This window comes from Myodes glareolus, chromosome 11 (assembly GCF_982192425.1).
Source record: "Myodes glareolus chromosome 11, mMyoGla1.1, whole genome shotgun sequence".
In the NCBI taxonomy this organism is placed as follows: domain Eukaryota; kingdom Metazoa; phylum Chordata; class Mammalia; order Rodentia; family Cricetidae; genus Myodes; species Myodes glareolus.
In genome coordinates, this window is record NC_142036.1 from 39,206,746 (window position 1) to 39,349,153 (window position 142,408).

The following is a 142,408-nucleotide window of genomic DNA, read 5'->3' on the forward strand; positions in this document are numbered from 1 at the left end:
TTGCTGGGAAACAAAAGGGAGCAGATGGGACTGGGAATCCTCACTATAGCAGGGGACACGTTGGGGGCTCCCAAAGAAGCCCCTTCCGAGTCCTTAGGATTTGATGTTCATCACATTGTCAGCTTTTGCAGTTTCTCACTGGCTCCAACTCTAAATAGACACCTAGTCCATGCCCTGACGTCTGCATTTTTAAAGGAGGGGACTCCCTGAGTTCCCCAAGCTTGGCACCCACAGGACCTGAAGTATCTATGTTGAGAAGCTGCTCCCCAGGCAGGTAGAGGTTCTGACCTTGGTTGTCAATATGCTGTGTACTGCTGTCGATGCAATGACATGGCTGCTTTCTTTTCCTTCTTCCTTTCTTCTTTTCTCCCTCCCTCCCTCCCTCCCTCCCTCCCTCCCTCCCTCCCTCCCTCCCTTCCTCCCTCCCTCCCTCCTTCCCTTCCTCCCTTCTTTTCTTCCTTCCCATCCCTCCCCTGCCCCGCTCTCACTCTTTTCTTCATTTTTTTTTCTTTATAGCCAATAGGAATCTGATTTTCTTGAGCAAGCGGGGGTTCTGTTTTCTTTTCCCTTTTTCCCATTACCAGGTTTCAGAGAACTGGGTAAATCTTAACCCAAATGGAGGACTTGTAAGGTCAGAGCGCCGCCTGCTGGGCAAAGTAGAACACAACACGGAGAGGTGCCGTCTCAGCAGGACTCAGGGATGAGGCCAGTTCCTGTGGGCTTCTGTCTCAGACAGGGGCCTGTTTAAGTATGGAACACAAAACCGATTCAGACATGAGCATGTTTTTGCGTACACTCGTGTTTCTCGCTTGACTTGGGCTAACTCCGATGGATCTGCCGCAATTCTCATAGACCCTACTCACCCTCGACCCTCTCTGCCCTAAGACTCAATCCTCTGCAGGACTGCTACTTAAGACACCAGCTGCAAATGGGATCTTTAGGATGTCTGCATTTCTGACTGGCCATGTAAAAGTTTGAGGGTCCTGTTTCCCCCTCGCTGCAGGTACCGCACCAACAATTATAATTTCGTCAGAAAGGCTGCAGGCTGGGACGGGTGGCTCGTTTGGTAAAGGCGCATGCTACTCAAGCCTGGAAACCTGAATCTGGATCCCGGAAGCCCATGTGAAAGCCAGATAGGGTGGTCTGTGTCTGAACTCGTACCCCTCCCACGGTAAGATGGGAGGAAACAGGGAGCTTGTTGACCAGCTATCCAGAAGTATTCAGCCAAACCAGCAAAACAGAATCTATACCCAACACCGTGGAAGGTGATGACCCACACTTGAGGTTGTCCTCTGACCTCTACACGCACACTGTGACACACACATATTCTAAAACATGCACATGCGTGCGTGGGTACACACACACACGCACACACACACACGTGCTAAAATAAAATAAACCAGACTCATAAAGGACAGCACTCCAGGACAGCCAAATGAAGGTGAACTTAGAGCAGGATCTGAGGGCTGACGCTTGGGAAGTCCTCTTTGTGGTGTCTGGACACACCACCTCCTCCACAATGCTGTTCATCATCAGGCCTCCGGGAGCCAGGGTTTGCTGGAGTTTCATGAGGTGGGCATGATTGACAGGAGGAGGCCAGAGGATTAAACTCTACCTTCAAGCTACCCTCCTGGGAGCAGGACACCTGAGTCTGGATTGGAAGGCCCAGCTGTAGTCTTGGTCTTTTTGGTGATCAGCTCCCATCCCAAAGCCATCTGAGAGTTGTGTGACTCATCCATTACCACGACAAAGACATTTCTTCTCAGGAAATTCCAAGGGTTTTGGCACTCTAAGAACTACAGAAAAGACCAACCTATTGTTTTTAAGCTGGGGACAAGGGGTTTCTCCTCTAGCCTAGTCTGACTTTCAATATGGCAAATGCTTTCTTTCTTTTTTTTTTTTTTTAAACCTCTATCTGCACACATGCGTACAAGTAGAAATGTTGGGTACCAGGCATCTTGAACTCATAGCAGCCAGCCAGATATCCTGGCATTGTCAAGCACTCTCAAAAGCCATGGCAAGACAAAGTTTAGAAAAAAAAAATCTCCCTGCCAGGCAGGATGGCTCCGGTCTAAGAGACTAGCCCTCAGGAGGCTAAGATAGGAGGATTGCAGAGAGCTGGAGACCAGTCTGGGCTGCAGTGTGAGACCAGAGCTGAGGACATCGGGCGGGGGATGGTGGGGAGGGTGGGTGAGGTCCCTCTGAGGATCAAGCCTCTATTCTTCCCTGTGGTGCCTGCTGGGCTGGGAGCCAGCTTCCACAGCTTCCACAGCTGCCCAGCCTTCCTCTCCCCCTGGAATGCGATGCCGGCTTCCTGAGAGTCTTTTCTTCATTTTGGTTCAAGGCTGCTGGTCAGAAGCCAGGGTCTTAGGACACAGGCTAGCGTTGCCAGCCATTGTTTGCTTTTGTTTAAAACCAAACAGATCCCGAGCCCCCACTTGGCAGGGCAGGCTTGGTTTCCTGAGGACACTGTAGCTGCCACCAGGACTGACTGTGGAGGCGGTGGCATGTGTACGCTCTCTCACCCATTCCTAACCAGCATCAGGACCACGCCTGCTCTGAGAAACAAGTCTGTTATGGTGCTTGTTTCTAGGATGGAAGCTTCTGAATCTGGAGTCGGTGCCTTCCCCAGGACTGAGGGTGGGGCTGGCATCCTGCTTTGTTGGTCGGTGAGCTTGCTGCCCGCCTGTCCCACCGTGTGAGCTAGCACTGGAGTTCCCGCCTCCTGTTTCCCTGTCATTCTTAAGACCCTGGACTGTTTGCCAGTCTTAGCCAAGGCTCGAGGTTGAAACTCCTCCTGAGCGTTTTTTACGATTCAGTACTGGGGTGTGTTGAGTGGGCCCTGCCTGTGCCCTCTGGGTTCTGTAGTTCCCACTCCCCTCTCTCAGGAGTGGAATACCGCTGTAACAAGGTTGAGACAAGGGTAAACAAGAAAGGGTTTCATGTACGTTATTCCATTTACTCTTCACAGGGCTCTATAGAAGAAAGGGTGCTATTATCACCCCCATTTACAGATGAGAAAACTGAAGCCAGAAACATGGAACCCACTGGCTGCTCAAGGTGACGAAGGTGGTAACTGGTAAAGCTAGGTAGATTTCAATCAGAGAATTGTACCCCGTTATGGTGCTAACACACAAAGGTATCCATCCAGTGTCCTGCCACTTTAGTTCCCCCAGTGGGATAGCTGAGCCCCGTGGGAGTGGAGGCCGGGGGTGGGGATCGGCAGGATTTAACCACTGAAGAGAATGGGATTCCTCTCACAAGTCATTTCAGCTCTCGCAATGTATCTCCCACTTTGGTGTCTTCAGAGCGATCCGCCTTAAACTGTCCCCTGATGGGGAAAAGGTGTGAGGCAGCCTCAGAGGGACAGGGTTTAGACACATTGCAGGGCCCTGAATCTCAGCGTTGTTCTTTGCTACCTGGGAGATCGTGGACAAGATGCTGAACTCCTCCTAACTGGGAAATGAATTGAACGGTGCTCATTCTACAGTTCCGGGAGGACACAGAGAGCTTGTTCTCAAAGCCCAGTTGGAGTATGGGACGAGGGATAAACCCAGACCGCTGTGTTCTAGGGTACAGCAGTCTCTAGGTTTGTTTCTCTCCTTTTGGCCTCTACTGCTCCTGCAGAGTCCTCTCGCTTAAGCTTACGGTTTACCAGTAGACAAAGAGTTGCCGCAGCCCCTCCCCACCTCCGTGCTCCCGCCGGTTTGCTTGTTGGGCTGGGCTTGCTGGTGCTTCTGCAGTCCTACTCAGCGGTGTTTCCTGCTACCCAGCCGGCTGGCTAGGTAGGGGACCTGTTGTGGAACTCTCCAGGGGCTAACTTTTCTTCCTGATTACAGATGTGCGCGGTAGTTCTTAGTAACCCCTGATCGACTGTGAGAACACGGAAGCTTGGAGGGGTCTGCGCGGGTATGGACTCCTGGGTCCCTGGGGCTGATCAGGGTGGGTTCCAGGGGCAGACGTTCTAGAAGTTAAGAGAAGTTCCTGGAAGACTCCAAGTTTAGGGAACGTCTCTAATGAGGACTTTTGAGGCTAACCTGACATCTAGTGGTTACAAATGGGAATGACGCCACCTTTGGGAGTTGGTAAAAAACAATCGGGTTTTGGGAGAAGCCTCAGGATACTGGGGGAAGGTCTGGGTTTGACCATCTGTCTCTCACTTACTTAGAGTGGAGTGTCAGGGTCAAGGGGTGACCTAGAGGGATGGAACTGGTGATCGGGGTAGATTCTAGCTGTCTAGAATCTCCATCATTCCTAGAAATCAGCCTGAAAGAAAATCAAATGTATAGTGATCATTGCTCTCTTTTCAGTTTTATACAAAGAAGAACAGAAAGAAATGGGAGCTTTAACTGATGCACAACCATCCTAATTTTCATTTTTTGCACATTTGGATATTCGTTTCAGCCATATACAATCCTTAGGCCCTATTAGTTATGGATGCTCCATATAAGTTTGTAGGTTATAAAAGATTTAAAAGATCCCTGACTTCAAAAAAACCTCACCTTCCTTTGAGAAGACAGTTCCAACAGCCACAGGACACCCCGATATGTCTGCTGCACTTTTCCCACCATCCTTGCTGTGACCCTGAGCTCTTATTTTACCACCCAGCTTCATCTTAGGATTGTGCCACCTGCGGCACTGACCTGTGAGTCATCTGCTTGTCTTATTATCACATGCATAAGACAGGCATCGCCTGCCCCAACTGCTCCACAGTGTAACTGGTGACATTATTCTTGACACCCTTCAGCATGCCACAGCCTGGCCAGTGGTGACTTGAAAGAAGAGGGAGGGGCACTACTAGAAGGTGTGACTTTGTTGGAGTAGGTGTGGTCTTGTTGGAGGAAGTGTGTCACTGTGGAGGCGGGCTTTGAGCCTCATATGTGCTCAAGCTACTGCCCAGGGTCTCAGACCACTTCCTGTTGCTTGCAAGATGAAGGACTCTCAGCACCATCTCTGCTTGCATGTTGCCATGTTGCACCATGAGGACAATGGACTGAACTTTGAACTGTAAGCGAGCCACCCCAATGAAATGTTTTCCTTTGTAAGAGTTGCTGTGGTCACGGTGTCTCTTCACAGCAGAAGAAACCCTGACTAAAACACCAACCCACCTGAGCACTGTGTGTGCTCATGGCTCTTCCTTTCCCTCTTTTTACAAAATTCTGCATCTTGCCTTTCTTTTCTCTTCTTTCCCCCTTTCTTCCTCCCCACTTTTTTGCATTCATGTATGTGGGTGTAGGTAGGTATGTGTGTGTCGCAATACCTTTAATTCCTGAGCCACCTCTCTGGCCTCTTTTGTTTTTTGAGACTGGCTTTGGAGTCATTATGTAAGCTAAGCCACTCTCAAACTTATGGCAATAAACTTTCTGTCTTGGGCTCCAGAGTGCTGGGATTGCAGATAGGGATGGCCACACCTGGCTTTGCCTACCTCTTTTCTCAAGACTTAAACCCTTTTGTAGTGTGTGTGTGTGTGTGTGTGTGTGTGTGTGTGTGTGTGTGTATGCTCACACCACAGCATGCATATGCATATGCAGGTCAGAGGACAACATCCAAGCGTTTTCTCCTTCCATCATGGATTCAAGGATTGAATTAAGGTAAACTGGCTAGGGCAGCAAGTGCCTTTGCCACCGGAGCCATTTTAAAACATAACACAGACCGACGAGCTCTGGAACACAATAAGAAATCAGTTTCGTTGTTCGTGGTCAGGTAAAACCACGGGGGCCCCAAGGTCAAGTGACCAGGTCATGCTGTGATCAAGTTGGACTAGATGCCAAGTCTTTTGGTTTCTTATCTTAGGGTCCTTCCATGTGACCCCACAAAGTTTTCTTCTAAAGGGCCCTCATTTCTTCAGTGACTCTTTCTCCTACCATTGGCTCCTGTCTACACAGTCTTTCCCCTTGACTGAGGTTACACTACCATGACCACTGCTTTTGTGCCTTAACCCACTCCCTGTAGTCTCTTTTCCTCCTTTCTAGCAATTCTACATTCCCACTTAGTCTTTGTGGCTATAAATGAGACCACGTAGACTGTGTTCTCTTGATGTCACTAAACCCTGAGTGTCTTTCACCCCAGGGAAGGGAAAAACATCAGCAGCACAGAGAGAGATGCCCAGAACCAGCATCAGCAGCACAAAGAGATGCCTAGAACCAACATAAGCAGCACAGAGAGAGATGCCTAGGACCAGCATCAGCAGCACAGAGAGAGATGCCCAAGACCAGCATCAGCAGCACAGAGAGATGCCCAGGACCAATATCAGCAGCACAGAGAGAGATGCCCAGGACCAGCATCAGCAGCACAGAGAGAGATGCCCAGGACCACCAGCAGCAGCACAGAGAGAGAGAGATGCCCAGGACCAGCAGCAGCAGCACACAGAGATGCCCAGGACCAGCATCAGCAGCACACCGAGAGATGCCCAGGACTAGCATCAGCAGCACAGAAAGAGAGATGCCCAGGACCAGCATCAGCAGCACAGAGAGAGATGCCCAGGACCAGCATCAGCAGCACAGAGAGATGCCCAGGACCAGCATCAGCAGCACAGAGAGAGAGATGCCCAGGACCAGCAGCAGCAGCACACAGAGATGCCCAGGACCAGCATCAGCAGCACAGAGAGAGAGAGATGCCCAGGACCAGCATCAGCAGCACACAGAGAGATGCCCAGGACCAGCATCAGCAGCACAGAGAGAGATGCCCAGGACCAGCATCAGCAGCACAGAGAGAGATACCCAGGACCAGCATCAGCAGCACAGAGAGAGAGATGCCCAGGACCAGCATCAGCAGCACACAGAGATGCCCAGGACCAGCATCAGCAGCACAGAGAGAGATGCCCAGGACCAGCATCAGCAGCACAGAGAGAGAGATGCCCAGGACCAGCATCAGCAGCACAGAGAGAGATGCCCAGGACCAGCATCAGCAGCACACAGAGAGATTCTATTTATAGCATTTAGCTCTAGTCATGACATCCATCCATCTACCCACCCTTTGGTTGAATCTCCTCACAGACACCACAACTTGCCAGGACTTCTCTTGGTGGGGCGTCTCTCCAGATCTGATCGACTGTTGTGACTTCCAGCTTTTAAGAAGCTTATTTGAAGGAAAGGGAACAGGGGGAGCGATAGGCTGGGGAGATGATAGGGTTCCCGCACGCGACCATGAGGACCTGAGTTCAGATCCCCAGTGCCCAATGGAAAGCCTGTGTGATGGCATCCTACTGTTAGAGCTGGGTTGGAAGCTCACTGGCCGGTTCATCCAGCCAATTGGAAAGCCTCTTGTTCAGTGAGAGACACTGTTTCAAAAATTAAGGAGGAGCACAGTCAACGAAGATACCAAGCCTCTGGTCCTCATATGCACGCACACACATGCATGCATGCTCACAACAAATGGCCAGAGAGATGGCCCAACAGTTTATGGCCCTTGCCAGAAGCCCAGCAACCCGAATTTGCTCCCCAGAACCCCTGTCACGGAAGTGGCGAACTTACTCCCATAAGTTGACCTAGACCTCTATAATAGAAACGTGGCATGCGTCTACCCATCCTGCCGGACCTAGCTGAAGCACTGCCCCAGTGATGCTTCCCTTGGTCTTCGGCATACTCCCCTCCCCCAGTCTCTCCTGTCCTCACCTTGGAGGCCTGAACATTGTCCCTCTGTCACGTGGGCTGGCGTTCCTCAGGCACCGGTCCCAGTGTCTTGCTCGAGTCTTGCTATATAAGGGAGCTGAGGATGGGAAGGAAGGAGAACTTTGGGGCCCAGTCGTGGGATCTGGGGCAGGGCCTTTGGTCCACTGTAAACAGTGTCCGCTATCTCACAGAACACAGATGGCTGGATCCCCAGGCTGATGCTCCTCCCACTAGGGCCCTTCGGCAAGCGGGGGAGGAGGGGGAGGCCATACTCACCTGAAGTCCACCATACCCTTCTTCTCACCCAGCTTCTTTAGGAGCTCCCTGACCTGGTACCGGTTGATGGGGACCTTGTTTTGCTGGGAAGGTGGGGGTAATGTGTTATAGATCCCTCTGCTCCTTCACACCCAGTGACACCTTCCCCCCTTAATGTCTCACTCTTGGGACCAGTGGTGGCATTTGAGGACTCAGAGGTGGCTGCACCTACCACAGGGAGGTACTGGAGGCAGTTTCTTTCCATGGCATGGCCTTGCCTCCAGAGTGACCCCCCCCCTCGCTTTTGGAAAGTGACAAGATTCCAGGAGCAATGAGTGGCTTGCTGAGGGGGACAGAAGCTGTACTCTTCAGCATGTGAAGGTCATTCTTGCTCCCAGATACCTAATCCTGGCCAACCTTCTTGCTCTGTGGGTCTGGGTACGAAGTATTCATCCCTGCCTGGGCCCCTAGACCCTTCTCCCAAGGCCTCCCCAGGATGCTGTCACAATTGATCCCTTCGTGCATACATTTCAGGGGACCTCCATTCCAATCACTATATTGCTAAGAGGGACTGCGAGGCGGCTCAGGTAAGCTGGGAAGGTGGAAGGCAGAATGTGGGAGCTACAGGGAAACGGTCATTTCCCCCACTCTCACTTTTCATCTTCCTAGGAGCCAAACACAATGCGATGGGGGTTCTGGGGGGAGGCCCCTGAGATGAACGTATGTGTCTGGGGTGAGGAGTGACATCAGGCCACGTGACAGATTTGGGTGGAGGGTTGAAGGAGGTGTTGCATTTTCCTCTAAGTCTAGATGAATGACAGCAGTGCCCTCAGCCAACCTTACAGGGCAGTGTGAAATGCAAGCATATGCTTGCCAGTCCGCTCTGCTACCCCCACCCCCCATTACCCAGTGTTTCCGGGAATCAGCACACCTGTATCATGGCTTTCCGAAAGTCCCCCACAGGCATTATCATTGATCCCGATGGATTCAAGCTCTTGAAGAACTCCACAGCTGGGATCTTCTGTTGGTCTGTGTAGTTCTGAGAGGAGCAAGAGGTGCCAGGAGCAAACACTTGCCTTTATTACGGCTACCACACCTCTCCCCTCCGCCCCCAAAGGGTGGGCCACACGCTTGGACCCAGAAATGCTTGAGGAGTGGGGAAAGGCAGCTCCAACTTGAGGCATCTGTATTTTAAACACTGCTTTAGATCTAGCACCAAGTGCAGAGAGAGACGTGATAGCGCCCGTGTTTGTCTAGTCCCTGGTAGCCGCACCCCAACCTAAAAGAGGCCCCACTCACCCCATCCACTCCCTGACTTAACAGAGGAACACCAAAGTTGCTAAGCAGCCCCCAGTATCACAGAGGCACAGACGGTGACCGGGTCTAAGTCTGGAATTTGGCTTTGAAATAGTCTCTATTAACACAGTCGGTGGTTTGTGGCTGGTGGGTGGGGTTTCCCTCGGCTGAGAGATGGCGCAACTGCTGCGTGATTAGCTGGACAGGCTCTGGGTACACCTAGGGTTCTCGCAGTTTCCCTACAGTGTACACCTGGGGAAGTGCCTTGCCAGGCACCTTAAAAGTAGCATTTCTGTTGGTAACCTCTCATGCCGCTCCGCGGAGTCAGAAAGATCACCCGTTAGTTCTGGCGGGTTCATGCCACTTTCAGGGCTCCACAGTTCTCATGGCTCCCTATGTGGGATGGGATCCAGCCACAACTCAAGGTCTGAAGTCTGAGGATTCCAACCACTTGTAGCCCAGTTTTGGCTTTCCGGCTTCGTTCGGAGTCTGGCGTCCCAGGTTTCCTCAGCTGGACAGACGCGGTTCTGTCTCCAGTGCCACTGAAGGCTGCCTGCACTGTCAGTGTGCAAACCCTCGCTGCTCCGCTGGCAGAAACCCTCTCGGCAGAAACCCTCTTGCTAGAGCCGTCTTCCAGGTTTTTAAAAAATATTTATTTATTATGTTTATATTTATATTATTATTTATTATGTATACAATATTCTGTCTGCATGTATGCCTGCAGGCCAGAAGAGGGCACCAGACCTCATTACAGATGGTTGTTGCTGGGAATTGAACTCAGAACCTTTGGAAGAGCAGGCAATGCTCCTAACCGCTGAGCCATCTCTCCAGCCCTCCAATACTACCCATTCATTCAGGACCTTCCCCAGCCCCACCTCTGCCTGGAAGTTCTTCTTTTCTCTTTGCCTCATCCTGGGATGTCCTGACTTCAGATTCGGATGGAGCTTGTGATCGTTGTCACTTTTGTAATATTTCTTCTGTGACACTTTCTTCTGGTCATTACTGACTCCATCCCGTCTTTCTAAACACACGGACTCCTATTTCCAACTACAGTGTACACAGATGTCTGTTTGGTCTGTACCTGAAGGTTTTTCCCACTCTCTCTTTTTTCTTTATGGTGCTGTGGTTGAACTTGGAACCTCATGTACGTTAAACAAATGCCCTAGCACTGATCTGGATACTTAGCTAACCTTCTTTTTCCTTAGTATTTTGAGACAGGGTCGCATTAAGTTGCCCAGGCTGACTTTGAACCCACTCTGTATGTAGCCCAGGCAGGTATTCTGTGTGCTGTGATTGTAAGTCTGTACAGCACTGGAGATTCAGTGGCATCTGGCTCAGAGTCTTCAGCTGCTGTTGACTCATGCCCCTCTCTCTTAATCTCTCTCTCTCTCTCTCTCTCTGAGATAGGGTTTCTCTGTAGAGCCCTGGTTGTCCCGGAACTACACTCTGTAGACAAGACTGACCTCAAACGCATAGATCCACCCACTTCTTTCTTCTGAGCACTGGGATTAAAGGCATGTGCCACCACCGCCTGGCCCATTTCTATATTCTTTTAAAACAAGGGGCAAGACCCTCGCTCTACATCCAGCTGTCCTTGTAAAACCTCCCGCCTGGTTCCATTGGAGTCACTTCTTTCTAAACAAACCCGGTACCTTTTGCCTTCTTGAACTTTGCACATAATTTTCATTTAAGACCTTCTTAGATTTGGTCTTGAAAAGTGAAGAACAGAGCAGATCAGAGGCCAGAAGCCACTTGAGGGTGGTGTCCAGTCTCAGAAAGAAGCTGCAAGCTCTGGGTGCTTACTATGTCCAGGCGTAACTCTGAGCATCTCATAACTACTGAGGAATTCAGCCTTCACAACCACTTTTTTCACCTCTTCCCATTTTACAGGTGGAAAGACTGACACACTTAATGACCTCAATGCCTTTGGTGACACATTAGTAAAAGGCAGGTCCCAGGTAGCAGACTCCATCTTGTGCCTCCATCCCCTCTTCGCCTCCCCCCTCCACCATATCTCAGCTCTTCTCTTTGGGGTGAGGCGCAGTATCCAGTGACCCAATAACCTAGGGCAATGTTCCAGTTTCCATGGCAAGGAACCTCATTAGAAAGACTCGGACAGAGCCAGTGCTGGGTGCGTGATTTGGGACCCATGTGGCAGTATTCCTCCAGGGTTCGCTGAGGCTCTAAGGGGCTCACCTGGATCAGTTTCATGGGGTTGGTCCACAGAGAGGCGGTTTTCTTGCTGGAGAGACCCTGCAATCCCTTGTATAGCACATCCAGCTGTGGGTGAACGGCACAGACCCCATCCAGGACTTTTACAAATTGCTCTGTTACCAGAACGTTCTGCAGCAGGGAGAGAGGGGCCGTGATGGAGACGCTGTCATTGTACCATGTGCCTGCTGTACCATGTAACCTTCCTTCCCACCCAAGCCAAGTTTAGGAGTATTGGTCCTTTCTGGTTTGTTCTTCCTCTGAACTGGTATGGGTTCTGGTGTTTTCTAGCTTGTGACTAACTTGGGTCATGGGTTACTTTTTGAGGCAGAGTCTCACTCATTCTGTAATCTGATTTAGCTTTGGATGCCATCCAAGCTGGCCTGTCTCTATCTCCCAAATGCTGGGATTACAGTCACGTGATTATGGGGTATGATGATGGGGTGTTTCATTATGGGGTGTTAGGCAAGGAATCCCAGACTTTGTGCATGCTAGGCAAGTAGTCTACCAAGCTTAGCTACGTCCTCAGGGCTGCTCTGGTGTTACGGAGCTTGTGATTTGATTTGTAATTTTCCCAGATCTAACTATATAAAGTCTTACTCTGCAGCCTGGATTGGCCTTGAACTTACTATGGAGCACGGGCTGGCCTTGAACTCATGGTGATCCTTCTGCCTTAGTCTTCTGAGCACTGGGATTATAGGCATGTGTTAATCTGCCCACATCTAGGAGACTTTGGTTAGGCATTTTCTTTGTGTTTGGGTGACTTGTTTGTCATATGTCTGTCACTCAGCTCTTCTCTGAGGCAGTACATTTGATAAACAGAGATCAGAGACTGGTCTATACACAGATATCATATCCTTGTGAATGTTGTTCTTCGGAGCAGGTACCCAGGATCCCTGATGCCCACCATCCTGCTGTGGCTCACAGTGAACTACAAACTCCTCTTTTAGAAGAAGTCAGAGTTGGCTTCCAGGACGTGGACAGTGTGTGCTTTGGAAGAGTGATTTAGCCTGCTCTCCGTCAGCTCTAGACGACCCTCGTCTTTCTTCAAGTGTGGTTCTGAGTATCTTTTGCCTTTTTTATAATTTATTTTTTTTAATAATTTATTTAATTTTGTGGACATTGGTATAAGGGTTTCAAATCCCCTGAAACTGGAGTTGCAGACAGTTGTGAACTGCTATGTGGGTGCTGGGAATCGAACCCAGGTCCTCTGAAAGAGCAGTCAGTGTTCTTAATCACTGAGCCATCTCTCCAGCTCCCCTATAATTTATTTTTATTTTATACGAATTGGCATTTCGCCTTCATGTATGTCTGAGTGAGGGTGTTGGACCACCTGGAATTGGAGTCACAGACAGATATGAGCTGTCATATGGGTTCTGGGAATTGAACCCGGGTCCTCTGAAAGAGAAATCAGTGCTCTTAACCTCTAAGCCATCTCTCCAGCCCCCGTTTTGGTTTTTCCTCATTAGTATTCTTAGGTGCTCACATTCTAGGTTCTCAGGATCAAATAAATGATTTACATTTTGGTGAGATTTACCGAAGGGCTTCTCCCATCAGTCGAGCCCCTTACTTCTTGTGTGAGAGGGTCTGTGAGGGACACAGCTGCAGTTCTAGTAGCCGAGGTAACCGACTTGTGCCAGGAGCGAATGAGTGGTATCTGGGCACTTACAGAAATGTCAAGCTCTTCCATCCTGGATTTGGGGTTCCTCTTGATGGACATGATGAGAAAAACTGCCCCCTCCATACTCATAGGGTTCAGGAAAAGCTGTGGGAGAAGGGGCACAGCAGGGGGAGGAGGCTGTGTTAGAGACCAACTTCACTTTTCCCGCCCAATCGCCACCTCTCTGCTCCTCCTAGACTTCTCCATCAATTCCTGTCTGTCTGTCCAGGCATGCGTCCTTTCATCTTTCCACCCACTACTGAGCACTCATTTGTCTGTTCTTTTATTCTACCCACCCATGAGCCATAAGTCCATCCCTTTGTTTATCTATCACCCACCCATCCATCTGCTCATCAATTCACCTTCCCTTCCATCCATCTACTTATACATCCGCTAATTAATCTATCTCACTATCTATCCATTCATCTACTCACATACTCATCAGTTTCTCTTATCATCCATCCATCCATCCATCCATGCATGCATGCATCCATCTATGCATCATCCATGCACACATCCATCCATGCACCTATTCATGCATGCATGCATGCACCCATCCATGCATCATCCATGCACCCATGCATGCACGCATCCATCCATCCATCTTATCTTACTACCCATCCATCCAAAAACTTACGCATCAATCCACTTCTCCTTCCACTCATCCAACACATCCATCCTCCAACAAATATTTATCGAGGCCTGCTAAGCCCAGGTTGCCTTGACAAGGGCTCTGTCTCCAGATAACACAACTCTAGTTGACGGAGACAGTAAAGTAAGTAAATGGTATCAGATATATGGTGGTAGCAGCGACAGAGGGACATACTGTAGGAACAAAGTTCATTGTGGGTAGGAGACCCTTGAGTAAAGCCTTGCTGGGATATGGGGAATTAGTCATATCTGAAGGGGGGGGCAGGAGCAGAGTGGGGAAAGATTCATGAAGGAAGAGCAGGCAAGGGTGGAGGTGAGCTGGAGGGCACAGCACACTGTGGTGCGGGACAATAGCGCCATGTTCTGTGAGCAGGAACAGAGAGGAGAAGGAGGCAACAAAAGCAGGAAGGGCCATGGCATGGTGGACCTTGTGTGTTTCGGTTAGTATTGCAAGGATGTTGAGAGCCGCTGAAGCATGGATGGAGATTAACAAGAGGGAGCATGTAGGCAGCTGGCCTTGGGTTTCACTTCCTGGCTTCTTTGTACCTGGCTCCACGGAGGAGCTGTCCCAAGGGTCCCAACCTAATAATCCAATCAAAGCATCCAAAAGGTGCCCAGTGAACATCACACAGTGTATGAATGGTGGCCATTGCTATGGAAGGCCACTTCAGGTAGTTGCATTAGGAGGGAGGCCAGGGGTTTTATTGAACATTTGCTGTGTGCCAATTTCCCAGGCTCTGATGTTCTCTGGTGAGAAAAACCCAGTGCTTATGTATCTTGGCAAGTGAACTTTGTGGGACTCATTCCCCAAGGAAATTTCTAGTTTCCCAAGACTGGGGGCTAAAAGGGGATAGATGCGGAGAACAGTAGGTACTTCTTTGGGAAATTCCTTTCCTATTTTTTCTTTTATTTAAAACATTAAAAATGGTGTGTGTGTGTGTGTGTGTGTGTGTGTGTGTGTGTGTGTGCGCACATGCGTGTGCGCACATGCATGTGGCATGCATGCTCCAGATTCCCTGGAGTTGGAGTTACAGGTGGTTGTGAGCCACCCGACATGGGTGCTGGGAATCGAACCCAGGTCCTCTGCTAGAGCAGCCAATGCTCTTAACTGCTGAGCCATCTCTCCAGCCCCACTTGAAACTTCTTTTAGATTTAAAATTCATTTGTTACACATGACCATTGTGGAAGATTAGGAGCTGAAAACACGTTTTTGGACCACTTAATTACAACAGAGGCGACCAGATTCCTTCTGTGATGTAGCCTCTTAGTCTTAAAAAAAAAACAAGAGATATGTTTTAAAGCTATATGTATGTGTGTGTGTGTGTGTGTGTGTGTGTGTGTGTGTGTGTGTGTGTGTGTGTATGAGTGCAAGTGGGGGGGTCAGAGGACAATTCTCAGTAGTTTTTGTCTTTTCAACATGTGGTTCTGGGGATTGAACTCAGGTCAGTAGGCCTGGCATCTCACCAGCCTGATGTCTTAGTCAACAGAACCTTTAGAAAGGTTTAGCTTTTTCCGGCAATCCCTGGTTCCACAGGACCTTGAGGCTGAGTTGCTCACTGCCTGGCCAGCTCTCAAAATGGTCCCATTCTGCCGCAGGTGGGGCTTCCTGTTTTCCCCCTCAATGTCCAGGCTAGTTCTATCAGCCATTGTCTCACTCCCTCTGCCAGAATCTGGCTTTTTGTCCGTTTAGTGGCACCTCAGGCAGCAGGTTCATCCTCAGTTTTCTCATGCCCATCCCCCTCCATCAGTAAAGATTCCAACACCCACCGCGACTCTACTAACCTCTTGCAGGGAGTTAGAATGGCCTTAGGAAGCCAGATACAAGTGGCCACCTTCTTTAGAGTTATGTGGTCGGAATGAGTGACACTTAGTCTCTGTTTTCCCATCTGGAAAATGGAGCTGGCAGAGATACCTGGTCACACTGGGCAATGGCTGTTGAATTACTGCATCATCATATTCAGGGTGTGGCTCGAAAGAGCCCAGAGAGAAGATCTTGGAACAAATGTCCTCTTGCATCTGTTTCCAAACTATTCAATGGCCCATGTCATAATTAGTCTCCACAAGTAAACTAATTTACAAGTAATATTAATTCATCTATCCATTTACTTCTACGTTTTCACGGTGTGTCCAGCACCATGCAGTGTAAAGGGTATGATCAGGGTCAAAATAACATTCTTGTCCTTAGGGAGATTTCACATTCACATGAGAGTATAGGTAGGAACCATAGAATAAACCTCTTCAGGGAGGGGAGAGCAGAGTGCTGGCCACAGTCCCCTAACTCAGGAGGACGCAGGCTGATATAGACTTTTGTGTGTCATGCTCTGTAGCAGATAGACATGAGAGCTAGTGTGGGCATAGGCAGTGCTACTAATGAGAGGAGGAGCCAGGGAAAGTCATGGAGAGCAGGGGTGAGCTGAGGCTGCAAGAAGAGCCACGGAGAGCAGGGGTGAGCTGAGGCTGCAGGAAGAGCCCCGGAGAGCAGGGGTGAGCTGAGGCTGCAGGAAGAGCCACAGAGAGCAGGGCTAAACTGAGGCTGCAGGGAGAGACATGGAGAGCAGGGGTGAGCTGAGGCTGTAGAGAGAGCCACGGAAAGCAGGGGTGAGTTGAGGCTGTAGAGGGAACCACAGAGAGCAGGGGTGAGCTGAGGCTGCAGGGAGAGTCACGGAGAGCAGGGGTGAGCTGAGGCTGCAGGAAGAGCCATGGAGAGCAGGGGTGAGCTGAGGCTGCAGGAAGAGCCACGGAGAGCAGGGGTGAGCTGAGGCTGCAGGGAGAGCCACGGAGAGCAGGGGTGAGCTGAGGCTGCAGAGGCTCATGGGATCAGAGGACCAGACTGGAATGCAAGCAACCACTGGGTTTAGTACCCCCAAAGCATAATATGGCCTTAGTATGAAGAAAATCCCAAGAGAGACTCAGATGGCATGAGGGAAGACTTGTATAGAGGCACACACGTCACCAGAGAGCCAAGGCAGCCCTGGGTCTACAGCAAGGGCACCAAACATGTGCACATGGAAATACGTGGCAAGGGCTGAGGATTGTCCCCAGCATTATCCAGTCTAGTTCTATTGCTCTGCTTTCCCATAGATGAATCACATACATACATACATATGCACACACATGCACACATTCACGGACACACGCTCACGGACACATAGGCAGACGTGCATGGCATCCAGACACAGAGGTGCATATGAAGACACCAGTTCAGCCCGTCTACCTTCAGCACTTGGAGGCTCTCGTTGACTTCTAGTCCCTTGCTGATTCTGGAGGCTCCCTCATTGGTGATGCCGTTTCTGCTGATGTCTATGTAGACCAGGCAGCTGTTGAGTCTGAGGACATCCCCCAGGGCCAGAGCGCCTTCATTCCCAAAGCCATTCATGGACACGTCCAGTTTCTTCAGGGTCACGTTAGACTCCAGGGGAGGGGAACAGCACTAGCATCAGGGTGGAGTGAGGCTTACCCAGGAAGATGTCTTGACTGCCAGCCCAGCCCCAATTCTCACCCTCACCCTCATCTAAACCCCAACCCTTCCCTTCACCCCTGACACATTCCATCCTCACTCTCACCCCCTGCGACTCTTAACCCATCCCGTCCCATCCTAAGGCCATTGTCCCGTCCCCCCCCTCCCCCATCCCAGCTCAGTGGTTTTCTGTAGAGACAGATCTACACAATTATTCTGCTGCCTCCAGATGGGGTTCATTCTCAAGACCTCTTGAGAGATTCATCCCTTTTGAGATTCTCGTCTCTCTGCCCTCAAGCTGAAGCACCCCTAACGATGGTGCTCAGGCCTCAGTAGAGAGGATTTATACAACAGAAGCGCACACAGGGAGTCACAGAAGGAAACCCAGCAGCTCCAAAGACACTTGGTGAGAGCTCTGAACACCCAAGTCCACAGTGACCGCGAGGAAGCAGTTCAACTCACCTCTCAGAATGTGACTTACCCGGAGACCGTTACACAGGGCCACAGCTGCCCGAATGTGGAAGTGATTCCAGCTTAGGTTCAGCGACTGGAGCCCGACATTGAGGGCTGGGGGGAGGGAGGGAAGGACAGGGTCTCAGGTCAGCATATCCCACGTCCTGGAGACCCAGCCGCAGACCCAAGCTACGACACTCAGGTGACAACTTTTTTAATTTAAAAAACGTTTTGAAAATCTTATGTGCATTGATGTTTTGCCATGGGTGTCAGGTCCCCTGGAACTGAAATTACAGACAGTTATATCTGCAATGCGTGTGCTGGGAATTGAATCCGGGTCCTCTGGAAGAGCAGGCCAGCACTCTTAACCACTGAGCCATCTCTCCAGAGACCTCTCCTCCCTTTTTAAAAAAATTTAAAGACAGAGTCTCACTATGTAGCCCTGGCTGGCCTGGAATGCACAGAGATCCATCTATGCCTCCCAAATGCTGGGATTAAATTTGTGTGCCATCATATCTGGCCAGATGATAATTTTCAGCTAGTTACTTAGACACAGGTTGAAAAATGACCCTTAATCCTTGGAAAGATTATTTAAAACAGTCCCACTTTTCTATTAAAGAGGGGACAATCTTCAGTGGCAGTATGGGAGCCCACAGTGACTCTATTCCATCTTGACTTAAGGTCAGAGAGTTCAAGCTTGTTCTTGTTCCTCAAGGTCAATTAACAGGATGTTTGGTCAAAGGCGGCGTCTCAGATGTCTTGCTCCTCAGCTAGATGTTTTGAGAATTAAGGAGGTGATTATGCTTGTCTGTTCCTTCAGTCTTGGTAAGGAAGTCTTTTGCCTGCCCCTTTTGCTTTGGGTGTAAAAAGGCTACAAGAAATGAAAGCGAGACTTCTGCAGTATTCACGGAGAGCCTTCTCGATTCTATCTCTGTCTTTTGTCTCTTTTTTTCCTAATCCTGACTCCCCATTCAGGCACTGTTTGACAGGTTGGCTGGCCCCGACAAGTGGCACAATCTACCTGGTAAGTATGTGACCGCAAATATTCTCCCATGAAGAGGTGTATATGCTGAGACACCACCTAAGAACATAGCCCAGAAGTGGAAAGGCTCCATTATAGATGTTTACCCTAATGACACAAATACAGTGTTGTGTATCTTTTTTTTTTTTAATTCTTATAAGGGAAAACATTTCATTGAGGCTGACTTACAGTTCAGAGGTTTAGTCCATTATTGTCATGGTGGGAAACATGGTGGCGTGCAGGCAGATTCAGTGCTGAAGAGGTTCTACATCTTGATTAACAGGTAACAAAAGGAGACTGTGAAGCATACTGGGTATATCTTCAGCATATGACACCTCAAAGCCTGCTCCCACAGTGACACATTTCCTCCACCAAGGCCACATCTCTTAATAGTGCCACTCCCTATGGGCCAAGCATTCTAATCCATGAGTCTGTGGAGGCCATTCCTATTCAAACCAGCACACTCCACTCCCGGCCCCCATAGGTTTGTAACCATAACATAGTATGGAAATGCTTTCAGTACAACTTCGAAATCCTCATAGTCTATACCAGTCTCAATCCTGCTTAAAAGGTGAAAGTTCAAAGTCTCTTCTGAGTTTCATGCAATCACTTAATGGTAAAATCAAAATCAAAATGCAGATCACATACTTCCAAGACACAGTGGCACAGGATATACATTACCGTCTTGAAAGGTAGGGAAAGGAGCATAGTGAGGAAATACTGGACCAAAACAAGACTTAAAAAAAAAACTGGACAGATTCAACACAATGTCCATCAAAATCCCAGCAAAATTCTTCAAAGACCTCGAAAGAACTGCACTCAACTTCATATGGAAAAGCAAACAAAACAAAACAAAACAACAACAAAAAAAAAACAAAACTCAGGATAGCCCAAACAATCTTGTACAATAAAAGAATTTCTGGAGACATCACAATCCCTGACTTCAAACTCTACTACAGAGCTACAGTACTGAAAACAGCCTGGTATTGGCATAAGAACAGACAGGAGGACCAATGGAACCGAATAGAAGACCTGGATATCAATCCACACATCTTTGAACACCTGATCTTTGATAAAGAAGCAAAAATATCAAAGAGAAAAAAGAAAGCACATTTAACAAGTGGTGCTGGCATAACTGGATATCAACATGTAGAAGAATGAAAACAGACCCATATCTATCACCATGCACAAAACTCAAGTCCAAATGGATTAAAGACCTCAACATAAAGCCAACCACACTGAACCTTATAGAAAAGAAAGTGGGAAGTACACTTGAACGCATTGGAACAGGGAACCACTTCCTAAATATAACCCCAGCAGCACAGACACTGAGAGAAACAATTAATAAATGGGACCTCCTGAAACCGAAAAGCTTCTGTAAAGCAAAGGACATGGTCAACAAGACAAAACAACAGCCTACAGAATGGAAAAAGATCTTCACTAACCCTACATCAGACAGAGGTCTGATCTCCAAAATATACAAAGAACTCAAGAAATTGGACACCAAAAGATCACATAATCCAATAAAAAAACAAAACAAAACAAAAACGGAGTACAGACCTAAACAGAGAACTCTCAACAGAGGAATCTAAAATGGCTGAAAGACACTTAAGGAAATGTTCAACATCCTTAGTCATCAGAGAAATGCAAATCAAAACAACTCTGAGATTCCATCCTACACCTGTAAGAATGGCCAAAATCAAAAACACTGATGACAACTTATGCTGGAGAGGTTGTGGGGAAAAGGGAACACTCCTGCATTGCTGGTGGGAATGCAAGCTTGTACAACCCCCTCGAATGTCAGTGTGGCGATTTCTCAGAAAATTAGGAAACAACCTTCCTCAAGACCCAGTAATACCACTTTTGGGTATATATCCAAAGGATGCTCAATTGTGCCACAAGGGCATGTGCTCAACTATGTTCATGGCAGCTTTGTTTGTCATACCCAGAACCTGGAAACAACCTAAATGCCCCTCAACCGAAGAATGGATAAGGAAAATGTGGTACATTTACACAATGGAGTACTACACAGCAGAAAAAAATAACAGCAGCTTGAATTTTGCAGGAAAATGGATGGAGCTAGAAAACATTATTTTGAGTGGGGTAACCCAAACACAGAAAGACAATTATCACATGTACTCACTCATAGGTGGTTTTTAAACATAAAGCAAAGAAAGCCAGCCTACAAACCACAATCCCAGAGAACTTAGACAACAATGAGGACACTAAGAGAGACTTACATAGATCTAATCTACATGGGAAGTAGAAAGTAGAAAAAGACAAGCTCTCCTGAGTAAATTGGAAGCTTGGAGACCTTGGGGGAGGATTGAAAGGGGAAGGGAAGAGGCAGGGAGGGAAGCAGAGAAAAATGTAGAGCTCAATAAATATTAATAAAAAATGTAAAAAAATAAAATAAAGAAAATTAAAGGTAAAAAATCAAAATAAAAAATATTACCAGAAGATCATTTTTGTCATCTTTCATCATGTATATGTTTTCAATAAATTTTTCTAAAATATGTGAATTCTTTCAGGTGAGGTTTATGTTACTAGCCAGTAGCTTTTTTTTTTTTAAGTTTTATTTATTTATTTATTTATTTTGTTTACAGTGTTCTGTCTGCATGTATGCCTGCAGACCAGAAGAGGGCACCAGATTTCATTACAGATGGTTGTGAGCCACCATGTGGTTGCTGGGAATTGAACTCAGGACCTCTGGAAGAACAATCAGTGCTCTTAACCTCTGAGCCATCTCTCCAGCCCCAGCCAGTAGCTTTTAAAAAGGAGATTTATTTAGTCTGGCTTTTTTTATGGATATAATTTTTAAACTTTTTATTTAGACTTACTCAGTTTTGTTTTCATGTGAATGTTTTGCCTGCATGTATGTATGTGTGCCACATGCATGTTTGGTGCCCGTGGAGGTCAGAAGAAGGCATCAGATTCCCCAGAAGTGGAGTTAGAGGTAGTTGTTAATCATCATGTGGGTGCTGGGAATTCAGCTGTGGGCCTCTGCAAGAGCAACAAGTGCTCTTAACTGCTGAGCCGTCTCGCCAGCTCTGAGCTTCATTCTGTTTTTATCCATGTGTATGTGTGAGTGTATGCTGTGTGTGTGACTGCCCAAGGTGCTGGGAACAGAACTCTGGTCTTCCGCGAGAGCAGCAAGCAGCCTGACCTGCAGAGCCGTCATTCCAGTCCTCACGCAAGCTGCTTCTCTAAACCAGCTCACTCTCAGTGACCAGTTTTGCCTCTCACACCCAGATGTTGGCTTTGCTCTGTTATTCCGAGCATGATTTACACCGCTTGTGTAATGGGAACACTCAGGACACACACACACCTATGATCCAAACATTTGGGAGGAGGAAGCAGAAGGACCTCAAGTTCAAGGCCAGTCTGGGATTCAGTAACAGTGAGATTCTGCTTAAAGCAAGCAAACAAACCAACAAACACAACCAATATGCTGAAGGACAAAAACGCAGCAGCAGCACTAAAAAAACAAATCAAAAGAGGAACCCACAAAACAAACCCCACAAAGGAAACAGTCATGGCTAAGTCAATAAGAAAGGGAATGGGAATGGAGAGATGCCTCAGTGGTTAAGAGTACTGGATGCTCTTGCATCTTGAATCTTGGATTCGATTCCCAGTGCCCATATGGTGGTTCACAACTGTCTGGAACTCCAGTTCCGGGCAGTCCAGTGCTAATGCCCCATGTGGCCTCCACAGGCATCGGACACACTCACAGTATGTGCACATACATTCAGGCAAAACACCCATACGCATACAGGAAGAGCTGGAAGTCTCCTCACCAACCCTTCCCTCCATGGGGACATACCTAGCATCTGTCCCAGATGCTCCCCTCCTACGTCAGAGAACTGGTTGTGGCTGAGGTTCAGTGACCTAATTCGGTAATTGGACTAAAGGAACAAATCGCAGAGAGGTTAGTTGTCTTCCACTGAGTTATCGCGGGACAGGATATTATTGCAGAGTTAGTACAGGCTGGCCTTGAACTCTCCTTCCTTCTCCCTCAGTCTCCTGAGTTCTGGGATTTCTTTGATGGCATCTCTTTAGCCAACCTTGAGGCGGAAGGATGAGGGCTCCTAGGTTCCTGAAACTGGGTGGGCTAGTGTTCTTAAGCAAATGATTTCCTATACAATTAAAAAAAATCCCAAAAAGCTTAACTATCATGCTAGAGAGAAGCTCAGCGGTCAAGAGCACTGGCTGCTCTTCCAGAGGTCCTGAGTTCAATTCCCAGCAACCACATGGTGGCTCACAACCATCTGTATGAGATCTGGTGTCCTCTTCAGGCAGAACACTGTATACACAGTAAATAAACAAAAAATTTTTTAAAAGATAAATAAAATAAACAAAATAAAAATAAAGACACACTTTGGTCTAAAAATAGAGATTTAAAAAAAAAAAACTAACTACCAATGGTTTCTTGGGGAATTATTCCTACCCAGAAAGCCCTACGACTTGTTGAAGCTTTTGCAGGGAACAAACACATATTAGTTTCCCAAACCAAGCAAGCGGCTTTGTCCAGTGTCCCCCCAGATCACCCAGAATTCCCAAGGGACATTCTCACATGCTCCTTACCGACAGGGCTTGGCATAAAAGCGCAGCAGATTCCTCCTTGAAGTTGTTTCCTGCAGTTAGCGAGGGTGCGCTGTTAGCAATGCAGACCAGACCATCTGCGCTCCCTTGCCCTCCCACGCCTGTCAGGCCCTTTGATGGAACAGTTACCGCCCCTGGCTCCTCCCTCTCATGAAGCTCTTAAAGCAAACAGGTGGACACAAGGAATGGGGGAGACTGCTGACCATTTCCTTCCTCCTCTCTGACATCAGATATGAACATCCTTAGTGTATTAGGGATGCCTAACATTCGTACTGGAGAGATGGCTCAGCTGTTAAGAGCACTGACTGTTCTCCCAGAGGACCCTGGTTCATTTCGCCGCGTGGCAGCTCACAGCCATCCCTAACTCTAGTTCCAGGGGATCCAACGCCTTCTTCTGGCTTCCATGGGCACCTGGTACACATATGGTGCACAAACATAGGTGCATAGGTAAAACACCTCACATACAAATAAAAGTTTAAAACATAAAAGCAAAGAAGGCCTAACGATCATATAGAAACATCTAGCCAGATGTGGTGGCGCACGCCTTTAATTCCAGTACTTGGGAAACAGAGGCAGGCGGATCTCTGTGAGTTCGAGGCTAGCCTGGTCTACGGAGCAAGTTCCAGTACAGAGAAAACTTGTCTTGAAATGCCCCCCCAGCCCCGCCCCCACCAAAAAAACCCTCCTCTAGCAGCTGACGTTTCATAGAAGAGAAACCAAAGTGACAAACGTCTGAAAAGACGCTGTATCTCAACGGAGTGTGAACTGCTGGGGATGGGTGCATTTGCGTGCCCCAGCCTGGTGCACTAGGCACTTTAGATTCCCATTCATTTGTTTTGGGGATCACTGTCTAAGCCGAATAATGGAGCTGAACTGAGCAGAAGCGTGGGCAGGTGTCAAAACTGGAATTCAGATCCCTGCTCTGTGGCTTCACACTCAACCCTTTGATTCACAGATTTGGTTAACGGCCTACTATAGTAGAGTAGGGAGACAAATTGGTAGACCTGTAGCCTGCTCTAGGCTTTCTAAGAGAACATGCAGAAGTTGAATTTGAATTTCACAAAGGTGGATCTAGCCACTCACTACACCCTAGGGTGCCCGTCTACATAGACTGGACCATGAGCCCAAAGGATGTGCATGCAAGATAGTCCTTTGAAACCTTAATGGAGAAGTTGAAAACTGTTCCTTCAGTACGCGGATGTTAATAAAGCATGCTGTCTTCCCACAACATGGAGTACTATTCAGAGGAGATACATCTTCTTGTCCTGTCACCCGGGAAACCGCTAGAGGGAGACAAGGGAAACTGAAGAGGAATGACCTATGTATGATAAATTTGGATTAAAAATAAGCATTGCATTTTTCCTGGATACTTTTAAGATATGGATTTTTGTTTTGCTCTGTTTTTTTTTTAAATTTTATTTTTTGAAACAGGGTTTTTCTGAGTAACAGCCCTGACTGTCCTCAAACTCATTCTGTAGACCAGGCTGGCCTCGAACTCATAGAGATCCACCTGCCTCTGCCTCCCGAGTGCTGGGATTAAAGGCATGCGCCACCACCGCCCAGCAGGATATGGATGTTTTAAGACACTTCTTTGTATCTCAAAGAATTTTTTACATAGACAAATTCAGGTGTGGATTTCTTTTTTAAATTTTGCTATTTTGTGTGTATGTGATTATGTGTGTGTGTGTGTGTGTGTGTGTGTGTGTGTGTGTGTGTGTGAAGGTCAGAGGTTGGATGCCTTTCTCTATCACTCGGTCCCTGATTTTTGGGTCAGCATCTCTCACAGAGCCTTAGAGTTTGCCATTTTGGCTAGGCTGGCTGGAGAGAGCCCCCGGGTCTGCTCATTTCTTGTCCTCCCCTTCTAGCTCTGCAGCTACAGGGGTACACTGCTTGTACCTCGCTTTCACACGGGCGCTGGGGGTCTGAACTCAGGCCTTCGGTTTTCTCAGCAGGCACTTTACCCACCGTGAGTGTCCGCTTTTAAAATTTGTTCCTTGTTAGTTTTGCAGTTTTAGATCACGTGGACTGGGGCTTATCTCTGGAAATCCCAAACCAACTGGGTAAATACGAGTCCTCCAAAGAGGTCCTACTTTTCAGCATAGGACCGCTCTTCATATTCATTTCTTGGCATAGAAGTTCCAGAGTCCCTCAGGTAGCAGAAATCTGCAAACCCAAGTGAGGGCACGTCTGGGCACTAGAGCTTTCAAGTGGCCCTGTTCCCCTCATAACAGGTAGAGCATCACTCATTTCAAAGTGGACCTGCAATAATCAAGCGGTTAACGAACATTAAGACAACTGGAGAAACAGGACAGAGTGATGGCGGTAGAGCATTGCTGTCGTGACAGGCGTCAGAGAAGTCCCTTTAAAAGATGGCATGAGCGTGAAGGCATGCATGGCACGAGAGAGCCAGGCAGACCCCAGGAGGTGGAGATGTCCAAGACAAGGGAAAGGGGCTGCAAAGAGAGCCTGTTCAGGGAAGGAGGAGGTCGGCGTGGCCCTCGAGGGGCAAGGCTGCCTGGTCCAGCGAGGGGATGATGCAGCGTGATGTTTTGGGACCAAAACCTAGGACCCAGGGTCCTCCGTTCTTCTCTCCTTCTGTTGCAAGTGTCCTTTCCTCCCCTGCTATGGGCTCACCTGAAAGTTTCAGTTTCCAGAGTGAAGAATTGTTTTCCTGGAGGAAGTCTGAGATGATCCTGGCTCCCTCCAAACCAAGGTCATTGTCAGACATGTTCTGAGAGGTAAGAGCACACACACACACACACACACGTGGGAGAGGATCGCACAAGAAGGCCCTCGGAAACAAGGTGGGGGCGGGGCTGATCGGGATGACTGAGAGAATAAGGTGGGGTAAAATGTTTAGGATCAGAGTAATGTGGAGGACAGAGATGGGAGGCAAGGAAGCTTGGTCCTAGTCTGATTTCTCTAGCGTCTCTCACAGGGTCTCATTCGTTGTCTTCAACAATACCCCACTACCTCAATTTAGTCTTGGTACTTCAGATAAGCATACAGATTGTTTGCTTTAACACTTAAGACAGATTCATTTGGAGGATTTGAAAATGAGCCACCTCATCAGGTCTCTGCTTTGCAAAGAAGAAAGCTTGTTTATGTTAGTTAGAATGGGTAAACCATTCCATCTGGGGACTTGTAAACGCACAGCCAGAGATGGCTCTTCAGGTTTTCCCACAGCCACCTTTGATACCTGGCCCTCTTCTGAGAAGTTGTATCTGGAGAGGAGCCCCAGACTGCCTAGAGATAGCCCAAAGCTGACCTAGGCCTGGGGTGGGAGGTTCTAACCGGGCTTGAGTGGTTCTGAGTCCCTGGGTATGCTAGGAGGAGTTGGAGGAGGAGGGGACGTCCTACCAGCTCCTGGAGGTAGTAATTCTCGTGAAGCATCTCCATCAGACTCAAGACGCCCTCCTCCATGATGGAGTTGTCTTCCAGCTCCAGTTTGAGGATCGTTGTGTTGGACTTTGGCCATCACAGTAGAAGAGGAAGGAAGACAAAGAAGTGGTTAGTGACTAGGGTAGCTCTCTGTGCACTCTGGTCCAGAGCTTCGTGTCTCTCTAGAACATCCCAGGCACGTGAGAGGGTGCTGTGTTGGAGGTCTGGGCCACAGTGTGGAGATGTTTAAGACTTAGTGAGACCATGGTGTCTATAAGAGACAGCTCTGTCGGTAATGTGCTTGCTTTGCAGGCAAGCATGAGGAGGACCTGAGTTCAGATCTTTAGCACCAGTATATATCATGGTGATGCCTGTAATCCTAGCCCTGGGAAGGTGGAGACTGGAGGACCTTGAGGCTTGCAGGTCAGTCAGTCAAGCAGAATCGGTGAGTTCCGTGTTCAGTGAGAGATCCTGAATATGTTGGAGAGAAATAGGAGAAGTCACCTGACATTAATCTCTGTCACACACACACACACACACACACACACACACACACACACACACACACACATTAGTGAGCACTTTAAGAAGTGGGGCCAGGGGATTGAGAGCTGGCTTGGTAGTTAGGCACACATACTTCTTTTGCAGAGGACCTGAGTTCGACTCTCAGTACCTACGGTGGGTGGCTTGCAGCTGCCTGTGGTTGCAGCTCCAAGGGCATCGGGCTTCTCTGCTGGCATATGCGCTCACATGCTCCCCACCCCTCCATAGACACATAATTAACAGGATAAATAAATCTCAAAAAAGGAAGTGGGGTTCAGTGGAAGGTGGTGACTGACTTCCCGTACTTGCCTCTTCTAGCCTTCCTGGGTTTTTTGATTTTTTTTTTTTTGAGGCAGGGTTTCTCTGTGTCTCTGTGTATCTTTGAAACCTGTCCTGGAATTAACTCTTGTAGACCAGGCTGACCTCGAACTCACAGAGATCCGCCTGCCTCTGCCTCCTGAGTGCTGGGATCAAAGGTGTGCGCCATCACCGCCTGGCCCTGGCCTTCCTGTCTTATCATTTCATCTCTTCCTCTCATGCTCATTCCCTCTGTTGTTATGCCAGGAGGTCATTACCTGGGCAGAGCTAATGCCGGCCCTTCAGCCCAGTTAGCTAAACAAACCTCTTTTATGACGTTGCTAAGTCTCAGGTATTATAGCAGCGGATAAGGATGGACGGCAAGGGCCTGGAGACGCAGACTAGGAACCTGAAGGATGGAGGTTCCTAGTGGATCCGTGGGGAGGATGAGGGCGGCGGTACAGAGGATGTGACATCCCTTTGGACCTCACTAGAGCAATGGCTTCTGCAGATCCCAGCAGCTTTTGACGGTGGTGCTGTCCCCCAATGAATAAATTTGAAATATCGCAAGACTTTGAAAGTCGCCATGAGTTTCGGTAGACATCAAAGTCAGAGTTACCTTCCTTGTCCGTCATCCTCTTAGGCTGCATCGCTGAACCATTGTCCTCTACCCTCTTGGCACCTGTCACATAGGTTCAACTGGCTGCCCCCGCTGCCCCACCGTCTGCCCCTTATGGGCTTGGGACTTCTTTCTCTCTTCAGATCCTTTATAGATAGGATGTGTTAAGGATCCCTTCTTGGTCCCTTTTGGTTTTTTGTTCTTTCTGTGGATGGTGGAAATGCTACTCATTTTATTTGATTTTGAGGCAGGGGTCTCTTACAGTCCCCATGCTTGCTTGGAACTTGCTATGGGGCCAAATTGAGTTTTAACTCCTAGTCCTGATCCTGCCTCAGCTACCAAAGTGCTTGGATTACTGATATGTGCCAACATATCTGGTGTTATGATGCCATATCCAGCATCATTACTAATTAAAAAAGTTTATGTGTATTTGTGTGTATGTGCATGTTGTGTGCACAGCATGAGAAAGCCAGAGGTCGATGTCATGATGTTCTCTATTGCTTCCACTTTTTTTTTTTTGAGACAGGGTCTCACTCTATATCCCTGACTGGGTTGGAACTTAGTTGATAGACCAGGGTGGTATTGAACTCACAGAGATCCACATTCTTCTGCCTCCCAAGTGCTGGAACTAAAGGTGTGCGCTACCATCATCCAGCCCTCTTCATCTTATTCTTGAGAGTCTCTCTCACAGAATCCAGAGCTCACTGATTGACTAGACAGGGGGCGTGCAGTGAGATCCAGGGAACCTCAGGTCTCTGTCCCTCCCGGACCAGGGTTACAAACGTACACCACCAAGCCTAGCTTTTACATGAGTGCTGGGTACCTGAACTGAGCTCTGCATGCCCATGTGACAGACACTTTATCAATTGAGCCAACTTACTATTATCGCTTATTTTTAAATGTCCCCTCCTAAGAACACCTGCCTATTTACTTTGCTGAGTTTCTTTGAAATCAAACTTTCTCTTCACCCTCCTAAGTGAGCAGCCAGGGAGGCACTGACATACAGGTGTCAAATTTCCTGTGATGTAGCCAGTTTTATACGTAATTAATTATATAAATCTGTGATGACCTCAAGGTCAAGTTCTTGTTTGGTCATGATAAGCCAAGAGGTAATGTCTTTCATGTGGAAAAATGTGATTTACTCTGCAATATGATTTCTTTTTTAAAAAAATGGTTTTTCAAGACAGGGTTTCTCTGTAGCTTTGGGCCTGTCCTAGAACTAGCTCTTGTAGACAAGGCTGGTCTCAAACTCACAGAGATCCGCCCCACTCTGCCTGGAGTGCTGGCATTAAAGGCGTGCACCACCACTACCCAGTGCAATATGATTTCTAAAAATAATAATGTGAAAGGCAGACATTGAATGGAGTGGCTCAGGAGTGGCTCCACATATGGCCAAGGTCAGCTTTGGAATGAAAACCCGGGCCTACATTTTATAACTGCAGTAACTCTTGGGCCTGGATCTACCCATACAGGCCGATGTCTTGCTTCCCAACTTGTGTCTTGCTTCCTAACTAGTGTCTTGCTTCCCAACTAGGAAAGGCCACAGTCTTCAAAGTACAACCTCTTCCATGAACTAACAGGAAAAACAATGACCAATGACTGAGAAAGGACCAGGGTAAGTTGCTCTTTAGACACCAAAGAGGGTGCCCTCTGAATGTCAAACCAGTCACCCTGTTAATCCTCTACCATCAGGTTTGATGTGTTCCTTTGTCCAGCATGCTCACCACCAGAGTTATAGCAATGGCCTTGGTACCCTTGGGGCCCAGCCCATAATGGTTGAGGTTCATGCAGGACTCCTCCATGTTCTGGATGAAGTAGGAGGCGGGTACTACGCCCACGAGTTTGCAGGCCTCCAGGTACAGTTCCTTCTGTCCGATGGTGAGGAATTTCTCTGTGTCTGTAGAGAAAGTCAGAATGAAGTAAAGTTTCTCTTCCACACTGCCTTAGCTCCCTGACCTCCCCAGGGGAGGTGCCCTTCTGCCTAGACTTTCCTGGGATCTGCCTTTGTGAATATGTGCTCTAGAACCCAACTTCTCCAGCTGTGGGTGCTGCTGGGTATACAGGAGAGTGTAACCAAATGTTGGGGACACATTTGAAAGAAACTGGCCACAGTAAAAGGTTTCTCAAGGTGTGATGACCACAAATTAGCTTACAATCACACATGTGATGAATCCAACATGTTTCTGGCTGTGCTTGTTCGTGTGGCATCTTGCATCATCACCCCAGGCTTCATTCTGAACACAGCATGTACACTTAGCACTTGACACGCTCTTACACAGCAGAACACCACAGCTGCCAAAGCACCTGGGCTGCAACTCCTGGTTCTTGCATATTAGGAACTGCAGTGCTTTTTACTGAACATACAAAGACTCCCCCTCTTGTAAAACTGTGTTTTATCCAGGTAGTGGTGATGCACGCCTTTAATCCCAGCACTGGAGTGACAGAGGCAGGCATGTCTCTGAGTTCTGGAGCTATAGAGCTAGTTCCAGAACAGCCGGGGCATGAAGAAACCCTGTCTTGAAAGATCAAAAATCAAAACCAAACCAAAACCAAAACAAATAAGCAAACAACGCACGTGGTTTAACTGTGAAAACCAGAGACTTTTCGTATTTCTCAACCCTAGCACGTAAATATAAAATCAGTACAATTTTGGATTGGATTATAGTACAATTGTGTTGTGGTCCAATACAAAAATATTTGAATTGTTTAATTTAGTTTTGAGACAGGGTCTTTTTATGCACTGCTCTGTCTGTCCTGAAATTTGCTATATAGAGTAGACTGGCCTTGAGTACCCAGAGATCCAGCTGACTCGGCCTCATAGGTACTGTGATTAAAGGCGCGTGACGACACACCTGACTAAAATGTTTGATTTTTAAAATTTCTGTTTGAGTTGTTGACTTGGTGTGGTATATTCAATCACACTGAGTTTGCGTTTGTGTTAATTAAATAGAATTAACCTTGAGTCAGAAAGCCAAGTTAGCAACTTGTTGGCAGAAAGTAGTCATAGAGTCAGAGGGTGTCTGGAAGATGATAGAGAGACACACAGGAAGTAGTAGGAAGGGACTTAGTGTAGCATGTTTTTTTCGTGGGGGGGGGCAGGGAGTGGAAGGACACTCTCTCTTGGAGATGCCAGCAATGCGAGGTCAGTTAGTTGCTCCGCAACCTCTCTGAGCTAGCCGGTTGTCACCGCAGCCTCTGACTCCCGAGTCTTATTGATAAATAGAACGATAGAGATTTAATTAAAAGCTATATTAGGTGGCAGTGACAGAGCCAGTGCCTGTGGGAAAGGAATTCCCACCAGTCCTCGGCCTGAGCAGCTCGGCCGCTGCCGGAGAAGTAGGCTGGTAACTGCAGGGCCCCAATTACAGGCTGAAACAGTAGCAGATTAAAGCACAGCCTCTGTGATGGACGGAAAAACAACAATGACTCAGGTTTCACAAAAGAGTTATTCAATCAGTTTTGGCTTAGGATTAGAAAACAATTTCCATCAATGACTGAAATGTTTAGATGCATACTTTGTGTGTGTGTGTGTGTGTGTGTGTGTGTGTGTGTGTGTGTGCACACAATTGCTAGAAGTCAACCTCAAGGGACATTCTTCAGGCATCTTCACCTTGCTTTTGAGATGGTTTCTCCTGTCCTAGGACTTTCTGAGTAGGCTAACCTGCCTGGCCAGTGGGTGTCTGTCTCTGCTGCCCCAGTGCTGGCAGCAGAAGAGCAGAGCCCCAGGTCAGCTCTTCTGTGTGGGTTCTGAAGGCTGAACCCAGGTCTTCAGGATGCAGCAACCATTGGCCTCTCCAGCTCTTCAGATACCATTTTGTCATTTGCTGTCGTCCATAGAGACCAGGAGAGAGTGTTGGATCCCCTTGTATCAGAGTTGGAGATGGTAGAGAGCCACCACGTGGTTGCTGGGAATTAAACTCAGGTCCTCTGGAAGAGCAGCACTCTTCATTACTAAGCCATCTCTCCAGCCCCAGCCAGTCTTCTTAAAGTATAAGCTGTGACCGGTGCTGCTGCTTTATAGTTGAGCGAAGTTACCAGGTTACAGTTATGTGAGTCCTTGGCTTGATTTTCCAGCACCAGAAAAAATTGTGAGCCATGAATCAAGCTTTGCCAAAGATTTGGAGAAGCACTTGCTTAAACAAAAAACCAGCCCCCCCTTTTTAAAGACTCACTTGTATCCCATTAGATTAGTTAAACAATGAACCCCCAGAAATTAGGATTTCCCAGGTGTCTCATGCAGGAAGCAGGAAAAGGTTAAAGCCTGGTGCTAGCTGGAGTAGGAGCTTGTCTCCTGGACAGAGAGTTCACACAGTTCTGACAGACAGTCAGATCACCCTGAAGGGCAGAGGAGCAGAGACATTGGTGGCGACCTGGACCACACTGGCCTTGGATTGCCCAGCTAGTCACACCTCTTGCCCCCTATTTAAACCCAAACCGTATGCCAGGATCCTGAAGATGGACTTGGCAGGGGGAGGTCACTGGGTGTCTTTATTTCTTCCTCTTCATAATGAGGGTACGTGGAGTAAGTCTCTCTCTCTCTCTCTCTCTCTCTCTCTCTCTCTCTCTCTCTCTCTTTTGCTTTTCACTCTTAGTTGTGTCTTTAATTGACCTATTGCGGATGGGTGGCTGCACCCAGTTAAGGCTATCAGGGCTGGGGTAATCAACAACCAGGGCCCTGACCTGAACAACCCTGGTAACAGCCTCGAGACAACAAATTAGCTCAAATCAGTCAAAAACAAGCAAGCTTGCACCTTTGTGGGCTTTCCTATCCTGGTGGACTTTCCCACGTTAGACTCTGTGTCCCCAATGACAAATGTAGACACAGATCCAAGCAGATGATCAGTACTAACAGAACGAGAATCCCATCTCTCTATTGCAAGCCCTTGGATTCTTTGTTCCCTAGACTTCAGACCAGCCTGGTCCATGGTCAGTGGGCATCAAGCCTTCCTGACTGAGGGAGAACGAGATGGAGCTAGGAGCCTCAGACAAAACATCCAGTGTTGCTCTTTGTCACGTCCTCCAGATAGGTGACATGAGGTGCTGGAGGCAGAATTAACAGCTGGGCTGTGATGGCGCACGCCTTTAATCCCAGCACTTGGGAGGCAGAGGCAGGTGGATCTCTGTGTGTGCAAGGCCAGTCTGGTCTACAGATACAGAGTGAGTTCCAGGATAGCCAAGGCTACACAGAGAAACTCTGTCTCCAAAAAAAAAAAAAAAAAGAAAGAAAGAAAGTCAGAACCAGAATTAACAATAGCCTTAAAGTACAGAAGAAAGGGAACCACAGGATGACTGGGAGCCGCGGGGCAGGGTCTGAGTAGAAGAGGGAATTTACATGCTGACTGGTAGGATGGTCTTCTAAGCTGACAGTGGGGGTAAAGGTCACTTTGCCCTCCCCCAATTGATGGGTTCTGAGAATCACTGAGTGCCACCCACGTTCAAGAACACACGAGAGGGTGGGGATAAGGATTCACAGACGGAATCTCAGCACTTGGGGCTGGGAGTTCAAGAGGTCAAAGTCATCCTTGGCGATGTAGGGAATTCAAGGTCTGTCCGGACTACATGAAACCTTGCCTCAATAAAACAAAAGGCACAGAGAGGAAGGGTGTCTCAGACTGGACCAAGCTAGGAAGCTGAAGGCTGCTCCCGTCCAGTGGGACCAGTATCATTCTCCCCTTACTTCACAGATGCACAGATAATCCTTCTTGGTACCCCTCTTCTTGGGGATAATGGGAAGAGAGGGAGGCTGACGGTGCTGTTTGCGAGAACAGTGTCTGCTGCGGCTCCATCAGCTGGGGTAACCAGGAATGTTTGATTTGTTGTGACAAAGCTTGGGACTCTGAAGCAGGAGAAACGAGAGCTCTCAGGTGACCGGAAAGTCACATGGTTAGGGTAGCAGAGTCGCTCAAGGGTACTGCAGGGAACACTGAATAGCAAAGACAGGTCAAACGTGGCAGCTGCTTGTGGAACCCTGGCCAGCTCTTAGTGGCTTTCGGTGACTCTCACAATCTTTAAGTCACGGTTTCCTTTTTAGAAAAGATGTAATAAAGTCCACCTTCTTGGACTATGAAAAAATTATGTAAGAGTCACATGGGGTGGGGTGAAGTAGAGTAAGGTGGGGTTGGAGAGGTAGCTCAGAGGTTAAAAGCACACACTGCTCTTCCAGAAGACCTGAATTCAGCTGCTAGAACCCATGTCAAAAGACCTGCAACTGTCTGTAACTTCAACTCCAGGGGGTTATCTGATGCCTCCGGTCTCTGTGAAAGCAACTGGACTTGTACACACACACACACACACACACACACACACACAGCCACATGGGAGAGATTTAAAGACCAGAAACTTCTGTGTGTTGCTTTAGATTGTAACAACAACCTGCTCAGAAGGTCCTGTGTGGTCCCTAGCCAACTAGGAGGAGCAGGTAGTCTAGAACATAGCATAAGCCTTCCCACCCCCGTCTTTCAATAGGACAGAGAAGAACACTCTGGTGGGACCAGATCTCTCCAGTTTCTGAGGAAGTTGGTTGGCCAACTACCTTTATTCAGCTATTACCTCACCTTCAATTTCCAAGTCGGTTTCTGAGTTCTCCCTGGTGGTTTTCTCTTTCTCAACACTGGCAGGGGCTTCAGCTTCGCAGTACAGGGTGTCATCGCTGTTCTGCAGTGTTGGCGCAGTTTCTGTCTCATCTGGAAGAAAATCCCATCCCATTCCAGGAATTAAACCTGTGGTCCATTGGGTGACACCTACCACCGACTCCCCTTAGTCTCTGCCTCCCTCCTCTGCCTCCCAGGTCCTGCTTACAGCCTTTCTCCCACAGCTCACATAGCAGCCCTGACGAGGAGACCCCCTTCTATAAGATCTCCATATGAAGCCGGACGGTGGTGGCGCTTGCCTTTAATCTCAGCATTCGGGAGGAGGAGACAGGAGGATCTCTGTGAGTTCGAGGCCAGCCTGGTCTATAGAATGAGTTCCAGGAAGGTTCCAAAGCTACAGAGAAACCCTGTCTCAAAAAAACAAAAACAAAACAAAGCAAAACAAAAGATGTCCATATGGTTGAATTGATGGAGTCCCGTGTCCCTGGTCAACGGGCAGCTCCAGTCCCCTTCGCTGATCTGCCTGCTTTTGGTGGGGTCCCTGGTCACACTCCTCCCTTATGATTTGCATGGAAGGATTTTGGGGTCTGTTGTTGAGTTAGTTACTCGTTATGGTAAAAGGATGTGTGCCAAAGTACTTCATGGTCACACACTGTGCCGCTGGGAGGTAGGTGAAGGGCAAGACAGGTGAGGACTGGGATCAGAGGCCAAGGAAACAGGCAGGGGTAGGCTTCAGGGAGCAGAGGAGACAGTCAGATTTCCAGGAAGCTGGTCTCGCTTCCCTTCGCTCACGTCCAGCACTGTTTCTAGGCCTATGAAGGAGAGGCTTGAAGATGTCTCCGGAGCTGAAGTCCATTGCTATGAGCTAAGCACTCTTGTCTTCACGGGACGAGGCTCTGCTGAGAGTAGCAGCGCCTCCTTCACACTGGTGCCTGCACTTCCTGAATGTGGCTTCTTCACTGGGCTCCTGAAAGCCACACCCAAGACTCAGAGATGAATCCACTGACCCCAGCAGGCCTTAGGGGTTCAAGAAGTCACACGGGTGCTTCCCAAAGGCCTGGCAGACAGGGCCAGCCTGCTCTCTCTCTCTCTCTCCCTTACCTGTCGGTTTTATTTATTTTTATTCTTTGAGGATTTCATACATGACTACCCATCCATCTACTTTGAGTGAGTTGAGCATTGCGTGCCCCTCCCCCACCTTCATGATTTAGGTTCTAGGATGGCGGACTTCTTAATGATCCCAAGTAGGTGTGTGTCTTCGTTTTTTTTTTTTCCCCAACAGAGCTAAGTCCCAGTGTTTATCCTCAGACCTCTGTGACAAGTTTCCACACGAGTTAACTTGAGTAACAGTGACGGGGTGGTTAGAGACCACTCAGCAGCTGAGCTGCCCAGACTGCTACCCTGTGCTCTGAAAGAAAGGGCATGTTTCTGAGTCTTGGTTTCTTTATAATTCAGACAATGAAAGAAAGGAAGGAAAGGAAGGAAGGAAGGGAAGAAAAGGAAGGGAGAAAGAAACGTATGCTGGGAGGAGTGTGGAAATGTGCGCTTGCAGTTACTTATGGGGGCCAGAAGACGGCGCTGAGTACCCTAGAGTTGACTTACAGGTTATTGAATTCCAGGGAATGGAACTAAAGTTCTCTAGGGCTGATCCATCTCTCCAGCCCCTCAAACAAGTTTTAGAACTCCACTCAACCAGGGGGATGCAGGCAAACTAACCATCGTTGGTCAATTCATGTGGTGTGAATGTTCCCAATATGGCTGGCTTCTAACTGTCAGTGTGATGTCAACCAGTCCACAAAATGAAAACTGACATTGGCTAGAGCTCTTAAGAGCCAAGTCCAGCACCACAACTCACTGTATTCGAGTGGTTTTTAACCCTGCCGCTAACGTAACACACCATCTCCATTGCAGAGACTCAGGGAGAAGGAGGGATTTGGGGGGGGGGTCTACCTGATCACTTAGAGATGGGGAGAGAGATGGGGGGGCTTTTCACCTTTGGTCTCAGACTCAAGAGGCTCATCATCAAAATAGTCCATGCTGCCAGGACTCTCTTGGGGGCTGGTGACAGCTTCTTGTCCCCTGGTGGCTGCTTCCCTAAGATCCACACCTGTCCATTCAGTTCTGTTTCAAATTATGTGCACTGCCCTCTCCGGGGCGAATCCCAAGGGAACCTGTAGCTAGTTTTTCATCCCAGCAAGCCTGGAGGAGAGCCAGCTTTGGTGGGAATCCGGCCTGCATGGATTTGCCTCCAACTCTGTCTGGGGGAGGTAGCTAGGCCTGGGGCTCATTGGGGACAATGGTAGAGCTCTATTCCCCCAGATTGCAGTCAAAAAGGATGGCCACCCACTTATGACTTTGTGATGTAAGAGTCACTTTCCTTTTAACCTCAACATTCCATGATCTCATGTGGTCATTGTGATCCTCGAGGGTGGACCCGGCAACAGCAGGCCTCCCGCCCTTTGGGTGGCTCTAGTGGTCATCTTTTCTCATATGTTCGCTGGGTCCAAGCCCAGACTTGGCTGTGAGAGCTCGGGTGTTGTGGGGGGACCTCTGAGTAACAGCCTATTTCCCTCTGAGTCAGCACCAAACCCAAGGCTCTTAGTCAGGTGACCGTGAAGCGCCGCCACCATGTTTTTCTCCCAAGGTGGCTGCGCTTCAGGTACAAAGTATATCAGTGATGGGTGAAGTCGGTTTTCTTCTGCCCCGTTCTTCTTTTTGGCTTGCACCCTTGGGAGAGCATCCTCACCCTTGGAGCAGCAGGACGAAAGCAAAACCCCACAAGCTTGCATTCTATCACTCCGGCTTGCTGCTGCCACACCATTGGTCGAGCCGGACCCCCAGTCTGTTTACCTGGAGGCCAGCATTCCCACGCTCAGCCGGGATTCCCGTGCTCAGCTGTGTTCCCATGTGGAGCTGAAGTTCGCTTGCTGCGTGGTGTCAAGAGAACCTGAGGGCTTGTCTGCTGCTCTTTGGTAAAGGCTTCAGAACATCAACGGTCAGGTCAGTGGCTGGAAGACATGGGGGAAGATTGGTGACAGTCCCCCTTGCCATTGACTAGGTGAAGATCTAGAAATCTGGCTTGGGAAAATGATAGTCACGGGTGTGTATGTGTAGGCAAGAGGACTTCTCGTCGGTTCTCTTCTTCCATCTTGTTTGGGAGGCCGGGATTCTCGTTTCTGTGTTGAACACTGTGTTGTGCTCCAGATGGCTGGTCCATGAGACAGACCAATTCTCCCGTCTCCTCAGCTCACCACAGGAGTGCTGGAGTTACAGATGTTCTCCACCACATCTGCACCTTTCCCTAGATTCTGGGGACTGAACTCAGGTCGTCAGACTTTTGAGCTGACCTTTGCGCATGAGGCAGACGGTCATTCGCGCCTGCTCAATGGTCTCAGCACAGCCCCTAAAAGGACTCTCCCCATTCAAGCGTTCCCATCATTTTCCTTCATTGTTGAAGTTGTGCCCTGGTTTTGTGTCATAACCAGCCAGGCCTGGTGGCCCTTGCCTGTGATCCCAATACCCAGGAAGTAGAGCTGGTAGGATCACAAGGTCAAGGCCACCTTGCACTCTAGTTTCAAACCAAACCAAACCTCAGGGTGCTGCATTGTGCCGTCAATTGAACCACCGTGCTTTAGAAGGCCACTTTGTGAGACCGTCCCCTACAGTGCTCGCAGGCGGGCCCGAGGGCTTCTGGGAGATGAGCTGATGCTGCAGGTAATTCATAGAGCAGGCTGCTATGATTTTGGAATACATCAAAGAGGACCATTTTCTGGGGCAAGGTTTGGATGTCAAGTATGAACAGGGTGATAATTGGGCTATGAAATGACTCAGTGGTTAAAAGCTCTTGCCACCAAGCCTGATGGGGCTAAGTTAGATCCCTGGGACCCACATAGTGGGAGGAGAGACTGGAATCCTGGAAGCTGTCCTTTGATTTCTACGTGTGTGCTGTGGCACTAGCCTTCTCTCTCTCTCTCTCTCTCTCTCTCTCTCTCTCTCTCTCTCACACACACACACACACACACACACACACACAGCTGGTTTTAAAAAGATGAGGGCCAGACTGTGGTGGCGCACGCCTTTAAACCTAGTACTCGGGAGGCAGAAACAGGTGGATCTCTCTTGAGTTCAAGGCCAGCCTGGTCTACAGAGCTAGTTCCAGGACAGGCTCCAAAGCTACAAAGAAACCCTGTTTCCAAAACCCAAACCCAAACACCAAAACAAACCAAACCAAAAAGATAAGGATAACCTTCTCTTTTCTTCTCTCTCTGTCTCTGTCTCTGTCTCTGTCTCTGTCTCTCTCTCTCTCTCTCTCTCTCTCTCTCTCTCTCTCTCTCTTTTTCTCCCCTCACATATGCATGCAGAGGACAGGGCAGGGGCTAGGGGCTTCAGGAGTCTTACTCTATTGCCCTCCATTTTATTTTATTTTATTTTATTTTATTTTATTTTATTTTATTTTATGTATTATGGATGTTTTGTCTGCATATAGGTCTATGTGTTGCTTGCATGACTGGGTAGGGCAGGCATCTTGGAACTGGAGTTACAGATTGATGTTCTATTAGGGCTAGAAATGGAACATGGGTCCTCTGAAAGAGTAGCCAGTGCTCTTAACTACTGAGCAATCTTTCCATCCCCCACTAGTATTCTTGTTGTTTGTTTTAGTGGAATCTTTCACTGAATCTGAAGCTTTGATGGCTTGTTTTGTTTGAGGATAGATTGACTGGCAAACTTGCTCCCAGGACCACCAGCCTCCCAACATTGGGGTTATAGGCATGCATGGCCATGCTTGGTTTTCATGTAGGTGCCAGGGGTTAGAGTTCAGGTAGTCTTGCTTTTCCAGCTTGTGCTTGTGATGGATATTCTTGGTTGTCAACTTTACTACATCTGGAATAGCCATCGCAGGTACTGAAAACACAGTCCCCGGGTATACCTGTGAGAGATGTGTAGGGAATTCCAGATGCAGGCAAGTTGACAACCAAGAATATCAGGCATCCCAGTACTCTTAATCACAGAGACACTCCCCAATTTCCTCCTTCACTACCAGGATTCCTGCTCACTGCTCACCGGTGAGGTTTAAAGCAGAGGGAGTCCGTTGTGGCCTACGCGCTGTCATTTCTATAGCCCCGATGATCACCACGCTCTGCTCCATGGACTTTCTATGTTTTAATGTATTCCAGCTGCTCCAGCGCGTCTATTGTTTCAGCCGTCAGCGCCTCTGTTATTCCCATTTTGCAGATGCGGAGACTGACAGAAGGAAGGATTAAGTAACTGGTCCAAAGTCCCAAAGCAAGTAGCTGACAGAGTGGGGATGTAAGTGGGCTCTGTCTGGCTTCAGAGCCCATGCTGCCTCTGCAATGACTTCTGGGTCAGAACCCCACAAGGTGGTTTCTCTCTGGGGCAACCATAGTTCTTGGCTGAGAAAGATTTGTGTTCAAGTGATGTAGTTCAGGATTTGTGAACTACGTAGTTCACGAGCTAAATTTGGACCATGGCTTGTTTTTATAAGTTTTGTTGACACACAGTTATTTCAGCCCACTTTTAGGCATGGCCTACGGTTGCTTTCAGAATGCTAGAAAACCCAAACTACGTCTCATCTGGTTCCTTAGGAAAGAGAATTTGAGGGCAATTAGATAAGATGATCCAGGAAGGCAGGCCTGGTTTCTTAGAGGAAAGAGAACAGAGACGAAGGGTTTGAGCTCTGGATCTCAACCTCCCCAACGCTGTGACCCTTTGATCCAGTTCCTCATGTCGTGGTGACCTTCAACCGTAAAATTACCTTTGTTGCTACTTTATAACTATAATTTTTCTGTGGTTATGAATCATAATGTAAATATTTGATATGCAGGATATCTGATATGCAACCCCTAGAGGTTGTCAACCCACAGGTTGAGAATACTGGATTAACTGAAGGAAGTAAGCAGAAGTCACATTAGGAGGAAATATAGCCTAAGAAAGGAATAGCCGGGCAGTGGTGGCACACACCTTTAATCCCAGCACTTGGGAGGCAGAGGCAGGCGGATCTCTGTGAGTTCGAGGCCAGCCTGGTCTACAAGAGCTAGTTCCAGGACAGGCACCAAAAACTACAGAGAAACCCTGTCTCAAAAAAATAAAATAAAATAAAAAATAAAAAAGAAAGGAATAAAAGTTGTTGTCTTAGTTATAATAATGTCTGATATTATGCCAAAAATTTATTTTAATACAGGGTCTTGCTACGTAACACAGGTTTGCTTTGAACTCATGGTGTTTGCCATGTTTCATCCTCCTAAGAACTGGAATTATAATCGTAGGCAATCGTGTCTGCATGGTCTTTATTGTTGCTGTTGATGCTACGTGTGTGTGTATGTGTGTGTGTGTGTGTGTGTGTGTGTGTGTGTGTGTGTGTGTGTGTGACCAGAGGTTAATGCTCCATTGCTTTCCATCTTTTTTTTTTTTTAAATGTGTATATGTGTGTGTGTCAGTGTGTGGATTTGTACATGTGCATGCAGTGCCTTTGAAGGACACAAGAGAGCACCAGAGCTTCTGGAGCTGGATTTACAGATAGCTATGAGGCTCCTGATGTGGGTGCTGGGAACCAAGTCCTCTGTAAGAGCAGTGCATGCTCTCAACCACTGAACCAGCTCTCCAGCCCATTCCCACCATTTATTTATTTTGGATACAGGGTCTCTCACGGAACTTAGAGCTCACTGACTGGCCAGTGACCCCCACCCCCAGGATCCTCCTGTCTTCACCTAACAGTGTCGGGATTACAGGGATGCACTGATACACTGGGCTTTTTATGTGGGTGTTGGGGATCCAAACTCAAGTCATTATGTTTGCTCACTAAGCCTAGCCTTAGGATTTTTTTTAATGATAGTTTTAAATGATAAAATTTCACATATGGGGGGAGTTGAATCGATTACTTATCTCATTGGTGTGACAAAAATGACAACTTAAGAATGGGTTTATTTGGCTCACACAGTTCAAGAAGAGGTACGGTTCGTTACGGCAGGGGGTAGCATGTGTCAGGAGTGAGAGGAGGCCGATCACGTGCCTGTACTCAGGAAGCAGAGAGAGGACAAGAGATAGGGGCTGATCATAAAACCTCTACGGCCAACCTCTGATGCCAGACTTCCTGCAGTTAGGTCCCACCTCCTGTAGGCACTGCAACCTTCCAGACTAGCAACACCAGCTGGGAACACATTTCAAACAAAGGAACATAAGGGAACATTTCATATCCAAGCCACATTCAGCTACGGAGTGCCCTGACACTGGGCAGGGTGATGGGGATGGGAGGGGACCTCATGGAGTATGCAGTCTGCTGAAGGGTACAGACAGACGAATACAGTGACTGAATGGAGTCCAGGGTAGAAGAGTAAACAGGGGCAAACGGGAGGGACCGCAGGTCTGTACTAGGAGCAGGATTGTGTGCTGTGTGAGTGGTGGAGATCTGAGATGCTGAGGAAAGGATGCCTAGGCTGGGAATCAAAGATCCACTAGACAGCAGCCAGGTAAGTGGATGAGGCTGGGGAGGAATATTTAATTAATGCTGGCTAAAGTAGTGACGAAGCCATCTCAGCACGTGAAGGCTGGGGTGTGAGTCCCATTGTGGAAGGGCATTCTGAGAAAGGAGCTGGGAAGGTGAGGAGTCCCCCATGCTGTACCAAGCCATCAGACTTACATCCTGACATCAACGCAGCTTTGCAGGAAGATTTTTAAGCAGCAGAATGACCTAGTGGGTCTTGCAGAATGGAGAGTGGGAAGTGTGCTCTGAGTGCACTATGCAACATGGATTAAAGCACCAGTTAGGAGTGGATGAAGGATGAGGTGGATTGATTAGATGCAAAGGAGATCAAGCCACTTGGACTCCGGTGAGCTCAAGAGTAAAAGCGAAAGAGAAGAGACACACTGTAGGAGACAGGGTAACTCAATAAATGATTGCTATTCAGACAAAAGAAACTGGAGCAGTGGGGTTTGTGGGACAAGATGACAGATCGGAGGTAAAGAGTGAACTTTCAGTACATTGAGCCTGTGAGTTATCTATCCCTGGGACATCCATTGAAGAGGCCTGTAGGCAGAAGGATTGGTTCATGAGCCAGGAAAAGAACTTGGGGAAAAAGACATGAGAGTCATGCATGTTCAATTGGTAGAACTCAATTGGTCGGCATGTATATTATGAGTCTCTGGGTTTGAATCCCAGCAATGTATGAAGCTGGCTGTGGTGGCTTCTTCCAGTAATCTCAGCACTTAGGAAGTGGAGGTAGAGGATCCTGAAGTTGAAGGTCATCTTGGCTTACACAGTGAGTTCGATGCCAGCCTTGGATATATGAGACCCTGTCACAAAGATGAAAGAAAGAAAGAATGAATGAATGAATGAATGAATGAATGAAAGAGTAACTGAATCCTCTGCTCCACAAAAACCTTCCACTAGTGTGAGAGCTGTCATTTATGAATGGTGTTTGAAGCTATTAAAGTGGTAGAAATTTCTCGAAGGAGAGACTGTAGGGTAGGAGAAAAGAGGCTGAAAGCGAAGTCCAGGGCACAGTAGCAGCGAAAGAAGGGTACTCAGAGGGACGCAGCGAAAGCAGGAGGATAGAATGGCCACAGAGACAGAAGGAAAACGAGCATTGCAGAAACCAGGCTGGGAAAGCATGTGCAATTACATCATAACCAGGAACCAATAAGGCCTGGGATGTGTCCTTTCTACAGCTCCCCAACGTCCTCAACAGGGAAGTCGGAGGGAACGTTAGGGAAGAAGGCTCAGTGGAGTGATGGAATATATATGTCAGAGAAATGTGTGTCAACGCGAGGTAAAGAAGTACAGACGGCAGAGAATGCAGAGGGATAGCCAGGAGACGAAAGTGTCCCAATGTAGGAACGACTGAACGACCGAATGTGCCTAAGAACTGATGTGAGGTCTCAGTGGGAAAAGGAATGGGGGCGCCATCTCTGGGAGAGGGACACAGGTCCTGAGCTTGGTGAAAGGGCCAGCCACAGTGTTGGGAGGCAAGGCAACCCGGGAGAGGTGGCTCCGGGTCATGTCTCACACACTGTTGTGATAGTATGGAGGAGTTTATCTTGGTGGTTCCACTTCTTGAAAGCTGATGGGGAGCCGGTCTCCAAAGAGCCAAGGAACTGGGCAGGGTAGAAAGTCAGAGGGCAGACATGGGAAGCTGTTGGACACTGAACTTGAGACATGGCTAATGGAGACCTGGTGTCATGGCTGAGAGATTGACCAAATGTACTAATGTTAGTCTGGATCATTTTGAGGACATCTAGTCATTAATTCCAAGATGCTGGAGGGAACACGAGGCTCAGAGAAGCAAGGTGCTTTGTTTCGCTTGTTTGTTTGTTTGTTTGTTTTTCTGAGACACGGTTTCTCTGTGCAGTCCTGGCTGTCCTGGAACCTGCTTCATAGATCAGGCTGGCCTCAAACTCAGAGAGGCTGAGCTCATTTGATAGATCGTTGCAGATTCAATACAGAAGCCACTAACTAACTCATTGTCGCTCTTTGGCCCTTGGAATGTTGCTGCTTCAAATTGAGATGTGATTCTAGCTAATGCACATACTAGATTTCAAAGTACAAAAATAAGTATTAGCCCCTTATTTAAAAATATAAACTGTAGGCTTTTTTTAAAATTTAAAGGGTTGAATTAAAGACTATTTTTATCTAAAGGGTTGAATTAAAGACTATTAAAACTAATTTCACTTGCTTTATTTACTTATGTTTTTCATTTCCTTTGTGTGATGCTTGGGATTGAACACAGGTTCTTTGTTGTTGTTTTTGTTTTTGTTTTCTTGGTTATTTGAGACAGGGTTTCTCTGTGTAGTCTTGGCTGTCTTGGAACTCGCTGTGTAAACGACCAGGCTGGCCTCAAACTCAGAGATGTGCCTGTCTCTGCCTCTTGCGTGCTGGGATTAAAGGTGTGCACCACCACATACTAGGCAAACACTTTATTACCAAGTTACACCCCAAGTCTCTAGTGTACATTTTCCCTTTTGTTTTATTTTATGTGTATGGATGCCTCAGTGGAATCTATGTCTGTGTACCATTTGTATGTCTGGTGCCTGCAGAGGCCCGAAGAAGGATGTTACAGATAGATGGTTGTGAGCCACTATGTAGGTGCTGGGAATTGAATCCTAATCCTCTGGAAGAGCAGCCAATACTCTTAACTGCTGAGTTGCCTCTCTAGTTCTCTCTAGTATAAATTTAAAAAATCACTATTGTTATTATTTTATGTTTACAGATGTTTTATTTCCATGTATGGGTGTGCATTACATGCATGCCAGGTGTCTACAGAGGTTGGAAGAAGGCATTGGATTCCCTGGAACTGGAGTTATAGACAGTTGTGAGCTGCCATGTAGCTGGCATATTCTCTGGATAAGTGGGCACTGCTCTTAACTACTGCCCTATCTCTTTGGCTCACTAAGATAAAAAATTAAATTACCCATGTGGTTCACATTTTTTTTTTTTTGGGTGGGTCGGGAAGCACTCTTGGGGCCTTGGTCAGTAACTTCTACATTCCTGCAGGTAATTGGCAGAAGCGTGACAGAAAGGTTATAGGCAGCCAACTCCCACATGTACCAAGTTGAATTATTGCAAAATCCTTCTCTTCCACTGAGGGGCAGGTTTATGCACCTTGAAACCATGCTAATGGAGAAGGCACGTGCTCCTCTCATTGCCATGGTTCCCACTGCTGAGGTGAATGACAGATTATTTCTCTCGAGATGAAGCTGCACACAGTGAACATGACGCTTGTAATTTTCCTTCGGCTGAGGAACTGTGGATCACGGGTGTCATTGGCTGTGCGGAACACACATATATAGGCTGTGGTCACGTCCCTTCTTGGAAGCTTGCATGGCGCCTTCTGGTTCCACGAAAGCTAGTTCTCAGAAAAGAGGATTTCAGGGCAGATCCAGCTCAGGTCCTCTGGGTCCCGTATCTGAGTGCACGGTGTCATCAGCATGAGGGACTTACCTTCCACATCTTGGGGGGAAACCCAAGGACAACAGCAGTTGGGAGAGTCTCTTGAACAATCCCGACCAACAACAGAAAAGATAGCTGCTTATGTCTGTCTGGTGTTGGGGTTTTTCTTGGGTCTATGGCTCTTTGAGGAAGCATTATCAGCCCAGATGGGAAATTTGTATTTAAATCATATATGGAATCTATAGTTACTGGCTCATTTGGTAATCCAGTATTACAGTCTGGAGAGAAGCAACTGTATTTTAGCCAGGGATTATGGAAGAAGACCCAACATTCACAGTTGTGGATGACTTTTTTTCCGAGTTTAAAAAACCCAATAGACCCTTAGCATTCACAAAACCCCAGGTTTGATTCCCACCAAAGCATACCCGCAGTGGGGGTGCAAATCTGTAATCCCAACACTCGGGAGACAGAGGCAGGAGGAGCCAAAGTTCAAAGTCATCCTTGGATACATGGAACAAGTTCAAAGTCTTTCTGGGATGAGACCCTATTTGAGAAAATGAAGAAGAAAAAGAAAAGAAGAAAAAAACATTGAGAACCAACTCTGGCTCAGCATGGTGAGGAAACGGAGGCTCCAAGAGGATGGGAAACCCCAGAGGCTTCATGGGGAGGAAACAGCAGAACAAGGGTCTGAGCTCCAGGGATCAAAATCCAAAGCTTGTGTGACTCTCCCATCACCCTTCACCTTCTAAATGAAGTAACCAATTATAAGTCAGGAAACGAAGAGGGAAGCCTAGCTTCACTGCTCCAGGGAAATCTTCTGAAAGGGTGTGGCATCAACTAGCTGGCATTACTGTGCCCACAGTTGTGTCCTGGCAGCCCAGGTGAGGATAGTTCTTTCAGCAGAAGCTTTGTTTGTTTATTTGTTTAATTAATTAGCTTTATTATGTACACAGTGTTATGCCTGCATGTATCCCTGCAGGCCAGAAGAGGGCGCCAGATTTCATTACAGATGGTTGTGAGCCACCATGTGGTTGCTGGGAATTGAATCCAGGTTCTCTGGAAGAGCAGCCAGTGCTCTTAACCTCTGAGTCATCTCTCTCTCCAGCCCCCAAAGCTTCCTATCTTAAAACAACCTGATGAGTGTCTAAGGGCCTAGACTGTCTGTACTTTAAAGACATTTTTCAAGTAGATGGAAGAACCGTTGCTTCGCAAAAAGCATAGCCCTTGATTTTTGGTCTGAATCGAAACTTGGGCGTGCAGATAGATCTCGGGAGAAAGTGGAGAGTTTATTTAAGGGATGTTGAAGGAATGGGCTGGACCTTGGGGTTCCTTAGGTAGTTCTAATGGTTGTGTGCTGACTGATGAATGGCTCCGCAACCTTCAGATTGCTGGAGTGCATCTCAGGTAAAGGGGTGAGTGTTGCTGCTGCTGCTGCTGCTGTTGCTGCTGCTGCCGCCGTTGCTGCTGCTGTTGCTGTTGCAAGCAAATGACATGGTGGGAATCTCAGGAAGGCCACATCACTGACTCTCTCCTTCTTCTTCCTTTCAGCCCTTCAGTGTTATGATGTATCCAGCTGGTCCAGGCTCTGGTGATTCCCCAGAGGGCTTCCCCGAACAGCCAAAGCTCCAGCCACAAATTGGAAATGGCACAGCTCAGACACTGGGTACTGGAACTGGGTGTATAATGTGGTCCTTTCTTCTTTAGGTCACGGCTGAGGCAGAAGACCGTGTAATAGACAGGGAAAGAGCAGTTCAGAGAGGTCTTTGGTTAGCACAGACTTGATGGAAGGACTGGCCTTCGTTTCAGCGACACACACTTTATCCAGTCATTAGTCCCTTCTATGGGACTGGCTGTCTTATTTAGTTCGAGACAAGGTCTTTGTAGCTCTGGCTAGCCTAGAACTCAGAGATCCACCTGCCTCTGTCTAGAGAGTGGCCTGCTATGCCCAGCTTCAGTGTCCTGTTACTGTGACAAAACACCTTGACCGAGACATTTTACAGAAGGGAGGATTTATTTGAAGTGTACAGTTCCAGAGAGACAAGAGTCCACATCAGAACAGAGACAGCAGGCAGCGGGCATGCAGTAGAATGGGAGCTGATGGCTCCCATCTCAAGCTGCAAGCAGCCAAGAGAACAAACTGAAAATAGCATTGAGTCTTTAGAGACCTCAGGGCCAGCCTCCAGCGATGACATATTGCCTCCAGCAAGGCCACACATCCTAACCTTCCCCAAACAGCCACCAGCTGGGTATCAGCTATTCAGATGCTGGAGGCTGATGAGGACCACCTTATTTAAACTACCACACTGACCTAGTATTAGGCACAATAGAGATGCAGGGTGAACACACCTGTAGCCATACTTGGTTCCTGGTGTTGAGGAGACCTTCTTTCATTCCAGTTGGGCCAGATCATTTTTACCTCGTGTTAAACACACTACCCACCCGCCGTTCAGTCTTGGTCCGTGCTCTTGTGGCGTCTTCCCTCCCTCCATATCTCCCTCCCAACAGGACACAGCTTCTCCCCATAACCCATTTGGAACAGGTGGGGGAAGTAAAAATCTTATGTGCCCAAAGCAAGGGAGGGATTCCATTTGTGACCTAGAATCTGAGCTGGACAGTAAAGTCGGGAAGAGGTGTGGGAATGAGGAAGAATTGTTCCCTGCCTTCTTGGCTCAGAAGAGCTGGTTACAGAAGGTATAGTCAGATGACTTAGTGAAATGTCCAGTTTTTCAGACTACAGATGAGGAAAGGGTTAAAAAAGGCATGCGGTGTTCCACACATAGATAGTGGCAGAAGTCAGGATAAAACAGTGGACCCTTAAAGATACCTTAGAGCCTCCAACAAGCCCCTTAACATTATTATTTATATTTATTTATTTAAATGAACTTTTAAAGTTAGCATACAGAGTAACGGGCTTCAGGCCCGGCTGTTCCGTTGCCATGTAAGCCCCTCTCCTCGCAACCGCTCCCCCGCCCCCTTACTCCCAATAAAGTTGTTGTTGAAGCGATGACCTGGGGCGGGGCCTGGGCTGTGTGGAGGGGAGGAGCCTGGGGCGGCCTGAGGCAAAGCCCGGGCAGCGTGGGGGCGGAGCCCAGGGCGGCTCGAGGCTTAGCCTAGGCAGCGTGGGGGCGGAGCCTGGGCGGCTCGAGGCAGAGCCTGGGCAGCGTGGGGGCGGAGCCCGGGCGGCTCGAGGCAGAGCCTTGGCGGCGTGGGGGGAGGAGCCCGGGTGGTGCGGGGCGGAACCGAACAGAGGGAGACGGGTGTGCGGCAGTGTGGAGGGGCGGCGGCGTGGGCAGGCTGCCGGCCATGATCGCGTCATGCCTATGTTACCTGCTGCTGCCGGCCTCGCGCCTCTTCCGCTCCCTCTCAGGTACCGGCTTCGCGTCCTGATGGGCGGGAGCTGAGCTGCGCCCTGTGGGGGTCCGCGGACCCCGGGGTGGAGCGCCGGGCCCCACAACCGCAGTCTTCGGCTGGTGGCAAGGTGTGAGGTGGCCCTTGACCCCGGGCCGCGGGCCGTCCTGGCCCCACGAGGCTCGGGCTGACCGGCGACTCTCGTGGGCAGCCTCTCCTCACGCTGTGGTCTGATGACGTCGGGCCACGGTTAACGTGGACCCAGGGCTGGGGAAGGGGTCGCCCTCCTTGGCAGTGGCGGTGGTCGTGGGGCTGGCTGAGACACTCCTGGGGGTCGGGAGCGGTGGCAACCTCGGACAGGCGAGGACCGGACTTCTCGGCGGGTAGAATCCGGGAGGGGTGTGCCCTTAGGTGGGTGGGCTCATGTCACATAGGCTTCTCACTGCGGTCTGTCATCTGCTGTCCTCTCCCAGTTCAAGTCTGGTTGAGAAAACAGCTTATGCTCAGAAGGCAGAGGCTTTTAAACCTCGGCTTTGGAGCAAGTGTTTAGAAAGAGCTGTGATAGGTTGGATATCTTCGTGGTTGTTACTTCTGCACAGTCTGCCTTCTCTCTGCTTTTGAAGTCCACGGGAGGCTTTCATGCAACCCCAGTTTTTCTTTGAGGTCCCTCAGAACTCCCAGATTTTCTCCTGTAGCTTAGGGAGCAGTATCAAGAAGGGTTTTCTTAGAAATAAGAGGCCCAACTGCGTTCTGTGTCTTTTCTCTGTGGAACTGCCCTTTGTTGGCAATGGATACTATATTTTTATAACACATATTAAAATTTTTAAAACACTGTCTCCACTAGACTACTAGTTTCAGCAGAGCAGGGGGCTCACTGTAACTTATGCCAACACATGGATCATGGGTTTCCAGAGAATTCAGGAAGGTTTTGGGTGTCCGTACTTGTCAGGAATGGAAATTCCTACAGAAGTCACTGTTTACAGAGAACCCAGCATATTCCTTTAATTATGTGGCTATCCGGTGTCCACAATAGTAGTCTTAATATCAGTCCATATTTTTCCTACTCAGCAGAATTCTAGGGGTCTTAGAGGAGCCTTCCATCTACACATTATAAAGTGGCAGGTATATTAATTTTGTGTATTTTTAAAAAAGATTTGTTTAAGAAGCATTCTCCCCTTGAAAAACAATCACACCAATTATTGTCTGCTAAATTGGAAAGCGAGGGGCTTTATGCCCATCAACCAAAGCTCCTCTGGCATGTGTTTCAAGGGACAGATATTTAGCAAGTTCCTAACTGAATCCCAGCAACTAGCCTGTGGCTTGAGAGCGTTCTTGACAGTTAGAGTAGACCATTTATTGTGTTGTAGGATGCTTGGTGTCACAGTTACGGTCTCATGGTGGTTCTAGACATTGCTGTTCCCTAAGGGCAAAATCTGCCTCTCTCACTTAGTTGAAAAATACTGATTTAATTTTGTTTTGTTTTGGTTTGGTTTTTTCGAGACAGGGTTTCTCTGTGTAACAGCCCTGGCTGTCCTGGAACTCGCTCTTGTAGACCAGGCTGGCCTCAAACTCACAGAGATCTGCTTGCCTCTGCCTCCCAAGTACTGGGATTAAGGGTGTGTGCCACCACTGCCTGGCCACTGACTTAATTTTTAAAAGATTTATTTATTATTCTGTGTGTTTGTGTTTGCACAAAATGTATGTATGTGGTGGGGCTTGCCATGGCGTTTGTGGAAGTCAGAGGACAGCTTTGTGGATTTGCTTCCTTCACCCTTTTTGGCAAGTGCCTTTACTTGCTGAGACATCTTGCTGGCCCAGATTTACCACTTATTTAGAGGGACATAAATTCATATATTTCACATGGACGTTTGAATTTCACCATTTTGCGGTTTTTCATCCCTCTGTAAAACTGCCAATAAAGTGGGTGTCTAATGGTTGTGGGCCACCAATGTGTGCATGTCATTTGTTCTGAGACGTGAATAAGTGCTCTGGCATGTGAGCACGTATGGGGGGGAGGGAGTTACTTGTTGTCATCACAACCTTACTTGAAGCTCCAATTTTAGAGTTCCCTGCCTGCTTTATTGCCTGTTGGCTGTCATTCATGGTTGCTGTAGCAGAGATGACAGTTGTCTTGTAACTGACAGTTGCTGGTGCCTTCTAATTTACAGTCTCTGATGTGTTAGGGAGTGGGAAAACAGATAATGAAGTCTGTGAAAATGTCACGGGTGGAATGAATAGCTCTGGGAAGAGGCCCAGGAATTTTGTTAAAAAGTAAGTTGATTTTTAAGGCTGCCCACTTTATTATTATTATTGGAATACTTTCTTAGACTGGGGAGTCTATAGAGCTTGAAAACTCTTGGGAGTTACCTGGTTTGACAACTCTGGCTCTCATCTTAAGGTCGAGAGTAAGCCCTTCTGAAGGAGCACTGTTTAGGGTCAGCTTTGTTAACTTTGTTACAAGGCTATGATTCGGTCATTATTTCATTGTGTGTTAGTTCTAATGTAATGTGGTTTTCAGACCCCGAGAATTGATGTTAAAAGTAGTGTTTTCACGTTTATTCATGGGGAATGGCTCAGTGGTTAAGAGCACTGGCTGCTTTCCTAGGGAACCCAGGTTTGATGATTCCCAGCCCCTACATGGTGGCTTACAACAATCCGTAACTTCAGGCCCAGGGGATCCCACACCCTTATCTGACCCTGTAGGTACCAGGCACTCACATGATACACAGACATTCACATAGACAGAACACCCATACACATAAAATAAACTAAAAACTAAACAGTGTGTTTACCTCCAGGAAAAGAGATGAGGTTCTGTGTGCCTATCTATATTCTAGGTTATCCCCTGGGATTGGCTCTTCTTTCATTATTGCCTTGAAAGGTACCAGATCCCTACCATGCAAATTAGTTAATACTTGTAACGCAATTAGCAGTATCTGGCACATAGAAAGCACTGCTAAGACGATGCTCCAGGTAGTAAGATGGGAAGGCTGTGTAGTACAGTATGAGTGAGAGGGCTGTGATGATTGTTCAGCTGGGGAATACTGTGGCATGAATGATGTTATCTAATAACCTGATATTTTGGCTTTCTTTCTAGATGCTTTCTTTACATGTCGAAAAAATGCCCTTCTGGCGAAGAGCTCATCCCCCCAGGTAGAGGGTAACTTTGCCATGGCCCCTCGGGGGCCTGACCAAGAGGAGTGTGAGGGCCTGCTACAGCAGTGGCGAGAAGAAGGGTGGAACCAGGCACTCTCAACAGCCAGTGAGGGTCCTCTTGCAGATAAGGGACTGGCTGAGAGCAGTCTGGCACTCCTGATGGATAATTCTGGAGAACAGGATGTTGCCTCGGAGGACAAGTGGTCCAGCAGGCAGCTGAGTGACCTTCAGGCAGCAGAGAGCCTGGACCAGCCTTTCCCTGAGGTGCTAGGGGAGGAGCCATTGGCTGAGGTTGAGGGCCCTCTGTGGGCAGCTGTTCCTGTGCAGACAGGGCCCCAGTATGCAGACTGTGCTGTCCTCCCAATGGGCGCAATGGCTGCAGAGCACTGGGAAGAGGACCCTGCAATGGTGGCCTGGAGCATAGCACCGGAGCCTATGCCCCAGGAAGAGACGTCCATGTGGCCCTTTGAAGGCATGGAGCAGCTTCAGCCTCCCCCAATGGAAATACCTTATCATGGTGAGTCTGGCAGCCTGCATAGCAAGCCATGGTGGCAGGTCCTGTAGTGGGGAGTTCTGCTGCTACTCTGGTTTTTCTGAGACTCTTGCAGGGTCAGATATTGAGGGTGGGGGGTGGGGGTGTCTTAAAGGTCATCACATTTGTCCTCACAGGACTACAGATGAAAATGTCACAGTGCAGAGAGGCAGTGGAACCTGTCTGTGTTTTGCAGTTAGGCAATGGGAGAACTGAGGCCCGTCTTAGCCGGGCTACTCTCCATTGTTGTTCTGCAGGTGTGACAGGGTGTTGTGGAGGCAAGGGGAGAGAGCTCGCAGACCTCCACTCTGCCTCAGTGAGAGTGACTGCCTTCATTTTTGTTACATTTATTGGGAGTCTGTGAAAATGTGAAGAAAATTCTATGGCTTAAATAGGGTTTAAATCTGTTCAGGTGCCTCATAGTGTAACCAGAACCCAGGTACAGAGACAGAAAGCACACAGGAATAAAAAATTACTCTAGAGGTGTCTTTAACCCCAGGAGACTATTAATCACAAAAGACATTATTCCCCAGAGGTTCGTGGTCATATTATAGGTGGGAGCTTGTTAGATTCCTAAGTATTCTTGAGCATATGCTAGTGCTAGGTAACCAGGGGAGACAGTGATGGACAGGCGGAGATTATCTCTAGCTCTGAGGAACTTACTATCAGCTCCGAAAAATGCCCTTAGAGGGATGGGTGGCAGAGGCGATGGAGAAAGGAACCTCAGGCATGACATTGTGACTCTGGGTAGCAGTGGCTTGGCCTCTGGATAACTTGCATGTGTTCTGGAACTCTTGACCCCTTTGCAGAAATCCTGTGGCGAGAATGGGAGGATTTCTCCACACAGCCAGATGCCCAGGGTCTGGAGGCAGGGGATGGCCCTCAGTTCCAGTTCACGCTGATGTCATATAACATCCTGGCCCAAGACCTGATGCAGCAGAGCTCAGAGCTCTATCTGCATTGCCATCCAGATATCCTCAACTGGAATTACCGCTTTGCCAACCTCATGCAGGAGTTCCAGCACTGGGACCCGGATGTGAGTGAAGAGGGAGATGCGCCATCTTGCATAGGTGCAGAAAACCCAGACTGCTTTCTGATGCTCAGGGAGAATGAATTCCATAGCTATTCAGGTGATGGCAGTAGTGCCAGACAAGCCAAGATTATCTTTGGCAATATGGATGACAGATAGGTTTGAACTTGCCTGCCCTCGACTCAAGCAGATGCCAAGGCGATTCCCTAGTGTACACTTTCTAGTACCCTTATACGGGAATTCACAGGATGGGGAAGCCTAACATACCTGTTGTTGCTGGTGGTGACTATCTGTCTGGGAAGTCAGCCTTGTGGGAAGTTTCACTATGACCCCCAATCTGTTCTGGGTCCCTGCTCCTAGGGAGTAGGAGTTACATTGCTTCTGGCCCTTTGGAGTGATTGGTTCCCTTGTCAATTTCCCAGATCCTGTGTCTTCAGGAAGTCCAGGAAGACCATTACTGGGAACAGCTGGAGCCCTCTCTGCGGATGATGGGTACTGCAGCTCCCCAGCGTGTGTGCCAGTCCTTCCTCCTCCAGCCCTGCAGACTCTCTGAAGAGCTCTCCTCCTCTTTGTATCTTAGCAAACCAGCAGCCTTGCCTGTGGGCTAGTTCTTTTCATGTGTGGGTGAGAAAGTAGAGCTCTAGTTTTTTAAATCTTTGAAGTAACCAACTCCATGAACTCCATGAGGCTGCATGTTATTAATCCCATTTTACAGATGAGAAACAGGTTCCAAAAATTGGTGTGACTTGTTCAGACTCCCCAAACTACAAATCTAATAAGTTATGGAGCCGGGACTCCTATTTGTCTGACTCTAGATTCAGGGCACCAGGGACTGGGGAAGCCACATTGCTGATAACCCACTGGGTCACAGGACTCCTATTTGGAGCTAGTTTTGCCTCTGATGACAAGCCTCTGTTCTTCCTGCTCTGTGTTGCTTGTACTCTTCTCTTGCTCTTTCCCTACCGAGTCCCTCAGGGTTCTGGTTAGAGCTGTAACGGAATCTGTAGAACCCAGAGGTGGCAAGGGCTCACTCTTGGGGCTCCAGGATCAGTGCATTAGGCGCGGGCCGTTTGTGCTGCTGCTGTGGTTAGAAGGGATTCAGGATTCACCGACTCTGACCATCTCTGCGGTGGTGTTTCCTTACAGGCTTCACCTGTTTTTACAAGAGGAGGACTGGGTGTAAAACGGATGGCTGCGCTGTGTGCTACAAGCCCACCAGGTTCCGTCTGCTCTGTGCCAGCCCTGTGGAGTACTTCCGGCCTGGGCTAGAGCTCCTCAATCGGGACAATGTAGGCTTAGTGTTGCTGCTGCAGCCGCTAGTCCCAGAAGGTCTGGGGCAAGTCTCAGTGGCTCCCCTGTGTGTGGCAAATACCCATGTCCTCTACAACCCACGTCGGGGTGATGTCAAGCTGGCCCAGATGGCCATCCTTCTGGCCGAAGTGGACAAGGTGGCCAGGTTGTCAGATGGCAGCCACTGCCCTATCATCTTGTGTGGGGACCTGAATTCTGTCCCTGATTCGCCTCTCTACAACTTCATCAGGGATGGAGAGCTCCAGTACAATGGGATGCCAGCCTGGAAGGTGAAGTGGGGCAGCCACTGTGGGGCAGGAACATGGATGAGGGAGACAGCATCAAGTGTTGCCTCTGTGGCAGCGGACTATGCTGCTGATGTTGAATAACTGAGTCTACTCCTAGAGGCTAATAGGACATAAGTACCTCTGGCACATTGGACATCCTCCCGTTTTTATCACTTTTAATTTGCAAGTGATTCTTATAAATTATTTAAGAATTAAGCTGGGCGGTGGTGGCGCACGCCTTTAATCCCAGCACTAGGGAGGTAGAGGCAGGCATATCTCTCTGAGTTTGAGGCCAGGCCAGCCTGGTCTACAAGAGCTAGTTCCAGGACAGGCTCCAAAGCTACAGAGAAACCCTATCTCAAAAACAAAAACAAAACAACAACAACAACAAAAAACTAAGAGAAAATACTCCTTTATGACCCTACTGTCCATGTAGAGGGAGTGATGACTCTTCTAAGTTTAGCAGCACTCTCATTTTTTTGTGTGTATTTATGCTCTCAGAATTAGTATCAGAGTTGACACTTGTTAAGCTCTTAACTGTGCCTCAAGTACTCTTTTGAGCACTTTATATGTATCAGCTCTAATTTTCACTGTTTCTATCACTGTTTCCACTTTAACAAGTGCATGAACTAAAGCATTTTGTTTAGGTCATGCAGTTAGTGGAGGGCTCAAGAATGGTAACCAGGTGGTTTAGCCTTTGGTACTGTTCTGTGACCACACCACAGGAGATGTGTAAGTCTACCATATTTGTTTTATAAACACAGTGCAGTATTGTTTTTGTTAAGGACTTTTTTTTTCTTTCAATCAGTTTGCATTTGAATCTTTTTTTGTTTGTTTGTTTGTTTTTTGAGACAGAGTTTCTCTTTATAGCTTTGGAGCCTGTCCTGGAACTCACTCTATAGACCAGACTGATCTAGAACTTACAGAGATCTGCCTCCTCTATCTCCCAAGTGCTGGAATTAAAGGCGTGCACCGCCACCAATCTAATTTTTTTACAGCTGCCAAATATTGGTAGCATAAATAGCTCACAGTGTTACCAGCTCATGCTGACTTTATTGTATATTACTTAATCTCTTCGTTCCTGTTTGGTCTCTCCTGGTTCAGCTTATTGCTTAATCTTTGGCACAGCCCAATGGAGAGGGGACACAAAATGGCTGAACTATTATTGAGTACTTGGACTTTTATTTTAATGAGGTTACTTAAGTGCTGGCAATGTCCTGGTTGCCAAGAGCAGGGCATTAGCCTGCTCTAAAGGAGCTGTCTTCAAGAAGCTCAGGGGCAGAAGAATTTGTTCAGTGCCTGCCAAACGACAGGCCCTGTTAGACATGGGCTGTGAGATCACTTGTTTTGAAACCAGACAGCCCTGAATTCAAATTCCTGCTCTGCCATCTTGGGCAAGTTAGGGAACTTTCTCAAGCCCTCTTTGCTTCATCTGTACACCGAGAATATAATGGGACCAATAGTAGATGCTTTATGATCATATGAAAAGTTTCCAGTGCTTTGTTCACAGGAATAGTCAGTAATTGGTAGTAGTTATTATTAGTATAAGATTTTTATTGTATTATGGTATTAATGTCCCATTTCCTAGTGAAGGGTATTAACTTAAAGAACATTGAGTAACTTGTCTCAAGTCGCAGCCATTCAGTTCCAAGTCTTTTTACTCTGGATTATAGACAATGTTTATGCCCTTTCATGGCAGAGGGCTTATGCCACAAGTTTATCTCAGTCCCTTGCGCATAGTTGGCATTTAAATATTTGTTGTTAAATGAATATATGGAATTTTGCTGCCCACATTGGGGATATGCAGATAACTGATATTGCTGAACGTTTCCCCTGTACGCTCTGTCCGTTCCCAGGCTGCTCATGACTTTGACTGAGGATGGTGACATAGATACGGTAAAGTGTTCGGTGCATTTCCATTTGGTTTTACCCTGTGGTTTCCCAATAGTAGACTCAAGGAATTGACTTTGATCTAGAAGATGTAGAGTTGGGGATGACAGGATAAACCTGCATCTTCCCTGGTGGAGGACTGCATAGATCTTTGAGGTGAATCTTAGGACCACATGCTCATACAGTTCTGTTTTCCTGGACTTTACTCTTTGCTCTTTTCATTCTTTCCTATCCCATGGACATGGACGTGTTTTTAGTGAGAATGTAATGTTATAACTAGTTCCTTATTGTTACCTTCCCCTGAGATTTACATGGCTTGCTCATTTCATGTTTACACTGTCTGATTGTGTGTGTTTGTACTTGTTCAAATGCCCCCAAACATGAATCATTTCCTTTTTCTGTCTTAGCTTCCTCATCCCCACCTTGCTCTTTCTTGTAGGTTTCTGGACAGGAAGACTTCTCTCATCAGCTTTACCAGAGGAAGCTGCAGGCCCCACTATGGCCCAGCTCCCTGGGCATCACTGATTGCTGTCAGTATGTCACCTCCTGTCATCCCAAGAAATCAGGTAAACACATATGCTTTTGTTTGTTTAAGTGTTTTATTGCTGGTATGTTTCTGTATCTACCATGTGTGTGCCTGGTGCTTGCAGAGGCTAGAGGAAGGCCTCAGACCCCATGGCACTAGAGTTAACAGATGGTTGTAAGCTGTCACGTGGGTGCTGGGAACCAAGCATGAGTCTTCTGCAAGAGTAACTTGTGTTTTTAACGATCAAGCCCTCTCTTCAGCTCTCACATGTCCATTCTTCTTTTTTGGGGGTGGGGGGGTGAGATGGTTTCTCTGTGTAGTCCTGGATGTCCTGGAACCCACTATGTAGACCAAGCTGGCCTCCAACTCAGGGATCCACCTGCATCTGCCTCCCCATTGCTGGAATTAAAGGTGTGCGCCACCATGACTGGTTTGTATGTCACATTCTTGATTTGGTGTGTCTTCATGTTCTTGCTCTCAATATCAAGAGATAACTTGCTCTCAATATCAAGAGAAAGTGTAACCTCCTGAAGTCTTTTAGCAAGCTCCCCTGATTTTCTCATTGTCCTCCATGTGCCACTAAATGAGATGAACAAGTTGGAAATTCTCCCCGTCCTCAGAGTCAGATTTCCGGCGTTGTCATGCTAGAAGGTTCCTGGTACTTAGGAGGCCTAAGCATGTGACTCTTTGCCTTTTTTTTTTTTTTAACTGTATGGCATTTCTGGTTTATAGAGAGACGTAAGTATGGCCGAGACTTCCTACTACGATTCCGCTTCTGCAACATCGCTTGTCAGCGGCCAGTAGGACTGGTTCTCATGGAAGGAGTGACAGACACTAAGCCAGGTAACAGGGAGCCTGTTTTCTTGGCTCTCCCCTTTCTTCACCCCTGACATTTGTCAGTGCCTGTTTTCTAGTCTTCTATCTCTTTTAAAAGCTTTGTTTGTTTTGTGTGTATGTGCATATGTGTACCATGTGCATGCAGATGCCTGCAGAGGATAGACTAGGGCATCAGATCCCCTGGGAGTTGGAATTAGCAGGTGTTTGTGAGCTGTTACATAGCATGTGTTTAGCATTTGTAGGGGAGAATATGCATATATCATAGGGCCTTGAAAATTGAGAGGTAACAGTGAACCTGATAGAAAAAAACTTGCTCCTATGGAGAACTTCCAATTTGGATATCACAGTATTTTTGATAGCCTCACTTTCTTGTCTCTGGAACCACTTCAAAGTAATAAGGAAGATGGAATATAAAAAAAGCCAAAAGTAAACTCCATCTTTTATAAAACGAGGCAATCTGAAGCTGCAAACCACAGTGAATTTATAATGGCTACAAAGGGAAATGGGTGCCAGAGGCAATATGGAGTCTTGGGGCTGTATAGGTCTCAGAACTACACTGTATTTCCCTAGGGTGAGGCACACCTTTTGAGGGACAAACCCTTTTCTCTTGCTTTTTCAACAAGAGTAGAATGCATACAGCTTGATAGAAAAGTCTGAAAGGCAGCATGAGGGTGACTATTCGGGGAAGCAGGTCGCCCTTCAGTAAGCCTTCTGCTGAGTGTCTGAGGGGGGCGATGGTGGTTCTTCCAGAGCTGTGTAGCCCTCTGGCTTCGGAGAAGTGGAAATGAAAAGATTCCACACACAATCCTGTGTTAAAAGGAAAATTCTAATTACTTAGACCATGTGCTCAGTGTTTCCTTTATATAAACTGCATATCAATAACTGGTTTAGAGCAACAGCTAACTCAAAGCTGGCCTATGGAATCTATACTAAAATATATGAAGAAAGGAATAATAGAAAACCAAAGGCAGGTAAAAGATGCTCTAGAAAAGAAAGATAAATACTTCCTCAAAGATAAATCTTATGGAAAGATTTATATGGAAAGGAATATAAATTTTCATATATGGAAATTATGATTATTTCTTCATGAATAAAAAGATGAAGCAGTCCCCAGCGGAGGAGCTATTGTCAGTAGATGGCTTCTGGGAGAGAGTTTGTTTCTGTAGGGAAGTGACCCTGTGAGACTGCCCATGATCCAGTAGGTGGCCCTATACTCATGCACATAGCGCAGCACTAAGTGGACTCAGTGGGTTCGAAAACAAAACAAAAAAAGAACACACAAAACTGGGAGGGAATAGCGATGGGGATATAGGGGGCATTGGAAGAGTTGGAAGAGGGGAAGCTGGGAGGGCCTGATCAAGACACACACATTATATGCGTGTATGAAGTTCTCAAACAGAGGAAGTGATTATATATTTATAAAACAGTGCAAAAAGCAAAACACTTGCCTTGAAACGTCAGTCCAGGCACATAGCAAGACACCAAGGAGATGAAAACTAAGCTGCGGAGCTCAGAATGAAAGTAGAAAGCTGAAGTGTGCTCAGAAGCAGAGCATTTCCTTGGCCTTGGAGGAGATGATAAAGGTAACTCATTTAGGGCCAGCAGCTCAGCTCAGAATTTTAAGATTACAAAATCCCAAAATATACAATAATAATCTCACATGGATAACATTTTATTAAGAGTAGATTATTTTGCCAGGTGGTGGTGGCACACGCCTTTAATCCTAGCACTCAGGAGGCAGAGACAGGTGAATTTTTGTGAGTTTGAGGCCAACCTGGTCTACAAAGTGAGTTCCAAGGCAGCCAGGAGAAACCCTGTCTTGAAACACCATAAAAAATGATTATTTGAAAAACGAATGTGCACTTGAATGAAACATAAGATAGCACTGAAACATAATAGCAAACAAATCAGACCAAGGCTTTTAACCTACACGCTGATAATCACTTTATAAGCAGAAAATAAATTGTTCTACTGGGCATGGTGGTGCAGAGGAGGCTAGGGAGAGGAGAGCAAGGCTGTTCAGCCTAAGCTACATAACAAGATTTTGTATCAAAAAAGTTTTATAATGGGAATGACTGAATAATAGTGCAAAATATTGGTAGTGTTTTCACATTTGAGGCTGGGCCTGGGTAAGTGCACATGCTTAACACATACTTTGTTGCCCCCTCATTGTCTCAGCGCCTCCAATCCAGTACTGAGCAGGCTGTTGTTGAAAAACTTGCATCACTGTAAACGAGAAATGAAGAGATTTGCTAAGTGCAAACGGTTTTCTACAGGACCAGTTTAAATATATGAACAGATACAGTTTCTAGCTTAATGCCAGAGTTACATATCAAAACATGCCAACTTGTCTGTGACACTAACTTTAAGGGTGACCTAGTGCAAAGGAAGATGCAGTGCTAGCTAGTGATGGTCTGATTCCCAGGACTGACATAGCATTTAACTAATACTTTACATCACCCACACTGTGATATAAAACACTGATTCTTATCTTCCCAACTTCCTTTAAGAAAGATTCTTTTTTTAAGACTGATTTTTTTTTTTTTTTTTTTTTGCCTGCCTGTATGTCTGTACACCAATTACATTCAGTGCCCCTAGAGGCCAGAAGAGGGTGTCTGGTTCGCTGGAAGGAGAGTTACATACAGATGGCTGTTAGCTGCTATATGGGTCCTTTGAACCTGGGTCCTTTGCAAGACCAACAAGTTCTCCTGACTGTTGAGCCATCTCTCCAGCCTCCATAATGATTCTTTTTGTTTTTGTTTCTTGAGACAGGGTTTCTCTGTGCAGCTCTGGCTGTACTGGAAACTCGCTCTGTAGACCAAACTGGCCTCAAACTCTTGCCTTTGCCTCTCAAGTGCTGGGATTAAGGTATGTGCCAGCACTGCCTGGCCTATAATGATTACTTTTTCTTTTAAATTAAATTAAATTTTTAAATTTTTAAAATTTATTTTGTGGTTTTTGTTTGTTATATGTATGAGTGTTCTGTCTGCATGTATGCCTGCCTGCCAGAAGAACGCACCAAATCCTATTATAGATGGTTGCTGGGAAATGAACTCAGGCCAGTGCTTTTAACTGAGTCAACGCTCCAGCCCCCTCATAATGACTCTTAAGTAGGATATTTAAATTAAAGCCTTCTCTTGCTAATGTTTCCAAGCGTAGTGAACCCCTTCCCCATTTACCACCATGTTAATGGATGGGGAATCTGTCTTGGGCAAATGATGCCCAAGACATTTATAAGGACACAAATTCCATCAATGACTGTTTAGCGCGATGATTCTCAACTGTGGGTTGTGACCCCCTTGGGGGCCAAATGAACCTTTTCACAGGGGTTGCCTAAGACCATTGGAAATAATAGATATTTACATTACAAATCATAACAGTAGCAAAATTACAGCTATGAAATAGCAATGAAATAATTTTATGTTTGGGATCACCATGACATGAAGAACTATATTACAGGGTCACAGCATTAGAAAGGGTGAGAACCACTGGTCTGGCAGAGTAACAGTAGCAGGTTCTTCCTAGGACCTGTCTGGCCACAGGTTCTCAGCCCCAGTAGTGGTTCAGTCTTTGAAGTGGGCCTTAGCTAGAATCAGAAAAACAGTTCACTGCTCCCATAGCATTGGGTCACTATTGCATCAGTAGGTGTGTCCTGGCAGGCTGGTCCCTGCAGCTCACACAGAAGCACTCAGCTAGCAGCGCTCGGGAAGAATGATGACTCCAGTGGTGTACATAGCTCCTTCCAGCACACTGACAGCTAACCAGTAGGAAGAAGCTTCTAGGTCAGCACCAGTTTGATTTCTGCTTGTCCTGTGACTCAGTTTGTGGTAATACTTCAATAATAGGGTCTAACCATCATGTTCTGAAGGTAAACCAAGAGCACGGGCAGTAGCCTGTAATTATTGGGTGTCTGTGGGACCCCCACTGGCTAACTACTCCAAAAGAGGTAGCCCATTCAGGTTCTGTGTTTTTTGTTAGCCCATTGTGTCTAGTAGTACCGTTGTTTAGGGTAACTCCATATCTCTGTTTTTCATCTATGTATAGATGGCTTTGCAAAAGGACTTTAGCATTAGAATGAGGACCCCACACCTGTGGCCTAAAGCTGCCATTCTTCATATCATTGTTTTTCTGGGGAATTAGGATTTCAACTTTATAAGGTTCACAAATTATCACACTGTTGTAGACACTAAAGAGGTTCCCCGTGCTTCCTTATCATGGACACTTGTGTGTTTACATTGGGTTCTACTCTGTGGCCCAGGGTGGCCTAAAACTTACTATGTAGCATAGACTGGCCTTGAAGTCACAGAGCTCCTCTCTCAGGCTTTTGTTAGCATTACAGGAGTGAACCACCACACCTGGTGCTTAAAAGTTTTAAAAAGTATGGATGACTTTTTTTGTGGGTGATAGAGCTGCAAACTCATCACCTGCACCTCAGGCTGGTGTTGTGGTACTCTTACTCACTGACCCATCTCCCTAGCACTTCAGATTTTTAAAAATTTAGAGATTATTTTATGTGTATGAATGTTTTGCTTGCATGAATGTCTGTGCACCATAGGCATGCCTGGTGCCCAGAGGCCGGAAGAGGTGTCAGATCCCCTGTATCTGGAGTTGCATATGGTTGTGAAACACCATGTAGGTTCTGGGATCAAAACAGGGTCCTTTGCAAGAGCACAAAGTGCTCTAACCTGCTGAGCCATCTCTTCAGCCTCCACTTCAGGTTTTTAATAAGAGCAAGCCATATATCAAATTTAGTACATTATAGAAAAAACAGCTGCCAAAGGATGACTGGTAAAGCTGACTAAAAGGTTTCTGGGAAATGTTGTCTGATCAGCTTCCCAGGCAGGGAAGTTCTGAATCTAGATTGCCCCACCAGCTTGTGTATGCTGAGCTGGTCTTTTTTCCAAGTACTGAGGATCTTTTTTCCAAGTACTTGCTTGGTTGGCCACTTCCATCAAAGAACAGGACCTGGGGAAGATGTTGCAGCCATGTAGAGATAACGACCTGTGAGGCCATGAGTTCTGTGTAACTACGAGAGTAGTGTTGTTAGTACACAGTGCTGCATGCATGGGAAGAACCAATTATTTTGGGAAACAGTCCTTACAGTTTTGCTGAGAAGAAGCCAGGTGTGGTGACACATGCCTTTAATCCCAGGGAGGATTAAACTTGGAGGCAGAGGCAGGGGGATCTTTGTGAGTTTGAGGACAGCCTGGTCTACATATCAAATTCTAGGACAGTCAGGGCTAATATAGAGAAACCCTGTCTCCACAAAGCAAAACAAACCAGTATTGCTGAGTAGAAAGGACTGAGGCTTGGTAGCAGAGTGCTTTTCTCACATGTGCAAGACTCTGGGATCAATCCCCAGCTCCACCAAAAGAATAAAGATAAACAAATACGCGAAGAAAAAGCCTGCTGGTTACTGAGGTTTGTCTGGTATATTGCAGTGATGGAGGGTGCAACTCAAAGTGAAGACCTAGCATGAGAATGTGGACGTTCCAAGTAATATCTCGGTGGTGACCATGATGTCACTCAGTAGGTGGAGAGGTCAGGAAACCAATAAAAGTAGAAAGTTTTATTTCACAGTTCACAGCCTGCAACCAAGATGCTTTGTTCAAATAGAAGAAAAGTGTTCAACTTCCAGCACCATAGAGAACAAAAACCAAAACCAAAGCCACTGTAGCTCCCCATATAGCATCTTGCTTAGAGAAAGAAGTTTCAGTGCATCCCTGTTAGAGTGAGGGACAAGGCAGGAACACTACTAGCAGAAAAGAAGTAGAAAATAGAAGCAAAGGAAAACGGAAGTGTTTGGATTGGTACTTGTTGATGATACCTCTGTGTAGTTGGTCAAGAGAGACAACCAAGGCCAGTAGCATTAAAATTAAGTTAATCCTGGAAATTAACTAGTTATAAATTAATATGCAGAAATCAGTAATAGTCACATATAATGTTCTTTGTTAAAAGATATAATGAAAGCAAGATTCTATTTGTAGGAGGAACAACAACAAAATAAATGATAGAAAAAATCAGATACATAAAGTGGGATTTCCTTTCATCTGAACTATCAATTTTTTGGGACAAAGTTGTCCATAATAGTCTTTTATCCTTGTAATTAAAACAATTCTATTTAGGTGAAATTTATGTATTGCAAAATCCACTTATCTAAAGTTCACTGGCTCTTAGTATATTTCAGAGTTGGAACAGCCATGACCACAATTTTAATTTAGAATGTTTTGTTCTTGTCCATGACACTCATATTGGGGACTAAACCCAGGGCTGTGCATTTGCTAAGTAAACACTCTGTCCCTGAGCTAAAATTTTTTATAATTTAATTAAAAAATTTTTTACATATAAGCTAAGTTCTTGAGTCTTAGTTGCAGAACATTTTCCTCCCCACCCAGAGAACTTCCATACATACTGGTGGTCAGTTTCCATTCATCTTTCCCATGTCAAAAATTGAAGGGCCATAGGTTGTGAGTTTCTGGACTTTTACATTTTTTCTTTCATACAATATAGTATAATTATATCCTTTTCCCCTCCCCCAACTTCAACTCCTTGTGGATCGGCCTCCTCATCTCCTGACCCACCAACTCCATGTTCTCTCTCTCTCTCTTTCAAGAAAAAAATCAAAAATAAAAAGACAAAAAAAAAGAAAGAAAAAGAAAAAAAAACAGTAAGACAAAAACTATCAAAATGAAACAAAAAGTGCACATACAAAAACCATGGAGTGTGTGTGTTGGCCAGCTATTCCTGGGCGCGGGCTATTCCTGGGCGCGGGACCTGCCCTAGAGCATGGCTGATGTACCCGTGACACCCATTGAAGAAATTGATTCCCCTTTCCCAGCATGGTTCAATGGCAAAAAGCTTCTTGGTTAGGGGTGGCACTTTGTGCTCATTCCTTTTCTCAGTGCTGGGAATTGTGTGGTCTGAACCTGTGCAGGTCTTGTGCTTGCCGGCACAGCCTCTGAGTTCACACATCAGTTCTGCTGAGTCTGAAAATGCTGTTTATTTAAAGTCATCCATCACCTCTGACTCTTCAAATCTTTCTGCGTCCTCCTCCCTATAGGTCTCGGAGCCTTGAGAGGAAGGGTTTGATAAAGACATCCCATTTAGGACTGAGTGCTCCAAAGTCTCATTCTGTGATGTGTCTCTGTGTTAATTCCCATCTACTGCAAGAAGAAGCTTCTCTGATGAGGGCTGTGTGATGCTCTGATATCACTCAGGACCACTGTTTCTAGGACCATCCATTTATTTGAAAAATTCATAATTTCCTAACAGCTGAATAATATTCTTTTGTGTGAACGTACCACATTTCTATTATCTATTCATGAGTTGATGGACATCTGGGCTGTTTCTAATTTCTGACTTTTATAAATAGAGCAGCAGTGAACATGGATGAATAAGTATCTCTGTAGTAAGATGTAGAGTCCTTTGAATAGATGCTGGTTTCCATGGGGCTGCAGCAGTTTGCACTCCCACCAGCAGGTAGTAAGTATCCCATTTTCCCACATCCTCACCAGCATGAGGTGTCATTTGTTTTATTGATCTTGGCCATCCTGACTGGGATAAGATGAAATCTCAAAGATAATTTTAATTTGGATTTTCCTGATGGCTAAAGATGGTGAACATTTTAAAAGTGTTTCTTAGGCATTTGCATTTCTTCTTTTAGAACTCTATTTAGTTCTATACCCCATTTAAAATTGAGTTATTTTTCCTTGATGTTCATTTTTTAAATTCTTTATTTCTAGATACTAACTCTCACCTTTCCTTCCTCCCCCTCACACATTACACACATAAAATTGATAATTTTTTTCCCATTCTGTAGGCTGTCATTTTTGTTGAATAATGGTGTCCTTTGCTATTCAGCAGCTTTTTAGCTTCATGAAGTCCCCTTAATTAATTTTTGGTCTCAGTGACCACTTAGTGGTCAGTGTCCTGCTCAGAAAGTCTTTTCCTGCGCCAGTCAGTTCAACCCTATTCCCCACTCTGTCTCCTATCAGATTCAGGGTATCTGTTTGTGTGTGTGTGTGTGTGTGTGTTGTTTTGTTTTGTTTTGTTTTTGAAGTTCTTAACCCATTTGGAGTTGAGTTAGTATAGGATGATAGGTACAGATCTGTTTGCATTCAAATACATACAGTTACCCAATTTGACCAGCACCATTTGTTGAAATTGCTCTTTTCTCCAGTGTGTATTTTGGTTTCTTTGTTAAAAAAAATCGAATGGCTATAGGTGTACATAATTATGTCTGAGTGTTTATGTTATTCCATTGATCAACATGTCTGTTTTCATTCTAATACCATGCTATTTTTATTACCATAGCTCTGTCTGTCTTACAACTTGAAATCTGAGGTGGTGAGACCTCCAGCAATTCTTTTATACTCAGGATTGTTTTAGCTGTCCTGGTTTTGTGTGTGTGTGTGTGTGTGTGTGTCTGTCTGTCTGTCTGTCTGTCTGTCTGTCTGTCTCCATATGAAGCTGAAGATTATTTTTTCAAATTCTGTGAATTGTGTTGGAATTTTGATGGGATTGCATTGAATTGTTAAATTGTTTTTGATAGGATGGCCATTTTCACAATATTACTCCTACCGATCTGTGAGAAGGGAAAATTTTCCCTCTCTTGGTGTCTTTCACTTGCTCGGTTAGAGTTATCCAAAGGTATTTTATTTTTGCTTAATTTTTGAGGCTATTGTGAAAGGTACTTTCATCTGGTTTCTTTATCATTATGCTTGTCATTTATATATAAGGAAGTCTACTTCTTTTTGTGTGCTAATTTTGTCAAAGAAATTTGATAGCATTAGTTGTGCCTGTACAAGAAAAATGAATGGTAAGGGTTGAGTGGGAGGAACTCTTGACTGATTGATTTCCTTCTTTATTTTGTACCACGTAACCGAATGGTCCATTTAAAAAATGCAAGTTTTTAGCCTTGGTTCATTTCCCTCCTTTCATCACTAGTTTTTTTTTTTTCTTTTCTTTTTCCCTTTCCCCTCCCTGACATTCTGGAGCAGTACAGCCAGGGTCTGAGAGGGATCTGCAAGTGAAAGGTTCTGACCCCGCTGCACTGTCCATGGATAACAAACCTTTTCCTCTCTGGCTCTACAGATCGACCTGCTGGTTGGGCCGAGAGTATCTTTGAGGAAGAGATAGCAGAACTTGAGCCTGTCCTCTCCAGGTAAACTTCTTTCCAGTTCTTCTGTTTCAGTCCAGGCAGGAGAGCTTCTCACTGGCTATGCTGAAGCAACTGGGGACGACTTTTTGCCAAGCCCCCTCTTTTCCCTAGTAAGCTTACAGAGGGCATGCATATATGCAAAAGCCAGGTAATGTTCTTGCAGGTGAAGAGCCCATGGATTCTTTCCTTGAGGGAGAAAACCTCCCGGCAGACGTGCTGGCTCACATGAGTACTCTGGTATACTTTACCAGGTGAATGGAGAATGGGGATAAGGAGTGTAAGGGGGTCTCAGCTTTCATTTCTGCTTCTAGGTTGATTTTAGCTGAGATCTCTAGCCACTTATTAGTATGGGCAGGAATTTGCTGAGACTGAGTAATATATTAGCTTTCCTTGCTGTGATAACAGACCCTGACAAACACTGCATAAGGGAGGAAAGGCTTATTCAGGCGCAAAGCCATGGCTGGTCATGTGCACCTGCAGTCAGGAACAGAAACTGAACACCAGGCTTTGCCCACTTTCTCTGTTAAGTCCAAGACCTCTGCCTGTGGACTGGTGCCACCCACTGTTAAGGTGGGCTTCCTGTCTCAACCTAATCTAGGTAACTCCTCACAGGCATGCTTTCACCATCACAGCTCTACCTCCTGTCACCTGGACAACTAACCACATCACTTTTAAGCTATGTCTTTCCTCCCACGTATTAGGTTCCTGGCAGTCTCATAATACAAAATGCATTCAGCCTAAATTCAAAAGTCCCCATAGTCTTAGCAGATCCAACGCTATTTAAAAGTGTAAGTGATGAGCCTCTTCTGAAGTCACTGTAAGCCCCTAAGTAGGAAGGAAGCTTCCTGTGGAGACACACATCTTTAACCCCAGCCCTTGATCTCTGTGAATCTGAAACCAGTCCAGCTGGGCTACATAGTGAGTTCTAGGCCAGTCAGTGCTACATAGTGAAACCATGTCTCAAATAAATAAATAAATAAATAAAAATAATAAAAGCAAAGCAAAACAAAACAAAATCCAAACAACAAAAAGAAGTTGCATACTTCCAAAAAACAATGGCACAAAGTAAATATTCCCCTTCCAAAAGATCAAGATCCAGCAGGGATCTTGGAGCTCCATGCCAGCAGTGTGGGGCTCATGACAGAATCATCCAGATTCCAAAAGACTTGGGTAGTCCCGCCTCTCCAGCTGTGCTGCCAGTAGCACACATGGTTTCTCTCTCTGACTAGCTCTGCTCCATACCTCCAGATTTCCTTGGTGGATATACCATGGTTATGGCATCTCCCGTATTCTGGTGTCTTAGTTACTGTTCTATTGCTGTGATGAAACACCATGACCAAGACAGATAATAAAAGAAAGAAAGCATTTAACTGGGGGGTTGTTTAAGGTTTCAGAGTATTAGTTCATGGCCATCGTGGCAGGGGGCGTAGAGGCAGGCAGGAGGGCATGGTGCTGAGAGCTTACATCTGATCCACAGGAAGTAGGCAGAGCGAGAGGATGGGACAAGAGGAGAGAGAGAGACTGGGCCTGATGTCAGCTTTTGAAACCTCAGAGCTCACTCCCAGTGACACATTTTCTCCACCAATGCTGTACCTCCTAGTCCTTCTCAATAGTCCCAGTAACAGGGGACCAAGTATTCAAACATGAGCCTATTCTCATTCAAACCACCACACCTGGTGGCTCCACTGAAACTTAAACTTTATCTTCTTAACGTTACACAGCCTCTCAGAACTCCTTACAGGGACTCTAACACTGCCACACATAGCCTGGCATCAGCAACATTTGAAATCAACATTAGGCATTATCCTTTACAAAATATTCATAGCCAGGTGGTGGTGGTGCACGCCTTTAATCCCAGCACTCGGGAGGCGAGGCAGGCAGATCTCTGTGAGTTTGAGACCAACATGGTCTACAAGAGCTAGTTCCAGGACAGGTTCCAAAGCTACAGAGAAACCCTGTCTTAAATAAATAAATAAATAAATAAATAAATAAAATAAAAAAAATAAAGCCACAGAGGAAGTGCTTTTGTTAGCTGACATCTTACCTTCTGTCCCTGTAGGACTATAGGCACCATCCAGCACTGCCTCCACCTGACCTCAGTGTACACCCATTTCCTGCCCCAGCATGGCCGCCCGGAGGTCACAACAATGCCCTTAGGGCTTGGGATGACAGTGGACTACATTTTCTTCTCAGCCGAATCCTGTGAAAATGAGAATAGAGCTGGTAAGTCTGGTGAATCTGAGGTTTCTAGAAGCCACCCTAGGGTGTCTGGCTATGGCTGATGGTAGGTGGCCTGGCTTGGGTTTCAGGGACCTGAGCATCACAGGAGCAGTCATTCCGTCAGTTCTGTGCACATTCTTTCTGCAGACTACCTACGTACAGTGTCAGGGTTGGGGGGTGGGGAACAGTCATTCCTATTCCCATCACAGAGATAATTACTAGAAGTAATTAGACTTGTCTAGGGGCAGAAATTGGGGAGGGACTTTGTAGGGCCAGACTCTGTTTCTTGTAACTGGAAATTTCTTTCCTGTCTGCCAGTTCTCAAATTACCACTCTGAGGCTTAACATTAATTACAAACTGTTTGTCCTATTAGCTCAGGCTTATTATTAACTAGTTCTTATAACTAGTATATATTTTACCATGAGGTTCTTGGCTTGTTACTTCACATCTTGCTTCTCCAGCTGCTGGTGTCTCTCAGACTTCTCTTTTCTCACTGTATCTTTGCTTGGATTTCCCACCTGGCTCTATTCTACCTGGCTATTAGTCAAATCAGCTGCTTTATTAACCAATTATAATAAGTGTAACATGAGGGTCGGCTTGTTGGGGTTTCTGTCCCGCCCGGTACCCCACAACCGGCAAACCCCAAAGAAAATCACACACAGGACTCCATAAGGTTATAAACTGATTGGCCCATTAGGTCAGGCTACTTATTAGCTCTTATAACTTATGTTACCCCCATTATCCTTATCTATGTTAGCACATGGCTCCGTACCTTTCTCAGCAGGGCAGGTTACATGTTGCCTCTTCAGTGGTCTGCACAGGAATGGCTGAGGGTGCTTCTGCTTCCAGAATACTCACAGTCTCTTTGCTCTGCCCCTCCTTCCTGTCTGGCTTTTCCCTATACTGCCTGCCTGGCCAATCAGTGTTTTATTAAAATATGATTGACAGAATACAGACAATTCTCCCACACCAAATAAGACATATTCACAGCATACAGAAGGGAATTCCATATCAATTTCTTCTTGCCATTAGTTATGGAGAGCAGTGTGCCAGCCCTATGCTTAGTGTGCTTGTTACTTTTGTAATGTTTGAATTAATTGCCTATATTTAGAATCATATTTTATATAAGGAGTCTATATTTATGTGTCTTAAAAAATCAAAAACTTTGTAATATTGGACCCAGAGCCTGTGGCCTGTGTTCCATTTGTCCCTGTACCTGTCTTTATTCACTGATGTTATCACAGGGAGGCCTTCTAGTCAGAATGTCAGGTGTGTGTGTGTGTGTGTGTGTGTGTGTGTGCGCGCGCGCACGTGTGTGTGCATGTAATGTGATTTAAAGTGCAATCTCTGGGACTGGAGAGATGGCTCAGAGGGTAAGAGCACTGACTGCTCTTCCAGAGGTCCTGAGTTCAATTCCCAGCAACCACATGGTGACTCACAACCATCTGAAATGAGATCTGGTGCCCTCTTCTGGTCTGCAGCATATATGTAGGGAAAAAGCTGTATACATAATAAATAAATTAAAAAAAAATAAATAAAGTGCAATCTCTGAGGTCCACGAATAGTATGTAGCATGGCTGTTGACTGTTGTACCTATTGGTTTCTGCTTTGTGCCCAGATCACAGGTTGGATAGAGATGGAACTCTCAAGCTCCTGGGCCGCCTCTCCCTCCTCTCTGAAGAGATTCTCTGGGCTGCCAATGGCTTACCCAACCCCTTCTACTCTTCAGACCATCTCTGCCTGCTTGCCAGCTTCGGCATGGAAGTCACTGCCCCATGAGGGCCCCCAGGGAAAGAGCTCACCGGATCGACGACTGCAGATGCCCCGTGCTGTGGAAACTTGTGTCCCTCCCCTCATCCCCTCCTGCCCGTGGTTAGACTTTCTCCAGGCCTGTCCACGTTCTCTGCCTGTGGTCCCTGCCCTGCCCCAACTTCTTCCTAATCCTGTGCCACATGCTAGGTGGCCCTGGGAGAGGTGGAAAGCACTCCCTTTCCTTCCATGTACCCAGAGCCCCCTCCTCCATTGATTTTTAATGACCAGGGTTGCGGGAGTTATTGATCTCATTGGTTATTTGCTTTCAGGCCATTTCTTGGTGGCACCCCCTGACCTAACTTCTCCCTACCTTTATAACCTCTGGGCTCTGGCATGCACATGCAAAGTGTGTATAAAGTATGAGTTCTCCAGGGGGGACTGCCCAGCACAGCCAGCCTGCCTCTGCCTAGTTCATGTGCCACCATGAGGTGCTGGGGTAGAGGCAGGTTGAGAGCATGACACAGTAGCTGTGTGCTGCCGGGAGGCAGCAGGTATGGGACCCTTTATCCTCTGAGTTTCATTAGTCAGTCACCTAGGCAGCCTGGGTACACTTGTTATTTCTAGAGACAGATTGGCCCACAGCCTGGAGCAGCAGCTCAGGGATGCACCATACACCAGAACTCCTTGGACCCTGATGATGTGGTAGGACTTCTCTGAAGAAGGCAATTTGACATCTTGTGTCGGGGTTCAGTGGGCTGGCGCAATGGTGTGACGTTTATAGCATTTTAAGGATAGGAAAATGGACCTTTATGGAACTGTTGTCTCACTGGACTCTGCAGAACTGGGCAAGAGTTGAAGTCCCAGTAGAAAGAGCAAGAGGCTCTCCAGCTGCCTTCATCAGTACTGGAGCCCCAGGGGGCTTGTTCTCTGACCCCTGTACACCTTCTCACTTTACCCCTCCCCCCGCCTTCATTGTTCCTTTCTATTTTCTCTCTAGAGAAGCCTGCTGTTTAGCTCAGTCCAAATCATCTGAACAGAAGCCTAGCTTTGTGCAAACTCAGGGTGGCAGTGCTTGCATATTTGCTCTGCCTTTCCTCCCCAAACATGGGACCCCTACCCTCTCAAGACCCTCATAGCCCATACCATGTCACCTGCATGCCTTACTCATTGCTGGGGTTATAGTCTAAGGTGTCCTTGGGCCAGATCCTTCACATAGCTTTAACTCAGTATCTGCCCTTGTTGGTTGTCTGCTCCATTTCCCCTGGAGAGGAGGGAGTGGCTGAGAGGCTGTGGCTAGGGATGATGGGTCAGACGTACGTTCTTTCCTTTCTCTGAAAGCCAAAGACCTGGCTGGAATGCTGCACATTGCTGACTCTCAGCTTCCCAAGCTCAGGCTCTGGGGAACTCCTTTTCCTGTGTGTGTCTACTTTTAAGCTTTGTTTTCTGGGTACTGGATGTATGCCTGTCTGAGCCCCAGGCCCGTCTGTCCACAGCCCACTTTTCACCATCTCTTTCTGGGCACCCCCTGAGATGGTTTCACGACCATGCCCCGTTGGTTCTGGGGAGAAGGGCCAATGACTGTTCCCTCTGCCAGGAAATACAGGTTCAGCTGCTAAGGAAGCGGGAGGGCCAGAGTTTGATGGTTTATCTTTTCCTTGTTTCTTAATTGTTTCTGTTTTAGAAATGAAGTGTGGGGGTTTAAATGGCATTTAAACTGCACTCTGTAGCCGGCAGAACCAGGCAACGTTTATCCAAATAAAGGCTTATCATTGCCACTTGCATTGTTGGTCTTTTCCTTAGGACTCTGAGAGGCATGGGGTTTAAGAGAAGGTTGGAGATGTGGAGGGCAGAGAGAGGGTCTGGGGATCCTGGGGGTGGGGCCTTAAGTGAGGATGGGGCCTTGGGATCTAAATGGAGAACAGAAAATCCTGCCATCTGCCCGTATTCTTCCCTCTGCTCTGGGGCTTGGGAGGAACAGGGCTTGAATGAAGTCCCCCACCCTGCCCTTTGCAGGGTACAGCTGCCTTCTCTGTCCCCCGTGAGAAGAGAAGGGCTCTAATTTAGCTGCTTTTCACTCTTACTCCATCTGCTGCTTTGCATCTCGTAGATTGTAGACTTGCAGATGGATCGGTGTGGAAAGTGGGATGTTCCTGGTCAAAGCAGTGGCAGCTGCGTGAGGCATGATGTGTGTGGCAGATGCCCCTTGCCGGGTATCTATTTCTGATCATCTCTTGTAGTCGGAGCCAGGGTTGAGCCGTGGCCATCTGTCGTTGGAAACACTTCTCTTCCTTGCCGGGCCTAACTGCCAGTACTTATGTCCTTCTCTGGTCTTCATATGCACTACACCAAGCCAAGGCCTCGTGAGATGAGCTGTGGTTTTCTTTCTTACCTCCACAGCTTGTCAGCCCTGTACTCAATCTCCCCAGGGACCTGGCATTATTTAGAGCTGCTGGCGCCAGAATCCACTGATTTAAGAGAAAGCAACTTTATCCAGGGATTTGGATTAGGGTGCCTTACCTTGGCCAGTTTGGTTGATGAGTAGGTAAGTCACTGACTCCCTCCGCCTTTCAGTTTGCATCCTTTGGTGAAAGGAAGTTGAAAGAGTACTTCCAAGGTGGGTTTAGGTTTGTGTTGCTAGTGCCGCGGCAAGAAAGGGATGCTAAGAATGCCCAAAAAATTCTGGTAGACTGGGGAGGATGGTTGTTCCCAGGAAGGTCAGATGGGCTGGGAAGTCTTTGAAAGCTCCAGGCTTTGAGTTACAGTTCTAGTGCACTTTGTTCCCTGCATGGAGGGTCCCCCAGTGCCTCAATCCCTAAACACACACTCAGAATGTTGGTTAGCAGTTTATACTGAGCTTCCACTTAATGTGTGTGTGTATGCGTGGGCGCATGTTCAGGTGGGTGCGCGTGTGCATGGATGCTTGTGAATGTGTGCACATGCATGTGGCGATCAGAGACCAACTGTGGGTGCCATCCTTCAGGATCTATCTACCCTGTTTTTTGAGACAGGGCCATTCAATGGCTTAGGACTTATAAAGTAGTCTAGACTGGCTGGGCAGTAAGCTCCAGGGATCCCTTCTGCTTCCCCAGTGCTGGGATTACAAGAATGTGCCGGCATGCCCAGTCTTACGTTGGCTTTAAGGATCCAACTCAGGTCCTCAGGCTTGCACAACAAACACTTTATGGAGCGATTTCCCCTTCCCACTAGACGGCAGTCGGGGTGTGGCCTTGACAACTCTTTCACCCAGCCACAAGCTCAGAGTCTTGAAGCTTGGCTTAATTTCTTGCCGATTTACGCTCCTCAGACATAGCCTTCCCAGAGGAACAGGGGAGCCAGGCTTTCTTGCAGGTTGCCCTGTAGGACAGGGGCCTGGAAGAGCTCAGAAATAGCTTTCAGCTAGAGGGAAGGGAAGGGATCCGGTCAACCAGCTTCTTCCGCTTTTCCTTTCCAGTTCCTGTGCTGGTATGTAGTGAGCCCCTGGAGAACGGGGTTTTGGTATGTTAAGTAATCTACACCGCAGTTTCTCTTTTCCCAGGGCATGAAAGCCCATCTCTACAGTTTCAACCAGGAACACGCTGTCTGGGACCCAGGGCCCCCAACAGCCTGCTGTACCTTTGCCTGTCCTTTAATTGCTGAAGACAAGAGGCATCTAGAAAGCCTGGTGAGGTTCAGTTCACTCTGGGGCAGAAGAATGTGAACTCCTTGTGTTTTGCAGAGAAGTTGGCCCCTCTGTACTATTCCCAGTCCCTATGGCCCACCGAGCGGGACAGCTAGCTCTGAGAGAATGACGTCTTATATTCTATTACACTTAACAGTCTTGGAAATCTTGTTTTCCATTAGCAAGTTCTCTCTGGATAGGGATTGCAAAGAGTTGTCATGTGTGGGCTGGCTCAACGAGTTAGCCGGTCTGTCTCCTCCACCTGTCAGGCCTTAACAGCTGGTTCTCCACCCCCTTGGCAAACACTTAAGTGTTGCCAGGCAACCTTAGTGCATCTGGGTCAGTCTTAGCCCTTGGTATGACAGTTGTTTCCCTTTGCCACTACCCTCCACAGTAGCAGTCGAAATGCTGGGTCCTGGCAGATGGGAAGGACGAGTCAGTCCTTCAATCTCTTCAGGGCTTTTGGGAAGTGTCAATTTAGTCACGTGCCTGAATAGGAAGGGCCAGGCTGTGTGCCTGGGAGAGGCCAGGTAGCAGAAAATAAGGCAAATGCTTCCCCCAGGAAACGGGGTTCTGAGCGGCCCAGAGGTCAGCAGCAATGCATCTGCATTCTATGAAAGTGGCTCAGCAGTGACCACGATGAACCTGGCTCACTGATGCCCTAGGCTCACCTCAACTCATCCCTATCCCTGAATTCAGGAATAGTTCCAGGCCCACTGGGGCTGCCCACCAAGTCCTCTGCTGTGCTTCACTGTAGCTAGGCTTACATGTGTAGACAGCACATCCTTATGGATTTCCGTGCATTCACCATATTCACAAATTCTAGTTACCTTTGTGTAAATGTTAGTTTTAAGTTGGGGGGGGCATTTTAGCTGGCAACAAAACTGCCTCAATTTAAGTGGTCACCTTAAGTTAAGGGGTCAAGCTACCCCTAGATATTAGCAGATCGCCTCTCCTCCCCAGCTACAGTGCTGACCCCAAGCATTGTGATCTGGTCATCACAGCACTATAAATGACAGAGGCTTGCTGGGTTAAAACCGTCTTTGCCAGGACAAGGTAGGGTTTGCTGTCCTGTAACACGGCCTCCTCTCTACAGTCTGCGTTTTACTATTAGGCTTGTGAGACACGGGGAATGAGTCTAGCTGACAAAGGCTGCATTTCTTGTGCGCCTTGGCTTGGTTTCCGGTGTTTGCACTTAGTGTGAGTGGGCAAGAGGCTCGGCACCAAAGGACAATGGAGAGGACAGCGGGTCCAGCGGTTTCCCCAAAGCTGTGGAGAAGGAACTTCAGATTTCTGTGGTGGCTTCCCAAAAGGAACTGTCTGTCTTTCTCCTTTCTCCTGATTTACTGTGGAGGGCTAGGGCATGGCTATATCCTCGGAGCTGTGTGAGGAAGAGGCACCTGGCAGCAGGATGGGAAGCCTGCTCCCCAATTAGGACTAGCAAGAGCTGACTAGCTCTGACAGGCTGAGAGTCAGACTCCAGAAACCCCATCACAGCTTGCCAGGGCTAGGAGGCTTCCTGTTCCCCACTCTTTGGTTCTCCTCCCATCTGCTTAGGATCTTGGCTTCTTCCTGCAGTCAGTGGGGCTGATGAGTGTGGGAATGGGCTTGGGCTCCAGCTCCCAAAGTGAAGCAGACAAGGTTTCATGTGATTTCTGCCAGCCCATACAAGAGGAGCTGGGGAGACTTTATTCATTTCGGGGAAGAAAGTGAGAAAGGAATGAGACAGAGTGTGTGGCGAAAGGAAGGGGTAATACTGATACAAAGACGGATAATGACATCCAGGGCAACACAGCAGTCGGACAAAGCACAGGGGGTGGATGGTCCATCATCACGGGCCCAGGGCTCTACTATATCCAGACTTCTCTTTAGACTTAACAAGGAGGCTTGGGACCCCAAAGCACTGCGCTGGATGGAGTGAGAGGGTCCTAGCAAGGGACTTGCAGCTAACACTGTGGCAGCCCCGTCTGCCCCGAGATGCTGGTGGGAGGCTGTGGTACCCAGCAGGATTAACCCTTAGCTCCCACCCACTCCTCCTAGAATAGCCTTGCCTTTTACACCTCTGGCTTATTGGTTCTTCACCTGCACATCCTTGCACTCGTAACACCACTGGCAGCAGGTCAGGGTGGGGCAGGCATGTGCTAAGCCAGAATTCATTCCAGGCAGGAAAGCCAGGTGTACATACACACAGACCTCAGGGTACTCACTGCACAGCTATCATTAGACCTATTCCCTTGAGCCAGGGAGTCATCCCAGCTGGAAGGGGATGGGGCATGATACGACAGAAAGGACTAGACATCAGCCATGGTCAGTTTTCTGAGTCTGCTTCTCAGTACCCAGTCTCTAGGCTTCATCATCGAGTCTGGAGCCAGGGGGCTGCTGCTTGCCCAGTTGGCCATGCCCACTAAGGATGGGTGGCTGGCATGAGGGAACAGGGGAGCATGGAAATGTGAGGCTTTGGAGGGAAAGGACTGGCAGGTAGCTGGGTGGGGAGGAAGGTTCTCTGACCAACACCAAGGAACCTCTGTCCCAGGCCACCTCTCGCAAGGAACTTCCTCTGCCCTCACCTTGACCCGCCTCAGCCAGCAGTCCCCAAGGGTGGGTCCGAGAAGCTAAAGACAGGCGTGAGCCAGGAGGTCTGGGGTCACACCTGCCAGGTCCCTGTCCCTCATAGGAAGTGAGATGAAATGATGCCATGGGTGGCGACTAAGGCCCCAAAGTCCCTGCCCCTGCCTCTGCCAGAAGCCATCCAGCCAGGCTGGCCCCCAGAAAGCACAGCCTGTGTAAATGGCCCCAGAGGGGAGGATGACTTGCTACATACGACTAAAGAGTAAAAAATAAAAAAGCACCACGGTGGCCCATGACAGTCTCCACAGGCCGGAGGTCCTTAGCTCAGGAGAGGTGAACAGCACGGCGCGGGGGTGGGGGGAGGTGGGGGGGGTCACATTGGCCATCAGCTGTTCCTGCACACCCGGAACAAGTCAGTGCCCCACCCACCTGCTCCCTTCTTTCCCAGGACCACATACCTGACTCCAGATCCCCTTACAGCCCTTTCTCTCATATTCTGTCACATCTTGACGTTCCCAGAGACATACAGGGCCACGGATAAGCAGCCACGTTCAGATCCAGAAAAAAATCTTGTCCAGCCTTGTACCTCTCAAGGCAGACACGGGAACATGGGGACCACTGCCCTACTTCCTGAACTCTGAGGTGAATCAAATAGTGTTATGCCTCTTTGGGGCTCCAGATATGGGCCTGGCCAGGGGTATAGCCTAGGGGAAGGCTATGCACTTTCCAGGGACCCGGACCCCAGGAGGAACCAGGTGAGACAAGGGACAAAGCAGTCAGTGTCCCATCCCCCCACCCCCACCCCATGGCGCCTGTGCTGGGTCCCACGGGCCTGGCTCTGGGTCTAGGAGCTGTTGGTGTGATGGGCACTCAGCGTCTGTGTGACATAGGCCAGCAGCAAAGGCATCCCTCCTTCTCTTCCTCTTCCTCCTCCTCCTCTTCCTCCTCCTCCATTTCCTCCTCCTCCTCCTCCTCTTCCTCCCCCTCCCCCTCTTTACTTCCAGCCACCATCCATTTCCGGGCAGGCAAGAGCTTCACCATTCCATCCCATTGTACCCCCTCTGGTGAGCCAGCAACCACAGCGTGGTCTCTGTAGGGTGGGGTAAGGGGATGACACAGGAAGCGGGCCCTTTCTGCCCCTGGGAAACTTAAAACCGTCACTTTTCCACTCGCAGCGCCACAGGAGTCCCCCACAGGCAGCCCAAGCTCTCTACCCGAGAGGCTCTATTCTCACCTATAGCGATCATTTCTTGAACTGATTGTTAACTTTTAAAATTACAATTCATTTTCTAAAATTCAGAGCCTTGACCAAAAAACCAAAAAACCAAAGCAACCCCCCCTCCAAACTACCTCGTAGGGCCTGCCCTGTGGGAACAGTAGAACACACAGCCCACTTTAATGGGGTGTGCTCTTTCCTGGACACAGTCCCGCCCAGCACTCTTCCTGCTGGCCCTGCAAGCATTTGAGTTCTGTCGCACTTATCCAAGCCCTCTACTCTCTGCAGCCACATGGCAGCGGCTCTGACCGACTCTGCTTCTCAGGAAAGCCCATTCATGGTCACCTCATCCCGCTATCCTGTCACTTAAAGCCCCCAGCAACCTGACCAGTACCGTCTGCGCTGCAGGGACCGCAGTCCCCACACGGCCCCATCCTGCCCTGGCTCCCACTGTCTCACCTACACTCCCAACTCCTGGGCTGTCTCTCCTCCCCCAGCCCTGACAGCCCCTCTCCACTCCTCACTTTCCTATCCGGGATCTCTTGCCTGAGGGCCGGGAAAGAGACAACTCCTGCTGCTGCCTGCCTGGCCTCTTCTCTTCCAGTGCCCCCTGGATCAGCTCAAGTTGGCCGCTACCCCAAGCCTAAATGGGCCTTGGGTGTCCTTCCTGGTCTAGTCTTGTTTCCCAGCAAGGGCTGAGATGATTAGACCCGGAGAGAAGAGCGCACTCACACAACTTAGGGCCCCACTCAGCTACCCATCTCCGGGCAGTTTCTCAAGGTCATGGTATCCTCAGTGCAGTTCTGGGCTCTCCACAAAGTCCAGCCCTGCTGCAAGGAGTCCCCTGGCTGCAGCAATAGTCAAGACTAGACTGAACCAGTCTAGTGTGCTGGGGGCCAGGGACTCTTCCCTGAACAGTCCTCTCCGAGGTCGCCTATAGCCTAATGGCTATGGTGAGTGTGTGTGTGTATGTGCCTGTGTATGTGTTGGGAGGGGCACAGCGCTGTCTAAAGAGTCACACTGACTCGAGGGCTCTCCTGGGTCACAGGCTCCCACCTTAAGCAGATGTGCCTCCACCACGTTCCTGATTTGAGGGCTACATGGACCTTTCTCAGGGGGACCCCTACCCTGCTTCCCTTTCCCTGGGTCATGATTCTCCATCCCGACCCCACCCCACCCTCACCCCACAGACTGGCGAGGCTCGCCAACCTCATCACTGCTGACTGGAGCACCACAGAGCCAGCAACCCCTCCTCCCCAAGCCACGGAGTGCTCAGAGAGAGCAAGCCTTGCCAGCTACCAGGATATCCGCGTGTCTTTCCCTCCAAATACCTTAAACTTCAGTTGGAGGGTTAAAACTCCAAAGGAAATACTAACTGCTTCTTGGCCCAAGGTTAGGGGCTTGGCTCCACGGGAGGGGAAGTTACCTGGGGCTGATCTGCAAGGCATCCTTCCTGCCTCCCACCCCTAGCCTACCCCATCACCAGCCCCTGCCTGAAGGAGTAGATTCTTTCGTGCAGGTAGGTCAGGGCCTCCAGAAGCAGAGGAGGCCTGGGGGTGCTGGCAGCGGTCTCACACACGGATCTGGTACCCATTGAGGTCTGGCATGGCTTTGGGCTCTGCAGGCTTCTTCTCCCCTGATGGCCTGAAGAAGAGAAACAGAGGGTTCAGAAGAGGAGCAAGTGGTTCCTAGGGAGATGGAGAACAGGGAGGGAAGGAGGGAGGGAAGGAGGGAGGGAAGGAGGGAGGGGGCTGTCCAGCTGGCTTCCCTCCTCTAAGGGGTCTTTACAGCAGCAGCAGAGGGTCTAGGGACTGTTTCTGGAACCTAGTCAGCCAGCCTGGGGTGTCCTAGGTGATCCCCTACTGCTGCCACATGGCCTCTTGCTCAGGCTGATGGTATTTTAGCGCCAGAAGTCTGCTCAGCACCCCTCCCTTCGCAGCGGACAGGTGACTCCAGAAGGACAGTTATATTAAAACAAGAGCCAGGATGATATGTGGGAGAGGGCGCCAGAGCGAGAGGCCTGGTATTTAAATAGCAAGTCTTGCCATCTGAGCCCAGACAAAAGCCTCGACCACAGGGGCAAACGTTGTGTTCGAAGCCTTCTCTCCTGGCTGTGCAGCCTTGGGTCATAGACAGAGTCCCTCCAGCAAAGCACAGGAGCGCTCAGGGCCTTGTGGGAACCCTACAGAATCCATCCTCCCTCTTCAGTCCATTCTGCTGTCTACCTCAGACAACTGAGGATGTTTTCTTTGGGGGGAAATGGCACCACATCACCATAGGCAATGCCAACACACCAATGTCTGGACCCGGCATCCCACGTGACTTCTCAAGGAGAAATGGATGGGAAGGAGAAAGGAATGAGGAAGGGCCAGGAAGAGGAGAGAAGCCTCCTTTCTCACCGTCTCTCACTGCGGCTGTTCCGGCGGTGTGGGCTGGACTGGGCTCTCTGCGGGGAGGAAACATCCTTCTTCCGGTCCTTGGTGGGAGAGGGAGGGCCTGTCCCCTTGCCAATCTGGATGGGGAGGAAGAAACAAAAGCATGTTCTGGGCCGCCCCATGGCCCACTCTGTCAGGAGTGTCCTTGGAAGCTGCCCTGGGCACTGTGCACTCCAAGCCTCAGGTAGCCTTTGCCTTGTTTCTGGGTCACCCTGGCACTTAAGCCACCAGGGCAGTAGATTCTTGGTAGGTCTGTCTACTCCAAGGGTTCTGAACACAGTGCGGGAGTTGTCACTGGGCTGCCACAGGCCGGAAGACATCTTTAAAGAAAGACCTTTCTACCCAGGCGAGGTAGTTGTGCCTGCCAGATGGGGCTATGGCAAATGCCTGGGACAAGTCCTACCAGCCTGACGGTGACACTGACTATCTTAGGCCAATCAGATGTCAGTCTGGTAACTGTAACTCTGATTCAGAAAAACAAAATGAAAAAAACAAAACAAACAAAAAACCGAGTCAGCCTTTATGTAGGATGGTCAGCCTGCTTTGAATTTTCTTCTCTCCCAGACAAATGGGGAGCTGAAAAAGAAGCAACATGGGGAGTCTAGTGCTGAGCAGGTCCAGTCAAAAGCACAGAAGAGGGAATCTTTAGGCTGCCTGGAAAACACTGAACCCCGGGGTGCAGGGCCTGGGAGAAGGGAGCGGCTTCAGCACGGAGACAGTCTCTGTAATGCAGGTCTATGGCAGCATCTACCTTAGGGGAAGACAATGTTAACTACGGGGTTTGGTCACAGTGTAGTCGGGTTGTGGAGGCTCGCTACCCTACCCCACCACCCTCTCAGATAGACCAGGCACTGTTTCTTCCATTCAACACACCCTGGCTCGATGTACCACGTCTCTGGCCTTCCATGTCCAAGCGTATGCCTGGGCAAAAGCAGCTCACTCCCTTCCTCCTCCTAGAGCAGGGTTCTTGGTCTGCCCACCCAAGGTTCACCTTCAACAGTAGGACTTTTTTGAGTAATGCCTGATACGGAATCCAAGTAGATACTTCATTCTCAGGCAGCCCCTACTGGTCAGGACAAGCCAGTGAAAGCAAGGAGAATCCTCTGAGAAAGCAGGGGGACCACTGCTGATCCTAACCTTGAGACGCATATCTCGGGCGTGACGCTCCAGCTCCTTGCGGAAGTCTTCCCGACCCAGCCTCTCCACGTCCAGCACCGAGTGCTTCCACTCAATCTGTTCCACGCTGTGGGGGTCGTGGGATACGCACTGGCCCAGCTTTACCTTCTTCAGCACGTGCCAGCAGCGGCCATAGGCCGCCTCATAGTCCAGCACGAGCTCACTGAGTGTGCGGAAGGCTGGAGGCTTATACATCAGGTCCTCCCTGCGGCTCATGCCCAGGGCTCCGTAGCGGCCCCCAAAGTTCACTCCCAGCACAATGTGGCGGAAGTAGTTCCCTGAGAAATAGGTCTTGAAGCTGATGGGGAAACGTTCCAGGGTGGGCATGCTGTTGGTGAGGTAACTGGTGAAGCGGTGAGTTATGGAAAACGACGGGGCAGGATGGTGTATGAGTGCCAAAGAGTCCCTAAACGGGACAAACTGGCCACAGATACCTGTCTCCCTCCCCAGCGTCCTGACTGGGGTTCCCGCAGATGACTGCTTCTCCGGGGAGACTTGCCAGCCTTCCTAGGTGCTCCCCTGCCTTGGGAGGGGTCTGGGCGAGAAGCCCTGTACATCCTTGCAAGTAGTTCTGTTTCCGAGACCCCATCTGCCTTCTCTACAGATCAGCACTATCTGGACGCGCCAACAGCAGGCCTCCCGGCTGCTGCTCCGGGACTTAGAAACGGCGGGCACGACAGCTCTGTACCCAGATGTGAGTGCCAAAACCAGGGTCACCTTGTCTATGTTGCTATCCAGCAGGCCTGGCATGGTGGCTAGAAGGAACACTGAGACAACAACCTCCTCAAGGATCCTCTCTTTTTCAGGGATTCCTCCACTTAGGGAAGCCGCTCCTTGCTGGGGCCCAAGAGAGGCTAGCAATGGTGGGAGCCCCGGAGCCCTGAAGACCCTCCCCTTCACAAAAGCCAGCCAAGGCACTCTGAACCACTCTCTCCCAGGCCGAGGAAGGATACATTCCCAGGATCACAGCTTCCAGGCATTTGATTGGCAGAGCCTCTTTGGTCATTTCCTTGGCCAGGTCCATCAGCCTATGAGAAAGGGAGGCGGAGCTGTGTGGCGAGCGTCTTCAGCCCCCTCAGGCTCTATTTGGTGAGGAGCCAGAAAGACTGGGGCAGAGACTGCCCTCCAAGACGTCACCCTCCCGGGCCTGGTGTTTCCTCCCCCTCCCAAGCCTTGAGTCTGAGGTGGTGACCCAAGGGCAGACCCTGGAGCTCAGGAAGTAGGCCTACTCTCTCTGCACTTCCCTCCATTCGCTTCTTCCTCCCTGGCCAGGCTCCTGCTTAGACTTCCGGAGAGGGGAGCATGAATGGCGGGCCCCACGCAGTGCAATAGGGCTGAGGGGAGGGGAGAAGCTTAGCATTGATGGATGCCTTTCCAGAGCACAGCCAGCAAACACTCCTCATCTAACCCCAGCGGACAGAAGAGCTTGCTAACTGATGGAGAAGACAGCTGGCCCTGCCTGCCCCTGCCGCTTTTGTTTTTCTAGACATGGTTTGCCTGTGTAGCCCTGGCTGTCCTATCCTGGAGTTCACTCTGTAGACTAGGCTGGTCTCGAACTCAGAGATCTGCCTGCCTCTGCCTCCCAAGTGCTGGGACTAAAAGTGTGGGTAGCCTGGCAAAAAATCAGGCCATTTCAAAACAGCCTATCCTCCAGGTCTGGGGCCTCAACTTGGCCACTGGCTTTGCCTGGGACTCCTGTATCCCATGGGAAGATGGAATGGGACACCAGCACACAGCAGCAACTGAAGGACAAGAGCAAAGCCCAGGATCAGAGAAGGTGGGTTCGGCCCAAGAATTTCTAGACGGGGCAATTACTTAAATAAGCAACTCAGGGTATCCCCCCCTCTCCCGCCACAACTAAGGATAGAAGCACCTTCAAACAAACTGTCTAGAACAAGCGATTCGGTCTACATGCTGAGTCTGCATGGTGAGTCACGATAGGCTAGGAAGTGAGAGAAGCAGTCTCTTTCCTGTGGGAGCTGATGCTTAGACACTGGACTTTCTACTTCATGACCAGGAGAATCCAGGACAAACTGGGTAAGTATACAGGTGCCTTGTGATGCAGAGAGCATGGGAGGCTTCAAGGAAAGAAGAAGGAGAGGTTCTTCCCTGCTCCCACCCCACCTCCACCCTGCCCACAGCACCTATCTACCGACAACCAGACAAGCCGAGGGGGGGGGGGTTACCCTAGAAGCCTTGGGTGGCTATCTCATCGGGATTTCCATTCCCAGGGTAGCGCCCTTCCCCCATCCTATGGCTGGCTTTTCTCAGGGAAGTCCCTGCCTACCTTCTTAAGCTGTCACTCAAAGGCAAACCACCGAGGTTCCCTAATGGGATCAAACCCAAGGGGAGGGTGGGGGAAACCCTGAGAGCCCGGGCCAGAAGCCTGGTACTTACCCAGTCAGAGGTCTGCTCTTCTTAATTTCAAAGAACTGTGTCCCTGTGTGATTGTACCTGGAGATAGTAGTTAAGGGCTTCCTGGCTTGGTCGGGAAGGCTGTGTCTTTCTCTTGGCTGCCACCCCAGAGGCCAGGATAGCTACAGAGGGACCCCTTTGCAACGTGTGCCACGGAGCACCATACGGGGCCGCTTAGGACTTGTTCTCTGGGAAGAGGAACTAGGGTCCAGCTTGGGGGCTCTCCTTGCTCTCGCGGTTCTTCTCCCCACTCTTTGCAGTCTCCCCCATTCTCTCCTTCCCTCCTGTCTCAGCACAGGACATTGAGTAGGCAGCCAGCCCAGCGGGGCTGAGAAAGTAGCCTTAGCTGGGGGCAGCTCCTTGGAGCGCTGGGTTTTCCAAACAGCTAAGAAGGCTGGTAGGCCACCACCTTCCCTGTGCCAGCTAGTTTTATGTTCAGCTTAACACAGGCTAGAGTCACTCGGGAAAGGGGAACCTCACTTGAGAAGATGCCCCTACTAGACTGGCCTGTGGTGAGTTCTCGTAGTTAGTGATTGATGTGGGGAGGGGGTCCAGCTCATTGTGTGTGGTGCAACCCCTGGGCTGGTGGTCCTGGATGCCCTAAGAAAGCAGGATGTATGAGCCACAAGGAGCAAGCAAGTAAGGAGCACAGAACCCAGGAAACATGGCTTTTGGGCAGAAACCAGGGGCCCAGAGCAGAGACATAGAGGAGCTGGCCTGCTGCCAGGGAAAAAAAAGTGCCAAGAATTGGGAGAAAACTTCAAGATATGGATAATATATCTTGGAGCAAAAGATCCCTTTCTCTCCTCCATCCTCCCAAACCCAGCCCTGAAACAGCCCCAAAGAACGTCTTCCATCCCTTTGCTGGGCAGGATGAATGACAACTGACTCCCCCTTTTCTCATCAAGGTACTTAGGAGGCCCTTTCTCTCCCTACAGGTGCACGCACATACATGCACACACACGCGCGCGCGCACACACACACACACACACACTGGTGTGGAAACTGGTGCTGGAGAAGCTGGAACGGGTCCAGCACTCAGACACAGCCTTGGCAGCTCCAGGGAACAGAAATGCCAGTGAATGGCAGCTCTGGAGTCGGGAGGGAGCTGGCTCTGAGGATCCCTATCCAGGCCCCACTTGGTCTTTGGGGCTGTCACTAAGTGGTGGCCACAGCTCTGGACCCAAGAGGATACTGCAGCTCCCTGATGTAGCGCTGCACGGCTTCCAGGCGCTCGGGGATGGGCGTCGTCGGCTGGAAAGTAGGCACACTTGGTATGGGAATCTAGGGACAGATGGAGGAAAAAAAGCTCTGTCACATGGATAGGCACACCCCGGAGCCTCCAGCGCCCCCAGAGCAACAGCCAGGGGAGGCTCCTACTCTGAGCCGCCTTCCCTGGGAACCCTTCTTTCCCAAGCCTCCTCCCAGGCCTCCAGCTTAGCCATCCCTGATACCTGATTGTACCTCTAATGTGGAACTTAGGTTGACTTTGCAATTTTACGCTGTTAAATCGTTTTAGAAAAAAAACAGGAGGATCCACTGACTGTATTAAATTTAAAATATGCATTAATTGATGCTTAACAAGAATGTCCGTATTGGGGCTAATTTGTTTGGGTTTGGGGGTTCACTCTGGTCTATGGCTCGGATGTGGCAAAGGTGTTAGACACTTTGTCCCTGGGTAGGTTCTAGATAGAAGTATTAGGGTACTGCAGGCACACCCTTGGAAAGGCAGAAGGCGGTTCTCAGGGTTGTCATCAAAGGGGCGGAACCAGCTCCTCCTTCCTATGGCCTCTTGTTTCCAGTGTGATCTGCCTCCCCATGCTCCTGCCAGGATGCCATCCACTGACATCAGACCTTCCCACAGTCTCAACCAACACAGGCCCCTCCAGTCCCCAAAGCTGCAAGCTAAATAAACCTCATTTCTTCCTAAGTGTCTTGCCTCAGGCATTTCATTACCACAACGAGAAAACAGCCTGATCAAAACTGTGTTTCCACAGTGTTCCATTCTACCGGGTGGTACCGTAAGCTAGTGGATCTAACCTAGACCCCAGGGATGTCCGTGGCAGGACAGGTGTGCCAGAACTTCCAAAGCACCAACCTGACTGTCAAGGAGTGCGGCAGTGGGAGGGGGGACAGTGTAGGGGTCTTGCTTCAAAACACCCTTTCCCCACCCACTCCACATCTAACCAGTAAGTTCCCATCATTTCCCAGTAGGCTGCCATTGGACCACACAGAATTTGCCCGTGGCCACCTAGCTGCAAAGGTACCAGGAGTCCTAGGTACACTCAGGGTGGGGCTGTAGGGCGAGGAAGAACTCATCCTTGGTATAAGAGGCTGGGCCCACGGAGGATTTTAAAATACTCTAGTCGCTGTGGCTGGGCTCTGCCAGGAAAGGAAGTGACACACTGGTTATCGCCAGGCACTTGTCTCTGGAGTGCTTCTGGCGGTGGGAGACCAGGACCGTGTCTCTGACAGATACTGTTCCGTTCCATAGGGTGCAGATGCAGGAAGGAAGGGCCCTGGCTCGGAGACAGTCTAGCATGTCTTTCTTCCCTCTTCCCTCCCCAGGGTCCTTTGCTTCCTGTCTGGGCAGTCTCCAGCAGCAGATGCCACAGCCTGGGGAGGTTACTTCCCCTTCCACATCAGTACCATCTTCAAACTGGCATCATCACTTATAGCCACCTGCGGGAGACAAACTCAGGGTGGGCCCTGCCTTCCCCTGTCTGGATCACTCTGCACCAAATGCACATTTGAACTGTCCGAGGGGTCGGCTGGCTGGCCATCCTGGTCGAGGGTATGGGGGTGGGGAGGTAGGACAGAAATAGCTTAGTAAACCTCTGTAAGTAATACTGCATCTCCACCCACATAAGCTGACCTCAGGTGGTACTCAGTGTAGCAAAATCACCCCTCTTTGGTGAGTAGGTTCCAAGAACTGGAGTTGTAGCTATATAACTGTACCCAGCTGCTCATGAACCATTCTGGACAGGGAGGAAGCCATGGCAGAACAACTTGCCAGAGCTCAGGCAGAGAGATTTGGGAACAGGCTCAAGCCGGGACTAGGTGGTACCCACAAAAGCATCATGAACACCTGCCTCCATCAAGGACCCGCCAAGAAAGTTGCTGTGCAAGAAAAGTCAAACATGACCTAGGATCCTAAGCATGTCTTAGAGACCACTTTCCCAAGGACAAAGCTTGATCTCGGAACCAGACAGTCCAGGGTTGTAGGATAATCCTCCTGAAAGAGTTCCTCAGGCCAACACAACGAGGAGGCTGAGGGGAGGTGGGAGAGCCTGTGGCTGGACTTGGGGGTGAGTCAGGAAGACTCAGTGATGACCAGAGCGGAACTGGCTCTGCTATGGAATCCACTCTGTGATTTCAGTGATGTCCTGAACAAAGCAGTGCCTCAGAGGGCTCCTTGGTGAATGTTCCTCACTCGTGAAAGTGCAGGCACGGGACCCGCCTAGGGGGATCACCGAGCTGCTGCAAGCAGACACCTCAGGACACTGCCCAACACCTGGCTGCAGATGTGTGCCCAAGACTGTCCAGCACACTCTGCCCTGGGCTATCTGGCCCTCTAGAGACGCCTGGATGCCCATCTGCAGGTGCTCAGCGGTCAAAGTCACAGCTAGGATCTTCAGCATCAGGGCTGGGTCAGTGGGGAATGACAGCTGGAAACAGCTAGAGAGATTCTCACGAAGGAGCACAGCCTGCTGCTGGCTTCTGGATCCTTCCAGAAACTGTTATGTTTGGGCTCACTCTCGCAGATTCTGCAAGTGCTTGTGGCTTGCTGCGTGCCCTTGCTGTGGAGGGGACCTATTAGACGCTCACCTAATGAGGTGTTACACGCTTACCATGACCAGTTCATCTCAACATCCCCATGAAGTGGGCACTGCCGCTGATCCACCGACAGCTGGGGATGCTGAGGGGCAAGGATGCTGCACACCTTCCTCTCGTAAGTAGCTATGAGGCAGCAAGGGTGACAAGACCTGGTGGCTTCCCCTGCAGAGAACTGCCTTTTACTGCACTGCCTTGCTGCTGTGAATCCAAGCTTCCTGCAGGGGCTTAACCTGTAAAACTCGGGAAAGCAGGTGGGGGCATGGGAAGCTGTAGCAAAATGAGGGAGGGGAACTAACCTGTAAAACTCGGGAAAGCAGGTGGGGGCATGGGAAGCTGTAGCAAAATGAGGGAGGGGAACGCACAGCCCAGCCCCTCCTGCCAGCAGCCATACGCTTGCTGTTCCCGTATCTCTTACTTTCCTGTAAAGATGCCAAAAATTATGGATCATTATGTGAGAAAATCTCCCAATGTTATTGTTTGACTCGAGCGGTCTGTTAAGACAATGTGTATCTTAAGAAACCATTCCCGGGCCCATCGAGAACAATGTGACCTCTGTAGCCGGCCACCAGGGAGGGGAGAGGCCAGGCTCAGGCCCTTCTGCGGTTCACAGTATGACACCCAATATTCGCTGCTCTTTTCCACAGCCTCTAGGGCTCCTCCACATCCCCTGGACCCTAAGGGTTCCCTAGGCCAAGTTTCCAGTCGAGCTTCATGCTTCCTCACTTCCTCCATCTGAGACGCTTTCCCAAAAGGCTTAAAAGTTTCAGAATTCTCTCTGACTTGCTACACGCCTGACTCCACACTTTCCTCTCGAACAAACAGTTGATCCCTTCGACCCTGTCCTTCCTTCTCGAGCATGAGGCCTGAAGACCACATTATTGACCAATCACTATTGAAGACACTGATGGATAGAGTCCTCCAAAGCAGTGACCATTCTGCCACTCTCCTATGGTCCAATCCAGACAGAACCACAGGGGCTGGATACTGTGGGGGGATGTGTGTAGCGCTGGCCTCATCAGCCTGATACTCTGGGTGGCCTCTCGTCTCCCTCCTCACAACAGTCCCGGTTTCTCATTTCACCCTCTCCCCCACCAATCCATTTTTCAGATAAGGAAACTGTGGCTCAAGCAGGCTGGAGGGGATTGCCTTGAGCTCACACGGGCAGGCAGGGGATCCGAAACAATACCTAAGTCCCGCGATGTCACACTTTCTTGTTTGGGAATTTGTCCCAAGGTCAAAATATCAAAGCAGGATCCCAAAATTTGTGTTTTAGAATGTTCGACACAGTGTTCATTTTAAGGATAAGACAGTGGAAACAATGTCCAGTTCAGATTAGCTAAATAAACGAGAGGACGATGATGTAACTATTCAATCTAGCTTATTCCCCTGGGAAGCACTAGGCACAAGTAGCTCAACCTTCAACCTCAGATTATCTTCCCCAAAACAGTTTTCTGATGGCTATGCCAATAACCCAGCGAAAGCAACACAGGCCTGGTCCCCAGGCATCAGGAACTCCATTCTCCCCTCTCTTCCTTCAGGACTAAGCTATAGGTTGGATTTCTGACCAATGGCCTCAGTACATAGAACAGTGCTTCCTTAGACAAAACATAAACACTAACACGCACACAAACACACACACACACACACACACACACACACACACACACACACACACTATAGCACTGCACAGCCCAGCACAACCCAAATGCCCTTTCATTTAGCAAACACACATAAGCACCCGCCCTGTGCCAGGCACACAGGAGACCTCAAGAAGACAAAGATGAATGAGACAGAGCCTCCCCTTCCTCAGCAGCACCATGGAGGCACTGTTGTGGTAGAGGAGCTCTAGTCAATGCAGGAGAACACTTTGCTCCTCTCTTCCCACAGGGTCACTGCTATGCCCCTGAATCTGGTACCCAACAGAGCTGAGCATCTGGAGCCCTAAGACCTGGTGCTGAATCCCAGCTCGGCCACATCCCACGCACGTACCTTTTGAGTTTCTCATCTTAAAAGGGAGTCCAAACTACTTCCTTTGGAATGTTGCTGGTCACATTCAGTAGATAATATAAGAAAATATTTTCTCATCATACAAAGTCCTACACTTCCCATTGTTTTCTGGCTTGTCAAGTATTCTGAGCCAAAGAGATGCCAAGCCACATCGGTTCCTTGATTCATCTGTGGTCCTACTCAGAAAGCCATGGGAGAGAGCCTCCTGGAGATAGGGCACTGAGCCTCCCTCATCAAATGACCCTGAAAGCACTGGAAAGTAAGTTCTGGACAGGTGCCATCTACATATATATACATGCATACATATATATACATACATATATATATATATTAAAATCTTACCAATGGTCCACTACTGTTTCCATCAGAAGCAAGATGTGTGTGGGTTATTTTCTTAGCTTCAAGGTCAATAAAACCCATCCTCATTGTGCCTGCCTGCTCCCTGTCTTACCTTGGGAAGGTCCGTGGCCCCACGGATCCGCAGGGCCACCTTCTCTCCATCCGGGTGGATCTTGGCCACATGCTTCCACATCCTTTCCCAGGTGGCTTCGTCCACTGGCAGTCCACCTCGGTTGACGAAGAAAGGGACACCTCCATCCCGTAGGTCCTCTTCCCCTTCCTCCTCTGGTTCCTCGTCTCTCTGTGCTGAGGCCCCTTCGCTGGTCTCCAAACGTTTAATGCCAGAGTGGGAGACGGCAGCAGCAGCAGCAGCAGCGGCTGCATTCGGGGAGGCACCGCTGCTGCCACTCGGGACCACCTTCTTTCCCCCTGGCATCCCTAAATCCTCGATGGGGGTGGGAGGATATATCAGGAGGCGGGAAAACTAAGTGCCTCACAGGAGGCTTCCCACATATCCGCTATAAAGATAACACATGGCCAAACAGTGCAGGGCGCCTTTAAGAAACCAGGGCGTGGCTCCTATACAATAAAATACTATTTGGTAAGAAAAAATCAGCGCATCAGCCTGGAGTGATGGTCAGGTGGGTCGCCCAGGGTCCGCCTTAGCAGCACTGTTTTGTTTGAAAAACGGGATGAAGAGAACACACCCCAACTTGGCAGCCTGTACAAAGCACCCCCATTTGGCAGCAAGAACAATGACCCTCAGCGATTTAGGATGGCTGAGAGGAGAAAAGTGGGGTTCCGGGTGTGGGGAGACTGAGGCCAGACAGCTCTTGCGGCAATGCTGAAAAGGAGGCCCAAGGCACCGGTGCCCACTCCCCGTTTTGGAGAGAAGAAATTCCTCTATGGAATCCTTGCACACTCACACTGGCGCGAGCAGAGGGGGCCCGCGTGAGCTCCCAATCTGGACCCCAGGGATCGAGGATGCAGGGGCGGGGACGCAGCGCCGGGGGCGACTTCTCTGTCGCGACCCTTCCGGGAGCCAAGACTCTCAGCTGGCGGGGCGGGGAGGGGGCGCGCGCCGCCGTACACATTCCACGCCCGCCTCCCGCACAAAGTGGGGCTTTGTCTAGATCCCCTAGCCCCTAGCCCCGGGGAACAGCAGCAAAGAGGGCGGAGGGGAAGTGCGAGGCGGGGAAGCGACGGCTCGGGGAGCTCGGGCCCTGCGATCCCCGGCCTGGAGCGGATCAGCGGGGATACCGGGGGCACCTGGTGCAGCTCGGTCCCAGCTGAGCCAAAGAGGGACGCGGGGCCCCAGGCTCAGCCATCGTGGGGAGCGGCTCAGGCGACTCGCGGGGGACCAGGCTGAGGTCGCTGAGCGGCAGCCTCGCCACTAGCCACCAGCTGCAGCATGAGCGGTCGGAGGATGCTGCACTGGGGTTCCCACGGCCAGGCTGAGCCGGGCTGGGCGCGCAGGGTGCGAGGGCAGGTCCGTAGGCTCCGCCCGCGGCGGAGAGTGACAAAGCCCTGGAGGATGTCGGTGCACCGATCCCCAGGGAGCAGCAGCCTATGAAGGTGCAGCCCACCGTCCGATGGCGGCGTCCCGGCTCGGCGAAGCAGAAGCCACCGCTGCCGCCGGCCGGGTCCCCCGCGCCTCCCGCCGCCCACTAGGCTCGACTTCGGCCCGCGCCGCGCATGCGCTCCGTCCCCCCCTTAAAGGGCCAGCGCGTATCCCTCCGGGTCCTCCTGCTGCTGCCGCCACCCCACTATCCCACAGCTACAAGTTTTCGCAGGAGTGTCCTGTACGTTCTCTTCTTCTCACCTCTCTCTTAGGACGTTGAGAAGTGGGTGCAGAGCTGCGGAGGAAGTTTACACCCCGCCACATAGAGCGCAAACTCCTGGGGGATTCTTGGCGCGGAAGGAATTGTGGCGGGCGGTCGGGAATTTCCTGATGGACAGACACATGGAGGAGGGGAGGCCCTCAGCTATAGAATAAAAAATGCTGACCTGGAAACCTCGAGTTCTAGACGGTGTTCATGCTCATTTTCCTCTGGGACGTTTTGTAAATCTCTTCTCTTTGCAGATTTCAGCTGAATGAACTCTGCTCTTCTGACAATGCTCCTTAAGGGAGGACTTGTAAGGGTTGAGAGTTGCTCTGATTATTTCGGTTACTTGCATGGGATCCTGGGAGTGTGCCCCTAGTTCTGGCTTTGAATGTCCCAGTCCCTGGCACCTGGCTGGAGATAAGAGTCTTCCCAATCATGGGACCAAAACAGCTACATAAGGGTGGGAGGTAGTGTTTGGGGGGAGTTGACCTGCCCAGATAAGCACCGTTGAAAGTTGTGTGTGGCATGTGGATGCTGTAGACCCCACACACCCTCTTCTTTCCCTGTAGCACAGATCTGCATGTAACTCCCAAACTAAGAACCTTACCAGACGTCTACAGCTGAGCGGCGTAAGACTTTCCCCTACCAGTAGTTGGTATGAATAGCCGTCATCGGAGAAATGTTCCTCACAGATACAGTTTGGATATTGAAGGTCTCCCAGAGACCAATGTGTCCTCAGATGGTGATATTCGGAGGTAACAGAACCTGGGGAGGGGCTGTGTGTGTGTCTAGGTGGCTGAAGGTATCCCCTCCATCCTAATGTCATCGCTGTTGCTATGATAAGACACTGACCCAAAGCAACTTTGGGTGGAAGGGATTTATTTTGGTCTATACTTCCAGGTCACAGTCCATCACTGAGGAATGGGATTCAAGGCAGAACCCATGAGGAATGCTGCTTCCTGACTTATTCGATCTTGTTAAGCTATTTATTTATTTATAGGTGAGATCTCATTATGTAGCACTGACTGATCTGGAACTTGGTAAGCAGACTGGTTTGGCCGCAGATCTCTGTGAATCTCTGCTTCTGAAGTGCTGGCGTTAAAGGCATGCACCCACGTTAAGAGTAGAGAGACCTGAGAGTCCCCAGGCCTTAATGCTTTTTAAAAAATATTTATTTATTATGTATACAATATTCTGTGAGCCACCATGTGGTTGCTGGGAATTGAACTCAGGACCTTTGGAAGAGCAGGCAGTGCTCTTAATCGCTGAGCCATCTCTCCAGCCCCCCCCCTTAATGCTTTTCTATGGGGTTCTTAAAGTTCCTCCTGGTGTCAGATCTTTCTAAGCTTCAGTCACAACCTTTTGTCGCCTCCAGTGTCAAGAACCAGGCATGATCAGTGCTAGGGATGTTTCCAGAAGGCCAGGTTCTTCCTAAAGTCACTCTCAAGGAGAGTCCGGCATGCAAATGGCACCAGAGATCAACAGCTGCTTCCTTCCTGTTGTGTAAATGGGGAAGCCTGACTCTCAGATTGCAAATTCCCCAAGCCCACACAGGAACAAGCCGCAGAACCAGACAGAGAGCAGAAGGCCTCCTTGCGACACTGCCTCTCCACCTAATAATGCCTGTCTTGCGTTTACCCAGTGCTCACGGTGAACTTACAGGATGTTTACAAGTTCTCTGCCCTCTCTTTGTGATATTGGAGTCTGACTCCCCTTCCTCTGAACGTGTGCTAAGCTCAAGGACTCTACAGAATAGAATGAGAGGAGATGGATTCACGGCAGGGCTGCAGAAATGAGATGCTGTCTTCCGAAGACACCAGCTGCCATGCTGTGAGGAAGCACAGGCAATCCAGATGTCACATGAGGGCTTTCTGGCTGACAACTCCCAGTAGATCGCGGCCAATGGAGACAGTCAATACAGGTGGTAAACTGAGTCCCTGGCCTTTGGGTCTTCCACCCAAGGTCTCAAACATGGAGCAGCGACAAGCCAACCGCATGCACCCTGTTCGAATTTTTCTCCTACGGAAATAGAAATAACAAGTGATTTGAAAAAAAAAAGCAGGTAAGTTTGAGCTGTAATTTGTGACATAGCATCAGATAATTAGCACAGCCGGTTTCCTAAAATGAAATAGATTTGTGGTTTTCATAATACATACTAAATAGATGTAGGTTACTCACTGAAACCTTCAAATGGTGTAAGGATCAGGGAGCATCTACACTGGTCGCTGTCGCTATGGATACAGTGTGAACAAAAGGGATGTGATCTTTGTCCCAACAGACCGTATGGTCTGCTAATGGAGGAGAAGGCTGGACGCAATTGCCATGAAGTCCTCTGCCAGAGAGCAGTGCAGTCAATCGTGAGAGTGCATATTCTAGGTAACTTCCCAGAAATGTGGAAGCTGGGAAAGGAAGAAAGGGTTACAGACCTGCAGGATCTACTCTGGGGATTGGCTGGCTTGTGCCGGTAGAAGTAGGAGGAGATATACATCCAGCAAGGGAGATGCAAAAATACCAGGCAATGGAGAACCTGGAAAGGGATGTATCTCAGTCTCTGGCAAAAGCCCAGAGAAGACAAGTGTCTTGCCTATTGTTGCATAGCTTGTGAATTGGGACCAGATCCTGACTTCTTGTCTAACCCTCCCAGGACTCCTCCAGACTTGTGCCCTGAGAACAACATCTATAAGAGACACGGGTAACTCCTTACTTTTGTTCAGAGCGCTTATGACCACGATCTTCTTTGCTATCCACACAAAATCTCCAGAAGAAGGGGTGGGGTGTGTCATGCTTTGAAGAGTGCTTGTCTGGCATGTCTGGAACTCTGAGTTCAATCCCCAACATTGCATAAACCAGCTGTGGTAGTGTGCACATGTCATACCAGCTCTTGGGAGGTGGAGGCAGGGGGATCAGAAGTTCAAGGCTCTCCTCAGATATCTAGTGAACTCAAGGTCAATCTGGGTTGCACAAGACTCTGTCTCAAAACAGGACTGGAGGAAGGTAGGATGGGCATGATTTCCATGGTGCGGATAGAGAAAGGCTGCATGGATCATGTCTCTAGTAGAGGTGCTGGCACATCGGAGCTACTGGATACCGGTGATTTTGATGGTGAAGATAAAGTTCATATTATACACATCAGAGTTGCTATCACATTCTAGACTATAGTTCTAGAGGTGAATATGAAGGGTCTTAGGACATCAGCATTCATAGAAATCTTCTTTCATTAATGTTTTTGTTTGCTTGTTTGAGATAGTCTCACTATGTAGCCAGCCCTGTCTGACCTGGAACTTAATGTGTAGAATAAGCTGGCCTTGATTCAGAGACCTGCCTGCCTCTGCCTCCCGGGTGCTGTGATTAGAGGCGTACACCACCACCCTGACCCTTATTTTCTATTTCTGTCACTAAACCTAGATTTAACGTCTGACTTAGCTTGGGTCTTGGGCCCATCGCCTGTCTGAAGGAGAGCAGTACAATCTTAGCAGTTGTCTAGCTATGGCCATAGACAGTGGGGTCAGAAAGCCTCTCTAAAAGTAATGGGGTGCTAGTAAAACAGAGACATAAAAGTACATGGGCATAGATAGCGTTTATAACTGACTCTATCTATGGTAGGGATACTACAAATCACATGTGTGCTTTAAACTTAACCCTAAGTAAACTCGAAAAGCTAGAGCCCCGGTTACACTGGACACATTGCATGCCCTTAGTAACCGCATCCGGCTCAGAGCTACCGTGATGAGCAGCTAAGGCTGCAGGACCTTCCACCACCGCGGAGACTCTGCTAGTCAGTGCTCTTCCAGTCCCACTCAGAAGTCAGTTTTCTGTCCTCTATTTACCCCCTCCCTCTCTCCCTTTGACAATCACATGCATCAGATTGTTGTCAAACTCACTATACAGCTGTAGCTGACCTTGAACTCCTGATCTTCCTGCCTCTACCTGGTGGTAGAGGGTTACAGGAAGGTGCCACCCCACCCAGTGACTTTTCCTTTCACCTCATTAGTGATGAATATGGAAACAACTAAGGAGGTGAGTCATGATCTTTACTCACGTATACACCAAGTCCATGCCAATGTCTGCTTCCAGGAAGGGGCCTGGAAGTAAATCGCAGGACCACAGGCTCCAGGGACACCCGGGAAGAACCTCAGAGCTCTTTTGGCGAAGTGGATCTCAGGTTAGACTCACCCAGAAAACTCTCAAAATTACCGATAACCTGAGCTCCAGCCGGCAGTCTTGCAAGGCGCATGTGACGGACAGCAGCTTCCAGACACGCAGACTGAGAGCCACAGTTGCTGGGAGCTGTGACTCGTCTATGATCACATGGCTGGGATTCCAGCTCCAGGGTGTCCTGTTTCTCCCTCACTGCCCCATAACTGAGAGTGCAGATCCAGGAGCCAGGCTTGCCGCTTCACTTTGCCCTGGGTCCCCCTAGGGAAGAAGGCTCTGTATAGGTGAGGTGCAGCCCCTGCTGTGCGTGTCTGCGGAAGCCCCAACGCTAAGGCAATCTGGACAGTTGTCACCTGTCCTCAGCGAGAGTCCCAGAATTCTGTAAGGAAGGGGGATTTCAAGCTACGTGGGGTAAGAGGTTAGGGGTGGATTCCTTATCTTGGGAATTTGACACAGGCAGCTGAGAACATCGCTGTGCCTGGGGTGGCGTTTGCTCTGGGCACCCTGTAGTTACGGTGCACGTTTGACGGGTGCAATATCTACCCTTGGCTTGGAGGGCTGTGAGATGGTGGGCTGCCTCTGTCACCGCGTATCTTTGCAATCGGAGCTCCTGTGCAGGTACTTCCTGGGCAGCACAGCCTGGTCTTCAGGGGCCGAGAGGGAGCAGGACACACCGTGTTCCACTATAAAGGACTCTACCCACTGCTGTCCTCTGAGAACCACTCCCTACAATAATAGGAAATCTATGCCTTTAGATGACATCAAGGGACAGACTTAAAAATGGATCAGGTTTTGCCTGTCCTTCATCAGGTCTACATAGGTGCAAAGCAATGGCTAGTGGTAGAATGAATGATGTCATTGCTGGGAGTTCCTTACAAAAGCTCCCTATCCTGCTCTCGAGTCACAGATGGGAGACGAGGCTTGGCAAGGTGGCGAGATGTCTTTTGGACTATGTAGACATGATAGGGTAAGGAGCCAGGTATGGTAGCACATACCTGTTTCAGTACTTGGAGGCAGGAGGATTTGAAGCTCAAGGTCATTCTCAGCTGCATAGCAAATTCAGAGCCATCCCGCATGGCATAAGATCACGTCCCAGAAACAAATGAAGAGCAGCAAGATGGTTCTGCAGATGAGGTGCCTGCTGCCAAGACTGACTCCTTAAGTTCGACCCCGGGGTTCACATGGCAGAGGGATGGAATGAACTTCACAATAGTTCTCTGACCTCTGTGTGTACATCCCCACCATGAGGGATGGTAACAAAACATAACAAATGAACGTAACAAAAGCAAGCCAACAAAAACTAACCAAAACCTGAACCCTAAACAGACCTATGGATGTTAGTGGTAGGACACATTCTGGGACTCTGGGCCCCGCTCTATTCCTGGCTCAGTCTGCCCTTCTTTCCCAAGGTGATTTTTAGCAGCAGAGAGACTGACTCTAGGAGAGCTCTTGAGAGCTTGGCAGGAGCAATGGACAAAGGAGGTTTGTGTCAGCTGTGATCGAGCTGCGTGAAGCAGTGGGTGGGTGAGAAAAGTCCTCCCCAATCCAGGGGATAGGGTGGCCTGCAGCTGCCCCAGGGCCAGGGCTGCTCAGGGATTACAAGGTTTGCTTTGCTTTCATTTCTTTCGCTCTGATGAAAATAACTGACAAAGGCAACTTGGGAAAGAAAGGGTTTGTTTGATTTATTTTTTATTATTTAAATTTAGTAGTCACTTTTATTTTATGTGCATGTGTTTTGTTTACTTTATGTGTTTTGGCTGCATGTGTGTCTGTGCACCATGTGTATGTCTAGTGCCTGTGGAGGACAACAGTGGGTGTCAGATCCCCCGGATCGAGAGCCACAGGTAGTTGTGAGCTGTCCTGTTGGTGCCAAGAACCAAGCCCAGATCCTCTGCAAGAGCAGAAAGTGCTCTTAACTTCTGAGCTATCTCTCCAGCTCCAAAAGGGTTTGTGTTAGCGATAGTTCCAGGTTATAGTCTGCCACTGTGGGGAAGTCACGATGGCAGGAACTTGAGGGAATCGCACATCACATCCGTAATCAAGGCCAGAAAGCAATGAGTGCATGCATGCAGACTAGAGCTCAGTTCACTTTTTCCGCGCACAGAGTTCCGTATTCCCCTCTGAGCGAATGGTGCTACCCATAGCGGGTGGGACCTTCCACTTCCATTAAGGTAATTATGATAATCCACCGCAGACATGCCCATAGGCCAACTCGATCTAAGCAATTGAGACTCCCTTTCCAGGTGATTCTATACAGTGGCAAGCTGACAACCAAAGCTAACCACCACAGCTCCACCCCTTGTCAAGTTGACACCCAGACATGTCACTGTTAACCCATAACTTCTTCTGTCCTTTATTCCCAAAGTCTTACGTTTATCTCATCATGTAAAATAGAGTCCAACTTTAAAAGTCCCTAGTCTTTAAAAATTCCAATCCATTGTAAGTTCAAAAGTCTCTTAACTGTGAGTTCCCATAACCCAACGAAACAAATTATACACTCCCAATGTACAGTAACATGTTCTTATTTCAAAATGAAAGATCTAGGGCATAGCAAGAAATAATCACACCAAAGAGAAATGAGTCCACAGGGAAAACACCAAATTCAGTCTCTCCATGTTCATTGTCTAGGGCTCGTCATGTAACTGGCTGGGCTCCAAAGGCTTGCACAACCTACCCCTCTAGCCCTGCTACCTACAGCACACACAGCTTCTCTCTTAGGCCTAGGCTCCACTCCACACCTACAGCTCTCCTTAGAGGACAGCCTTTCGTCTCTGGTGACTCCATGGCTGGGGTCTCCATGGCAGCTTAGGCTTCTCCTTCAGAGCTTCACATAGTGCTTTCCCAGGCCCTCTGCACAGAGCCTTCAGTCTTGCCACACATCGTCTGGCCTCAGCTGCGTGTCGTGAGCCGCTCAATCTTGCATCTTTTATGCCAACAAACCCAGCACCACATGGACAATGCCGATGACATTGCCAAGTCTGCTGCCAGCTTGAGATGTAGCCCGGATCTTTGGATCAGCTTCTGTGTTCTGACTCCAGGGAACTTCCCTCTAAGCAGTTGCTTTTGAGAATCAATGAACCCTTTTAGCTTAGATTTTTTTTTCTTTTAAGTGAATTTGGATATTTAAAAGATGGAGCGTTCTCTGAGGTACAGGATTTTGCCCAGAGGATGGATACTTTGCCCATCCTTCCAGGGTAGCACAGGATGATTCTACACAGTCATGCTGGTCTCTATCAGCTGCCTCTTCAGCACCAGCCTTAGGACAGCCAGAATGTGAATGCCCCCCACAGGCTCACATGTTTGAATACTTGGTCCTGAGTTGGTGGAACTGTTTGGAAAGGATTGGTGGGTGTGGCCTTGTTGGAGGAGGTGTGTCACTGGGAGCATGCCTTGAAGTTTCAAAAGACTCCATTATCTGGTGTCTCTCTCTCTCCTTTTCCTTCCTCCTCTCCCCACTTCCTGCTTGCTGATTAAAGTATGATCTCTCAGTTGTTCTTGCCACCAGGCCTTCACCATGAACTCTTACCCTCTGAAACCATAAGCCTCAAATTAAACGTTTTCTTTTCTAAGTGCCCTTGATCACAGTATTTTGTCACAGCAGTGGAAAGCAACTAAGACTTTATCCCACCTTGAAATCTCCTCCGCCAGACAAATCAGTTCATCATCATCCTGCTTGCATTCTCATTACACAGGTAAAGTGCAGCAAGACTCTTGACCACAATATCACGTGCATGATCCCATCCCAGTCCCCTACAGAATCCTTGTTCTCAGAGTCCTTAAGTTCTGCTCAAGGCATGCATTATCTCTTTTTTTGGCACAAATTTCCAATTTTTTCTACATTCCTCCTACATGATCAGGTTTAATCACAACAACAATAATCCCACTTTGGGCACCAAATTCTGTTTTAGCTTAGTTTGTGTTGCATGGCAAAATATCCAGATGAAAGCGACTTAGGAGGGAAATGTTTATTTTAGTTCACAGTTCCATTCCTTCGCTGGGTGGACATCACAGAGGCAGGAGCTTGAGGGTACTGGCTGTACTGCATCCATAATCAGGAGCAGAGGGCGTTGAATGTGTACGTGCTCACTTATTTGCTTCTTTGTGTTCATCCTCCAGGCATATGGTTCAGGATCTCCTGCCTAGGGAATGGTGCTATCCACAGTGGACAGGTCTTTCAGGTAATTAGGATAATCCCCCGCAGGCTTGTCCTTGCACCAATGTGGTCTAGACAACTCTTCAGTGAGCTTCTCATCCCAGATGACTGTACACTAGCGGTCCTCACCCTTCCTAATGTGACCATTTAATGTAGCTCTTCATGTTGTGGTGACCCCAGCCATAAATTATTTTCATGTCTACTTTATAACTATAGGTTTGCTACTGTTATGAATCGTAATGTAAATATCTGTGTTTCAATGGTTTTAGGCAACCCATGTGAAGGGGTTGTTCAACTCCAAAGGGGTCACGACCCACAAGTTGAGAACCACTGCCCTATGCTATGCAAAGTCGACAATTGAAACTATCACAGCCTCCTGTACTCCCTCAATCCCTGGCCCTGTGGGATCAGTCTGTGTTCCAAGCCCCTCCCCTTTCTAGTGTATTTAGTGAATACACTTTATCATAAATAATGGCCACCAACTACTGATGCCCACCCAGCCCTGTTGGGAGTGCTTTTATGATGACAGCTTTGCTACGGTGTGGTCTGGAGTCTCACTGCACTCAGGAGGTCTTCTCGACATGGCTTTCTACACTGGAGAGTATGGGGATTAGAAGAAGCATGCCACAAGCCCAAGTTCCCAGCCTTGCTAGGTGTGGCAGAGAACCAGAATTTGAATACAGACCAGCTAAGCACTTTTTAAAACTCATTGTGCTTTGCTGGCTTCCCAGAATTCCCTTCCACAGTGTGCTGCCCTCTGGCATTTATTGTCTCTCATGATGAAGGCACAGGAGGCCTATGGGAAGCAGCTGCTTCCAGCAGGCTTGGCAGGATGGGGTGGTTGGTGGTGGGTCATTGGGTAGGAGGTAGTTGTGCCGAGGAAGGGGACAGAGTTTCTAGTGGCTCCTTTCCCACTATTTGGTAATTATACAGCTTGTTCTGCAGTCAGGGAGGGCTTCCTGGGTACAGGGCAGAGTGCCCAGGCAGGCAAATGGGTGGCATATGTGCTCCAGTCCAACACACAATGGGCTTGTGATTATACATCTGCACACAGTGGAATAACAGTCTATTATTGCAGGATGCAGAGAATAATCACAGTATGTGGGAATGGACCCCGAGACCATCTGTGTCCCTTCTCCCTGGGCACATGGCCCTGTGGGGAAATTCATAACGAAGCTTGGGGGAGGTGGTTGGCCTCTCAGGGTCAGAGTAGCAGGTGCCAACAGGTGGATGACAGGTATGTAAATAGAAGGTGACCCCTTCAAAGAAAATTTGACACTCTGGTTTGTCAGGTTCATATATGACCTTTATTTACTTAACTGTGGGGAGAGACATAGGTGTGAGCTACAGGATAAACTGTCAGTCCCTGGAGATGAGAAAGAAGGATGACCTGCCTGTCCCTGTCCATCATTGGCAGGCTATGTTGGAGACTATATGACCATTAGGTTCCAAGGTTTTATCTAACCGAATCAAGGCTAAAGTAACATCTTGACAGTGTTTGGTGTGTGAATTCACATATCATCATGTTGAGTGCATTCCAGAAAAAGCTATAGGCGTCTCACAACACGGATGGCTGGGTTTTGCCCTACAATCGCTCATCCATGTCTTGGTGAGACCCTCCATTTCTGACAAGCTCTTGCTGGCCTTTGCCTGGCCCAAGACTGCCCTTTGAGAATTATGCTAAAGTATAATTTTCAAAAAGGCAGACCTGGGCAAGGGAAATGACTCAGCATGTAAAGGTGCTTGTGGCCCAACCTGATGACCTGAGTTTGATCCCCGGGATTTACGCAGTGAGAGGAGAGAAATGACTCCCATAAGTTGCCCGCTGACCTCATGAGCATGTGCTAAGGCACATACACAAGATAAAACAAATAGAAAGTTTAAAAAGGAGGCAAGAGGCTGGGACACGGCCCCATAGCTAAGAGCACTTGCCAAGCTCCCAGAGGACCCATGTGACAGTTCACAGCTGTCTGGAACTCCAGTTCCAGGAGATCCGATGTCTTCTTCTGGCCTCTGCAGGGACCAAGTACACGCATGATGTATACACATGCTGCTAAAATACTTATGCACATCAAATAAAAATGAAGAAACTTTAAGGACGCGGGGGGGGGGGGACACAACAAAACCATGGAAGTTTAAAAGAAATTTCTGTTAAAATTTTGTTTAATTTAATTAATGAGTGAACTAGAGAGTTGTTAAAACCTGGAAAATTTAAAGAGATTGCCAAGGAGACGGCTTACTCATTAAACTGCTTGCCTGCCAAACGTGAGGACCTGCATTCAGTTCCTCAGAATCCACGTAAGCATCTGCATGCAGTGGTACATGCTTGTTATCCTAGAGCTGATGCAGTGGATACAGGCAGATCCCTGGAATCAGGGGCCAGACAGCCTAAGAGCATCAATGAGTTCAAGACCAGCGCAAGTCCTTGTATCAAAAACCAAGAGGGATGAGGTCTAAAGATGACAGTTGAGGTTGTCTTCTGACTTCTCCACGATACTGTGCGCACATGAACGAGAGAGAGAGAGAGAGAGAGAGAGAGAGAGAGAGAGAGAGAGAGAGAAATTTGCGAGCGAACATAAAATGGCTTAGTTTCCTATGACCTGAAGTGGGATTTATCTTTTTTAAGTGTACATGTGTGTGTCCTGAGCACAGTTCACTTGCATAGAGCTATAGCTTGGGTCTTGAGTGGCCCCCCAGGACTCCTGTCTTAATGACTGTCTATCAAAGTGGTGTTGGTGGGAATTGGTGGAACTTTAAGAGGTAGGGTCTGGTGAAAGGTCCTGAGGACAATTAGGGTTTGTCCTCAAAGGAGTCTGTGGAACTCTTACCCCCTTCTTCCCTCCTATCCATAGACCGAGCAATTCTGTTCTGCCATGCCCCACGACATGCAGCCTGCTACAGGGCCCAAAGCACTAGGCCAACCAATCCACAGCTACCACAACCAGCCAAAGTGTGAGTCAAAAAAAACCTGCTCATAAGTGGGTTACCTCAGGTATTTCATTATATTACTTGAAGGTTGACGAGTAGACTTATCTATTGGATAACATAATTTGCATTATTAGCGGCTTTCTATAATCTAACTTCTATCCTTACAGGATAAATGGAATAGTTCACTGTAAGTATGTGCCTCTGTAGGGTCAGATCGGATTAGAGAGCCCCAAAGGCAACTGTGAGCTTGTTAGACGTGAATTACTAGGCCTCAATCCCAGACTCCTTGCTACTTTGATCAACTAGAGACCCAAGAAACTAGAATCTGTTTCTTAACATGTTAACGTTCCCAAGGCTCATTCTTTGCTATTTTCTTCTCGAAGTCATTGAAGCAAGAAAAAAGATGAGAGCCAGGTCGTGTGTGACTGACAGAGCTGGGTGGGGGGCAGGGGTGGGAGTCACCAGTTCAGATCCAGAGACATCAAATGTTGAGAAGTCCCTCACCAAGGACAGTTTCTGGGAAACAACAATGTCTTGCCTTCATCCTCCAGCAGCTGAGGATTCCTGTGAATATCCGAGCACCTCAAGGCTTTGGACCTTCCACTGAGGACGGTGGAAGCACCTAATTCTCAGTAGCAGTGTCGGAAGCGCTTCTCAATGTACAAGTGAGACCTTGTAGAGATACAAGGGTAATGGTGTTTCTTCTCCCAAGGCCATCTAGTGGCTGTTGGATAAAAAGCATCCAGATAGAAAATTATTAGTGTTTATTCCAGGTCAGTAAATGAATTCTCCTCCTGGTCACCAATGTGACTTACTGGTTGTGTGGCCTCCGCATCTTGACTGATCAGTAGTCACTGAGTGTTTTTCACTTTTCAAAATGATGTGCTTAGTGATGCTGGTGAGAAAAGCCTCAAATTCATAGAATGTTTTCCATTTTGCAAAGTATTTTCTCCAGACATTATCTCATTCAATTTCTGTTAATGTTTGTGTATTACAACACACACCACATGTAACATACAACACACACCACATGCAACACACAACATACAACAGACAACATATACAACACACATCACATACAACACACCACCACATACAACACACACCACATACAGCACACATCACATACAACACACACCACATACAATACACACACCACACCACACATTCCACACACCACATACAACACACACCACATAAAACACATGCCACATACAACACATACCACATACCATACACATCACATACAACACATAACACACACCACATACAGCAGCACACACCACATATAAAACATACCACACACAACAACACACACCACACACAGCAAAGCACTTTGTCATCATTTTGTTCTGGGTGTCCCCTCAAAGTCTTAAGTGTTGAAGGCTTGGTCATCACTCTGTGGTGCTACTGGAAAGTGGTGGGACCCTTAGGAGGGGTGAGTTCTAGTGGGCATACTGGTACCCAGCCTCCCTTTTCTGTTTCCCAATCTGCAGAAGGTGAACAGGCCGCCTCGGCCATGCATTCCACCAGAGTGTGCTGCCAAATGATCATGGGATGAAACCTCTGGGACCAGAAGCTAAATAAAGCTTCTTCCTTTAAGTTGTTGCTGTCAGGGGCTTTGTCATTAAGTGAGAAATGTTTAGCATAGGTCTGGCATTTCAAACTGAAATGCCTCCCAATGAAAAAAGACAGTCACTGTCTGTCTATTGCTTATGGTTACTGTTGCTGTGATGAAACACCAGGAGCAGAGGCAGTTTGGCGAAGAAAGGGTTGATTTCACTCACACGTCCATAGAACAGTCCATCAGCAAAAGCAGTGAGGGCAGGAACTCAAGCAGGGTGGGAACCCGGAGGCAGGAGCTCATGCAGAGGCCTTGGAGGGGTGCTGCTTATTGGCTTGCTTCCCATGATTTGCTCAACCTGCTTTCTTATAGAACCCAGGACCACCTGCCCAGGGATGGCACCAGTTCTGTGGGTGCCCCTTCTCCCACATTAATCATTAATTAAGAAAATGCCCTGTAGACTTGCCTATAGCCTGTTCTTGCGGAGGCGTTTTCTCAGCTGAGACTTCCTTCTCTCTGATGACCCTAGTTTGTGTCAAATTCACATAAAACTACCTAGCACACAGTCCCAGTTCTTTAGGAAGAAGGCTGGAAGAGAGCCATGCACTCTCTGGCTCTGCCTGCCTGCCCTTCTAGCCTTGCCCTCAACCACACTCTCCAAACCTTCCGGACACTTTGAGTGACTTGAGTCTTAGTGGATTTCCATGATTCCGTTTCATGACTGAGGCTCAGGACAGCCAGGGCTCTTAGATGGTAAGACTCCCTGCCACACACTGTTTGGGTGTCCACTGCTCCTGACTTTCAGGACTTGATTCAGCATCTGTCCTTCCAGCATCATGGGACTGAGAACTGCCTACGTGATGTGTTTCTGGGACTGTGCCTGCACCAGCTAAGTGCTCAGTCAACAGTGTCTGACCATATTACCATACAGACAGCTGTATACATTAATAATACCTGTTTGGGAGTCTGATTCTGTAGTATCAGACCCATCAAGTCTTACTCAACTCTGCCTTTGGCAAAGATGGCCAGTTTATGATGTGTTTGGTTTCATGTCTGAAATTCTGGGAAGGGCAGGCCTAGTGCCTTTCCACCGTCCCCCAAACCTGTCCTCCTTGTCCAAATGCATGTCAGACCGGATGAGAGAATGTGGCAGGAACAAGACCAGCCCTTCCCCACCCCTGGAAATCAGACCAGAGTAGATTGACAGTGTCATTATTGTATGCGAAGAATCAGACAGACCCATTCTCGTGGCACCTGGTCCTGAAAACCAGAGGTTTGTTCTTGCTGGTTGGTCCTAGCAGGAAGTCCTCTGGTGGGCAAAACCACAAATGCCAAGCTTAAGACTGCTGGAGGATCCTGTCCCCAGAGCCGTGGCTCTCAACCTTCCTAATGCTGTGGCCTTTTCATATATTGTGGTGGCCACCAACCATGAAATTACTTCCGTTGTAACTTCATAACTAATTTTGCTACTGTTATGAATTGTAATGTAAATATCTGTTTTCTGAAGGTCATAGGCACCCCCTGTGAAGGGGTCATTTGACCCGGAAGGGGTTGCCGCCCACAGATTGAGAACCACTGCTCCAAAGCTGCATGTGTTCCCAGTTTTGGGTGCTGACATTGCATAAATGGGACATTTACATTACCATTTTTTTTGGGGGGGGCTCAAAGGTATTTTGTTATAATAAAAGAATTTCTGGTATTGAGAAGTTAGAAAATGAAGGTAGAGGTGGGAAATGAAGTAAAAATTAGGTGCTCCCAGCACACAGATTTCACACACGTCCAGCAAGCAGGAAAGCACAGTGTTTTAGGCCCACAGAATGATTTTGTTTTCTTAACAGTGGAGGAAAGGAATAATGACATTGACGTATGATAATGACTCTGACAAGGCGCACCACACCGCACATGCTCAGAGCACTGGGAAGGACGGCAGCCCTTAGGCATGGCCATCCTCAGCGTTATGCTGATGCCATCACGGAATAGAATTTTCTGCTGCTGTGTATGGAGGGAGGGGCTGACAGAGGCAACCGTGCCTAACGCTCATAAAAGTCATAATGTGGCTCTGTACAAGCAACCAGTTCTCACAACTGGTGTTTTTAATGATTCCGGCTTCCTAGTATGTATATGCACCCTTTAGTGCCTGTGTTCATAGCTACATCATTTTTACAAAGATGGCATTGTCTTTGCACTTTATAAATAATTTTTAGCTGAACAATATGTTTCCGTGCCTATCTATATTAATGAATGCATTTAGCTTTAAAAATTACACTTACTTATTTATTTATTGTGTATATGTGTATGTGTGTGTGTGAGAGAGAGAGAGAGAGCGAGAGAAAGAGAGAGAGCGAGCGAGTGAGAGAGAGAGAGCGAGAGAGAGAGAGCATGGTGTACATGAGGAGATCAGAGGACAATCTGTGACTTCTTGTTCCTTCCTTCCACCATATAGGTCCTCAGGGTCAAATTCAGGTGCCAGGCTTGGTGACGGACAGTTTCATCTCAGGATAAATGTTTTTCTTTGATGTTTTATTTCTCATCACAAAGGCAACATATATAGCCTCATTCTGAATGCCCTCATGCTGCTCCAGTGAGTATTATAATGCACGTAACTAATTTATTTGTGGTATTCCTGGACTTTTTCTGTGATAAATGACAGTCACCTGGATACTGTGTCAGTAAAATCAGTGCTTTGTCCAGCACCGTCTCCTTAGGGCAAATTTCTAGATGTGTAATTTTGAAATTTGATGCTGAAAGAGTCAAGTACATGCTGCTGCCTGAAGACGCTACGCTGGCATGCTGGCTGTCTTGAGGTAAAGGCACTTGGAAAACAGCAGGCTGGAGATGGGCCTCTAGACATGAGAGTGTTTCCTCACTCAAAGGCAGGGGCAGGGAGGGGGGAACCTGTGTGGGAAAGGCCCTTCCTTTGCCAGAAGAAGAGGAACATTCGTACCATCAAGGGCAGGAGGCAGGAGAAACTGTTTTCTTTTTCTTTACTCAGCTGTGATCTTTCATTGGCCTAGGCCTGACTAGTCAGGCGAGGCTGGCCAGTGAGTCCCAGGGATTCCCCTGTCTCTGTCTCTCCAACGCTGTCAGCCACCATCTTTGACTTTGTTTTTTTTTTTTTTTTTTTTTTTTTTTGTGAGTTCTGAGAATCAAACTCAGATTTCCATGCTTCTTCAGTAGGCACTTCACATCACTAACGACCATCTCTCCTGCCCTGAGCCCCACAATTAAATGGACAAAACATATGCATAGAGCCAGGCAGTGCTGGCACATGCCTTTAATCCCACAACTCCAGAGGTAGAGTCAGGTGGATCCCTGTGAGTTTGAGGCCAACCTGGTGTACAGAGCGAGTTCCAGGACAGGCTCCAAAGTTAGAGAAACCCTGTCTCGAAAAAAACAAAACAAACCCCGCCCCCGCCCCCAATATCATATACACAGAGAAAGGCATGTAGACTTATTTCATGCAACTTTTACATAGCCTGGGAGCCTTCATGGGGGAAGAAAAGACCCCAAAATGCAGTTTGAGTTGAACATGTATGCATGGAACCGGACAGAGAGTAGCCAAGTCCGGAGGAAACAAGTTACATGGGGAGGCTCAGGGGAGGTGAGCGTTAGCATAACCCAGTCTGCACAGAGCTGCCTGCATGCTAGCTAGCTCCCCATCCCCCATCGCTACCCCCTCCCTGCCCTTTCTTTTCCAACAGGGTGTCCTGTAGCACAGGCTGGCTTCCAGCTTGCTGTGTCGTTGAGGACAACCTAGAGCTCCTGATCCTCCTGCCTCTGCTTCCGGAGCGGGGACTGCAGGCCTGCATTGCCACTGTGAACTTCCACTGCGGATGAAAATACCACGGAAGGATATAGTGAGGGCCCCGGTCATGTGGAAATATCACCTCATGCTTCAAGAAACAGAAGGAAGTTTTGGGGCACCTCTGTATTTGACTTCACAGGTGTCTCTGACTGAAAATGGCTGCTGCAGCCAGGTGGTCGATTTGATAAGGCATACTCTTAACTCCTGTGGGAAGGAAACAGTGGGAAACAATGTCTGATTTTTGAGGGGAAACCCTTGTGTTTCCTCAAGCCTTTGTTTTGGGTTTGTTTTGACTGCACCTGCGTTTCTTACAGTTTTTCACAAAGAAACTTTCCTTTTGAGAGTCACAATATTTCAACTCATGTTCTTCCCCCCAGCAGGGAAATGCTGGCAAACTCAGCCCTTGTTAGCCCACCGACATTGTTCTGCTGACATTGATTGAAATAGTCATTTCCTTTGGGAAGCCTTTACCATGGAAACAAACTGGGGTCTCGGATTCGAATGTCTGAGTGAGAAGGAGTCCTCCCGTGCTACAGCTTCTAATGGCTGCCAGTCTTTTGTTGTAGAGCTGTCGGAGTTAGGATCTTCAGGATGGGACAGAGGACCGTGTTTCCGCTGGCCTGGCTGATGCTAAGAGGCGAGGCAGAACAGCGTCGGGACCCAGAGCCTTCACAACTGGGTGGTCTGGGTTTCCAAACCTCCCTACGCTACTGCAAGCTGACCCTCTGAGATTACTACAGAATGGGGGTGACAGCACCGTTTGCTTCCTAAGATTGTTGTAATTACTAACTAGCACACGAAGTGGCACTTACAGGTGGCTCGCTGCCAATCAGGGCTGTAGTTTAGTGGATAACGATGCCCAGGTAAATTCTTTACCCAGGAACTACATACGGACTATAGTTGCAGCTTTGTGACTATTTAGTGTCTATACCGGTTCATTCAAACTGTTATATGGCAAAATACCCAAGGCTGGATATTGTATGAAGAACAGAAATTTAATTTTTGTGCTGTGGTTGTAGAGCGGGTGTCATCCTTGGGGAAGGCAGGGAAGGGGTGCACTGGAACTCACAGTATTTCTGGAATTACTTCAGAGTACAAAGCACCTAGAAGACTTCAATTTGATCATGTGATCCTTTGGACAAAGGCATTTCCAGGAGCCTATGAGACTCTCTCCTTGGCACCTACCCCATTGTCTGATCTATCCTAGACCTATAACACATTTTTTGCTCAATGAATAAAGAAAGAAATTGGGAGGAGACAGAGACAGGCAGATCTCTGTGAGTTAGAGGCCATCCTGGTCTACAGAGTGATTTCCAGGACAGCCAAAGCTACACAGAGAAATCCTGTCTCAACAACAACAACAACAACAACAACAAAATGAATAAATAAATAAATGGAAGGAAGGAAGGAAGAAAGAAAGAAAGAAAGGAAGGAAGGAAGGAAGTTGGAATTCTGAAGGTGGCCACCAAGAGCCAAAGCAGAAAAGGAGAGATGAATTGGTCTTCTGTTTGGGGATGGGAAGAAAAGGGCAAGAAAAAATTGATATACCAGCTTTTTTTTGTTTTTTGTTTTTCAAGACAGGGTTTCTCTGTGCAATAGTCCTGGCTGCCCTGGAACTCACTCTAGACCCGGCTGGCCTTAGACTCACAGAGATCTGCCTGCTTCTGCCTCTCAAGTGCTGGGATTATAGGTGTGTGCCACCACCGCCAGGCAATGTACCAGTTTTTGATAGAACCCTCAATAAACACACACAAATGCACTATCCTCGTGCATCTTGGGGAAGAGGTGGAGTCCAGTAGCCTGGTTGTTGCATAAGGGGCTCTGGCAGTACAGGCAGGAAGGAAAGATGAACCTTGGGGTAAGGACCCAGCAGATGCAGCTCCACAGCTCAGAACCAGAGGAAACCACACAACCCCGGACTGATCCCTGCCACTTGGATCTGGGATCCAGCTGGCTGTGGATATGAGGATCAGCAACCTTGTCTCATTCTCCAGTGCTAAAATGTGACAATGGCTTTAACGCAGGTCGTAGCCCAAGGAATGTTGGCATGTCACTGCTGGGAAAGACTAATTTTGGTGTCCCACAAAAGCACGCACTGACATAGTGAAGGAATCTTGCCAGGTGATTTCTTTTTGTAAACAAGGGTGCGCCAGAATGCAAACGGGGCTGGCGAGCAACACGCTTGGCCCAAATGGGCTCTGTCTTTCATTCCTGATGTCGGTGATGACTGCATCTCATCCCAGTAGTTAGAACTTGACTTCACAATCTGGTGCAATTAGCTAATTGGCACAAAGGGAAAGGGGGGTTCAGAAAAATACAGCCCATGTTGGGCTATCTATTTTTGAAAGAAACCATTTTCACACTCCCTGTTTTGCTGGCACCTAGTGGCCAAGCTCGGGAGTAAAGTCAGACTATGTGAAGTGACAGGTGTGTCAGGATCTGTGCTGACAACTCTGTTTACGGTGTGAAATGTGCTAGAAGTCAAGAGCTGGCTTGCTGTGCTTGTAACCTGAGAAAGATAAAAGGTTCCAGTTTGTATTGGGTTTGTATGTTACACAAAGTCAGTTCATCAGAAAGGCGGCAAATCCTAGAATACCTCCGAGCTCTGAAAGGGGAGTCTGTGGACAGCTTTCAGGACTTGGTGCTCTCCTGCTACCTTGTGGGATCCAGGGATCAAATTCCAGTTGTCAGACATGCATATAGCACCCCTGGCTTATACACAGCACCCCTGGCCTCCACACAGGTGACCCCTGGGCTGTGCACAAGCGTGAACCCTGGGGTGCACACAAATGCCTCTGGGCTGGGCACAAGCATCCCCGGGCTGCACACAAGTGCCCTGGGTTGTACATAAGCAACCCTACCAGACTCTGCTCCACCCTTAGCCACCTTGCAGGCTTATTTTTGTTTTGGACTTGTGTTTCTTATTTCTTATTTTATTATTTTGTGTATCAGAACTTGTCCTGGCTCACTCCCATTCTTGGGAGGCCCCTTTTCTTCTTTAATAAACTATCTTTATTTCTATTACTTAAAATTTTAAAAATGCATTCATTGCAATAAACACAAATAGTACAGAAAAATACGGGAAAAAGGAAAACCAGGCACAATATCTGTGGGAAGAGGTAATCACTCTGATAATTTTACATGTAAACTGGACATAGAGATGATTTTCTGCAAAAGGGGATTTAAATAGCACACTATCGATACCTTGTTAATTATTGTGATCTAGAAAAGTCTTATCATTACATGTAGATCAAGGAGATTACCCTCGCTGACTTCATAATATTTGTTCTATATACACGATGTAAGTTCAATCCTTGCTGGCCAACATTTGAGGCATGTCTAATTCATTAATGTTACAGTAACAAAATACCCAGGACTGGGTAAAGAACAAAAAGTAATTCTTACAACTCAGGAGGCTGGAAAGCCCAGAGCAAGACATCAAAATCCATTCCTGGTGAAGGACTTCTTGCTCCATACTCACGGGGCAGAAGGCAGAAGAACAAAAGGAACCAACATTGTGTGACGTCTTCTATAATCCATTAAGTGCTCTCGTGGATGGCGAGCCCCATCACATGGTCAGCTCCTAAGGCTCCACCGTTTAATAAAATAACATTGGCAAGGGAATCTCAACATGAATTTCAAAGGGGGACACAACCATTTATACCATAACGTTCCATCTCTGCCCCACTTCAACCATGTCCTTCTTACATACACAAACACATAATTCCATTCCATTAGCTTCCTAAACCCTTAACTGGTTCAGTATCAACTTCAGACTCTAAGACAGGGTCACTGTGTATGCCGGGCAGTCTCCTGTCTCCACCTCCGATTTCACTGTAGGAGTGCTGGGGTTCCAGATGTGTGCTACTGAATCCAGCAGCAATGTGGTGTAGGAGCTACTTCTATTTATGTGTTGCCTTCATTGGTTAATCAATAAAGAAATTGCTTGGCCTAATAGGGCAGAACTTAGGTAGGTGGAGAAGACAGAACTGAATTCTGGGAGGAAGAAAGCAGAGTCAGAGAGCTGCCATGGAGCTACCAGGTCAGACATGCTGAATCTTTTCTGGTAAGCCACAACCTCGTGATGATATACAGATTATTAGAAATGGGCTGAATCAAGAAGTGAGAGTTAGCCAATAAGAGTCTAGAAGTAATGGGCCAAGCAGTGATTTGATTAATACAGTTTCTGTGTGGTTATTTCGGGTGTAAGTTAGTCAGGCAGCCAGGATGAAAAGCAGGCCCTCAACCCTCTGCAACAGTAATGTGGGTTCCGGTGATCCAAATTCAGGTCCTCATGTCATAAGCAAGTGCTTTACCAACTAAACATCTCTCCAGCTCTATCTATCTATCTATCTATCTATCTATCTATCTATCTATCTATCTATCTATCTATCTATCTATCGTTGATTTTTTGAGATGAGGTCTTGCCATCTGTCCTAGAACTCACTATGTAGACCAGGCTGGTCTCAAACTCACAGAGATCCACTTGCCTCTGCCTTCTTAGTGCCAAGACTAAAGACCTGGGCACTACACCTGACTCTGTGGTTGGTTTTGAGGTTTGTTGCAGATGGATTTTTCTTTGGGCCTCAAACTCACAAAACAACTTATAATAATAATAACAATTATAAAACCTTGGCCTATAGTTTAGGCTTATCCCGCTAGCTCTTATAACTTAAATGAACCCGTTTATATTAATCTACATTTTGCCTCGTGACTTTTTATCTCTCTGCCATCTTGCACCTCTGTTGCTTCCTCTCTGTATCCTCTGGAGTCTCTCCAGTGCCTAGTTTCATCTCTTCTCCCTCTGCCCGAAAGTCCTGCCTAATCCCTTCCTGCCTAGCTATTAGCCATTCAGGTCTTTATCGAATCAATCAGAAGGCAACGTGACAAAGACACATCTTCACAGGGCACAGGAAGATTATTCTACAACAGCTTGTCTTCAGCAGACCGTGGGAAGGAGCTGGCTCTGGTGTCCCTCAGCTGAGGTGCCAGGACTGGGCTGGTTTAAAGCCGAAGGCTGAGCACCGTCTTCTTCAAATGCATGTTGGTGCCTCACGGTTCTTCACTCGGAGGTCTCTGCTAAGATAAATTTTCAGAGCTGCAAAGAAGAGAGACAGCAAATGCCCTCCCAAGCCCTGTTGACAGGTCCCAGGCAAGAGTTCAGAATCTGAAGAACGTAGAGGCCCCAGACGCTACAAAGTATCAACAAGTGACCCACTTCCTCCATCACTTCCTGCCGTGGGAAGGGAGGAGAAGCTCACACAATGCTGGCCAGTCTATGCCTTCTCTTTTACCCTCTTCTAAGTTCTGCGTCTCTCTTCTTGGAAGGGCGCTTCTTCCCTCACTTTGCAGCCTGGTCATCCTGATCAGTGGATGGCAGCAAACAGGGAGGCGGGGAACCGCTATGAGGTCACGCAAGGTCACATTTGGGTCTGGTCAGCCATCTGAGAGGGAGGGAAGATGTATGTGCTTCTCTGCCTACCCTGTTGTTTTTCTGACCACCCTGTTCCTGGGCAAGGGACTCAGAACACAGCCTCGTCCAGTCTGCCACACTGGCAATCAGGACCGGTTTGCACTAAAGGCACTCCAGAACAACAGCTGCAAGCAGGGCATTCTCTGCTTTGTCCCTTTCTGTAAGCACGAGATAAAAACTCTCATGTGGAAGACGTCCCTGTCGCCAGCAGAAAAGAAGCAGTCTGTGAGTCACTCAGAAAACTGTTTGTCCACAGAGAAAAAAGGTGCTGGCATTTTAAAAAAGTTTCCCTCACTCCTTCCTCCTTTGCTCAGGATCACATTTTGTTAAGGACCAAAGAGAAAGCAATTATTTTTCTTTCTCTCCAGACCAGAATTCGTTGAGGAACTGGGTGTCCCCATTTTTTCAGTAGCAGTTCCCAGCCCTGGCCAGCAGAGGAGGGAGGACTCTCTATCCTCAGGATCTTCAGTTCTGGTGTCTGCAGGACCAGCTCCTTATGAACTGTGTTAGAGTTTAATTGTTTGAATGGTACCAAGACCCTTATGGTTCTGGCTCTAGGGTGTTGGTATTGGTCATTGGCCTCCACTGAACTGTCCTTTGATTTTGCCCCTATAGGCCTGGGCGGTTATGGAGGCCACTCTGTTGCTTCATGTCAGAGCCTTCTGAGCCCCTGGAGGGTACCAGGTACACAGGGGTCTGCTGTGGGCATCCTGGAACTTTGTCCCCAAGCAGGATGCAGCCCCTTTGGGGACCCATCTTTTTGTTGCTGTTCTTCCCATCCTCTCTTCTTTAATTCCAGCCTAGATCGTTTTGGTCTAGATTTTAATCTTTCTTAGATTACTTGGTTTCTCTCTCTTGTTTCTCTGCTCTTCACATGTCTGTGGACCTCAGGGCTCAGAAGCTGGGAGCTCTTGTGGGCTAGAGGAAAGAACACACAGCCCAGCATCTGCTTAAAAGGGGCAGAGAGCAAAAATAAGAAATGCACTAAGCAGAAGTGACCTCAGTCCCGAGCACGGTGCCCGGTGTTCAGGAAAGACCGTTAGAGGCAAATCAAGTGAGCAGGGGGACGGGGAAAGCAGGACCCTGGCTCAGATGAGGTCCAATCCCAGGCACTGGCTGACCTCCCTCCAATGACCTAATCCCTTGAGGAAGGAGAGATGAGGTCATTTCTGGGACCCTCTCCAGACCTGACTCTGGGTTTTGCATCTGCAAAGGGAAAATGGAACATTTATATGCTGTTCCTCCACTGAACTTAAGCAGGGAGGAAGCAGCCCCCTAGTGGAGGGGGGGTTCAGGCTCCACCGTGGCATTGCATTCCAATGTATTCCCTCTTGTCAGAAGCTAAGTCACCAGAGAAGACTGTTGGGGAACCCCAGCTGGGTTTTCTCTGGTTGCAGCAAAGGGAGTCACTGGGTCCTCAGAACCTCAGCAGCATCCCAGGGTAGGAGAGGCAAGATGGAATCCATGAAATGCAGCTGCAAAGTGTCTTTTAGTGAGATGAGAGCCTGCTCTGCCAGGGTTGATGAGAGCCGTGGCTGGTGAGGGAGCTAAGTGGGGATTTCCAGCTGAGGGCGTCAAGGAATTCTGGTGTAGCTGGTTTTGGACGCTCTCAATAGAGGGCACGTCGTCTTTCTGAGATGAATCAATCCAGGACAAACATCTTCTGGAATCACAGTAGCTGTTTTCATGAAGATGGTGGAATGAAGTCGCACGAGTGAGTTGGTTTAGTTCTTAGCCAAAGCCATCCTGTTGTCTGTCTGAAAGACAATGATGTCTTCTGTCCTGGTCTCTGGGGCTGACACCATTGGGTGCATCACTCCTTGTGAGCACCTGTGGTCTATCTGGGTTTGGTCTATGGCGGCAGGAAGGAGAAGAGGCCAGAATACTCATTCCTATGTTCTCCCCCTGGGCTGCCCTACTGGTGGCTTCCTCTATTTCAACCCCTAGCTCAGGTCAGAGCCTCAGACCCTCCCCCTTGAGCTGGACTCCTCCCTTTGTGCTTTCACCTTAGGGGACTTGGGCTACTGTCTCAATAGCCCCATCGCTTCCTGAGGATGTCCTGGTCAGCTGTGTTGTTGTTCCTCTTTTTTTTTTTAAAGATTTATTTTCATTTTTAATTCTGTGTGTGAGTGTATGTATCTATGTGAGAGCATGTGTGCACATGAGTGTAATTGCCTGTGGAGGCAGAAGAGGGCAGCAGATCTCGTGAGTTGAAGTCACAGGCAATTGTGAGCTGCCTAGTATGAGTGTTGGTCTGAACTTGCACCCTCTGAACCAAGATGGCTCTTGGGCCATCTCTCCAGACCCCCATCCCTTTTAAAAGTCAATTGTGGATGAATACAGTCAGGACCCAAAGGAGAACCTGAAGATAAGCAAACACTGTGTATCAACTAAGGACACAAACAGAACCTGTTAAGGATCTTACTTTGCTATTGGGAATGAGAAACTGCTGAGCTGTTACAAGCAGCGCGGATGAGAAGCCAGAGTTGCACAAATGCACAGGGAGTACGGCCAGAATGAAATTAACTTTCAAATAGAGACACCCTTGACTTGCAATCGGGTTGCGTCTCAACAAATCCATCGCACATTGGAAACGCATTCTCTGTATCTCCCTTATGAGCCCAGGCTGCCTCGAACCTGCTGAGATACTCTGGTCAGCCCAGAGAGTGCCACAGTCATTAACATAAAGGGTGCTTTCTAACAAACAGTTGGACACCTCTGTAGTTTATTGAACACTGGTACTGAAAATAAAAAGGCAGAATGGCTATACAGACATAGGACATAGGGATGGGTGGTTTGTAGACATGACCAGATGTGAAAATCACAAATCACAGTGTTCTGGCTTGCTTTCCAAACCCTACAATCCAGAGCAATTTTAGGGAAGAAAGGGCTAATTTCGAAATTCAGCTTACCCCTCCAGGTCACAGGCCATTAATGGAAGAAAGTTGGGACGGGAACTCAAGGCAGGAACCTGGAGCAGAAGAAATCATAAAGGAAGGCTACATACTGCCTGACTTGCTGGCTGGCTCATGCTTTCTTAACTGTTTATAGAGCGCAGGCCCACCTACCCAGGCATGGTACCTACTGCCCATAGTGGCACATCAATCGGCATTATGGAAATGCCTCTGAGACACGCCCACAGGCCAATCTGATGGAGATAGTTCTGCAGCCGAGGGTCCCTCAATTCCAGGTGCGGTGATTTGGATAAGAATGTCCCTCCCACCTCCCCCAGCTCATATATTTGAATACTTGGTGCCCAGCTGGTAGAACTGTTTGGCAAGGATTAGAAGTGTGGCCTTGTTGGGGGAGGCGGGCTTTAAGTGCTCTCTCTCTCCCTTCCTCTCTCCCTCCCTCCCTCCCTCTCTCTCTCTGCCTCTTACCTGCAGATAAGGGTGCAAGCTCACATCTACTGCTCTAGCTCCATGCCTCCCTGCTTGCTGCCCTGCTCCCCGCCAATGACGGTCATGGACTCACCCTCCGGAACTGGAAGCCGAATAAACCCTTTCTTCTGTAAGTTGTCTCGGCTATGATGTCTCATCACAACAGCAGAGAAGTAACTAGGACATCAGGAGACTATTGGTTGTGTTAAATTGAAAGTAAAAACCAAGCAGGACGTACACTATTCAAGCCAGGTCGGCAGCACAGCATTCTGCAGGATCACAAGGTCTCGTCACTGACGGGGAGGCTGCAGCTCACTGCTGCCACCAAACATTCCCGGAGACAGCAAGATGGGAGAGCACCTTACTACATCATGTAAGCCCGGGAAAAGACCACAGTTCAAAATTCAAAGCATGATTTTGAGCGAGCATGTGTGGCTTTCACATCACTGGTAAAATAAGAAATCTGAAGTTTAAGAGCTGGAAATGTAGTTCAGCTCATAGAAATTTGTCTTTGAATTCCTGTTCCAGCCACCATGCACAAGGCCGGGGCTTTCATTTCCCGGCACCCCAAAAGCCAGGTGTGGTGGTATGTGCCTGCAATTCTAGCACTTGGGAGGTAAGAGAATCAGAATTTTGAGGTTATCCTTGTCTACATAGTGAGTTGGAGGCTACCTGGGCCAGGCTTAGGTAGCCTGGGCTACCCAATGTAAAAAACAAACAAAAACCAAAAGAAACCAGTGTAAGTAAGTCTGGAACAGATTGTAGAAGATGGTGGGGTGGAAAGGGAAGTCAGTTGAACCCCCACAGGACAGAACTGACGTGTGTGCCTTGAAACAAAAAATGACCTGCACCACTCTGGGAAATCTGCAATTACTGATGTGCAACACAGCTCAACGGCAACAAAAGCCCCCAGAGCGCCCCTAGCGTCGCAATCGGGTACCCTGGAAGGCTGTGCTTCCACAATGGGGCTTTCGAGTGAACTGGGAGTCTCCCTACATACACCACGTTTACCAAGCACTTAATACTCAGAGGCAGCGATTCAGCACCTGGGCGCTGATAATCTTCTTGGGGATTTAAGACACAGAGAGTGCTAAGCCGGTTCCTTCCAGCTGTCTGATGGGCACGTACGAGATTTTTTCCCCCCACGACATAGATTTATTTAGAAATTGAGTCCCCTTGTAAAGTTTCCCCCTTTGGGAAAAGCCAAAAGTTTCCACTGTCTTAACAAGCCTGAAAGCCACCAAGCCACATCTAACAGCTTCACTTTACAGAAAATTTAAGAATCAGTTTTGGGGCATGAGCTGGTCCCGCGCCTGCTGCTTGCCTATTGATCTCTGGTTGGAAGACTGTCTGACTTTGAAGCCAAGACGGTGTTCCTCTTCGGCTATATTAGGTGACACGAAGGGCTTTCCTGGAAGGACGGACTTAGGAAGCAGGCTGTGACAGATGGCTTTCATCGCTTGTGCGCTGGAAATCTGCTCTCCTCCCTAATTGGATGCCGGGAGTTGTAAGCAAACGGGGATCTATAGTAAATCATTGTTCGCTGTCCCTAATTAGACCTTGGAATTTGGCTAAGCGCGTCGTAGAGGATGTTCATTTGTTGTGTCGACAGGGACACTCAGCGTTAACAAAATTTTTTGCGGTAACTTGAGTCCCAGCATCACTCTGGTGCTGTGGCAGCAGGTTCCCTCAGAGCTGAAAGATGTTTGCAGGAGGTGGAGCTTGGCTGGCTGTGAACTGTTTTTCCAGTGTCCCTGCTTGAATGCAAAGGTCTAAAGTCTCTGTTTTCATCAAATCAAGGAAGCCCTTTGCAGAGTTACAATCAGGGCTCAGTTCCCCAAAGTCAGAGCCACGTGCCCAGCCAATCTTCTATCTCCTATCTTCAAGTCCTAATCTTCAAGTCTCCTATCGCTTGGCCGTGGTGCAGTCAAACCTCATATCGGCACGGTCAGTTGCAAGGGAAACTTTGTCTCAAAAAAACAGAGCGTGGTTCCAATTGGCCTCGCCACCAACAGCCTCGGGCTTCCAGATGGAAAAAGCATTCAAGCATCCCAGCTTGTAGCCCTCACCGCGGTTGCTTTAATCACCGCCAGCGGCCCCAAATGGTCAGCAGAGTCTGTAAAGGGGCAGAAAGACTGCGGAACAGCTCATCTTTTCTTCCGCCTTAACCCTGTGTCATGTGAACGGAATGCATCCCTGCATCTGGCTGGGTGGGTGTAAGAGGCCAAGGGCAAAGAGGCTGGGAGGCTCAGCTTTATCTAGGATGATGTAAGGAAGGAGGCAATTTTGGCTGCCAAGGAAAATTATAACTTTTCATTGCGACCATAGCTAGTCACTATCTTATTCCCCCCCTTTTCAAAAGACATCCTTAGCGAAGCCCACGTATTTGGCAGGAATCCTCTGAAGGGGTGGGGAGGGCAGTTTTCCAGAAGGTTGGAACAGAGCCTATTGTATTTTCCATGTGGGTCCGGAGGGAGAGGGGCCGAAAGGGAATGAAGGTCCTTGTCTTTCAACCACATCCTCATTGTCCTGTCGCTGGAGAAAGGGAGGGAGAGAACAGGATGGGAGATTTCTGAATTTGATAAGCTAAGTTTTAGCTGTCACAGGTCACATTGTGGGACTGGTGTAGACTGCTTGCTTGGCAAGGAAGAAAACCCGAGTATGCGTTTTCAGCACACATATAAAAGAAAGGCGTGTGCCGGCTTCCGTGACCTTCGTGCTGGGGAGGCAGAGACCAGAGAAGCTTTGGGCTTGCTAACCAACCAGGTTAGCCAATTGACAAGCTTCAAGTTCAGTGAGAGACCATGTCTCAAAAAGTAAAATAGAGGATCTGGAGAGATGGATCAGTGATTGAAAACACTGGTTGCTTTCCCAGAGGACCTGGGTTTGATTCTCAGGACCTGCAGAACGGCTCCCAATTATCTGTAACTCCAGTTCCGGGGGATCTGACACTCTTTTGGCATCAGCGGGCACCAGGAATGACGGTGGGGCATAGATAGGCATGCGGGCAAAGCATCTGCACACATAAAATATATTATAATAAAATAAAAAAATTAAAGCAAGGTGGAAAGTGATTAGCAAGACATTCAAACTGACCCCTAGCGTGTGCACACATTTGTACACATGCACACACATGTGTATACTCGTGTACACACAAAGGTCATATGGCAGGACAGCCTCAGCTTCTACACCATCCCGTTCTGCCTAGAACCCTCAGGGTAGTCTCTTAGGAGGCAACTCCCTGGAATCTCCCAGAGTCCACACTCTCAATACCCACCCGCAGCCAGCTACAGAGGAGTCCAGTGTCTGGCTGGTCTCTTGTTGGCCATGTGGAACTTCATTTGCATCCTCTGCTTCTAATTAGGTAGGGAGATTGCAAAGGAGTGGGCTAGCTCAGCACGTACAGCACACTTTGCTCCAAAATGAGACTCATCTATTCCTCTTCCATTGTCCCTCATGTCCTAAATAACGCCAGTCTCCCTTCTCCCTCTCCCTGAAACCTTCCTAACTGCCATTGGATGAATATCCTTTTTGTTGAGTGCACTTCTTTCATTTCTTTCACCCATGATGAAAAACCAGGAGTCTGTAATTTATAATAAACGATTGGTCCTTTGGAAGGAAGAGGTGGAATTAGCCTTTTTTTTTTTTTTTTTTTTTTTTAAGGTGTGCACAGGACCTAGTTAATGGAGGAAAGTGGCAATGTTCAGATGTTTGGGAGTAGATCTTCCTGCAGTGCTTACCCTTTCTAGCCTCAGAAGCAGCGTGAAGGAGTGAGTTCGTGAACACAGCCACGAAGCAGCGTGAACCCGCCGTGAACCCGCCGTGTGCATGTGTGGCATGTGTGGCAGGGCCAGAGCAGGTGAGGAAGGAGGCGGGAGAATCTCCTGCCGCTGGGGAGACCTGGTTTTGCCCATTCCAAAAGCTCCCTTGTTTGGAGATCGACAGGCTAAAGGCCTTGGGACTTCCCCATCAGACGAGTTCTCTCAGTGACTGTGGCTGCCGCCAGGACAGCTGTGTGTGGGCACAGATATGCCATTTGTCAGAGGTTGTTCCCAGAGGCCATGGAGACAGCCACCTTTGTTGAGGTCTGCTAGAGGAAGCCAGCTTTTCAAAGCGGGGAAGCCTTTTGGCTCGTTAAATGGAAAGGGACAATGAGCTCTTTAGTCCTCACTGCAAGAGACCTGGAGAGCTCAGGCTTACAAATGTTGTTTTAAAGAACACATCTATAAATAGCAATGGCCACTAGTTCAAATGAGAGGAAACGGATCTCAGGACCCGGATGGAACGTCACAGCTTGTCTGCTGTTTGGTTTTGGTTTTTTTTTGTTGTTGTTGTTGTTTGTTTGTTTTGGCAGGGTTTCTCTGTTGCTTTGGAATCCGTTCTAGAACTCGTTCTTGTAAACCTTGAACTCACAGAGATCTGCCTGCCTCTGCCCCTCCCAGTGCTGGGATTAAAGGCGTGCACCACCACTACCCGGCTTGTCTGCTGTTTTTGTTCTTATATGTTAAGCTTCCATTGTATCTTTTACAACCCAATGGTAGTGTGGATTTGGGACTTTTCATTTAACATTTTGCTGTATGGTCATGTGTGTGTACGTATATGTGCATGGAGGGATGTGTGTTCACATGTGTGTGGAGGTTGTTCCTCAATTGCTCTTCACCTTATTTTTTGAGACAGTATGATAATGATATCTATAATTCCAATAGGCTAATGATAATATTTATTTTTTATGGGGCCGGGTCTGTCAGTGAACCTGGAGCTCATCAGTTAGCTGGACTTGCTGGCCAGTGAGCCCCCAGATCCTTCCCAGAGCTGGGAAACATGTTACAAACATGAGCAGCTGCATCCAGCGATTTCTGTTTGTCTTGTTTCAGTTTTGGGTTTTGGAGACAGGGTTTCTCTATTTAACAGCCCCGGCTGTCCTGGAGCTCATTCTGTAGAGCAGGCTGGTCTCAGACCGAGTGATCCACCTGCATCTGCCTCCCAAGTCCTGGGATCAAAGGCAGGTACCACCATGGCTTGGCAGCACCCAACTTTTGATATGGGTGCTGAATTTATGATCCTCATGCTTGTGCACCAAGTTCTTTACTGATTGCACCATCTCCTTAGACCCAAAGGAGATTTATAATTGAGTCTTCCCGGATATTAGATAACCAATAGTGTCCTTTAACTTGGCCATAGTAGATAATGCTCAATTAATATCCATGAATGATGTGGGATGTCCTTCTGTACACTCTGAATACATGTTGCTTTTATTGGTTGATGAATAAAGCTACTTTGGCCTATGGCAGGGCAGAATATACCTAGGTGGGAAAGCCAAACCGAATACAGGGAGAAAGAAGGCGGAGTCTGGGAGATGCCAGCAGTGGTCAGAGAAGCAAGATATGAGGTAACAAGCCATGAGTCCTGTGGTAAAATATAAACTAATAGAAATGGGTTAATTTAAGATGTAAAAACTAGTTAGTAATAAGTCTGAGCCATCAGCCAAACAGTTTGTAATTAATATTAAATCTCAAAGTGGTTATTGTTTAAGTAAAGCATTTTGATATTAACCTTATTATACTAGAAATTATAATTGAAAAATTCAAACACCTATTAAGATGGTTTGAAATAATTCAACTATGTACAAATTATATACATATAAGTGTAAAACTCCATCACTTACACATTTATTTGAACAATAGCTGTATTTTTCACAATAGAGACTCACACTAATGTTGATATTGTTTTACCCTTTTGAAAACTTATTTAATATATGTCTTATAGATTTTTATATCAATCTCTTATGGTATATTGTTTAGATTAAAGTATATGAAGATAATCTGTTCCTGTATGGATAGATAATATAGCTAGAAAAGGAAGAGAGTATCCTGAGGGATCTTTATGTGTGTGTGTGTGTGTGTGTGTGTGTGTGTGTGTGCATGCACACACATAGACTAGAAGTTGATATCTGGGATCTTTCTCTATTTCTCCCCACTATAGCTTTTGAGACAGGATCTCTCTCTGAGCCTGGAGTTCACAGATTGACCAGAGGCTCAGCCACCCTTTTGTCCTTCTAGCTAGACCTGGGATTATAGGCACACCAGGCTGTTTACACGGATGCTGAATCTGAACTCAGGTCCTCTTACTTAAGCAGCAAACACTTTACCCACTGAGTCATCTCCCCAACCCCTCTGCTAAGTATTTCTCAATTGTATTTTTCACTTAGAGATTTAGAGGATGGTATGAATTCAACCCTCTCTGCCCACGATGATGTTTTATTATAGATCCTCCCATGAGTAACATAGCTGAGAAGGCCCCAGGAAGCAAGATCCTTGCTGAAGACACCCAGCCCTTTGGAAAGCCTGTAATTTACTTCCACCAGCTTGGTGCTTTAAAACATTTTCTTTTTAAATGTAATTACATGTTTGTGGAGGAGAGGGTGTTGAGCAGAAGCCCAATAAGGAACCCCAGACTTCAAGATGCTTCTAGCTAAGGACTAAGCAACCTCACAGAGACCCCCAAGAGAGCAGTGGGTGTGGCTCCAGCCCTCTCTGGGATTCTCCCGCCCTGCCTGTTTGTGCTCAGGGTCGCAGACACATGCATCCTCTCTGTCCAGGGGTTTGGGGCAGTTCACTTATTTATTTATTTTTCCCAGAAACATGGTGAAATAACAGAAAATGGAACTGGCCTGGGAGAACTTGTAAACGTGGGCTTTTACTTGTAAAACTTGTAAACTGACTTTGGGCACTGTCTTCTGTAAATGTGGGGTTTGGCAGAAGAAAAACAAAAACCAGAACGGAAACAACCCACTCAGGGTTTAAACGAGGTTGAGACTTTGGTAAAGGTGAATACTTTTTACGATCTGAAGAGAAACAAGAGTCTGGGTCCTTTGGAAAGCTAGACTAATGGTTGGGAATCGTTTCTCTATTAATTAAATTGAGCAAGTCGGAGGAATAAAGCAGGAAGCCTGCCACCTGGTGATGGATATATGTATTGCTCTTTTGCGCGCATTTTTTTCACCTGATCTTCCTTACAAGGGGGCTTTCACCATGCCACCGTTACAACAATTGTTTTATTTAGATAACACCAGGAAAAGAGAACACATTTCTGATTTAACTGACAAAAGGAAAAGGCGGGGCTTAGAGAGGAGCAGAGACGCTCTTGCACGTAGAGCTAATTGCTCCAAAATTCTGCCTGTAACTTTCTTTGTCAGGCGCTCAGTGTGCACTTTGGGGTAAAAAGGTTAACTGTCCATTAGATCCTGTCTCTGTCGTTAGACTTCAGGTTGCAAGGACGGAGGCTAGCTGGAGCACTTTTTTTCGAGCATATGCTAAAAAGGAGGGTGGATTGTGGAAGCATTCCAGCTTGCCCTTTGATTCTTAGGCACTGTGCTGAGAGGGTGGTAAGCGGCCTTGAAGCCTGGCTTTCAGATCAAGTAGTCTCCTGGGATTTCCACGGGGTGGCGGCCTCTGGAGCAGGGAGCAGCCCTTCTTACCCAGGTTGGCCACGTTCTGATGACCCCACCCCCTTCACCACTGCACTCCGGATAAAGGCAGCCAACCTGTGTATTGGAAGTGTGGTCCCTTCGGCCTGCGGGATGGGGGCGGGGCACAGGTGCTCTGGATGGGGTACAGTTTCTCTCCTTATCTCTCTACTCCCCACCTAAGTAAGGCTGCCATGTTCCAGAAGGATGATCTAGAGCAGGGATTTCAGCCCTAGCTGTCCTCATCTTACTACAATGTCTTGCTCCCATTTATTCTCACATTAGGAGCAAATCTCATGGAAATGCCTCATTACAAGGATAACGTGTGGCTGCACGAGGCCAGCTTCATTATAAGGACAAGGCTGCATGAGACCAGCCTCACTGTGGGCGTTACAGTACACGCGGACGCGTTTGCAGCCAATCCCAGTGTTTGACTCTGCTTCCTCAGAACCCTGGGGCGTGGCCTCAGATCACGCAATGAGTTCTCTGCTTCTTACCACTGCCAAGTAGTAGGAGTCGGAGGCTTTGTCCTTTCTGTGTCCAAGTCCAACGTGCCAACTAAACTGGTCGGTACTTTATCAATTTTTTTTTATTTCTATCAAAATCAATCTAGGCCCAGGTGTTCATTTCCTTTCTATCTCTCTATACTGTTTTTCTTATCTTCGTGAATTGCTAAGACGTCTCCCATGACGCTGGATGGAAGCTATGACATCTGACATATGCATCTGGTTCTGACATTAAAGGGCTGTGTCACAAAGAACATCCTTAATGCAAGGTTAAATCAGGGCTGGTGAGACGACTCAGTGGATCAAAGTGCTTGCTACCAAACCTGACAACTTGAATTCAGTCCCGGGTCCCACGTTGTGAAAAGAACCAACTCTTGCAAGATGTCCTCTAACCTCCTCATGAATATACTACAGCGTGCACGGAGCTATACACACACATGCATACACACACAAAAAAATTCAAAATTAAGGATAACGCATAAAAATTATTACCATGTGTCGCTGGTAAATCTGAATAATGGCCTCTTTATGACAGGGATAAAGAAATACACAAAACGTTACTGTCTTTCAATTTTTGTTCAGTTTGGTTTGGGCCCTTGTCTTCTTAATTTTAGAATTCAGTAGTGTCCCCATGTCTGTCTCTATGTGTGTATATGTGCATATTTGTGTTTCCGTGTGCTATGCTAGTGCTAAGGGAAAAAGCTGTAGGGAGGAAAAGGATATTCAAAGGCTAAGACCCCATCTCCTACACAAAGGCCAGTCTCAGGGGATCTGGAGGGGATAGCACTAGAGAGATTCTGAGGCTCCCTCATCCTCCTACCTTGTATTTCAGTCCCCTTTGCTCCCCTACTCTGCATAGCTGGTTACCTACAGCCTCTCTTTTGGTTTTGTTTTGTTTTGTTTTGTTTTTGGTAGCTGCTTCTTAGGGATTCAAGCATACTAAGCAAGCACTCTGCTATGGGACTATATTCCCAGGATGCTTTGCTTGCTCTCTCTCCCTTCTCTCCCCCTTTCTCCCATCTTTTCCTTCCTTCCTTCCTTCTTCCCTTCCTTCCTTCCTTCCTTCCTTCCTTCCTTCCTTCCTTCCTTCCTTCCTTCCTTCCTTCCTTCCTTCCTTCCTTTTTTCAAGACAGGGTTTCTCTGTGTAGCCCTGGCTGTCCTGGAACTCGCTCTGTAGACCAGGCTAACCTTGAACTTAGAGATCTGCTTGCATCTGCCTCCTGAGTGCTGGGATTAAGGCGTGCATAGCCATCCCTAGCATGTTTTCTTGTCTTGTATCTTATTGTCAAAAGCAAATCTCCCTGAAGGTGTTGGTTGGGAAGTAAAGTACTCCAGCAAGAACACTTACTTTTTGATAGGGACCTACTTAATACAGAAAAGCCTGAAAGAATCAAGAAATATGACTCCAAGGTGCTATTTTAGGCTTTAAAATGGATAAATGTGAGATAAAATAAAAGAGGATTTCACTTTCAATTTCTAGGCAACTCGATGGGGACTGTTTCCATCTTACCATAAAGCAATGACTGTTCAGTAGACATCCAAAATTCTCCCCAGTCCCATCAGGCTTTCTTCACTTACCACCACGATTTATCTCTGCGCTCTAGCATTTATAACAGAGAGCGGTGGTCACCACACTCAGGGAGCTTCGAGTCCCACAAGGAGTGCTTATCACCCCCTTTCCTTGAGAGTGTGTATGTTTAATCTTCAGTGAGTCAATTCCTGTGCACCGTGCTGAAGTGGATCATCTACTATTCAAGGGTATGTGGTGATGATGATGATGGTGATGATGATGATGCCGGTGATGATGATGCTGGTGATCATGATGATGCAGGTGATGATGATGCAGGTGATGATGATGCGGTGATGATGGTGCCGGTGATGATGATGCCGGTGATGATGGTGCTGGTGATGATGATGCCGGTGATGATGGTGCTGGTGATGCTGCTGCTGGTGATGATGATGCTGGTAATGATGATGATTCTGGTGATAATGATGATGATGGTGATGATGGTGCTGGTGATGATGATGCGAGTGATGATGATGTTGGTGATGATGACTGGGAAGGTGGAAGTGATGGATGGTGCTGAAGACCGTGTTGGTGGTGATAATGGTGGTGATACCCTGGGCATGGGAGAGCTGGCCCCGACGGCATGGGCATAGGAGAGCTGACTCTGCCTCCTTGCCTCATGGGGGCAGTCCTAGTGGACCAGACCAATCAGCTCAGCTACCACCCAGACCCACATCCTAGCCCACCCTAACATCTGTGAGCTTCTGGAGTGTGTGAAGGGACTGGTCCTGTGGAATTACACCTGCAGGATCTCCATGATTCTGAGTGACAACAAGATATCTGAGAGAAGTTTCGGTGAGGGTCCAACGGTGATGGTGTACCAGAAACCAGAGGCCTTGAATCAGACCAATGAGTCATTGCAATGAACATTTTGCAGGTAGGGCTAACTGGACAAAGGAGTGTACCACGTGTCACACCGCAGCTCCCGATGCCACTAAGATGGATGAAGAGGTCTTGGGAAGACAGAGGAGCAAGGTGGTTTTGGTTGCTTGTTTCGTTTTTAATTAATTTTTGGGGATTCTTTGAGGATCATGCTACGAGGTGAGGGGCAGATACGGAGGGACTGGGAAGTGAGCAGGGTTGGGGTGCATGGTGTAAAATTCCTAAAGAATCAATAAAGAATTATGTAAAAAATACTGGCAATGATCATTGTGAAAATGGTGGTGGTGGCAGTCGTGATGATGACTTCTATGATGTGCCCTAGCCGGTGCCCGGCTCTGTGATGGGCACTCCACATGCCTTATATGAATGAGCATCTCTACAAACTAGGTGCAATTCTGTTTTACTTCTATGATGTGCCCTAGCCGGTGCCAGGCTCTGTGATGGGCACTTCACACGCCTATATGAATGAGCATCTCTACAAACTAGGTGCAATTCTGTTTTACAGATCCAGAGAATGAAGGGCTTGTTAAGTACTTAATCTTATGCGTGGGGGGAGATCTCTGGGCACATGATCAGGCTTGCATTCCCTGTCATAAAGGATTTCTGAGGATATGTACGCACCTGTGTTTATGTCACCTGTATATCTATAAAGCATAAATGAGTGCTATACTCATTAATTACAATCTCAGGGCCTTGGGCAAAGTTTACTGTGAGTAATGGCAAGTGTAAATATACATTTCAAATAGTCTTCTTGATGAGTTTTCATATTTTTCCTGTTGCCAACTGCTTGTCAGATGTGATTACATCAACACTGTTCTTATCTCATCGTATCAATGACAAAGAGCTTGTTTCGGGAGCTGGGGCAAGGAAGTCTCATCTCTCATTTTTCATGTCAACTTGTGGCTAAGCTACAATTTCTAATTGTCCTTTTTTGTGAGGGTAATTTGGTTAGAATTAGGTAATGTTTCGTGCAGATTTACTTAACCAAGCAAAGACAGCTGCCAGAGGCCAGCATACCGGGGTCCAGGAAGACCACCCAGCACCCATTACCTCCCTCCCTTGTTGAGATCCTCGACTACTACTGACTTTTCATTTCAGTGTCCTTAACACATACAGACCGAGACGGTGGCAGTATGAAAATCTTCCTCACATTCAAGCAAAGCTTAATTTCTTTCTTCTGGTGACCCATGCAGGGAAAGTTGGCAAAGCAGTGGACCCCAAGTTCCAAATACGGCTTTCTCCTCTCAGCCTCTGCCTGTCTCCTGCTCCTACCGTAGGAGATGGATCACCTTGAGGTCACTTTGGATTTTCTTCTGCTTTTCCAGAAAAGCAGCTTGGCCCAGGAGTCAAGGGCACCCTATCTATCTGTCTCTCTTAGCCTTCTGTGCTTCTTAGCTGTTTATTCCTGCCCCTCAGCGTCCCACACTCCCGTGCCCGCTGTTAGCTTTGAATTAGTGGAAAAAATCCTTCAGGGAAATAGAAGAACTTCTAGTCCTTTCCCCCCTAGAAAGTATCTGAGTTTTGCTTGACTTCAATCCAACCGACCTCTCTGATTCTGAGCTCAATAAATGTCCGTTGAACAAATGAAGGAAAGAGGCAAAGAAGAAATGAATGAGTATGTTCGGGGGGGCTGAGGTATTTGAAAGGAAGAGACAAGTCGAAACGGGATGGAGTAGTGGGACTCGGGTACGGAATTAGGGGCCTCTGAAGTCTCCACACACCTACCTTTGAGAATTAAATGACATCTAACCTTGGTCAGCATTTGGAAGGACACTTTTTGTTCAAAAAAGAAAAACGGTCCAGTACACTGTGATAAGACCATTTCCTTTCTCGCAGCGTCTCCTTTAATGTCAGGTCTGAAATATGAAGTCATTAGGGGATATTAAAACAGTGCTGACAAACTAATTAACAAAAGACATTACGCCGGATGGGCTCAATTTATCCTTTTTAATGGTTCTTATAAATGGGTGCCGCCAATTAAAATTAATAAAGATTTACCAGCGATTGCCCAGTGTACATTGCTAAGAAGCACCCCTGAAGGTCGCCTTAAAGTCAGCTTTGTCAAAGTGGCAAGTTCAGCTCTGCCGCTCCATCCCCACCGAGGCCCCAGCTTTGTTGTTCGCCTGGGTGCTTCTCCTTCAGCCGAAGAGTTGAGCCACTTCATCCATCTCCACCACACCAGCAACAGCGCCACACTATCCAGACAGCGACGCTCAAACACTCAACACATAAAGGAAAGAATCACATGAGACCCCCAGGTTGACAGTGGTCGTCTGATTTGTCATAGTTTGCATGGTGGCATGTTCACGGTCACCTGTAGAAATGGCTTCCTGGTAAATTCGCAGAGCCTCGTTTTTGAGGACCCGGCATTCCTTCTTCTGCCCCAACCTGGTCGGCGTGAAACTTCACACCTCTGCTGATGTCCAGAAGTCTGGATCTGAAAATGCCACCTGGAAAGTTGTCTCTAAGTAGATGTGGGTGGTGTTTGGAGAGAAACACAAGAGGTCCAGAAAACCTCTTGGTCACCTGGACTGGCAAGATGGCTTAGTCAGTGAAGCATTTGCTATGTGAGAACAAGAACTTGAGGTTGATCCCCAGAACCCATGTAAAAAGGCCCAGTGTGGTGGCCCCACATGTTTCTAATACCAGACCTGGGGGAAATGGGTGTAGGAGTATCCATGGGATTCAGGAGTTAGCCAGTCAGCCAGCCAAATCATCTTGGTGAACTTCAGGCCAATAAAATCTTGTTTCAAAAACAAACCAACAGTGGTATCCTCTGAGTCATGACACACGAGTCTGACCTCTGGGCTTCACAAGCACGCACATGCGCGTGCGCGCGCACACACACACACTTCTTTGATAACAATCCTTTATATATTCCTTCCTTCCGTCCCTCCTTGCCTCCCTCCCTTCTTCCCTTTTTTTCCTTACCTCTTTCTTTCCTTTTGAGACAGGGTCTCATGTAGCCCAGGCTGATCTAGTACTTACTATGTAGCCAAGTCTGACTTTGAACTCCTGATCTGCCTGTCTCTGTCTCTTGAGTGCTGGGATTACAAGCATGCACCATCATATGTGGCTTCCTTTTCTTTCTTTTTGGGTATGTGTGTGTTTGCTCTCATGTATGTACACATACCATGTGTATGTCTGGTGTCTGCGGAGGCTATAAAAAGGTGTCAGATCCCTTAGAACTCGAGTTACCGACAGTTGTGAGTCCCCATGTGAGTGCTGGGAGCCAAACCCTGGTTCTCTGCCAGAACACCAAACGCTCACTTGGCCACCTTTCCAGCCCCCTTGATAAACACTGAAAGTCTATGGCAGCTACTTCTCATCTGGGACCCTTCTCACCAGACTCCGCTCCTCTGGTCAAAGCTTTGGGTATTGCAGGGTAAGAGACCACATCATGACAGGAATCCCTTGATGGTAGAAGCCAGCTCATTGCAACCCCAGGACCCCAAATGCTGACTAGGGCAGCCAGAATGTGGTTTAAAGATACCACAGGTCCCATCTCCCCCAGCTTGAAGCTTCAGAGCATAAGCCCCCTGAGGGTTGCATGCCAGGTCCTGAGTGTGGCTATAGAAGACCCCATTTGAACACTTCCTAGTGTTTTAGTGACTTTGTGGATTCAGGCCATCTATACAACTTCCAGACCCCTGGAGGCCTGAGATGTAGGACTGACATGTCACCAGGGTATACGCAGGGCAGGTGGAAGCATGAGCCTCCGGAGCTTGAGGAAGCGAAGAGGCTAACACCAACTTCTCCACTCCACAGTTTACCTGTGCGGCTGCTCTCCACGGCTGCTCATGTGGGACTTTGCATGTGAGTTCCTCCGAGGGTGGGGGTGTCAGGACAGTCAGCAGGAACTCTTGAGTGATGTCTGGTGTTCTCACCCCTTCCTGCAGTTCCCAGCAGCACTGTATCACACACACACACACACCTCTTGGAAGAGGTACAGTGTCTTTTGGTTGTCATTTAGTTTTGCGTTACTTTGGACTTTCTGAGAAAAGGCCACATTTAGGATTATCCAAGACAAGACACAAGAAACATTCATTTGAGTTCGCCGGACTGGGCATCTACCACGTGATCAACACTGGAGGCAGCCATGAAGAGTCTAGTGTGTATTATGAGTTTATATGAAAGGAATGTTAGGTTTGGGTCCTGAGATTTCTCCCATAAGAAGACTAATTTATCTATTTCCTTGGTTGAAATGAAGTTCCCAGAAAACTTGTGAAATATTATTTTGGGTATATCTGGGAGGGTATTTTTGACTGAGGATCTGCAAGCTGAGTAAAGTAGATTGCCCTACACCATATTCCAATTAGGGAGAGGTATGAACTGAACTAAAGGTGGCCTTCCCATGAGACAAGGAATTCTTGTGCCTAATGGCAGTTGGGCTTCGCAACAACATGCTATGATTGTAAGCCAATTCATTGCAAAACTATATGGTGTATGTATGTATGTATATATGTATATATATATATATACACACACACACACCTTGCCACCAACCTATTATCTATCTGTCTGTCTGCCTATCTATTATGTATCTATTCACCCACCTACCTATCATCTGTCTGTGGGTCTATCTATCTATCTATCTATCTATCTATCTATCTATCTATCTATCGTGTATGTATACATGTATGATGCATTATCTATCTATCTATCTATCTATCGTGTATGTATACATGTATGATGCATTATCTATCTATCTATCTATCTATCTATCTATCTATCTATCTATCTATCTATGATGTATGTATACATGTATGATGTTCTATCTATCTATCTATCTATCTATCTATCTATGGTGTATGTATACATGTATGTATGTATTATCTATCTATCTATCTATGGCGTAAGTATACATGTATGTATGCATTATCTATCTATTTACTCTATCTCTCATATGTCTGTTATCTATCCCCTATCTACCTATCTATCTATCCATCCACCCATCTACTGTCTCCTGTTGGTTCTATTTCTCTGGGGGATCCTGAATAACATCCAAGGGTTTGACAATAGCCATCTACTGAAAATATGGGGACAGTACTGTCCTGATTCTGGGACTACGTGACTTGGAGGGAAGCTGAATTCAGTTGGATTTGCTAAAAGATCTTCAGAAAAAACAAACCTTTCCAGTCTCTCCAGAGAAGGATGGGATGCAGAAGATTTGATAATAAATAAAATAAGAACACAGTAGGGTCTGCTGGTTCACGATTATCCAGAGTTGTAGACCTATGGCTGGGCAGTGTCTGAGAAACTTGGGGGGCACTGAAGATGAGAAGGGTCACCAGGTGACGTGCTCCCAGCCCTTCAGTTCTCACTCCTCTCTTCCCACCTAATCCCCAATTCTCTGGGGCAAAGTAGGAAGAGGACAAGACAGGCATCCCCCAGCTGAGCCCCCCTGGAGGTCGTGGCAGACAGTCTAAGGCACTGAATTTAAGGGAAATGTGACCTCCAGAGAGCCTGACTCCCCAGGTGGCATTAGCCACACTCTTAATTGTGCATTTTATTGTTTCCTTTCTGGCGCACACAGCAAGTTACTCGTGTGACCGTACATCAGGAACAACAGAGTAAGTTAGGATACATGGGCTTACGACCCTACCAGAAGCCAGGACACAAACGACTTCTGGAGGCCAGGGGGGCAGAGTCCATGGTACAGCCTGAGGGATGATTTCAGAGGGAAAGCGGTCCCAGCAATTCTGCCAGCCTATCTAGCCCTTTAAAATTTTAAATTTACATTTACATAAATTAAATGTACACTTTAACATTACATTCATGTGTGCATGCATGCACACGTGTGACTGTGCATGCACGCCTGCCACAGCATGCATGCGAAGGTCAGAAGACAACTTGTAGGAGTTGATTCTTCCACGGTGTCAGCCCGTGGGACTGAACTCGGCTCCTCAGGCTTTGCCGCAGGGGCTTTAACTATTGAGCTGCTTCATTGTCTCCCTACACCCCCTTTAAAAACTAAAAATGAAAGAATCAGAGCCTCACGTAGCTCAGGCTGGCCTGAAACTTGCCACATAACAGAAGCTGGTCTAGCATTCATGACATCACGTTTTACTTCTTCAATGCTGGGATCACAGGCGTGAGCCACCACGCCCAGCCCCCACCCACTCTTAAATTGCAGGATATAGGCACGCGGGAATCAAAAGTCAAATGTTCTCAATTATAATCTTCTAGTTCCTAATGTCAGGGATCAACTTAATTTTAATCGTGGCCCTCCCTACTTTAAAGTTGTCAAGGGTGTTTTTGGGATTTCGTGTGAGATAGTCCTCTTTGGGGAGATGGGAGGGGTAGTTGGGAGATCACAGGGCTTAGCCCCAGAGACGTCCTCACATCCTGTGGCTAGTGGTGCTAGGATGCTTTCCCGTGCATTCTGACGGCCTCAGCTCCGTCATCTGGGAATCAGAGCCCAACTCCATCCATTAGAAACTCAGATGGAATCGTGTCTCTACCAGCAGCGTTCACACAAGTGTGAAGAGTTCCTAATTCTCCCTGGGGGACTCTACGACACGGGGGAAGAACAGTGTGGGCTGGAGACGTGGCTCCAGCGGGAGAAATTAGAAATCGTGCATTTTATCTTGGTAGCTAAGCCTGTCTTTCGGCCTCTGCTTTAGTAACTTTCCTTGTTGCTGTGACCAGACTCTTGACAAGAATCAACTCAAGGGAGGACCCAGTCTGCCACGGTGGAGAAGGCTTAGTAGCAGGTAGCTCTACAGTGGAGAAGGCCAAGTGGCAGGTAGCTCTATGGTGGAGAAGGCTTAGTAGCAGGTAGCTCTACAGTGGAGAAGGCCAAGTGGCAGGTAGCTCCGAGGTGGAGAAGGCCTAGTAGCAGGTAGCTCCATGGTGGAGAAGGCCTAGTAGCAGGTAGCTCCATGGTGGAGAAGGCCTAGTAGCAGGTAGCTCCGTGGTGGAGAAGGCTTAGTAGCAGGTAGCCCCGTGGTGGAGAAGGCCTAGTGGCAGGTAGCTCCGAGGTGGTTGGAGTGTACACCTGGGGCTTCTCCCATCCTCACAGTTTTTCAGAACAGGAAGCAGGGACCGTAAAAGAAGCAAGCCAGGTTATAAACCCCAAGGCCTGCCCCTGGTGATCCACTTCCTCTAGCAAGGCTCCACCTCCTAAAGGTTCCACAACCTCCCACACAGTGCTACCAGCTGGGGGCCAAGTGCTCAAACACGTGATGCTCTGGAGGCATCTCACCTTCACTAGGACTCATGCCTTCCGCCTCCATAGCTCATTCCCTTTCCACAGCACTAAGAAGTTGACCTGTGTCCCACATCAACTGAAGCTCAACCCCTCCCCAGGATCTGTAACTATGGGAAGTCAAAACAGTTTCAGATTCTCAGCCTCTCTTACATAATCTACGACCTTGTGTATGGGGTATTCATTCACCCACCCACTCACCCACCCATACATACATACATACATACATCCACCCATTCATCCACCCACCCACCCATGTATCCATCCATCAATCCATCCATTCATCCATCCACATCCATCCTTCCATCCATCCATCTACCCATCCATCCATCCATCCATCCATCCATCCATCCATCCATCCACGTGTCTTTTAATGTGCTGGAAAGTAAGAGGATTTGAAGCAGGAGAATTGGATTCCAGGCAAGGGGCTGAGCTTTGGCATTGTAGAGAAGGAATGGGCTGTGGACAAAAGACATGAGTTCAAGTCTAAAACTTGCTGTGCCTTTGTGTGTGACCACATGGAATTTGTGACTTGACTGAGCAGTAGAGTTTCTCCCGCCTGCACCAGAAAGATACACAGGTACAGACTCCGAGAGAGCCAGCACCGCCTGCATGTTTGAGAAGCTCTCTAGATGGCCGCCTCACATGAAAGCCCGACAGCAGCTGCTCTAAGGTGTCAGTCCAGCGTCTGGAGGTTGCTAACTGCCGGAAGAACATAAAACCAAGGTTCACTGCAGTTTGGGGTGAGGGACTACACCCTGTCTCTGTCCTTGATCAGTCCCTAATTTCTTGAGACGTGTGTGTGGGGAAGATTCTCTTCTATGTCATCTTTCATGCCCCTCCTACCACTCCCGGCACTTTTTCCCCCCTCTGGTATTGAAATTGACTGATTCCTACTGTAGAGTGTAGTAGAGTGTAGAACAGAGAGCAGAGATGAGGCGCTTACTTCCAAAGAACAGGATATACTCATTCGGCCACAAAAAGAATCCTTTCATAAGATGATATCTAATAAAATGTATAGGATAATAAATATTAATAAAACGTGTGCATCAATGACTGGATACTTCTAGGCCTAAAACACTTGCCTAGGACAAGCTCTTCTCTGCCCTGGAGGGTACGTATCTGTAATGGATGCTATCAGGACCCTTACTAACTGTAACAGCGATCTCTGACGCTAGTGTCATTCAATGAGCGTGTGTGACAGTTGCTGATCTAGAACCTTGCACATGCTCTCTTACAACGAGCATCATCACTGCTATCTGACATTTCCTCTTCAATGTACGGATGAAGAAACCAAGGCTTGTAAAACTGAACTGTCACATGCAGCATCACAGTCATGGAGTGGCTGGGCCAGACTTCAAAGACAGAGCCATGTGTCCCCAAAGTGTGCATTCTTTGCCCAAAGAGTTCCCATTTATTATCTGCTCAGTGTTTGTCTGGCAGGTATCCCAGGAAGTTTACAGACAGTTTAGCTTACTGGCATACTGCAGCTGCCAGGGCTTGGTCTCTGGGAGAGTCCAGAGAGACTTAAAGACGACTCTCTCTACACCTGGGAGGGAGTCACAGCCTTTGTCATTTAACATGAATGGACTTAGCTGGGTGGTCTTTCCTGCTCTTCGGGCAAAAGGTGGACCTTAGACCATAAGCTACTTGGAAAAAAATGTGTGCTATGGAAAGAAAGAAAATATCTTATTTTCATGCAGCAGTGACCACGCTACAAACCACTTCGACATACATGCTCTAAATCCTCAGACCTGCGGGGAAAAGTTATGATTGCCCTCAGTTGTTCAGAGGACACAGAGGCTTAGAAACCATAAGCACATTTTCCAAGGTCACGCAGCAAAGGAATAGTGGAGCCAGGGTCAAAACCCAGGTACCCTAGCCCTCTAATCTTCACTGCATCCACTAGAACATGGCTTCTCAAAACTCTAATGTGGAAAGACATTGCTTGGGGACCTTGTCAAACGGCAGGCTCTATGTGTGCTTCTAATGAGGTCTCTGAGCTGGGACAGGTACTGTTGACCCCGGCCATGCTTCAGGCAGAGCCACACAAACCACAGTGCCTTGCTCTGGACTCTTACGGTGCCCGTCAGGTCACAGATCCCAAGCAGGTCATGCCCCTTCACGCCCTTCCTTGCTGTTCCCTCTGTCATCCTGTACACCGCCTTCCTTTCTAGTGCGGAGCTTGGTCAAAGAAAAAAGAGTTACGGATGGAAAGGGGGAGTTTCTCTTCCTCTGACACCATCTTGCCCCTGAAAGATGGAGATGAAATAGCATCACCTCACACAGGCCTCTCGGGAGCATGAAGGGAGAGACGAGAGTCAGTAAACCACATGGAAAGGACCTTGTTGAGAACAACCCAGGCAGGTTCCACTGAGACCTTTTACTGGGAAAGTGGCTTCTGAAGACCTTAAGTCCCCTGGGAGTGTCCTGGGCAGGAGGAACCTCTGCCTCTAATGAAGGAGTCCCCATCTCTTTCTCAGGATACCTGTGGACCATCTGAGATTCAATTAGAATCGATTCAACATCTATTATTAAAAGACCACAGTGGCCAGTGGATAATAAGGGTTTTCTCTGTGTGTGATGCTGTTTTAAACTCATTTGTGTTAATTTAAACCATAGTGTATGCTTAGAGAGATGCAGTATTTCTATTTCCCCTTTTCAGATGAAACTGCTCAGAGAAGGTCAGTAACTATCCCAAAGTTACACAGATACGGAAAGGCCAAGTGTAAAATGAATCCTGTGCTCCACCATCTAGGGTCTCAATTTCCTGACTGGACTTCAATGGGGGAGCATTCAAAGGCATGTGCTACATAGAACAGAGAAGCAAGAGCTTGTTTGGCACCTCCAGGACTGGCCTTTAGTAATAATAGTCCCCCTAAAACTTGTATCAACCCTTTGAAGTAAGTGGAGTCTCCCCACTTTAGAGTAAGGAAACAAGATCCAGTAAGTTTTCTCAGATCTCACAGTGGAAAAGTGGCAGAGCCAAGGGATGTCTGAGCCCTAAGCCAGACTCTGCTGTGTTCTCAAGGGCTTTCTGGTACCAGTGTGGGCACAGGCAGTGTGATCTTGTGATGGGCATGGGCTTTCTGGTACCAGTGTGGGCACAGGCAGTGTGATCCTGTGATGGGCATGGGCTTTGAAGCTTTGTCCTTCAAAGGTATGCTCCTGTGTCCTCACTCCACAGTTCAAATGTCACAGACGTGTGGACCTGCCCGGGGGAGGAGAGAGTGCTCTCCTCTGAGGCCTGATGTTTGCATCCAGGACTCCATTCTAGCACGGTGGGTGAGGCGGATGATAACATCAGCACGGTAACGTTCTCTGTCCCACATTAACAAAAACACGTGCATGAAGTGGCAAACTCTAAAACGCTCTGTACCTCCCCACTGATCATTTTCTGCGGGTGGTGTCAGGAGCCTGCCGCTGACCGTGTGAAGAGGGGACCAAAGCCATCCCCAGCTTGCTGGAATCTATTGTCACAGTTCGGGTCACTGTTTCTTCCTTCTGTAAACCGTCAAATGGAGGTCATTCATTAAGGTTCTTTGTTTAACCAACATGATCAAATGGACCGTGGGAAGCACCAGAATGTTTGGGAAAGAGTTTTCTGGTGACCCCGACACTGTCCCTGACCTGTTGGAGAGGACGGCACAGACGAGCGGCAAGCGTGGCTGTGCTTTTGCTGTGTCTGCGATCAGAGTTGTTCAAGAGCCGATGAAAATACCAAAGATCTAATAAAAAAGAAAGCAAGCCAAATATTACCATTTCATTGCTTAATTTACTTTCATAAATCATAACAGTGTGCCAGCTGGATAATTGCAACTTAGCTCTAGGATATAAATCTGACTTAACTCGGAACATGGACTGTTTGACGAGCAGAGGGATGGGGCCTCTATGCCTAGAGTGTGAGGGTCTCAAATTTACAAAGCTCCTGACGTCATCTATGAAGAATGTGTGACAATAAGAGACAAGGGCCACTCTTTTGAATTCGACTTTTTTTTATTAAATATTTTTATTTTATATGTGTTAGTATTTGAACTGTGTGTATGTCTGTGCACCACATGCATGCCTGGTGCTAGTAGAGGCCAGAAAAGGGTATTATATCCCCTGGAACTGGAGTTATAGATAGTTGTGAGCTGCCATGCAGATATTGGGAATCAAACCCAGGTCCTCTACAAGATCAGCCATTGCTTTTATCAGTTGAGTGGTCTCTGCAGATATGTGTTTCTTATTTTTTTTCTCATGTATCCTCCCCATTTGTGCTTACCCAGGGAGTAAGTGGTTCCCCATTTTCTGAAGAGAGATGAGTATATATCAGGGAGAAGAAGTAAGTGGAGTTGCTAGATTACAGTGAGAGATGGGATTCCTTTCCTTGGATCATTTGCACTGCATGTGTTAACTGAGCCATGTTCCTCACTAGCCCCTGGTGATATTACTAACCATTTGCATGGTTGGACACATCACTGGCTTTATTAGAATCCATTTGTCCATCTACAAGATGGTTGCTAGCATGGCGGTACATCTATATGGCCAGCATTCTGGAGCTGGAGGGAAGGATCAAGAGTTCAAGGCCAGCCTTAACTAAGTAGCCAACCTGGGCTACGTGAAAACAAACAGGCAAACAAAACAAACAAATAGTTGCTGAGATGATACCTATCAGCTGATATTGTGAGGCGCTAGAAGTACAGGGGCCTGTGGTGGGAACTACCAGACCATCTCCATGTGGTCTTAGAATGAGCATCACTCTGCCGGGACAGCTGGTCCAGGTCTGTGAGTCTGCAGACCCAGGACTGGACCTACCGTGTCCTTCTGGAGCTGGAGGGCAAGTGCAGTCTCAGGGATTTTTCTCGCTGCTGCATCCTCCCAGGTTCTGGCCAGAGGCCCTTCTCCCTCAGAAGGGAAGTCATCTTCCTGGAAGTAGAAACTGTTTCAGGGGAAAGGTAGGAGGAGGGGGAGGAGGCATGAAACACTGGCTCTCTGCCGAGCAGAGCCAGCCTATGTCAGGAAACTCTAGGGCATTTGTGAGAGACTTGTCTTTTCTTTTCTTTCTTGGTTTTTCAGGACAGCGTTTCTTGGTGTAGCCCTGGCTGTCCAGGAATTCTCTGTAGTCCAGGCTGGCCTCGAACTCAGTGATCCGCCTGCCTCTGCCTCTCGAGTGCTGGGATTAAGGGCATGCACCATTATCGCCCAGGGTTTCTAAGGATTTTCAAGGGTAGGAATTATAGACATAAGTTGTCACACCTGGCTGCTTCCTCTGTTTTAGCGGCCACAATCTAACTGGTATGCAGTGTCCTCCAGGAGCTCCAGCCACGCCATGCCGGATTAAGACTGCTAGAAAGTAGTTCTGGGGAGACAGTTTAGTAGACAAAGCACTTGGTGTACAAGCCTAACAGCTTGTTAGTTCAAATCCCACGTAAAAGAGCCAGACACGGTGCACACATTGGTAACGCTGGTGCACCCTACGGGGAAGTAGAGGTGGAGACACAAGAATTGCCATAGCTCATGGGTCAGCTAACCTGGCTTACGCAGTGAACACGAGATTCTGTCTTGTACATGGTGGAATGTGAGTACTGACACCTAAGATTGCCCTCTGACCTCCCTTCATAAGTGCACTGTAGCATGTATGTGCCCGTACTCAATACACACAATTCCACACACTTTGTGGACATACCAGCACACGTACACAGTACTAGGAAGTGGCAGGCTAGGTTAAATTTCAACAGATGCTTGTTAGTTGTACAATTTTATATAAATTATTTTTAATACCGAGCCTCAGTTTTCTCTCAGTCTGTAAAATGGAGGCAATCAGACCTATGTCTAAAGATCCGGTTAGACCTAGGCCCAGGTATAATGCTTATGTGTTGAATAGATTGTGGTCATTAATCTAGCCACTGAAGATATCAAAATAAATAAATAAAGGGGTCTGGGACAATATAAAAAATAAATAAGACCAGGGGAATTGGAACATTCCTGGTGTATGGAGCTTGTATTCCAATTGGGGAATCTGGACCCACAGACAAATGAAGGTGGCAGCTTGGTCAGCTGTAATCCTCCTTATAACACTGACTTTGCCTCTGTGATAATTAATCTTTACTGTTAACCTGATGGAATTTAGAATCAACATGGAAACAAGAAGGATTATTTAGGTTTAATTGAAGTGAGAAGATCCACCCTAAATGTGGGCAGTACTATTCCACAGCCTGGGGTCCAGGACTGCCTAAATAGAAATGAACTGAGTACCAACATTTACCCTTCTCTGCTTCCTGACTGT

The 142,408-nt window shown here is 47.9% G+C and overlaps 3 protein-coding genes across 9 annotated transcripts; 1 reads left to right on the plus strand and 2 right to left on the minus strand.

Annotated features, from left to right (window-relative positions):
* Nucleotides 1–492: 492 nt before the first annotated feature.
* Nucleotides 493–36,992, minus strand: Lrrc74a (leucine rich repeat containing 74A). Of its 5 annotated transcripts, XM_087911608.1 has the most exons (16): nt 36,640–36,992; nt 34,611–34,739; nt 29,781–29,953; nt 26,577–26,684; nt 25,851–25,947; nt 23,199–23,248; nt 22,438–22,519; nt 17,622–17,707; nt 16,898–17,113; nt 13,042–13,137; nt 11,358–11,504; nt 8,797–8,904; nt 7,887–7,969; nt 7,614–7,707; nt 1,616–1,796; nt 493–740 (listed from the first exon to the last, which is right to left on the minus strand). In XM_087911608.1, the coding sequence occupies exons 1-14, from the start codon at nt 36,680–36,682 to the stop codon at nt 7,695–7,697; spliced, it is 1,431 nt and encodes a 476-aa protein (XP_087767734.1). In that variant the 5' UTR covers nt 36,683–36,992; the 3' UTR covers nt 493–740; nt 1,616–1,796; nt 7,614–7,694. The 5 variants fall into 5 exon arrangements, with proteins under 5 accessions (XP_087767734.1, XP_087767738.1, XP_087767735.1 ...); XM_087911612.1 differs by lacking the exon at nt 11,358–11,504; XM_087911609.1 differs by lacking the exon at nt 1,616–1,796.
* Nucleotides 36,993–37,127: 135 nt separating this feature from the next.
* Nucleotides 37,128–73,354, plus strand: Angel1 (angel homolog 1). 3 transcript variants are annotated; one of them, XM_048449271.3, is made up of 11 exons: nt 37,128–37,646; nt 47,095–47,209; nt 51,992–52,567; nt 53,392–53,618; nt 54,035–54,104; nt 54,759–55,192; nt 57,519–57,645; nt 58,338–58,448; nt 67,536–67,605; nt 69,662–69,825; nt 71,442–73,354. In XM_048449271.3, the coding sequence occupies exons 2-11, from the start codon at nt 47,107–47,109 to the stop codon at nt 71,600–71,602; spliced, it is 2,043 nt and encodes a 680-aa protein (XP_048305228.1). In that variant the 5' UTR covers nt 37,128–37,646; nt 47,095–47,106; the 3' UTR covers nt 71,603–73,354. The 3 variants fall into 3 exon arrangements, with proteins under 3 accessions (XP_048305228.1, XP_048305229.1, XP_048305230.1); XM_048449272.3 differs by lacking the exons at nt 37,128–37,646; nt 47,095–47,209 and adding an exon at nt 48,760–48,913; XM_048449273.3 differs by lacking the exons at nt 37,128–37,646; nt 47,095–47,209 and adding an exon at nt 49,183–49,277.
* A 3,521-nt stretch (nt 73,355–76,875) lies between these two features.
* On the minus strand, nt 76,876–93,168 carry Vash1 (vasohibin 1). Its single transcript, XM_048449269.3, has 7 exons — nt 91,339–93,168; nt 86,239–86,327; nt 85,026–85,082; nt 83,582–83,656; nt 82,590–82,971; nt 81,417–81,529; nt 76,876–80,661 (listed from the first exon to the last, which is right to left on the minus strand). The coding sequence occupies exons 1-7, from the start codon at nt 91,660–91,662 to the stop codon at nt 80,589–80,591; spliced, it is 1,113 nt and encodes a 370-aa protein (XP_048305226.3). The 5' UTR covers nt 91,663–93,168; the 3' UTR covers nt 76,876–80,588.
* Nucleotides 93,169–142,408: the final 49,240 nt, after the last annotated feature.

Coding starts and splice junctions, on each gene's coding strand:
- Lrrc74a (XM_087911609.1), bottom strand. CDS start 36,682: ATGGACTATTTTGATGATGAGCCTCTTGAGTCTGAGACCAAAG. Junction 25,948..26,576: donor ATTACTACCTCCAGGAGCTG/GTAGGACGTCCC, acceptor CTTACCTCTCAG/AACATGTCTGACAATGACCT. Junction 11,505..13,041: donor TGGAAGAGCTTGACATTTCT/GTAAGTGCCCAG, acceptor TCCCTGCTGCAG/AACGTTCTGGTAACAGAGCA.
- Angel1 (XM_048449271.3), top strand. CDS start 47,107: ATGATGTATCCAGCTGGTCCAGGCTCTGGTGATTCCCCAGAGGGCTTC. Junction 54,105..54,758: donor GCCCTCTCTGCGGATGATGG/GTACTGCAGCTC, acceptor GTTTCCTTACAG/GCTTCACCTGTTTTTACAAG. Junction 55,193..57,518: donor ATGGGATGCCAGCCTGGAAG/GTGAAGTGGGGC, acceptor TCTTTCTTGTAG/GTTTCTGGACAGGAAGACTT.
- Vash1 (XM_048449269.3), bottom strand. CDS start 91,662: ATGCCAGGGGGAAAGAAGGTGGTCCCGAGTGGCAGCAGCGGTGCCTCC. Junction 86,328..91,338: donor GGGCCACGGACCTTCCCAAG/GTAAGACAGGGA, acceptor ATCTGTCCCTAG/ATTCCCATACCAAGTGTGCC. Junction 80,662..81,416: donor AACAGCCGCAGTGAGAGACG/GTGAGAAAGGAG, acceptor TCTCTTCTTCAG/GCCATCAGGGGAGAAGAAGC.